The sequence below is a fragment of the Rhinopithecus roxellana genome, chromosome 15 (assembly GCF_007565055.1).
Source record: "Rhinopithecus roxellana isolate Shanxi Qingling chromosome 15, ASM756505v1, whole genome shotgun sequence".
Lineage (NCBI taxonomy): Eukaryota > Metazoa > Chordata > Mammalia > Primates > Cercopithecidae > Rhinopithecus > Rhinopithecus roxellana.
This window is the reverse complement of record NC_044563.1, coordinates 33,614,082-33,758,260: the sequence shown is the minus strand read 5'-3', so window position 1 is coordinate 33,758,260 and position 144,179 is coordinate 33,614,082. Positions and strand designations below refer to the sequence as shown.

General features: G+C 37.2%; 1 long non-coding RNA gene across 1 annotated transcript; it reads left to right on the top strand.

Moving 5' to 3' along the window:
- The first annotated feature begins 31,571 nt into the window (after positions 1–31,571).
- LOC115893690 lies at positions 31,572–122,627 on the top strand. Its single transcript, XR_004053754.1, has 3 exons — positions 31,572–31,644; positions 59,622–59,749; positions 122,298–122,627. It is a non-coding gene; the product is annotated as an uncharacterized LOC115893690 (long non-coding RNA).
- The last annotated feature ends 21,552 nt before the right edge of the window (positions 122,628–144,179 follow it).

Sequence of the window (144,179 nt, the reverse complement as noted above, 5' to 3'; positions counted from 1 at the left end):
GTTTATTTCGCTGTGAGTTGAGATAGCTCACAAAACTGGGCATGTCGATATTTGGTGCTATGAAATCTAGGAGAGCAATAGCTTTTGGCTTTAAATTGTTCACATTAAAATATGTAGGTTGGACAATATGATAGGCTACAAGATCATTTCTAAATCTCAAATTCTGTCATTTGGTTTGAAGCACTTGAGATCAGTGGTGGCACGTTGGCTGGTGCTACATCAACATTTTGGTAAAATTTGTTTTTTTTTTCCCATGAAACTACATTTGGAAGAACAGGATTGGACCACCTAAATTGCAGTGTAACTAAAGAGCTTTTTAAATCAAGTTGTTCAAATCTTTTTAAGATTCTGCTTTTAAGGAAAACATTACCAATAATAAGGAGCAATATAATTTCAATCTACATGCAGAACAAGCATATCAATGGAATTTCAGCTTATACAGACTCCTACTTTACTGGGTTTAATGAGAATCTAAAAATAAGAACTGATGTCCTATGTGGTGATAACACGCTGACAGATTTGTTTGACACAAAGAGTTCCCAACATTGAGCAATGTGTCATTCCAACTCATGTTTTGGCCTCTTTAAGCCCTCAAACAGCAATCTTTTAGCAAACTTAATGATAGATGTGTTCCAGACATGACTCCCTATAGTTATTCCACATTAATATAGAAATTAGCTAAGGTCACAGAATGCAAATCAGTGATTTTGCCATACAAAATTTTTTCTAATTTTCTCTTGGGAAAATCTTAGCAATTGACATGCATTGGTTTTGAGTAGATTTGGGGTCTATTTTTCAACTGCAAATGTATCAAAATTAAACCTTAAGCAGAAACTAATGGTCATATCATCTATGTAACTACATATTTTATAAAAGGGGAAAGGCCACAGCAATTGACTCTGGGAATTCATTGCTATTTTGAGCAAACTTTTTTCAAAATGTAAAACATTAATATGAGGATAAAAAATGTGATTTTTAAGGAAGTTAGTTATATAATTCTGGTGGGGGGAAAAGCTCTCAATAAAATCTTATCTGATATGCTCAGTACAGTTCTGTACCCTTGGTGGTTACTAACTGGTCAGTTGATTGGTGTATTAGTCTGTTTTCACACTGCTATAAAGAACTTCCCTAAGACTGGCTAATTTATAAAGGAAAGAGGTTTAATTGACTCACATCTCCATCTGGCTGGGAGGGCCTTAGCAAACTTACAATCATGGTGGGAGGTGAAGGGGAAGCAAGTCATGTCTTACATGGCAGCAGGCAAGAGGGAAAGAAAGCATGAAATGGGAAGAGCCTCATACTTATCAAACAACCAGATCTCGTGAGAATTTACTCACGATCTCAAGAACAGCATGAGGGAAACCGCCCACATGATCCAATCACCTCCCACCAGAACTCTCCCTCAACACCTGGAGATTACAATTCGAATTACTATTCAAGATGAGATTTGGGTGAGGGTACAGAGCCAGACCATATAGGGTTTTCATAGAGATGAAAGGACTGAATATAAAGAATTTGCATCTCATTCATTTATTCATTTAGAACTGTGGTAAAGCTGTCAACCTTAAGCAGTAATAAAATAGTAGGCTAAGATGCTAATTTCAGTAAAATTTTAAAATGGTTAAAAGTATAAATTTAATAGTTCTTATCAAGAATATTAGAATTTTTGATGATTGACTTGACTGTGTTGCATAGTTTTTTTTTAACTTTTATTTCTGTATACATACTTTAAAAATTCTGGAAATGTCATTCTCTTCAGAAACAAAGAAATATGGTTTTATATATATATATATATATGGCTAGATATAGATGTAGGGGCATGTGTATACACATGCACACATATATACATATATGTCTCCTATACTGCAGATAGCAGGGACTTTATAGCCAAGACACCTGCAGTTTGATCTTGGGTCTATCACTTTTTGTGGCATAATTTTAATTCAGACTTTAGTATCTCTGAAATTATTTCATCACCTATAAAGCAGACAGTGACATAATTTTATAAAAAGGCCTTAAAATATAGTCTATAAAATGTAAAGTAATAATAATAAAAATAGCTAACAAAAGAGCATTAAGAGTTTTGTCCCAGTGGCCGGGCGCGGTGGCTCAAGCCTGTAATCCCAGCACTTTGGGAGGCCGAGACGGGCGGATCACGAGGTCAGGAGATCGAGACCATCCTGGCTAACACAGTGAAACCCTGTCTCTACTAAAAAATACAAAAAACTAGCCGGACGTGGTGGCGGGCGCCTGTAGTCCCAGCTACTCGGGAGGCTGAGGCAGGAGAATGGCATAAACCCGGGAGGCGGAGCTTGCAGTGAGCTGAGATCCGGCCACTGCACTCCAGCCTGGGCGACAGAGCGAGACTCCGTCTCAAAAAAAACAAAACAAAAAAAAAGAGGTTTTGTCCCAGTATCTCTCTCTATATCTACATAGAAAGAAACATATACATAGAGAAAAAATATAAAACATACCATCTATATCCGTATCTAGCTATGTCTATCTACTATGTACAAGTTCTTTACATGGTTCCTCACAGTAAATTGTGAGATCAGTAATAGCCCTACTTTACAGATGAGAAAACTGAGCTCAAAAGTCTAAGAAACATATTTAAGCTCACACAGCTAGTTAATTGTAGATCTATTCTTAGTCTATAAGGCTGGAAACCCATGTTCTTTTCACTCTGCTATGTTCTACCCTTTTCTGCAGACCTACTATGGAGGCAATACAAATCTACAAAGAAAATTAATGAGAAGTGATTATTTCATTTCAAATGAATCCGCTACAGAGTTTTGTTTTTTTTTTTTAAATCAGTGTTTAAATACCATCTGCCTTCATATACATTTCACTGCAACATATCAACTTTTTAGGAATGTAAGCATTACATAACATGAGACATGTCTTTTAAAATGAATGTCAATCAATGTGTTCTGGGCTTCAAAAGATCTTTGTTGCTATCTTCCATATGTATAACTTCCTGACATCTTGACTAGTGTCAGGGTAGAATCCTTTAGTGAAAGTAGAAATGACATGGAAGGGATCACATGTTTGTGAGGCATCAGGACTGTCACAGATAGATTTGATCTGAATTCCTACATTGTGTCAGAAGGCATTCAGGAAAGGGCAGACAAATGCACAAAACAACTTCCTTACTATTGAGTACCATGGCATAGTATGGTAAAGAGGCAATACTCAGAGAACTCCATAGATAGAGAGATAGAAAGATATTAACATTTATCTACTGATATATATGGCATGTTTCCCAAGCCAACAGCATCAGAATGGCAGTCCAAATATGGTATTCCTTTGGCTTTGCCTCGTTCACACCAGACTCCTTTAAAATCTTTACAGATTACTTCTGAGTTATTCTCAGCATATTTCACCAGAACATCCCCTCCCCCAAACACTATCATTTTACTTCTTTGCAGACCCAGCTTTGCTGCCTAGGGTAGGGTCTACTGCCAAATATTCCAGTGCCAAAGAAACAAATGCTGCTGCCCAGGGCTCTTGCCTTGGCTCCCTCCTGCCTCCTGCCCCCTGCTTCCCCCAGTATTGAAGCAATCTTAGCGTGCCAAAACCACTGATGCGGGCAGCTATCTGCAGAAATCTCATGTTGTGTTCTTTCCACTGGTGTGTGGAGAATTCCCCCTCTCTTTTGTATCATACCCCTGGTATCTGTGTAACCCATGTCCTCAGGCCTCACTAGTCTGTTGGTAGAAATGGAGTCGCATTAGCATAATGCCCAGGACTGGCTGGCTCCTTTCCTCTCATTTATAAAGCTGCAGTGATTTACCAATCCCCATCCTTGCCCGAGACTCCACACTTAAGTGGGAATCCTTAGAGAGCATCTTTGTGCATTCAGAAACAGATCTGTTACCTGTTTCTACCCACTGAGTCCTCCTTTGAGCTGTCTCTTCTTTCCTCCAGCATCTTCCCTTTTTCTTAGATTCCTGCAAAGAATGCTTAAAAATAGTCTTTAGTATCCTGAGTCCCAGACATATGATCCTTGTAATACATTTCCATGTTTTACTTAAGCAGGCTTAAGATAGTGTCTGTTAACTTCCAAGGAAAAGAAATCTCAACTGATACAAGTGTAGCCGGAAGGGGTGGGCTATTTGTCTCTGAATATAGTCACTTTTTCATGTTCTGAATCATTTCATTTCTTCAGAGTACCCAAGATTGTCCCCAAACACTTCATTACTAGTTCTATTCTACACAATGAAGCTCTTTCAGATTAATCAATGTTGAGAGCTCAGCTCATTTCTCTGATGTGATTTGTTCTCCACATTGATTAAGTGAACAGACTGGTAATTTTATTCCCTCTGATATTTTAACATTTAATTCTCAATCTCATGATTTGTTTTATATTTTATAAATATGTAAATTTAAAAAGTTATTTAGATAAATCACTCATTTGCAGCTGTGCTATTATGTTGCAGATAGCATGGACTTCACAGCCAGACCTGCAGTTTGGTCCTGGGGTCATCACGTTTTGCTTTATGGGTTCAATTCAGATCCTTAGTGTCTCTGAAACTATAAAACAGATCAATGATGTCGTGTTATGAAAAGGCATTGAAAAATATGAAGTCTATAAAATGTAGTATATTAATACTAAAAATAGTAAACAAAAGAACATTGTGAGTTTTGTCTCAGTTTTTCTATAGGAGATAGGTTTGCAACATTTTTGATTTAAATTCTTAGTAATTTTGAAAGTACTCTAAGAAATAATTTCAAATAGTATTTAAGCTAAACTTGATAGAGAAAAAATGATGATGTAATTGAATGAATAAACAATATGGTAGAATAAAATATATATTTATAAATTTATAAATGTGATAAAATGTGGATTTCCATCAGAGTCTTCTCTGTAGTCTTTTTAGTGTTTGATACAGGTGTTTATTTTTCTGAATATACTACCATTATAGAAAGCTGATTTGTAGACTCATATTATTGATAAATATCCAAATTTATCAGTGTCGAACCTAGATAGTCATTAACTCAGCCAGATTTCAAGATGGAAGAAAGGGGAGATAGAGATAATATTTAATTCTTCCTTTGCCAAGGGCTGGTGAAGTTGTTAAAACATCCATTTCTTCAGTAGGTGCTAGATATCATCACCTGAATTAGACTAAAATTAAAATTAGACAGGCAATGTTAGCTTCCTGACTAAGCAAACACTAAACAGAATTTGGATTTTGGACTTAAATATATTTTTATGACTTGCTGATGATGGTTCAGCCAAGGACAGCCTCTTATTTGGAATTCTAAGCATTGCTTTCTCCTTTCGTTCCTATTCTAATGACATTGTCTTCAGCATTATTTTACACAGTTATTCATTTGTCTGCTTGGGTTCAGTTACAGCAGGCTTGGTAATACTAATACAGTATAGCATCATGTATCCAGAAAGACTGTGTCTAAATTAGCCAATACATAAAAAAACTTAACAAGCATGCTTTTATATATTAAATATAATTTAACAAGGGCTTGTTTCTATCAAGTTAATTAATATAATTAGAATATACCACCAAATATATTGCATTGGAGTTGCTAGCTTTTATTTTTATTCAATAGAACCATAGGGAATTCTCTCTGAATTGTCAAAAATTCTGAATTACTGGTGTACAAATTGAGATAGCATCTTGTAGATTTTAAATTTAAATGTTCTCTCTAGTTTTTTCTCTTTCTCCACAGCATATTCCCTGCTTCCAGAAATAAATTGGATGAAACTTCCTTTCACCCTCCACAAGATAAATTGAGTTTCCTTGTGTGAAAGCAAAGCAACTAGAAACACAATTTTTTCTGTCTTGGGAAGATCTGTTGAGTTATAGCATCATTGTACACAAGGCTTTTACTGATAAGGAAGTGAGGTGTGGAGAGACAAGAGCTCTTAAGAAGAGAGAGGCATATTTATAGGGAGAGGGGAAACCATACTCAACAAACTTACAGTTCGTGATCTCTCTGAGAAAAGAGAACATAGCTTGTTGGAATAGAACATGTTCTGGAATAAATAAACAGATTTGTGTGAGATTCCAGCTAAGCCACTGAAAGTGGACATTACATGTGCTTGGCAGTTTATACAATCACATGTAATCTTCATACCAATTCTGAAGGGTGGGTATTGTTAGCTAAATTTTACTGGTGAAGAAATTGTAGCTCAAAGAATTGGTATGACAAATATGAGACAGAACATGGAATTTGATCTTGAGTCTTCTGATTCTAATGCGTTGATTCAGTCCTACCCAGCACCACCTTCCACAGAATCCCTTTTGTCATCAACAGAACTTGTTTGCTGGCTGGGTTCAAAGGCAGTCTGTGGCTCTAAGGCCTAGTGTAAAGGATTTGGGATCAGTCTCAGGACACCACTTCAGCCTTTACAGCCATTAATCTTTATGAACTCCTCAATGTGGGTTCATTCCTTCTATTTTATGTAGTTGCTGAATGTCACTGCTTCAAATTAGACTATAAGCTCCCTGAAGGCATGGGCCAGGATTGTTTTACTCATTGCTTTATATGAAGTGCAGCTCAGCACAACGCAAAAGCATAACAGCATTTGTTCAATGTAGAAAGAATGACTTTTAAAATACACTTTTATTTTAGAACAGTTTTAGATCTACAGAATTATTGTGAAAATAGTTCCATCTTTCCATATACCCCACACTCAGTTTCCCCTATTATAAGTATCTTACATTCGTATGTCACATTTTTCACAATTAATGAACCAATAGTGATACATTATTACAGGGGAGGTTGAGATGGGGGTTGGAGGCGGCACCGAGTAGGGGATGGAAGCTCCTTTCCCTGGCATTTTTCTATTTCCCATAGGGCCGGGAGCTGGGGAGGCAGGGACACAGGGATGATTGGAGAGGAGGGGGAAGGCACTGACCCCCGAGGAGTTAGAGGGGGAATGAAGCAGGCGTGCCGCTGCCTCCCCTCTGCCCCCTGCCCTACAGTCCCTGTGCCCTGCCTCTGCTTGTCTCCAGCAAGCTTAGATCCTGTGGTTGGGCCAGAACCAGAGACACACGTTCTGGGCCACTAGGGTGGCTGCCTCTGCCTTTCAACCAAGTTTTGTTTTTGTTTTTCTTTTGAGACAGAGTCTCGCTCTGTTGCTCAGGCTGGAGTTCAGTGGCATGATCTCTGCTCACTGCAAGCTCCACCTCCCAGGTTCACGCCATTCTCCTGCCTCAGCCTCCCAAGTAGCTGGGAGTACAGACGCCCACCACCACGCCCGGCTAAATTGTTTTTGCATTTTTTTCAGTAGAGATGGGGTTTCACTGTATTAGCCAAGATGGTCTCGATCTCCTGACCTCGTGATCTCCTCGCCTCGGCCTCCCAAAGTGCTGGGATTACAGGCCTGAGGTACGGTGAGCCACCGTACCCTGTCAGTTTGTTTGTTTGTTTGTTTTACCTTATGTTCTTTTTTTGTTGTTGTTCCAGGATCCAATCTATCATATCACATTATATTTAGTAGTCATGTCTTCTCTTAGCTATGACAGTTTCTCAGATTTTCCTTGTTTTGAGGACCCTCAGAGTTTTGAGGAGCACTAGTTAGATATTGCTGCCATTTAAATGTCCCTTCCAAAACTCATGTTGAAATTTAATTGCCATTGTAGCAGTATTAAAGGTGGGACCTTTAAGAGGTGATTAGGCCATGAGGGCTCCCCCATCATGGGTAGGATTGGTGCCATTATAAAAGGGTGAGCTTGGCCCCCTCTTGCCCTCTCTTGACCTTCACTATTCCACCAGGGGAAGATGCAGCAAGAAGGCCCTGGCCAGATGCCAGCCCCTCGATCTGGGACTTCCTAGCCTCCAGAACTGTGAGCCAATAATTTTCTGTTTATTATAAATTACCCAGTCTCAGGCATTCTGTTGCAGCAACAAAAACGAGTAAGTCAGTTATTGTGCTGAATACCCCACAATTTAGATTTGTCTGAGTTTTTTTCCCTGTGGTTAGACTGGGTAATGTGTTTTGGAAAGGATGACCACAGAGGAAAATGCCATTCTCATTACATCATATCAAGGGTACACGGTATCAATATGATTTATCACTGTTGATGTTAACTTTGATCTGGCTTGGTAGTATTTGTCAGGGTTCTCCTCTGGGAAGTTATTTGTTTTTGTCCTTTATGAAAAAACTTTACAAAGTTATTTGTTTTTGTCCTTACAAAAACTACTTAAGTGTGGGCTGCACCTAGTGACTTTCTTTCAAGAAGCACCTAGTGACTTTCTTTCAAGTATTCTTGAAAGAAAGTCACTAGGTGCAGCCCACACTTAAGTAGTTGTGTATTGTGCTCCCCCTCCTTTAGGGTGGAATATCTACAAATTATTTGGAATTCTTCTGCATAGAACATTTGTTTCTTCTGTTTCATTTATTTATTCAGTCATTTATATGAATGTGTAGTCATAAATATTTATTTTATACTTTAATTTAGAAACTAATGCTACTTTATTTATTTTGTTGCTCATATTATTCCAACTTTGGCCATTGGGAGATATTTTGGTTGCCTCTTGTATTGTTTTGACATAACCCCATCAGTGTGGGGTTTTGTTTTGTTTTGAGCACTTTTTTTTTTACTTTCTGTAATTGCAAGGTGTTCCAGGCTCATCTTGCATATTTTCTGCTCAAGTTCTAGAACCAGCCATTTTGCCAAGGGGCCCTAGTTCCTTTTATTGGAGAATGGTATTAGAAACCAAGATCTGGGAATTAGCTGTGCTTGTTGCAGCTGGGGTGTAATGGCTTCTAGGCCATCTCAGATGACAAAGCAAGAAGAGAGATGTGTGTGTACTTAATGGCATATGTGCACATATCTATAAACATTTCTATATGTAACCATCTGTATCTATATTAATCTAAACATGAGTTTATACTGATATTTCAAACTCTAACCTATCACACATGGATCATTGTAGGCTCCTCCCATTGTTTATCTGTACTATCTTACTCCAACAGTAAGAAACTTGGCACCTACCATACAGCATCCATTTACTTAATTGCTGAATTCCAATATCCATATATATTGGTTTCAGAATTATTGACCCACAATCTTGAGGGAGAAAACTTTGTCAACTAGAGTACACAGAGTCCCTTTTGTCTTTGGACTTACAGACTATACTCATTTCCAAAGTTATTTAAGTCGACACCTAATCCCCAACCCCATTTAGTGAGGTTTTTTCATGCATTTAAAATATTAGAGACCTTTGTTATATCTATATTCAATTTTGAGATCCTCTGACTTCCTAAATGATTTTTAAAACATTTGCATAATTTGCAGAGACACTTTGAGCTGTAATATTCTATAAGCTTTGAGGAATGCATGGTGTCATGTACACATCATTACAGTATAATACAAGATAGTTTCATCCCCCCAAAAATCCCACACACTTCACCTGTTCAGCCCTACTCACCCTATCTTCTGGAACATACAGCATCCACTGAACTATTTATCATCTCCATAGTTTTGCCTTTTCCAGAATGTTATATACTTGGGATTATACATTGCATAGCGTTTTTAGACTTGCTGCTTTTACTTAGCAATATACACTTAGGAGTCGTGCATGTTTTTGTGGCTTGATAATTCATTCCTTTTATCACTGAATAGTATTCCATTGCATGGATATAGCAAGGCTTGTTTATTCATTCATTTATTGAAGGACATCTTGATTACTTCCAGTTTTTGGCAACTGTTAATATTAATTGACTTGCTATAAACATTCACGTGCAGGTTTTTGTGTGGACATATGTTTTCAAATCAGTTGGGCAAATACTTCGGAGCATGATTGCTTTTAAGACTGTATTAGTTGCATAAGAAACTGCTGAACTGTCTTTAAAAGTGGCTATATCATTTTTTCATTCCCACCAGCAATGAACGAGAATTTCTGCTGCTCTGAATACTTGATAGCAGTTAGTATTAACAGAGTTTTTAGATTCTAGACATTCTAATAGGTGGTAGTGGTACATGTCTCTGTTGTTAAATGGATGAATTTTTCACAGACAAGGGTATCATTCACTCATGTTCCCTTGGAAATATACAACTTGAAGATCATCTTTTGGACTCTAAACCCTTGTTTTACAAGTCAGTAAATTGAGGACCAGAGAAGAGCAGTATTTTCACAAAGTTCCAATAGAGTTTGGTAGAACAAGAAATCACACTGAGGCCATCAGTGTGACAATTGTTCCTTTTTCTTACCATTGTTATTTTACAGTAATAGAGCAAACTTTATTGGGTAGAGTTTGAAAAACTTACATTGACAAGAGGTGTTTTTAAAAAAGTTCTGAGGCTTCAGAACCAAAGGCAGGTACTGTGGGGATGAGCAGATCATTGAGGGTCCAGGCACTGTGGGACTCATGAGCTCAAGTGAAACAGGGCCATGTTTATAAGGCTGGGGTGGAAGTCATTCTGTCCAGCTCTGGTAGCTTTGTACTAAAAGCAACCCTACTTCCCGACCATGAGATTACAAGATTACATCTTTAAATGTAATCTTGTACAATGATTAGAGCAAATCTATGGATCACTGGAAGAGAAAATATGCCTTTTTTTTGTTACATTTGCTGTTTGTAAAACACAGAGCTAGGATAAGAACATCTGCTGCTAATCTATCCTTTTTGTCTAGATACCAGAATCTTGACTGCAAAATTGAGTGAAGTTTCATCTCTGTCCAGAAATCTTTTTAAATACCTGGAGGAATTCTTTAACTTTGATTTTAGTAAGAAAATAAAAGAATTAATAAATGGTTAGCAAATTTATATTATGAAATGAAAATTGTATGAGCTTTACAGCTAACTATACAGTTAGCATGAGTAAGATAACAATAATATGTGACAAACCTAAAATCCTATATTCTTGTATCTATTTTGATTCCTCCATCCCGAGGAACTGGTAAAATCCTCTGCCAGATGTGACCAAGGGAAATATATCTATTTTGATTCATTATGCAGGGTCTAATCTGCTGTACCTCACATTATTTATGTCCCAGACTCACTGTGCAGTTAGATTACTTTCTTCATGGGCTTTCATCTAATTGTAGAGAATGTTCTGTATTTCTTCTTGCTAGTTCCTAAAGTTCAGAGGCAACATTTTGAGGGCAAAGATGTTTATTACCTCTAACCATCTTTTTCATATAAATTTTCAGCTACAATCAAAGCTCTGCAAAAAAATGTACTCAGCTTTCTGTATCTCTGTGCCCCATGCATGCACTTATCTATGCTGCAGTGATGGGCAGAGTATGAATTTTTTGCCTTGTAGAGGGAAGGGAGCGGTTGCCCAACTAGGTATGACTTACAAATGTTTCCCAAAGGCACTGAACTGATGGATTCTCTAGACTGATAGAGTAGACATTTGTGATTTCTCGATGTGGCAGTTGAAATGGGTACTCCCATTGTCATTTTTTTTCCCGCCCAGAATTGGCCAAAGGTGGCTCTGGGCCCCAGCCCCTCTTAAGGGCAACACTTTCAATTTTAGTATATGTCCTGCTAAAGAGAGCACTGGGCAAAGTATGCCAGACCTGCTGGATCACGTTGGCATCTGTTATTTCTGTGTACTTGTCTGTGTACATGAGATAGATCTCAGAAGTTTAGCTACAATATTTTCTGATTTTGTTCTATTCCCTTTCAACAAATGGGAAAGTGGGGTGGCAGCAGTCCTAAGAGTATCTTCTCCAAAGGTTTATCTCTGCTTCAGGGTTCTCAGGTATCTTCTCTTCAGCTCCTCTTTCTACTTCATTCCCTTAAAGATTCCTCAGAGTCAGGCAAATATTCCACTGTTACTGTCACTTACCAGTTGTGGCATGAGAGCTGTCAGTAAGGTCGGTAGCGTGTGCCAAGAAGAAAACTCCTGGAGGATGAGGAAGCCCTTACCTATAAGGCAGGGTTAAACAGGTTCTAAACACGCGTTTGACTTCCTAACTCAAGTATTGCCCTTCTGGATTCTGCCAAAGTGCTTGGAATTTCCCACAGTTCCTTATCCCTTGGGTTTAGGCACTAACGTCTTATGTAAAGTATAGATGCTGTTTAAGTATAGGGAACACGAAAAATTTAACTCAGATTAATTCATTGGTTGAGCTGCAGTAATTTAGCAGAGGAATAGGATATTTCTGAGAGAGTAAGACATGAGACGGATGAGATTTGAGTTGGGAAGAGGAGTTGTTCTTATCTTTGGTGGTTATAGGCTCCTTAGAGATTATTTCAAACGCTATAACTTTCTCTCCAGAAAAATGTATTATAGTAGAGATGACCTTTTGCAGCTGGGCATGTTTAAAAGTCAAAACTAGATGAAAATTTTGTAGAGACAAAATTTTGCAGAGACAAAATTGTACTTAAAAGCCCTTAAATCACTAGCAGGGCTTGGTTGTGCATGCCTGTAATCCCAGCTACTTGGGAGGCTGAGGCATGAGAATCACGAGAGCCCAGGAGGTAAAGGTTGTAGTGAGGTAAGATTGCCCACTACACTCCAGCCTGGGTGACAGAATAAGACCCTGTCTCAAAAAAAATAAAAATAAAAAAATAAAAAAAAATAAAAAAAAAAATAAAAAAAGCCCTTAAATCACCTACGAATTAGAGTGTAAATGATTTTGTGATATTTACTATTCAGTAATTATTAAGCATATTGAAACTTGATTACCACTGATCTAGACCAAAGCAAAAAGAATGTGTATATGCTGGTGTCTGGCCCTTTACAGCATTCTGCCTTTGTAGTAACTATTAATTCTCTGGAAGAGAATGAGGAGTAGTGTCCATTCTCAAGCTTGCCTGCTGGTTATAGTCCAGTCTGGTTTTTTTCCATGGCCTTAATACATGCCAATAGATTTGTTTGTGGTTGAGGATAAAGAAAATTGGTGGCAAGACTAGGCTCTAAAATCAGAACATGAGTTACATTTGTGCAAAATGAGGCTCTACTGTAAACACAAAACTAACTCTTGATCTGGAGCATTTGTTGTTTCAGGTGGATGGGAGGATGGGAATTAGAGCAGCTGGGGAGAGGGTAGGAGCTGAGGGTGATGAAAACACTGTGGAGAATAGAGAGGGAGATGGAGAGGGTTGTGTTAAAACCCCTCTGTTGACCTTCAATTCTTTCCTTAGGCCAGCCCTGGTCAGAGACCTTTCCTCTTTTTAAAATTCCCTTTGCTCCCATATCTGTTCACTGCTTCCCGCCATCCTGTCTCTCTCCTATGTGCCCTAGTGCTCCTCCCTGGCCTCTTAGCATTCAGCAAGTGAGGCCGAAAGGAAGTTCTCAGTTGGGTAAAAGGAAGGCATAAAGCAGCCTTATCACCACTTCCCTGATTCCTCTGGGGTTTATTGTTATTAATTTTCTTATGCAATGTTTCTATGAGGCAGCTGTATTTTCAGCTGGAGAAAACTTTGAGACCTTAAGGACAGAAAAAAAAAAAAAAAAAAAAAAAAGGATCTCTTAAGAAAGAGAGTGGAGAATTTTAAAAGTCAGGATTTCTTTATATAGTATCAACTGTAGCCAGTTCCCATTTTTTCTACAAAATCTTCCCTGGGTGAATAGAAGGTAGACGGCCACTCTCTCTGATCTAATGATTTCCCATTTCTTTTTTGGCACAAGGTTATGAACAAGAAAATTCCTCAGTATCTAATGAGACCATTTATTCACTTGTTATATCAGCCTATAAATTTGCTAAGAAGTTAATTAGTGATTTAGGAGATCTGACCATTACAAAAGTCATAAATCTCTCTATAGATACATAAAGGTACATCTCTACCTCTTACCCTATTTCCTCATTTGGTAGAAAATAAAAGGGGAGCATATGATGTACTTTGTTGTTTGTTTATTGCAAAGATTAAGTGAGACAATGTATGTGAAAACGCCAATCATTACTTAGCACACCAAACAGTTCAATGAATGTTATTTTCACTTTTCTTCTTTAGATTAACACTCCCACACTCCAGATGTTTCTGTTCTTATCAGAACCTGGTGCCTATTCCTTTAGAACCCTGAGAGGTAGCAAGAAACAACAGGACATGTGAATTTGTGCTAAAGCTATTGGATAGTTTGTAATGCCAGATGCAGAAAGGTGGGCATGGAGTGGTACGCAGTTAGCTTTCATATCAATTACAGCAGATTTATATATCTTTAAGCTGTACTTTGCAGGTTAAAACTCTTCTGGTTTTATGGGGACAATCCCCACCTGATTAAGACAGAAGAAAACTTGTGAGATCCTGAGCAATGTTTTAAAATTTTAATTAACTTATTTATTTTTTTTTATTTTATTGAGACAGAGTCTCACTCTGTTGCCCAGGCTGGAGTGCAGTGGCGTGATCTCGGCTCACTGCAACCTCTGTCTCTTGGGTTCAAGTGATTCTCCTGCCTCAGCCTCCCAAGTAGCTGGGATTAAAAGCATATGCCACCACTCCTGGCTAATTTTTTTTTTTTTTTGTATTTTTTTAGTAGAGACGGGGTTTCATCATGTTGACCAGGCTGGTCTTGAACTCCTGCCCTCAGGTAATCCGCCCACCTCGGCCTCCCAAAGTGCTAGGATTATAGTCGTGAGCCACTGCGCCTGGCTGTTTTTTAATTTTTAATTTTATTTTTCTTCTACAGACCCAGGAACTTGAGTAGCAGTGTTATGTAATCTGCAAACAAAATGAATTTTGTAGTCAAAGTACCTGGGTTGCTTTTTTCAATTTCTTTTAAAAATATATTGATGCTAACATGCAAAACCCACAAGGATGGGATTTTTTTGTTGTTGTTGTTCTTTTTATTGCAGCATCCTGGTCATTTAGAGCAGTACCTGACACATGATGTAAATCCCCAAATTTTTGTTGAGTAAATGAAGGAATGAACAATCTTGTTCAAGTAGCCTAATACAAGACAATCTATGCTCTGCCTCTCTAGTATATCTGAGAATGTCTTGTAGGTATTCTCAGGAGTGCTGAGAAAAGATGTTTTTGAGAGACTTCTGTGTATCTTGCATTATGTTGGGCTCTCGGGATTTTGTGGTTAACAAGTTAGTCATGCTCCCTGCCATGATATGAGCATATAGTTTAGTGGGGAAAAGAAAGATTTAAAAAGTGAATATAAGAGGGATGGTTTTTATGCAAAAAAAAAAAAAAAAAAAAAAGGTACAGAGAGTGGAGCAATGAGAGCACTGTAGGGACCCAGCATGTGAACAAAGGCAGCATTCTGAAAGCAAGTCTCGGAGAACATGAAAACATCTTACAAACTAAAACATAAAAAAAATTCAAATGAAATGTACCATCAGCAAAGGCCTTGTGATTAATTAGCTGCTCTATCTCTTTCCTGGGGTACAAAGTGAGGAGGACAATTGTCTCAGTGGTTCTGACATGTGTATGACCCTGAGATGCAGTTAAGGAATCAAGCCTGAACAGGTCAGCAAGCCACTTGTTCTAAAATTCTTCTTGGGAGGAAACATCTGTCTCTCTTTCAGGATGCCAGCCATCACATGGGTCTTTCAACATTAGCATATTTTTCAGCCATCTGCAGTGGTTGCCTCCCTCCCACACAAGCTTAGTCACTGCACACAAACACACACCTTTGTCCAAACTTCAGTAGCAGGTTTTACAAGGAAAAACTCTGTGACATCTCCGTGGAACCACATTTCCCAACAGTGCTGCATAGCTATTTTCCTTGCAATACATTTATCACTTTTTAGCTCATTTGAATTCATGGGAAAACACAGAAGACTGTTGTCGTAGGTGGTGGTGTTTTATGGTTGTTATTGTTTTTCCTTAAAGTCATAGGACAGAAGAAAGCTTGAAATATCATTTAGTTTCGCTTCCTACTAGGCAATTAGGTAGACCCACTCTTAAATAAAACCTCTAATTCAATATCCTGTCATTTTCAACTCAGCTACAGTAATGAAGTTCTACAGGTTCCCTATGTTAAGTTATTCTAGTGTTAATAAACCTTATTTTTAAAAATTTCTTTTACTTTTAGCTAAAGTATCTTCTATTGCCTCTGGAGGTAAGTGTTAAGTTTCAGTTGTAGAACTACATCAGCTTATGATATAGTTAAGAGCAAAGGTCTTGGAATCAGGCAAATGTAAGTTCAAATTTGACCTCTGCTTCTGATGAATTGTGTGATTTGAGACAGTTATATGACATTTTGTATACCAGTTTCCTTTTCTTCATCTGTAAACTGAAGAAACTAACACCCATATCAAGAGAATAATGTCGGTGACCATGATTTTGACCCAGTTTCTCCCACGTAATGAGTATTTGATATATAGTGATTATCATTATTGCAATGTTTAAAGTATCTAATAATAATATTGGGAAGAGAAACCATTAATGTTTTGGATTTGTTCCCTTCACAGCCCTTAGTGCCATGGATATGGTAGGTACTCAGAATTTGTGTATACATGATTAACAAAAAAGCAAGATAGTAAGAGTAGGGAGCAACCTGCATCTATTAACTAGCTTCATGCTGGGGTAAATCATTTATACTTCCTGAATCTTAGTTTCCTCATCTGTAAACTGGTAGTTTTATAAATGACCCTTTGCACTTGGACATTTATGATGAGTATTTAATTTGTTCTTTCAGGACTCTGGAGAAGGAAGTTCTTTGGGCAAAATTTCTGGGTTTAAGAATTATTTCTTAATGATAATCTGATTTTTCAAAGCTTTCAGATATTTTCAGCAAACTAACACAGGAACAGAAAACCAAACACTGCATCTTCTCACTCGTAAGTGGGAGCTGAACAATGAGAACACATGGGCACTGAGAGGGGAACATCACACACTGGGACCTGTCAGGGAGTGGGGGGCAAGGGGACGGAGAGCATTAAAACAAATACCTAATGCATACGGGGCTTAAAACCTAGATGATGGGTTGACAGGTGCAGCAAACCACCATGGCACATGTGTACCTATGTAACAAACCTGCACATTATGCACATGTATCCCAGAACTTAAAGTAAAACAAAAAGTTTTTGAGAAGCGATGTCAGAAACATTGTCATGTTTTCTTGATTAGAGTCAAGATTAAAAGAAGTAAATGTCGAGTTTCTGCTCCCTTTGGTATTATCTTATGGACAGCATAGTACCAGAATTGAATCCTGATGACCACACTGGAAGAAGAAGTGGAAAATGAGGTGAAGGAGCCAAATTCTAGAGCAATTCAATTTCATTTGTTATTCTGGTGATTAATGTCTTCAGCTTTATCCCTGGAGTGTTTCCAAAGCTTTTCACTAGATGCTCACCTTGACTCTGCCCAATATTTTCAACCTTAGCTAAATAAAACTAGTTTTTGACAGCTAAAGAAATGGAACTTGTAAAACGTGGACATAATTCTACTTAAAGAGACAATGATAAACCCATACTTAAATTCATTTAACTGTATTGATTTTTTTCTCAGAATTTAAGTGGGTTGAGACAAAGAGGTATGTGACAGGGAGGAAGGGGAAAATCTTCTGGGGATCTTATATATGCTTTAGAGTTTCTTTCTATACCTAACTCTTCTCTGGGGTTCTGAGGGTTCCAAAATGAATATTAATTACATCGCAAAATTCTAAGAAGATGAATTTTTTTTGTCAGTTTCACTAATGGCCACTTTGAATTCCCAAAGAACACAGTAAACTTTAGTTAGGTGATTAAACCATTAAGTGAAAAACGAGTATTTCAGTATTAGAATAATCTTCTCATCTGATCCCCAATCAACAAGCCATATGGAATCAACATACTAATGTTGATTTATTATTTATTAATCAGAATATATAAGTTTAAAGAGGTAAATAAGACTACCTCTCTAGGTGTGTGTGTGGACTTATAGAACCTAGTTATATGGTTGTATTAAACAATGGAATTATGTCACATTTATTCATTTTTGATGGGCAGGTGGCATTCCTTAGGCTTTTGGGTAGACTAAATTGTAATGTGGGAAAATTCTTTGTCTAACTTCATTAACTGATAGCACCAATGAGAATACAATTCAGGTTGGTTGATACAGTTTCACAGTTTTGCTCTGTTAATACTGGAATCATATCTTTATATTCAGCAGTTTTACTCTAAACCAATGACATCAGCAAAAAGTTCATCCTAAAAGAAATTTCCATATTGAATCAAATAATTGTAAGAATGTTGTTTCTTCTTAACTTCCTAAATTTTATGCCAATGATTCCATTGGATATAGAGGAAAGAGTCTTTCCTTTGAGAGCTTTCTTTCCACAAACATTAAAAACATACAGTCCAGGAAATCCTTTTAGTACAAACCAGCAGAAGGTGATATAAATGAAAATAAGGGGAAATAAAATAAAAACAGTGGGTAGAATCTGACATATTTGTTTGCTAAAATAACATAGTTATGAATGGCACAATATTATTCAGATTTTACTAACATTTAATATCATTATCACATAAATAATCTTATTTCATATTTAAACTTGGGAATTAGCTCTCATTGTCTTCCCTTTCCTTGAAGACAAGGAAATGGAGCAGAGAGGTTAAACAACTGTCTGCAACAGAAAGCTAGTATGGGTGAGAACCCAAATTCAATTCCAGTTCCACTGGACTGTAGTCCAGTGGTTTTTCCAATTTTGCTGATGGTTCTAAAATTTTTTCCTCACTCAATGCACCTGATAATTTGTGTCTATCAGTAGCACTGTGCCTCTGGAGGGGTGGGAAGGTGGGAGGTTTCCCTTAAGGTCCCATCAGAATCTATGTGTGGGTGGGTATGTGTAGTTTGGGAAAGACACCAGAGATAATTTCATTTTCCCACCACCCACCTGGGTTGACATTCTTTGCATTATCCCACACTCTATACCATTTTGGTTTGATTTTTTTATTCTGTTGACTTTAGCACAGTATTTCTCCCAGCTTTCCTGTTTAATATCTCTGCGTTATATGTTTTTGCACACCTTTATCAAGCAATTAGTTTCATGAAATATTTCTCAGTCGGCACATTTCCTTTGTTCAGAAGTATATGTCGGAATATATGGGGCAAGAAACTCTTACCACAGAGTTATATTAAGTTTTAATTAGGATAAAACATCAATTTGGGGGTTACTATGTGAAGCTGGAAATCTCTCTGTCACATCTCTGTATTTCTCTTCTTGTGAGAGTCCTTGACCTTGCTTGCCCATAATGGCTTAATATTACAGGAATCATTCTGCTTGAGCTTATTCTGATACCCATGGCTCAATTACTCCCTAATATGCTTCAGGAGGAGCATATTGAATCAAAGACCTACCCACAGGTCTTTTTGTCTTCTGACCACAGTTATCTCTAGTCTCCCTTGAGGGTCTCTACCTAGCCATTTTCAGCATCCACCACAACTCTACCCGTTTGCCTTTGATACTGTGGTGTCCCAACCAAGTGACATCCACACTTAATATTCTGTTGTGTACTGGTAGCCTTAGTTTTCCTTAATGGTCCCTTCTAAGTCATAACTCGTTTTTCTCATTAACGAAATGAGCTGGTGAGTTTTGTGATATTGAATCAGGCATGAGAAATACACAATATTAGACTATTAGGACCATGGAGCTTAGTGAACTTAAGTGCCCTTAGCCCTCTGGAAATAATAAGTATGCAGAATTATATACCTTTATGTCCAGCCTTTATGTACCATATTGCTGCTAAAAGGGACATTTCTGCTTTCTCTGTGTTGGTGGTTTCAGTATCAATATTCTTTCAAAATCATTGGCCAATTTGGATTTTACAGAGAGCACAGGCTTTTCAGGTTTTAGCTGAGGAAAAGGAGCTGTTACTTTTCACAGAAAAGCTGCTGTCTGTTGGAAGCCAAACCATGAGAGGATTTTTCACAGCTGGCCTTGATTGTTCTAAAACTCTCTTGGAGCAGCTGAGAGCCAGTAACTCTGCGTCTAACCTCAGAGGTCATGTGAAAGAAGAGAGCTACGTATTTTACATACTCACCTCAATCGTTCTGTTGCTTACTGTCTGCTTTGTCTGGGCTCTAACATTCGTGGAGGATGGAGTAATTGAGCCCACAAATGATGTAATTTCAGAGACAGGTGTAATTTTCAACCTTTTTCAAGATATCTGAATCTTACCCTGAGAGAGTCATTCTTTGGGGGCTTTCTTTCAATAGTCCCATAAAAAAGGGTAAATACCATTGGGAGGTATTGTATTTTAAGCCTTAGACTTTTTTTGCACTTAAAACACCTTAAGGCAATGTCAGTCCACACCTGAGGGATATTCACTGACAACTGGCTGAAAGCAGAATAATAGGGAAAGCAATGAATCTCAGAAACAGTTTGCTAAGGAATGGTGTTAAAAGAAACCAAGGACAAGCTTTGACAAGTTCACACCTTTTGGTCCTTCATATGTGTGTAATAATCATTCCATTGCAAGAGGTTTTGGCATATCACATTTGTAGGATGTGTATTATGGATTACATTCAAAATTTACAATAGTGAACATTAGTCTCTAGCAGTGGACAGGCTAATGTGCAACATTAAAATGTGGAATACTTTATTTTCCAGCAACAAGTAAAAATATGATTACAAAACTGAATATGTATTTATCTCTCAATTCGATGACTGATATTTTTGCTTTTCTTAGCTAGTTAACTCATTGGAATGAGTGTGGCCCATCTCTCTCTTTTGGTGAGATCAGAAGGGCTTCCCTGGACAGAATGGGAATAACCTTTACCCAGAGTCAAAAGTGTGTGGACCCAGAATATGACTGACTGTTCCACTGGGTCTGGGAGCACAAGTGTCAAACCAGAGGGAGATGTCCCACTGGTTAATCAAAGCAGAAGAGGCCAGAAGTGGAAACTGAGAGAAGAGTTTAGGAAAAAGCCAGAGAAAGTGAGTACAGGGAGAGCAGGTTATCATAAGTGAACTGTTTGGACAAATGCTGGACATTGAAGACTGAGGCCTAAAGACGAATGTTTACATATTCCTAACATCCATTGCTTAGTCAGACTAGGTCTGTTTATGGGGTCTGGGATGGGATGGAGCTATTCTTGTCTATTCTATTTTCTTTCAACATGTGTTTATATATTGAGCCCTTCCTGTGAGCCAGCTGCCTGCTAGGCTTTGTGAATCTAAATGCTACGACCAGTTACTCTTACTACTAGGCACTGCGATAAGTGTTTTACACAAGTTACTCACTTAATCCTCACAAAAATCCATTAGGTGAATGTTATCTTGACTTTGCAGTTGAAGAAAGAAGTTCAATAATACCAGGAGCATGACTAAGGTTACATGGGATAAAAATGGTGGAGTGGGAATTGAATTCTGTTCTCTCTTTCTATACAATTTATGATCTTAAAATTTTATGTATGTTTTTTATCTGGGTATATTCATTAACCTGTTGCTAAACATTAATGAAAACAAGAAATTCCAGAATTTCTGTAATATGGCTGGGTAATTGGAATTAAGCTCAGGGTTATTAATGGTGAGGAACCTCTAGAAACAAATAAGACAATTCCGTGCATCAGCTCTTCCCACCTTCGCCTATACTCACTCCATCAGGCCAGGCATCACATAAGGCATGAGGGGGTATCCAGTGGTAAACAGTTGGATATGATTCCTGCCCTGAAGGAACTCACAGTGTATTAAGGGAGAGAAGCAATAACCAAATCAACAAAGAAACAAACATGATCATTTTGGATTGTGGTCATTTTTATGAAGGAAATAAAGAGGGTGATATGGTAGAAAGGACACATCAAGAAGACTCTCTTGGATGAGGTCTCATTTGAGCTATGAGAGGGAACCAGCCATTCGGAGAGCAAATGTCCACTGTTTAGTGAGGCTAAAAGCAAACAGGATATGTGATTAACCGAAGTCAGAGATCTCTTATAGAGATAAGTTCCTCTCAGGAATTATGCAAAATGCAATGGGAGAAGTCATGGAGAAGAAATGATCAGATCAACAGAAAGGCCTATTAAGTCCAAGGCCTTGTTCTTGTATGATATGAATAAACATCAGCTATCACCACTTGCCCTCCAGGAGCTTAAAAATCTGCTGGGGATGTTACCCCCAAAGCTTGTGACTTCTTAGAGAACCGGGTATGAATGAAATCATAAAACTTACAAGAGAAGTAAATAAATAAATAAATAAACATACAATTAAATAACTAGGTCTTTTAATTAATGAGTTATTGGTATTGACCACAAGTGATATGAAGCATTGTAAAGACTCAAAAGAAAGCATGCCAGGAGTGAGAAAAACATTTTTAACTAGTCCCTGAAAGATATGTGGGTTCTGGCTAAGTCATAAAGCCAAGCCAATGGAAATGGAATGAGTAAAACTGTGAGAAACAACATAGGAGATGGTGAGGAACGCAACTTGGTGCAGGCTTTGTACAGAGGATTGGTGGGAGACAAAGCCCAGAAAGTGGGAGGGGGTAGAGTGTGCTGGGCTTCAAAAGTCATGGCAAAGAATTTGAATTGCTAGGAATTGTGAAGCCATTGCAGTTTTTTAAAAGAAAAGATACTCTTAAGGGACATTTTAGGAAGATAAAGAGGGGGCTGGGTAATAGGTACTGAAAGAAGGCATGGAAGAGGAGGAATGTGCTCTGGTCACATGCTAAGCTCTTCCCTCCCTATGACTTTTCATCCTGCAGTTCTCCAGCTGGATCATGCTTCTTCTTGCTCTTCAAATGGCTGGTTCCTTCTCACAGCTCAAATGAGACCTCACCTAAGAGATTCTCCTTGATGCCTCCTTTCTACCATATCACCTTCTTTATTTCCTTCATACAAATGACCACAATCCAAAATTAACACGTTTATGTGTGTGTGGTTTTGGTTACTGTTTCTCTCCCTTAATACAATGTGAGCTCCTTCAGGGCTGTAATCATATCCAGCTCTTTACCACTGGACAACCCCCCACCCCCCAACCCCACCATGTCCTAAGCAGTGCCTGGCCTGTGTTAGACAGAAAAATAAAATAAAATAACTTATGAACAAAACTATAATCTGGACATTATTTTTGATGGCTATTATAATATTCCAAGCAAGAGGTAATAAAATATGAAATGTAATTTATTAGAAATAGACCCAGAATGGAAAAGATAATCATGTGCGGTTTCAAAAAGTAGACACGAAAAGTAAAAGAAAGATTGATTCATTCTGTCATATGTCTAGTTAACTCATTGCTTTTTTTCTCTCTTTCTGAATAGGACTGTATGTCTTAGTGTCTGCCAGAATTAAGAAGGCCTCACTTTTCTGAGTAAGATCTTTATAGAATTTTTTAAAATAATAAGAACAGAAATTAAAAGATATGGAAGAACATACATTCATAAAAGTGTTTTAATCTTCTTTATTCCAAACAATTCAGTGCCAAGTAGATGCAGCTATTGTATGGTTCCCTGCTCTCTACTTAAGGGTGGAACTTTTCTTCTGTCTAAAGAATCTTGGCTGAAAAGCTGCCATGGCTTTTTCTGCAACAGCGGGAGGTGGCAGGGGGGTTGCCCATAGAGTAGCTGAGTGTCTGAGCCTGAAGAGGCAACTATTCTTAGGGATTGAAAGTACTCCCATCACTCTCACTGACACTCAGCACTGAAATTGTGAAGTCCACGGTGACAGTCATTCTTATTCTTCTGGTACTTTATTTGAGGTATTGCCAAGATGATCTTTAGTAGGGTATTATACTCCTAAACACATAAAATATAACAATAGGTAATACTTATTAAACCCTTGGTGCCCAGCATGGTTATATTCACTACTCATGCATCAGTTCATTTAATTCTTGCAACAACGTTATAAAGTAAATACTATTACTATCCTCACTTTATATATGAGTGCAACACAGAATATTTTAAAAATTTGCCCATGTTCCCAGTTAGTAATGGCAAAGCTGGGTTTTGAAACCTATGTGCAATTGGATTCCAGAACTGACACACTTCACCTTATCCTGCTTGTCATGGTACTTGCTACAGGCTCTCTTCCTTGATGTGCACATGCAGTCTAATTCCAGTGATGGCTGCGCAGCCCTTAGTGCTGTTGTATGCTGGAGCCGGCTTGTGTGGGCTCACAAGAACTAAGCACAATTTTCCCCAATTCCACATTCAGTGATGTGATATTGGTAGCTTATATTTTGCCATGGTGGAAATATTTACACCACAGAAATCAGTAAACACTAGAAGTTAGGGCTCCCATATTCTGGACAGAGAGCTGCCTTATCAGCACCTCACCAGCACTCTACTGTCTTAGTGTACTTTGCATAAAAAATGATGTCATCTGCTTCCCAGGAGGATCAAAAATGTCTATTTTCATATGATTTCAGAATTTTTGTAGGCCTGTTTCCAAAGGATCACTCGTAACACTTATATGGTAGTTATGCTTACACGGTAGTTACACTCTGTCTACATTTAAGTTATGCAAATTCGAGTACATGTGCCTATTAAAAGGAAAACCCAGAGACATAACAATTTCAGTAATGTGGACAGTTCTATGAACTCTTGCAAGTGGAGAATATTTCTCTTGGAGTGAGCCTAGATTGGCAGGGCTACAAGAGCTCTGGGGCAGCGTAATGTAGGGAAAAGAATGAGCTTTGGGATCCACAGGTTCAAATCCTGTTACTTACAAGCTGTTTGACTTTGGACAATACTTCAGTCCCTCTTACCTCCATATTTTATTAGGTATATTATACAAGAAAACCTATGATGGTTCAGTTCCCCAACACCCTCAATAATTTTTTGTTACCTGCCCTTTTCAAGAATCACTTAGAAGGGCCAGACTTCACCCCCTTACAGTGCTTCTCCAGGGGGAGGGAAACTTGCTTAGGTCTGGGTCCTGATAGGTAGTCTTGGAAAGATGTCAGTGAGGCAGTGTGAGCAGTGACATAGATCCAGAAGCAGACGACAGACAGCAGAAGAGCTGCCTTGCAACAAACACAAGCTGATGGCGCAAACAAACAACAAAACGACTAAATGATGACATACAAATATCAGTGCAAAATCACAGCAGAAATGAACACTGACAGTGAGCCTCAGCTCCCCTAACACCCAGCCCACAAAAGTGCTAAACTCTGAAAACTGTAGCAAAGGTAAACAAGTGTGCTCGTAAATTTTCAAAGGAAACTAGGTGCTCATTAGAAACATTGTTTTAAAAAGAGGAGGGAGTAAAAAGGAAATAAAGACAATTCTATTGTTTTCTGCCTGACTCGTTTTCTGTTCTTCTCTCTATTTCTTTTCCTTTTGGGTTCCTTATCTTGGTTCTCCTTTGCTCTGCCTCCCTGGCTTGTTCTTTCTTTCCTTCTGGTTGTCTCTTGTTCTTACTTCTGTGTGTGAAAGGAGGTAAAGAAATTCTGGTGCTAGATTCTTCTGCTCTTAAATCCAGCCATGTCTGATCTTCCTGGAAGGCATCCTAGGACCAGGAGTCTGGGTGCAGAGAAGAAATCCGAAATCCTCCTTCCAAACCTCCGATATGATCCTCTCTGCCCAGCTCCATGGCTGTTGCTTTCTTCCTCTCAATTTATTTCACAGTCCAGGATACACTTGTCCAACTGGTGCTCTGTAACTGAGTCCGCCTGGGTATTGGCATACTTGGAGCTGACAAAGAGGAGAAACAGTAGGGGGCGCTCTCTAACCAGGGCGGGAGCTGCCAGCAATGCCTGACTAGGCAAGGTCAGACTGCGGTTGTATCTTTCTTAAATTCGAAATCAGGAGCTTCCCAGCCCATTAAAGGAACTGCCATACCTCAGTTCCTGTATCACTTGCCACTTTCACTCTTTCATGATGTTTTGAAGAGTGAAGGCTGGGGAATTTATGTCATAAAGACATTATGCAAGCTTATCTTGGCAAATGAAATTGAAAATTTGATTAAGAGCTCTTGATATTCTGCTCAGATGTCAGGTAAGATGCTGGTCTTTCAGACAAAAACACCTGGCATGCCCGATGAAAGTATATTTTCTTTCCTAGCACTTAGTTTTTGCATAATATTGCTAAACTTTATGGTAATAAATAAATAAATACCGTCCTTTCTTAGAAGTGTGAATAAAAATCTATTTCTGTTTGAGAGGAACCTTGGGAATATTTAGAAGACTCAATATAAGTGGGGCATGAGGTTGTTCTCAGTAGCGTGTCGCTATGGTAACACGTGCCCAACAGCCTGGTCCTTGGCCCAGTGCAGGGATAGCACCTGGCTCAGGGGTTGACACAGAGTATAAACTCAGGAAGTGTTGAACTGAACATCCACTCTCTCCTTATTTTATGTTCAAGGGCGTAGGATATTTTATCTTTGTTTACTTTTCCTTTACTTTTTTTTTGCCGTGAAGAATGCAGTAAAAATATTCAGGGCGTAGTGGAAACATTAGGGTCACCTAGGGCAGCCCTGTGACATTTTGTTTTTCAGAAGCAGCTGTTTCCCTGTCCTTTCCAATCTTCCCATTCCTCTGTGAATTCCATGATGTTCTCTTGCAATAATGGCCCTGAACTATTCCATTCCACCTGGATCCATTGCCTTTTCTCCCTCTCCTCTCCATTAGAATAACACTTTTCCATGCTTATGAGAAATTAATATGTCAGTTCTTCTGGTACTGTTATGAGTTCAAAAATTTTAAAAGTTCATAATTACATTTTTACTTGTCCAACCACTTGACCCAATTTTATATTTGTAAAATATGTTCACTATACTCAAGATCCCCTGGTAGTTAATCTGAAGAAATGTCCCCTCAGTGTTTGAGTAGAAGCTAATGATTAAATTCTTAATCACCCCTTGCCCTCTAATTGCACTTTAACAAACGGAGTGAAGCATTTCAGGCACATGGTATCCTGATGAAGGAGGTGATTTGAGGGTGGGGAGGCCATTCAGTTCTGTCAAATCACACCCTCTATGAGGAGAGTTACATACTGCAACAAAATCTCCTAGGACCCCTCTTCTGCAGCCCGGTGCCTTCCGGTATATAGTAGGGCATATTCAGATAGGAATAATCCTGCTAAAGCAACATTCTGGAAGGGCTGTTGCTAATGTTTGCTTACTCTGATCACCAGAACCTTGGTTGTGATTTTCCACTGGGCAGATCCAGTCCAGATAATTATCCATCAATATATTTTCTTAGTGGGGGGTTTATATGAGGTGTTACACAAACGAAGAAGAGTAACTAAACCCACAACCAAGGAATGTACTAGGTTCAACTAAGTACTTAAAAAGCAAATAGAAACACACACACATATACCACCACCACCCCTGCAAATAATATAAAGTCAAGCAATTGCAGTACTTCCTATCTTAAGTTATTACAGAACTGATAAAAGGTTTATCCAGGGATACCTAAAGGAAATGTCTCTGCTTGGCCCATGTATAGATCTTCACTTCACCCCCTTTTCATCTAATTCTAGTATGTGATTTTATTATCTTTTATGTGACACTATTCCACGTTCCCCATCGGTCTCTATTGGAATGGTTACTTCTTGAATCAGAGCACTTAAACTACTTGAGAAGTCTCAGGCTTTCTATCTGCAATTGCTTAGAGTTTACGCCTTAACGTGAGTTTCTATCAGTTGTATCTCTTTAGTTCTCATTACTCTTCTTCCTAAGCACAATTGCCTGGATCTGTGTCATGCTAGAACTTTTAGGGATTTTCTTTTTTTCAGTCAGCTCACAGCACTGATCACCTAGGAATGACTTAACTCTTTCCTGTGTTTCGCTTTATTTTTTTCTGCTCTCTCATTCAGTGGGGGCAGTGTGAGTAGTTAAATAAGTAACTGTAGCTTTTAATCAAGAAGAGAGCAAATTGCAAGTCAATAACTACCTAAAAGTCTTTCCATTGTGAAAATGCCATTAACTTAGGCATCTTCCTCCATCTCTTTGGTGTGCATAGAATAACCATTTTTGTTTTTGCCTAAAACATGCAGTTTTGCAGTAATGCAAACCTGGGACAAGGTCTTTTCTCATATTAGGGTGGGAATGAGGCCAAGAGAGCAAGCAGTGCAGCCTGTGTCATTGTCTATCTGCTCAATGTTGGTACCCTTCTTCTGAAGAGAAGCCAACACAGAGAAAACAGGCAGTATTGCTAAAAAAAAAAAAAAAAAAAAAAACCATCTGTGAATGGTGCGGTAGGTCACAGGAAACAACAGCTTTTGGGGCTCCCCCATCCCCACAGAAAGAATGCAAGACTTGGGACTATTCTATAAACTTTTAAGCCCCTTCATTGGTGGTTGCTGAGAACCCTGGGAATATAATCCAGTAAGTTTTCACACTTATCCCCTCTCCACTAAATAAACAAGTTGCCCTGGTTTTCCTAAATGTCTCTCTGAAGACTTGGTTGAAATTAAAGTGGTCAGTATTATGTTGGGTCAGAGGTTAAATTCTGGACTAAATTGGGAGAACACAGAGACTTAGAAGGATTGAGGATAAGTGATAAAGTTTTTATTAAACTGTAAAATGCATTTAGGATTTAGCATTTAAGCACCATTGTTTAGAAAATGCCATGATTCAAGTTGACATGAAAATGTGTGTGTTTGTGTGTGTGTGTGTGTGTGTGTGTGTGTGTGTGTGTATTCATATGGCTCCTTTCCCAGCTCTTAAAGCCTCGCCATGACTCACTGCTCTCTTTCCCCCAGTAAATAATCATCATCATGAATTGAATTAACTGGAAATGACAGATAGCAATGTTTTATTTTATTATTACTATAAATCAGTAGTAGCTAAAGGATGTTGGCTTGATAGGTCTGGACTCTTTAGTCTTTGAGTTTCCTGAAGGTCAGAGGTTTTTAAAAATCAGAAGGGTATTAAATGTGGGTCCTGAGGTTATCTTTCTGTTTGTGAGAGGGATAGACTAGAGATAATACTTTTAAAATAATTCTTTTTTTTTTTTTTTTTTTTTTTTTGAGACAGAGTCTCACTCTGTCACCCAGGCTGGAGTGCAGTGGCACAATCCCGGCTCACTGCAAACTCCACTTCTCGGGTTCAAGCAATTCTCCTGCCTCAGCCTGAGTAGCTGGGATTACAGGTACGTGCCACCATGCTCAGGTAATTTTGTATTTTTAGTAGAGATGGGGTTTCATCATGTTAGGCAGGCTGGTCTCAAACTCCCGACCTCAGGTGAGCCACCCTCCTTGGCCTCCTAACTTTCTGGGATTACAGGCGTGAGCCACTGCTCCTGGCCTAAAAGACTTATTATAACCTAGGAGAATTTAAAAAATAAAACAAAGTAAAGGACTTCTTATAAAAGATGTTTTTTTTTTTTTTAGTACAGAAGTTGTTTTGCCATGTTGGTCAGGTTGGCCTCGAACCCTTGACATCAGGTGGTCCACCTGCCTCGTGGTGGCGGGTGCCTGTAATCCCAGCTACTGGGGAGGTTGAGATATGAGAATAGCTTGAACCTGGGGGTGGAATTTGCAGCGAGCCGAGATGGCGCCATTGCACTCCAGCCTGGGCAACAGAGCGATACTCCATCTCAAAAAAAAAGTTTCTCCCAGTTACTTTCTGAATGAATGACTTGAGCATTTAGGTTCTTTTTTATAGGGAAATTTTTCTTTATTGCAGTGAAAGAAGTTAAGATGCTTCAAGAACTGAGGCTGCTTTATGTAGCACTTAACACAGTAGTAAGAAAGTACTCCGGATGCATTTGTTGATTAAATGATTGAAAAGTCAGCTGCTCGACTCCTTTCTCTATTAATAAAAACAAATGTAATCCTGGCACACAAACTGTAATCTGAAAATGGGTTTTAGAAATCCACTCTCCTGAATAAATGGACCATTAGAGCCCTTCATTATTGAGGTTAAGAAGGTACATTAGACTAGATGGAGGTGGGAGTGAGGAGGAGGGAGAGGTATGTTTAACTATTTCTAAATGTTGGTAGAGAAGATATTTTAGCTCCCAAGTTTTCATCTGCCTAATATTCCTACTGACAGCCTAAAAAATCATAATGTCTGGAAATTATCAGGAACTGTGAAGGGTTGAGATTTTATCCTACTTGTAGGTTAATACATTAGTCCGCTACAGTTTCATAGATGCTGACAGAACTCCTGGGTTGGAAACAAATAATTTTATTACTTAGAGTGACAGCAATAGGCAGAGTATCAATTTTCTTGTGGCAGCTCCTTAAGCCTCAATTCCACAGGATGATGTGAAGAAGGCCAAATGACACCTGCACATGGGCCACCTGACAAGAGAGGAACTCTGAAACCAGGGAACTGAAATCCATTACAATATGCAGTAAGCATGCCTGCTCTATTGCTGGAGGTAAATTCTGTATCTTTCAAGGCTACTTTCTATGCAGAATCCTTGAAGAGATATTTTAGAACAAAAGAAGTCAGTGCCTCAAAGGAGGTACATTCTGTGTATTTCAGGGCTACACTCTATGTAGAATCCTTGAAAAGATACTCCAGAACAAAAGAAGTCAGTGTCTCTGATTGTAAGGTGTTCAGAAAGAGAGAATCCCATAGAGAAACTGTCCTCCAACAAAGTTCTTGGAAGAATGTGATATCTATGCCCAATGCATGCTGTTTCTTTTCCACTGCTATCGTTAAACCACCATCATAAATGTAGTGGTTTTCTCTGCCTTCAGTTTCTGCTTTCAAGTCTGGTTTGGAATTACCCTGGGTATCTTTATTTTTCTTGAGTCTTCCCCTGAAGGGTTCCCAGGAATCTTTGCAAACAAGGAAGGTGACAGCTCAGCTAGGTCTCAGGAAGGAGGAAGTAACTTTTTCTGGGGTCAATAACGACACTTGATTGACCTATGTATGCCATAGTGACACTTGATTGATCTAGGGGAGAATTAATAGGAGGGGGAAAAATGCAGTGTGGGTTAGAATGGGCAAATAAAGGAGAAGAGAGAGAGGGAGAGAAGGACCAAATACAACCCCTCCTTCTCTCAATAAAAAGGCTCTGCAGTACAGTGTGAGGGATGAGAAATGAAGAGAACAGAGTTATGTGACAGAGCTTGACAACCAGTGTTTATGACAAGCAGGTTGGTGAGCAGAAAACAAAAGAGAAAGAGAAGGAGGGAAAAAAGGAGACGTGAGAAATTGATGGAGATTTGCATAGTTCAAATCTAACTGCATTAGTTAAAATTTTTCCTTGAATATTTTTATCTGCCATTTCCAGTAGAATCAGGGATGGTATTTAGCATCTATTTATGAAAAGTAACACAGTGAGTCATAGAATACTGGTAAGGCTAAAGCCCCAGAGGAAACTGTGTGGGTAGCAGAGAAATCAAGCTTTCATACATTGAAGTAGCTGCAAAAGATAAAGATTCTTTTTTTTTAAGTCCCTCTATTTAGTATAGTGAACAATTTAAAGGAAACTTGAAGAAAACATGTTATGTAAGTAAAAAGTGAATGTTTGATTTCTACAACTTACAGAGAAAGTTAAATGAATTCAGACATTTTTATAGGTGTAAGTGGGACTCCACCAGCACCACCAGACTTTGTGAATGGTGTCTGTGTCCAGAAGGCACCATCTTGCGATCAAGCTTTTTAATCTTCTCAACATCCATAAAGACTTCACTAAATCTCTTTAACAGCAAAGCAAACAACATGTCCATCAATGGGACACAAACATGAACTAGATTGCCTCACTGCAAGCCCAGATTTGGACCCACGGTGTTAAACTATAACGGAAATTAATACAGTGGAAAATCAAGAGAGAGAAAACATGCCATTTCTTCCTCTCTCTTTTTGATCAAAGTTGACCCTCCTCTCTAAGATAGTGGGAGGTGATATGGCAGGTAGTTCTTTTCACACTGACTCACAGAACCGCTCTATGCAAAACAACTCCCTCTTTGTGAAATCCAGGAACATCATGGCTGAGGCAAACAGAAGTGCGTGAGTAAAGGGATGTGCTGTTCAAATGGGCAGAGATGAGCAGCCAACCCTTGTGATCTTTCCTACAGAAGGACTTCTGTTTGTAAAAGGCAGGGAAGGAGAGCTTGCTGAAGAAGCTGCCCTCACCAACAATATTTTTGGATTCTTACATGCTGATCTTTTAAGAAGTAGCTGAATTTCCTCATGAAACACTGTTTTTTCTCATCTTCAAATGACTCAATCTGGTGTGCTGGAAATTTCAGTTTGTGGCCCAGCTTTCCTGCAGAATAGCTACATGGTCTTGCACAAGGTTTGCAATCCATGGAGAAGATAAGATAAGATAATGGGTATAAAATGTTAAGTCCTAGATGAATGAAAATAATAATCATTATGTAAGGAGTATCCCAAATCCATTTTCCTTCCTAAGGAGAAGGCTTAAATTAGCCCTGTCCAGAAGAGAAATTCTTGCTAATTTTATTTTTATCTCCAATCACCAGCATCCCGACCACAGATCTTAACCTAGCATGGTATCCTTCCTCTTTCTTCGTTTCTTCCTGTAGAGTGTGAATACTACTTTTAATCTTATGTAGGTATTATTCGATGATTATATTCTACTCTTTCTGTTCTCTACATATTGATCCTACAAATATTGGCTGTTTCAGAGTGGAAATCTCTCAAGGGCATGGAATCATAAAAGTGAAACACAAGTAGGTATTGACTAATACTTTGTGTTAACTTGAAGACGGGGTTGATGATGATAATGATGATCTTCTTCACAGTTTACTAAAAGTAAGGGAAGTGGCAAATTTATTCCCAAACATCCCTCAGAGAAAGAGCCTAAGATGTATGCAAAAATCATGGAGAGAGAACAAAAATAATGAAAAAAATAGGAAGACCTAGTCTTGCCCTTTTACATGTATAGAGAGCATTTCCACTTCTACATTTCATTATTATGTGAAATTCAACATGTCTAAAACCAAACTCTCTCTTTTCTCCCTCAAAGCAGCTCTCCTGATTAGCATCCCCATTTCAGGTTTATTCTCGTAGCTTCCTAAGCTCAAAACCCCTGAGTCATTTATTACTGCTGCCTCTTCCATGCATTCATACCCAATCAGTAATCAAGTTCGTTGTTTCTGCCTTCAAAATAATTTTCATATTTTTCCCCTTCAGTTGCCATGGATACCATAAAATTTCCCTTTTCGCTTCATGCCTGGACAACTGTGGCAACTTCCCTAGTCTCTCGGCTCCAATCTGCCTTGCAGACAGCTGCTGCTGGAATAATTTCTTTTGCCATGTCATACCCCTGCCCAGAACCCTGTGGTGGCTCCTCACTGTTCTTACTTAAAATCCAAATCCTTTAAAGTAATTTGCATGACCTTCCATAATCTGACCATATTTAAAGAATCCCTGCTAATTGACACGACTTTCTGCAAAACTGAGACGTCACCCCCTCTGGGCATAGGAAGCCTTGTGATTTAAGGCTAAGCTAAAGACTTTTTACATTCTAAAGGATGGTCTTATCCTTAGGGTGTACCCTGTTCTGCTGTAGAGTACACAGGGCCCTTAGAGAGCAGAGCAAAGGCTGTTTTTCAGCCTCCAACCACTCAGAGGTCCTAGCAGTAACCCTCATGGCCATAGGCTGGCCCTGCAGCCTTCCTGTTCAACCTGATTTCTTTTTGCATGGAAGCTCAGTCCTTCTCTCCCACAACTTTGCTTTCCCTGAACAAGCTATACTTAAGTTTACCAGTGTCCCTTGACTCATGTTTTTTGCATTTCTTGAAATACACTTCTGTTTCTTCATAGCTGGATAATTCCTGCTTGCCCTTCAAAATTCACCTTCAGTGTTACTCCTGTGGGAAGCCTTTTCTAACTCCACCGTCTGAAAAAAAACTGACCTTCTTAGTTCCTATAGCAGTGTGCATACTCAGTAGTACAGAGTAGTCAAATTTGATAACCTACAATGCAGATGGGCCAGAGTATGTACTTTTCAATTTTTGGGTGACTGATTTTATGTGGTTCTGGAATTTCTGGCAATGTTGGAAAACCATAAGCGTTTCCATTTTAAGGGAACTCTGTCTCTTTTGGATAAATAATCAGACACTTCAAATGTTCTAACTCCCCTTTCTAGGGAGTAGATGGAGTCTGGAAGCAAGGGAAGGTTTGTGTGAATTAATGGTATCCAGGAAGCAGGGGAGAGGTGGGCAATTTATGTGCTGTCCTTCTATGCTTGCTTCTGGGGCTCTAGTTAAGCTCATCTCACTTGGTCTTTGGGAATCAGCCTCTATTCACACTAAAGCTACGTCTGGCTGTTCTAACTCCACTCAGGTTGTATTCTTCCAGGATGGGCAAGGCATGATGATGGCTCTTGTGATATGATCACACACACACACACACACACACACACACACACACACACACACACACACTGGTTTTCATCTATGGTTCCTAGCTCAAAAGCCTCATCATCTTTGTTATATTCTTTTGTCACAATGTTGGGGTACTTTAGGCCTTAGGAGCAGGCCTCAGAAAATGGAAACTCTCTCTCTGACCTTCTCCTGCCTTCTTTTCACCTGCCCAAGGCAGGACTCTCATCTGATTGTGGGTCATAAGAACCTTATTCCAGAGTGGGTTATACCTCATACTCTGCAGGAAGGAATGCTGCACAGAGAGATCCAGAAAACCCTGAGCAGGCAGGCCTTGCTGGGTTTATTCAAGTCATATCCTTTCTATACAATCACATTTCAACACAGTTGTCCATGCTTCCAGACCTTCTCTATGTATCTCTTCATTTGGCTGTTTATTTGTATTCTTTAAAATATCCTTCATAACATACCAGTAAATATGTTTCTCTGAGTTCTGTGAGCTGCTCTAACAAATAAATCAAACACAGAGATAGGGTCATGGGAACCCCAACTTGAAGCTGATTGGTCAGGAATTCTGGAGGCCCGGACTTGAGGCTGGTGGGAGAAGAGGGCAGTCTTGTGGGACTGAACCCTCCATATGTGATATCTGGTGCTATTTCTGGGTGTGTAATGTCAGAACTGATTGGAGGACACCCAGGGAAAAGCCCCCACACTTTGGTCACAGAAGTCTTCTGTGTTGATGATTGTTGTTGTGGTGTGAGGGCAGAGGAAAACATGGTTTGCGTGTTTCTCTGAAACAGTTCCCAAAGTGTTTGGCCATCACCTCCTGTTGTTCAGGCCCCACTTTGGTTCTTGCGGTGCTTCAGATTCCCAGTGACTCCATTCCATCCCCAGCTTGGCCCATCATCGCCCTGAGTAAGTTCACCAGCCAGCACTCATGGTCCACATTCCTGGAGGCATTCAGGAACTTCTGGACTCCTTCCACATCATATAAGCACCACGGAAGTCAGTTGTCCCATACCAGGCCTGTCTCTGTGGACACTTCCCTTTGTTGTTCTACCACTCCAAGGCCAGCTTGGATAGCCTGGGAAAACAGGGCACTAGCATAGAAAAAATGCTTGTGGGTTCTATCTCAATGTGCCTGGAGTTTTGTGGCAGTGTCTGTTGCTGCAAAACTCTTCAGTCTCTATATATCTGGCCCCTGTGCTGGGGATAAACCCAGGGACTCATGATCATCTTCTCCCTTGCCTAGTCTTCTGTAGCTCTCTCTGATTTCTATCCCTCAAGTCAGAAGTCCTTTCCACTTTATTTTTACTCCTTGGATAGATGGCAACTCCCCTTAAATCATAATCCTTAAATTTCTCTAAAGAAAAATTTTTGTCTTTATTATCTAAGCCTTACTTGAAACTCAGACAATTTGGAGGTTTATCTTTACTATCTAAGGTTTACTTAGATAGTACTATCTAAGGTTTACTTAGATAGTACTATCTAAGGTTTACTTAGATAGTAAAGATAAAAGCTTTACAATATAACATAATATAATAAAATATAATGTAATAGAGTATAATACATGCTTTACTAGCTAAAGGCTATAGTAAAATCATATGTTTCAAATTTCAAGTTTTGCTCCTGATATGGAAAGGAAAGTTATTTACCTTTAGAAGTACCTTGATATCTGAGCAAACCTTGGCTTTCATGACCACGGTTTTGCCATGGGCCTCACGATTCTCTGTTGCAAATCAAACACTGAATGGTGGCCTTTTCTTTGCATTCTAGTTAAAACAAAATCTTCCCAAAGGTAACAGTGTATCTGGTTTAGTAGAGGACAGCATTATGCAAAGAAGAGTGAAGAAAATCATTAATAAATTAAAAAATATTATCCACTGCCATACAAACTCTTAAACTTTTATTGTAACCACAGGTTCACTGTACTATCATTCCTTCTTAACTGAAGGTCTCCCAGGGGGCTATGTCTTACTCAATTTTGTGTCCTAATATAAGAAAAACAAAAGCAGGGTTTTGGGCCACCTTCTATCCTCTTCTGCGCTAATGGAGAAGACAAGAGAGGATCCCAAAGGAAAATAAAGTGTTCACACCAGGGAACAGCACATAACAAGGTAGAGGGGATGGGTGAGCATCATTCTGGAAGCTTCTGAGTTCCTAAACAATGGAGTGCTACAGTGATTGATCAGGCAAGAATTTCCATTCCTGCAAGTGGATCTCCATAAAGGCAAGAACTAGATGTATGCTGTGTTGCTTTAGGCTGCTAAGAAGAGAAAACCATACAGCTCTTATTTTTATGGAGCTGGCTAGGAGTAGTGCTGGTCCTTACGGATAATATCCTTACGTTCAAGGATTGGGATGTCCATATGTAAGTAATAATAATAGTACAACAACTGTCAATTACTGAGCTCAGTTGTGCCTAAATTCAAAATATTGCATTATAATAAAACTATAAATCTATTTTCCATTTTAGGCTTATAGTCCTCAGCAAAACTCAGAAAGAATCTGGTGAACAAAAGAAGCACAACTTGTTTCAAGTCACAGATGCAAAAGGAGGGTCCACAAGGAAATTTCCCAAAAGGAAGATACATTCATACACAGATCATAGAAAATTCACTTTTATAATCTAAATAATTTTCAAACTTTATTTAAAGTGAAACTTTTTTCCCAAATAACATATTCCAAGGCAGTAAAATAGATCAAAGTGATGCTACAAAGATTGAAATGGGGATGAGAGCTCAGTCTTAAATTCTCAACCTGCTGCACCCCCCTGAAGTATTTGACAAATTCACTGCACTCCTTCTAGTACCCTTTTTATGTATCATTCTGCAATAAATTTTAAAATTCCAGGTATGATTAAAAGAAAGAGCTACTTTTCAAAATAGAGTCTGAAACTAGCTTTATGGTATTTTATTTGAACATTCACATGTGTAAGCATTAGAATTGCTGGGCAGATAACTGCTTAATTGACCAGGTGTCACATCAATTGTTGAGAGAAAGAGAAAATACCATTGATTTAATTTTTTTTAAAAAATTTCAACTTTTATTTTAGATACAAGAGGGTACAGGTGTAGGTTTGTTACATGTAAATATTGCATGATGATAAAGTTTGGATATGGATCCCATCATCCAAGGTAGTGAGCATAGTACCCAATAGGTAGTTTTTGAACTCTCCCCTCTAGTAGTTCCCAGTGTCTATTATTCATCTGTTGTTCCCATATTTATGTTCATGTGTGCTCAGTGTTTAGCTCCCACTTGTAAGTGAGAATATGCAGTGTTTTGTTTTCTGTTACTGCATTAGTTGTCTTAGTACTATAGCTTCTAACTGTATCCATGTTGTTGCACAGGACATGATTTTATTCTTTTTTATGGTTGTATAGTATTCCATGGTGCATATGTACCACATTTTCTTTACCCAATCTACCACTGATGGGCACCTGGGTTGATTCCATGCCTTTCTATTGTGAATAGTGAAGCAATAAACATATGAGTGAATGTGTCTTTTTGGTAGAACGATGTATTTTCCTTTGGGTATGCACCCAGCAGTGGGGTTGTTGAGTCAAATAGTAGGTCTGTTTTAATCTTTTAAGTTTTTGAGAAATCTCCAGACTGCTTTCCACAGTGGCTGGACTAATTTGCATTCCATCAACAGTGTTCCCTTTTCTCTGCAGCCTCGCTAGCATCTGTTGTTTTTTGACTTTTTAATAATAGCCATTCTGACTGGTATGAGATAGTATCTCATTGTGGTTTTGATTTGCATTTTTCTGATGGTTACGGATGCTGATCATTTTTTCATGTTTGCTGGCCACTTGTATATCTTCTTTTGAGAGTGTCTGTTTACGTCCTTTGCCAATTTTTTTTTTTTTTTTTTTTTTTTTTAAGTAGAGACGGGGTTTCACCATGTTGGCCAGACTGGTCTCAAACTCCCGATCTCAAGTGATCTGCCCCTCTCGGCCTCCCAAGTGCTGGGATTACAGGAGTGAGCCACTGTGCCTGGCCCCTTTGCCTATTTTTAATAGAGCTATTCGTTTTTTGCTTGTTGAATTGTTTAAGTAGAATAGATATTTCAAGAGAGTAATAACTAAGCTAAAATTCGAAGAATGAGTTGGTAATTATGGGTAAATAAAACATGTCCAAAGGAGTGCAGATAAGAAACAGCTTGACATGTTACTAAGTTGGTAAGAATTTAGTATGTCCCAAGTATGTACATAGACAGAGGGATAGTTTGTGAATTAGGCAAGTTCCATATCTTGTAAGGCATTGGATACTAAGAAAAAGAATTTGAGCTTTATCCTGAACAAATGCAGAGCTATTAAAGGAATTTAATGAAGAAAATTGCATTTTAGAAAGATTGCTCCAGGGTGGAGAATGAACTGCAGTGGGGCAAACTGAAAATAGGGTGACAATTTAGGAAATAAGAAAACAGGAAGCAATTGCCATAATCAAGTGTGAATTAGATCACGGACTAAGAAAGTAACAGTAGATATAGAAGGGTGGGATGGGGACATATTCAAGAGACAGTTTGGAGGTGGAATCTATTAGAATTGGGTAAGTGGATGGATTGTGGCAGAGATTTTGAGGGGCAAAGAGGAGTATAGACAACATCTCTTTTCTTCTAGCTTGAGTGACGAAATTTGGAAGATTGATATTCATCAAGATGGCAAATACAAGAAAAGGTGTAGCTTTGGTAAGGAAAGAATGATTTAGACATATTAATTTGAAGATCTTTGGGGCTTCTAGGTGGAGATTCCCCATATACAGTTGGATATACAGATCTGGAGTTTAGCCAAGAGGTACAAGCCAGAGAAATATGTTTGGAGTCAATAATAACATATAGGTAAGAACTGAAGTTGCAAATGAGGATAAAAATCTCCAGAAAGAGTACATGAAGGAGAGAAGCTAGGGTAAATAAAAGAGCCCTGGAGGACAACAAATTTAAGAGTTAACTAGAGACAGTACTACCTACAAAGGAGATTGGGAAGAAACAGCAAAACAGGTTAGAGAAACCAGAAGAGGTGGGTTACATAATCCAAAGGAGAAAATGTTTCATAAAGGACAAAGTAATCAGTAGCATCAAGCACCACAAAGGTCAAGTAATAGAAAACATTTAGAAAGCCCATTGGAATTGGGAACTAAAGAAAATCACTGATATTTTGGGGGAAAGTATAATCAATGAAAGAGATGAAGTAGATACTGAATGTCAAATAGTATGTCTGTACAGGAGAAATGAGATGGTAGCTCATGGAAGAGAGGAGCTTGAGATTAAAACAAAGGATCTTTTCTTTTAGTGGTGTAAAATGTCCATTTATTTTCTCACAGATCTGTATATTACTCAACTGTGTTCTCTGCTGGGGGTCTCTCAAGGCTGAAATCAGGGTGTTAGGCTGGCTCTTCTATATAGGATCTGCGGAAGACTACATTTCCAAGTTCTTTCAGGTTGTCATAATTCAGTTCCTTATAGTTTCTCATGTTTACAGGACTGAGGTTCCTGTTTGCTGGTTGAGCCCATCCTACAGAGGCCACATTAATTCTTCATTCTGCAGACGCCTCCATCTTCAAAGCCACAGTGTGTTGAATCCCTTTTATGCTTCACATCTCTCTGACTTGCTCTTTTAGCTTTAATAATTTAAAAAACTCCAAATTGTGATTTCACATAAAATTTGCCATTTAACCACTTTTGAGTGTACAGTTCAGAAGTGTTAAGTATATTCACATTCTTGTGCAACCAATCTCCAGAACTTTCTCATGTTGCAAAACTGAACCTCTGTTACCTTTAAATAACAGTTCCTCATTTCTCTCTCCTCTCAGCCCCTGACAACCATCATTCTACTTTCTGTTTCTAGGAGTTTGACTACTCTAGGTACCTCATCTAAGTGGAATTACACAGCATTTGTCTTTTTGTGATTTGTTTATTTCACTTAATATGACATCCTCCCGGTTCATCCATGTTGTAGCATGTGTCACAGTTTCCTGGGGAAGGGAATTTTTAAGATGGAAAATATGAAAAAACAATGGACAGAGCAGGCCACAGGAGAGGAACCAGCCCATGCGTTGAGATTAGAGAGGTCCTACTTGAAATCCTACCATCTGAGAGTCATTTATTTGATCTTCAAGATCTGTTACCTCTTCAATCTCCCAGGTAAAAAGCAAATATACTTCCAGATGAGTAAACTTTTAACATCCAAGGGTTGACTAGGTGGCTGTTGGTTGAAATAAAGACAGATGGGTTCCTCAGAAAGGAAAATAAGGAGTGCAAGTGGTGGATGAAGAAGAGGTGAAGACTGGTGAAAGAGTCGGTAGGTCAGACTGTTGTTGGAAACAATCCTTAGGAACTCTGGATGTCATCTATCTGGTCTTAGAATGCAAGTTGTCATCTCACTTAAGAATGTTTGCAACTTCATTCAGTTTGGAGTAGGTGCCTGTTCTGTTTGCATTTAAGAAGACACTGGTGACAAAGGAAGAGAGCTTATAAAGACCCCATTTAGAGGGAAATCAGATGGAAACTAAGTACTTTAATGGAGAATTAATACTAAGATAGGATCAGTTAAATTACAGATTTCAAACACAGTCTTTCCTGGTTTCCCATTACGCAGTCTTTCCCAGTTTCCCATTCCAGTTTCCCAATGCTAAACTGGGAAAGACTGTGTTTGAAATCTGGGGTTGAGCTTTGCAAGGGTTGTGCCCTCAGGGGTCTTATGAGATACTCTATGTGTCTTCAGCTATGAACCCATTCTTTGACCTCTTATACCCTAGACTTCTTGACATCTCTGTTTAGATGACTAATAGGAATCTCCAAGTCATTTCCAATACTTCACTTGATTTCCCATCCCTCTCCCAAGTCTAGTCTCTCCTAGTCTTCCTGAGTTCAGAAAATGTCACTAGCATAACAATCCAGTCCCATTTTTTTCATGGAATTTATGAGCACATTCTGGCTGTTCTATCATGAAGGACATTTACTTCCTCCCATCTTAGTGGACTACCTAGTCCAGGCATTGTAATTTCTCACCTGAACTACTGCAGTTGCCCCTAACTGGTCTTTCTGCTCCATTTTTGCCAATATGTAATCAACTCTCCAAACAGCAGCCTCAAAATCTTTAATGTCTTTTCACTGTGGTTGGGATAAAATTAAAATTTTCTACCACAAGTACTGGGCCCTAATAGCATGACCTCATCAACTGTTTTCTCTTCCCTTACCTCTTTCCAGCTGCATCTGCTTCCTTTCCATTCCTCACCCCCACCAATTTTGTTCTCATCTTAAGGCTTTTCTGGGACTCTTCCTCCAAATCATGTCATTACTGTCTCATTACCATTCTAATCTCATTTCAAATGTTTCCTGCTTAGAAAGCTGTCCCTGACCACCCAATCTAAAAAAATCTTTCACCTGACTCACTCTATGCTATGCCACCCTTTAAATTTTTCTTCATGAATCTTTTCACTATCTAGAATGGTCATTTTTATTTGTATGTTTATCATTATATTTCTCTCATTAAAGTAAAAACTCCAAGGACAAAATGTTGCATCTATCTCATTTCTGTATTCTCAGAATGTAGAACAGTGTCTGGTACAAAGTAGATGCTCAATAAATGTGTTGACTGCGTAAGTGAATCCTTTGCAAACAGGTTGGATGAAAATTGCTGGTGGATAAAGCAGATGGCAAGCAGGGAGCCTTATTCTGAGAGTGGGTTTCTGCTCTTGTGAAAAGATGAAACAAGAACACATTATTCAACGAATTAACAAAAACAGTTCTGGACTCTTCCGGTTACAGGGCAAGTGTGTTTGAAGGTGAAAACAATGTGGTCTTGATCTCTTTTCCTGGCTTTGCAGAGAACAAGGAAGATGAAATCAGTGATTTCAAAATGAGTCACTGGAAACAAGTGTTTTTCAAAGAACACACCTTGAAGTTTAAACCAGGTGACAATGAGGGAGGAAGAAAAACATGATGGTATTTTAGACCTCGTAAACTTTTCAGCAGTTCAGAGGAGGTTTGTCAATTAAAATATGTACGCTAAACCATGGGCTAATGTACCTTCAAGGAATGAGTGATTCTGGGTATCTGTGGATGGCTGTTTTCCTGATAACTGATGGTTAACTTGTAATTGCTGTAACTGACATTTTTTAAATGGAAAACATTCTAAAAATTTTCCCTTGATTAAGGGAGGCAGTGGAATAAACATGGGCTGTAGGGCAGGATAGACCTAGGCTATGTCCAAGTTCTGCAGCTAAAAAATTCTATGACGTTGGCACTTACCCACACTGACATGCAGGTTCTTTATCTGAAAGATGGGACTAATGATAACTCCTTGAAGGGTTGTGTGGATGACATAAAACAGTGATTGTAAAAATGTCATTATGCTAAGTAGAAATTTCAGACATGGTAAATATTATTGAAGCTACTAGAAAAATATGCACTTTAAAGATATTGATCAACATATATCCTTTTCTAATGCCTCATTGTCAACATTATGAACAGATAAATTCTGTAATGTCTTGTTAAAATAGCTATAGATCCATGTGATGTAAAATATGAGCTCAAATATGTGTCAACACCACTAGCAACATTAAAATTGTGCTTTTCTGGAAACATCTCTGATGTCAGATTGTTTCTACCCATTTGCCTTTCTCTCATGACAGTTAAGTGAGACATGGTGAAATTCATGACTTCCAGGTCAGCTTTACATGGCCATTTTCATGCAAAATCAATTAGTCAATTAAAGACTGCTCTTTCAGAAGTAAATTTGTGATCCTCCAAAAAGCCTCTCTTGTCTGTGTTGATGCACTCTTTGACAGGATGTAAGGTAGTGTTTTCTAAGTTTCTTCCATGGACCCAAGAGATATTCCAGTGGAAAAGGATTCTGTGATAAAATACTTTTGGGAGTTAGATTGACAGTGCACGGTGACAACTTCAAGACTCTGAAATGTCATAAAGCGAGACAAAACATTTAATTTGGAACTAATATTTCTTAAACAATTAGAGTACAATTTTTCTTTAACATAAAACCTGTTAACAGGAAATTCGCTTGCAACAGAACACATTTGAAGTACACTGCTGTAAGAAAATGTTATGTTTCTTAAGAAAATAAAACCAAGAACTTTAAGGCCGTCCTTGGAAGGAGAGGCTCTTGTAGAGAAGGAAGAGACATCATTGTGACCCTGATGTTTTATTGCTTTCCAAGGTAGGAAAATGCCATACCATATAGGGCATTGCATACTATACATTCCCTGGGGAGCATTTTGAAAATGTGTGGGCACTTTTGTCTTCTAGCATGATCATACTTGAGCATTTGCTTATGAAAGACCATTATCACCAACTATTTTCCTTTTAATTTTTTTTTTATTATATAGTTTAATACTTACATTGATTTCTTCATATGTACAGATAGGTTATATTATTTTTGAATTTTATTTTAGTATAGCAAAGGCATGATCACAAAATATTCGTTCTAAGAAGGTGTTGTTCATGTAGCGGGGTGGGAATTACTCATTTAGGGGTTCTTGCTTATTTTTACTGTCACCTTCACACAGGTATGCAAGTGCCAGGAGGCTCTTATCCTCTTTTAATTTTGTCCCTAGCAAAATGAAACAAAATTTTGCTAACTGCTCAAGGAGAAAAGCAGGAAATAAATATGGAGAGTTGGAAGAAATCACAGTAGGAAGAATCTACACAGTCTGGCCCACAAGGTGTGACTTGCTGAAGCATCTTACAGAATCTGTCCCAGCCCCTGTGTGTCCCAGATGTAAAGAAATGACTTATTTGAATCTCCAACTTTCTAGTACTTGGCTTATTTCCATGAGTTGATTATTAATTTTTGAATGTATCATCCAAGAAACACTTTCTTAGAAACTGACATCCTCCAAAGCCTAGGTCAGGAACATGAGACAGTCTTACTTTTCCTCCTTGTATTTATTAGAATTGGGTTCAGTGTCTTGTGGAAGAAAACCCAAATATGGCAGCTTAAATCAGAATGTTTTGTTGTCTCATGCAAAAACTGGAGATTAGCATCCAGGAGGTGTATGAACAAGTTTTCTCCAGTTTTCTTCTCTGCCATCCCTTGGGGGTGTTGTGTATGGTCCAAGATGCTTGTTGAAGCTCCAGTTCTTACCGATATCAGTTAAGAGAAAGAAGAAAAGAAAGTAGAAAATCATGCCTTCTCCCTTTTTAGACACTTTCCAAAGTTGTACAAACTACTTCTTTGGCCAGAACTTGGTTGTGAGGTTGCACCTATCTGCAAAGATGACTTTGCAGAAAGGAAATGTAATCTTCATTCCAGGAACCCACAAGCCCAGCTGAGATTAGTGAGTTCCATAATAGTTGGGATATAATGTCATCCCCAGTTTCCAAAGTAGCCTCATTTATTCTGGACTCCATATTTCCAGATTTGCCTCTTCCTTATACAGCTGACTTGACTTTAGAATTGACTTCAGACACTTCAGGTGTCCCTTTTATAGGTGTAATAGTTATGCAATAACTTATTTTAATACAATAGGAGCATTTATATGATAGAAAATGTTTCTGTACTTTAATGGCGTATGAGATGTATTCTCATGTGAGTACAACTTACTCTTCCTCTGATTTCTCCACCACCGACAGTGAAAACATCTTCAAAATACTCGTCTTCCACTTGCAGGTTTTCCTATGAGATGTGAATTAATAATTCTTTTTCCAACTATATTTAGCCTTTTGATGCCAAACCTTGGTATGAAACATCAGAATTAGCCCTGGTAAAAATGTACACGATTCAGTCAGCTTCAATTATTCATAAAACATTATAATTTTCCATTGAGCATTGAACCAGAAATGGGATAATTATGATGTTATATGGCTGAACACATCAAAAAGTAGTGTCAATTTTTCCATTTATGGAAGATGCATCTTTACTATATGTCTGCATGCTCAGAAAAGTTGTTGTAGCTTCCCCTTCTGAGCATCAGTGTCACAGAGGGTAGATAAGCAATATTGTCTGTATCGACTTGGATTTGTCAGTGTTCCCTGGCTTCTCAGTGTAAACTTTATGTCCTCAAGTTCTCCAACCTTTAAGGCCATACTTGCTCTGAATACTACTATTACTGCTACTACTACTACTAATGTGGGCATCCTTTCCACATGCACAGAAAGTGTAGTATCTTCTCATAACTCATCCCCACATATTCCTGAGAATCCCCAAGGAACGCTCACTTGCCGCACAAATCTACCCTGGTTGTGGCATCTCCTTTCAGCTAGTTATTTTGTCCCAGATGACTTGTCTCTGCCTGGGCACCTCTTGCTGTTTTGTAACCAATTTCTGATGATTTCTGCTGATTTCCTTGCACTGATTTGTCTCATCGCAGAAACAGGCCCCTCTCTTAATTCCCATAAAGCATTGGCTGGGCTGGAATAGTTAACGAAAGTGACCAATGACTTGGGAAATACAAAGAAAAGAGAGAGAGGAAAAGCTTACGCTTCTCCTGGAGCCCCTAGCTTATCGCCCCCCAGAAGGAAATGCCCTCCCCTGACTTTCTCAACAGACCTTTGGGAGGTCCTTCTTTCTCACAACAGTGACTTTTCTCCTACTCCCCTCTGCCCTGCCCCTCCCCCAGGGCAACAAACAAACAAAAATACAGCGTCCCAGTTCTAGATAGAGCAACTGGGTACATATAATCTGTGTTCTCTTCTACGATTTTCAAATACATTTTAGATTTGTACACTTTGGCTTCCAAGTAAAAAACGCAGTTTAAGTCAAGGAGTGGCTTCACTGAGATGCCAAGCTTTTTTGTTTTTTTCCCAATACGGTGCCAGCAAAGTTACTGTCATGGCTCAGTTTTGTCATTTAGTTTTGCCTTGATGCAGTGAACAGGGAACACCCCCACAGACTGCTAAGCTGTGTACCAGGTGTCGTGCCTTTAATGAGGCGCATGGATGTTTCAAGGAGTCTGGGGTATAGGGCAGGTGACGGTTGGCTTCTCCTCTTTTCCCACCACATGTGGGCACACATCTACTGGGTCCTGGGGGCACTCTCCTTGGACTCCCATTGCCTTGGTCACATTTCTTAGCTCTTTTCCCCTGGCAAACCTCTTCCACAGTGTGGGGGTGTCTGCTGCTCACCACGCTGGCATCACATCTAAACTCCATCTTTACCACTGCTTTCCACATTTACTCACATTTGTCATTCTCTCTCTCTCTCTTTTTTTTCCTACTTTCTGTCTTTCTAGCCTCTCACATTTCCTGTTATTTTACTCATGTTTCTTGGATAATAAGATGTATAGGTATTGCCATCCAATGAGAGTTTTTCTTCCATTTCATAGCCATGGCATGAGTTAGATCCTCAGCATTTCTGACTCTTTCATTTGATGTTGGCTGTTTTCAGAAATTTCTTCTCTACTGCTGAGAGATTTTTGTTTTGTTTTGTTCAAATATATCAGCCATTTTTGAACCTGGAGCTGTTCCAGAAGTCTAATGGATTCAGAGGGCTTCACTTAGGCAGAGATTTTCTGTTTATCAATTATTATAATGGTGCTTGGTATTCAACATGTTCTGCGTATCAGAATGTACAGACCTGAATTAGAGGTGATGTTTTCCAGGAAGGTCCAATTCAATCATGGGAAAGAGTATGTCTTTGGGTTGTTAATTCTCCAGAAGAATGCATTTCTGTTCCTCCATTATAAATTGGGCGAGGGTGGGTTCTGAATTGGTTTAAAGTGATTTAGGGTTTAAAGTTAGTGTGAAGAAAATATAAAATTGTTAAGAAACATTCTGGATATAAAAGATGGAAACAATGAGAATTGGGAAAAAGCTGGCATTAGTTGGGAATTTTTTATTGTAAATAACAAAACTCCAAGTAAAATTGACTGGAGGAAATAGGAGATTATTTGGTTCATGCAACTAGAAAGAAGTGGGTGCAGCTGGCCTCATAGTCAGCTGGGTACCAGGATTCTCTCTGCATCTCTCCTGTCTCTGCTCCCCTTTGCCTGATGGTGCCCTTTTCTTCTGTGGCAGATAGATTTTCTCTATGCAACATGGCCAAGGTAGCTTATGTGACTTATTCCATTGTTCCAGACCCTTGGTTTCATAAAAATCTTCCCAGCTCAGTGATTATGGAGAAATAAGCAGTGAACCTTTCTCTTCCTGCTTCAAACCATACAAATCACAGCGAAAGATTCTGTTGGCACAACTAAGGTCCTGAGTCTGTCACATGGCTATATCCAGGTTACACCTGCCCTGGCTCTGATCACTGGCCCAGCCCTATGGCAGGTGGTGTGTGTATATGCATGCATGTGTAGGGGGTGGGCTCGGGTGGGTGGGTCACTATAATTGGCAGTTTCCACAGAATTGCATTCTCTTTTGAGGGGGTAGAAGCAGTTACCTGGAAAAGGAAAAAGGGATTTTAGGCAGACCAAACATCTACATTCACTGCAAGGATGAAGAAAGTAACTAAATTGTTCAACTTTGTAAAGAATGTAAATAGAAAGTAGAATAATGATACAAAAATACAGGAGGAAAAATAACAAATTTGTGGGGAGGATATGAAATAAAAATGATTATCTCAATGATAAAATATTTCAAGATTATCCCAAATATTTGAAGTTATCAGGCATTGTAGAATGTAGTTAATATTAAGATGTACTATTAAAAGTAGGATGAGCCTGGCATGGTGGTGCACACTTGTAGTCCCAGCTACTCAGGAGGCTGAAGCAGGAGGATCCCTTGAGCCCAGGAATTTGAGATTATAGTGAGCAAGCTATGATTGTACCACTGCACTCCAGCCTGAGTGACAAAGTGAGACCCTGTCTTTAAAAATAAAATTAGGATAAACTAAAGTAAAAATGATTTGTGGACTGAAGTAATGTGTATTGATAGAAACATAAATTGTCTCAAGTACCTGGTTTAAATTTTATCTACTTATTGGCTTAGAATGACATTGGGTGGATTTCCTGGAAGACTCAACCTTCAATGTGGGCTTTCAGTGGATTTTTAGTATAAGGGTATTCCATGAGAAAGAAAAAACAGAGGTGGGAGTTTGATCTGATAAGATATGGCTTCAAAGCTTGAAAAGCTGGCAAGCATGATGGTGAACTCAACCAGAATGACTATCTGTGATCCCACATAGCCAACCACAGGCAGCCTGAGCACCAGAGGAAATTTCCAGAGAAGACACAAAACAGCCTCATTTAGACTAAGGCTTATGCTAATGTCAGGAATTATACAAGCTGCACAATACAGGGAAGTGTGGCCTACGTTTGGCACTGTAAGGTCCAAAAGTTCATGGATTATTCTTTCCTGAGGAAATAAACAGTTGGAAATCAAATGAGGTAAAAGGAAAGTTACTTGGTGAGAGCAAAGCTTAATTTCTTTAGGGTTCCTCATTAAGTAAATCCATATATATAACTTCTGGAGATGGTAAGACTGTTACAAATATCCACTCCATCCCACCCTCTCTACTGATATAAGATGCTGACATCAGTTCTTGTCCTGAATCAGGATCTTGACCTACCTTCATAATACAGTAAAACAACACCACCTGTCTATGCGATGAATTAGTGTACTAAAATGGAAACAGATTGGGCTCCAAATCCCATCATTACCACTTGGACATGACACAGTCATTTAAATGCCCAAGGCTCAGTTCCCATTTGGAGAATGGGGAAATCTAGGACAAGAACCTAGATCTTCTACTGTTAATCCAGTGCACTTTCCCCTAAATAACAACATTTTTCTCTCAACATGACAGTTGTGCAAACTGAATGAAGCATACGCAAAAGTGCTGCATAAAGTATAGACAGAAAGTGTACTGGCATTTATTGAGCAGCTACTATAGTGCAGGCATTTGAGGTGCAAGAATGACTAAGACATGGTCTGCCCCTGAAGGTTATGCTAGACAGACTGACACCCTTCCCCCCCGTCAAATGTCCACATCCTAATCTCCCAAATCTGTGAATATGTTAATTTACATGCAAAAGGAACTTTGTAGATGTGGTTAAGTTAGGATTTTGAGATTGGAAAATTATCTTGGATTAAATCTGGGCAGGTTCAGTGTCATCACAAGGGCCCATATGAGAGAAAGAGGGAGTGAGGAGAAGCAGAGGCACAGAGAAGGAGGTGTGACAATGGAAGCAGAGGTCAGAGTGGAGTGAAAAAGAGGCCAAGAGCCAAGCAATGTAGACCAAGAGACAAGCAATGTAGCCAACCTCAAATGCCTGCATTACAGTAGCTGATCTATAGAAGCTAGAAAATGCAAGGAAATGGATTTTCTTCTGGAGTCTCCAGAAAGAATGCAAACTTGCCAATACCTTGATCTTAGCCATTAGACCCATTTTGGACTTCTAACCCCACACCCCCAAATAGTAAGATGAATTTTTGTTGTTTTAAGCCAAGAAGTTTGTGGTAATTTGTAACAGCAGCAATGGGAAGCTCGTAAGAGTGGTTTGCAATATATGGGATGAAGGGATCCATAAACAGGGAATCTCAATTCAGTATTGTAGATGCTAGGACAGGGGTGTGCACAGGGTGCTATGGGAGAATAGGGGCAGTGCTCCTCACCCAGCCTGTGTGTGTGTTAGAGTTCAAGGAAGGCTTTCAGACTTAGATGAGCTTGGTTGTGGAGATATTTTTCTCTTACCTGTGCCTTCAGTATCTCCTTCTCCATTGTTTTTTCCTATCAGCCTATCCATAGGATCCCAAATATATAATCTCCCATTATAAAAACTCTTTCTCTATCTTGGCTCTTCTTTTAGCTGTCTCTGTAAGGAGCTATGAGTAAGGAGGGTGGGGAGGTGGTCAGGCCTTACATGCTATGATAATGTGCTTGGTTTTTTTAGGTAAGCAATGGGGAGCCATGGAGGGGTTTTTGAGTAAGGAGCAGATATTTAGTTTTAGAAATATCACTCTGACAGCATGTGGAGGAGGATTTGAAAGGAATACTGAGTCTGGGAAGCCTGTTGGAAGCATTCCACACCTGTAAAAGGGGCATGATAAATATTGCTGTCTCTGAGGCTTGTGTGAATTAAATAGAAACTGGAAGAAATACCTTCAAAGACTATCTGTACAGGACTGTACAAACAAGGGTTCTTTTGTTTTACCAAGAAATGCTTTGTTACTTCTCAGGAAATATCATATATTTCTATTCATTCTCTTGTGTAGAATCATAGAATATTTGAGCTGGGAAGTATGTGAGCTGGAAAGAATCTGAGAGCTCTTAGATGATGCAATCATTTTATTTACACATTGGAACTTGGAAGCTAAATGAATTTAAAGCAACCTGCCAAGAGCATAGAGAAGAGTCAGTGATAGGGTGGGAGTTGGAACTTAGAACTCCTGACGTCTAGACTAGGACTTTTCTCAGTACACCAAGGCTTCTCAAGCTGCTTTTCTCATCCCATGAGATGATCCTGGAGTGGAAGGAGAATCTATTATCAAAGAATTTTGAGATAATAGGAAAAGAGAATGAGAAAATCTCAGAAAATGCAAATGGTTGCATCTTTTACTTCACCATGTATATTAATATCTTAAAGTTTCTAAGGACACCTGTCCTAAAGAAACTTGTTTAACTTACATTTCTCAAACTTAGTTGACTATAGACGCCAGCTTTTTGTTTTCGTTTTCGCGTAATGCCTATCAGGAGTTGCATGTGTCACTCTTTAGCAAACCCCTTCCTTCCCTCTCTGCATAATTTCTTTCAATTTCTCCCTTTCATTGTCTTTCCTTCTTTTTCATTGTTTGTTCACAAAATTCCCAGCAGGGGTTGAGGCAGCTTATATAATTTGTTATTCAAAAGACATAAGTGAGGGTGATGAGCATGCATTTACAGTGTTTACCACTCTCATTTTATTAATGTGAATTCTGGCTTTCCTTTAATTTAAGAAAAATCAGTGTTTACTATTTTCTCTCCTTCCTCTCTATGCACACGCAGGATTCTCTACATTGATCACTTAGCTGGAGAGACACTGACTCCAGTTAGAAATTAGTATGCTTTAACTCAATCTGATAAATAGGATACATTTTTTGTGGGGGAATATTTCCCAATTATATATATGTTAACAAGTTATAGTAAATATAATAATAAGGCATACCTTATTGCCATTGCTTAATTATACCATATATACAATACTTCCACATTTTTTTCATGCTCCTAGTGCCAATCTCCTAAAATCAGCAGAGTAGCTATTTTATATGCTCATGTTACAAATGGGGGTCTGTGGCTCAGAAGGATTAGTGACTGGTGCTAGTGACCAGAGTGTGGCATGATGGGGAGATGATGTGTCTTGTCCATATTGATCTAATGGTATTAATTTGAATGCCTACAAAATGGTTCATAAAAGAGTTTTAAAATTTAGCTTCCTAAAGAATTGGCTCACATAATTGTGGAGGCTGGGAAATCCAAAATCTTCAGGGTAGGCCAGCCAGCTGGTGACCAAGGGAAGAGCTGATGTTGCAGCTCAAGTCCGAAGGCTGTTTGGGACAGAATTCCCTCTTCCTTTGGGGATCTCTGTATGTTTATTCTTAAGGCCATCAACTGATTGAATGAGGCTCACTCACGTTATGGAAGGTAATCTGCCTTACTCAAAGTTTACTGATTTAAATGTGTAATTGCCTTAAATCTCATCTAAAAGTACCCTAACAAAAATCATTTAGACTTGTGTTTGACCAAATGTCTGAGTACAATGGCCTAGGCAAGTTGACACGTAAAATTATCCATCACGTCAAGTAACTGACGTTCATGAGTGACACACTCCCTCAAACTAGACTGAGTGAGTGTCGTGTCTCCTGACGGCCAAAGTCCTCTTTGCTGTTTCCCAGTAAAGAACCAAGAATGGTGAGGAAATAATGCTGACAGTGAACAAGATAGAGAGAGGCTTATTCTAAAAGCTTGAGTCAGAGTGGTCTAGAATGAGATGTTTTATTTTAAGAAGACCAGATATTTTCTAGTAAGGTTGATGGTTACTACCCAGCTTCAAAAACTATCAGAGCTGGGTGGACTCTATAGTTTTCTAGTTCTGCCCCTTCAATGGAAAGATGAAGTGAAGGGACTGAGGCCTAAGCCAAAGGCCTTCTTTAAAGAAAGACTGAGGGAAGTCAAGTCCTGTGAGTCCTTGTCCAAAGCCCCGATTTTAAAATACTGAATTCCATGGGACTCTTCAATGACATTCTGGGGCTGGCCATTCACTGGTGATATATCGCAGTCAGGCAGATCTTAATGGAAGGGGAGTCATTAGAGGATTAGGCTAGTTGAGTATTTGAATTAACAACATCTTCACTTGGAAAACTAATGAGAAACAAGGGGTGTTGGAAAAGGGTCTGGCTGAGCTTTATTTTGGGTACAGACTAAAATAAGGTTTTCCCTAAATGACTATTTTTTTTTTTTTTTACCACTGTTCACACGGCAATCTGAAAGTCTCTAAATATTAGCTAAACTAAGATGTTAATAGTTGAGAAATTAAGAAAAGTGTGATAAAAGCCTATATATAATTTTTAGGGCTGAGAAAATTATTTAAAAACCACTATAAACAAGTGTTTTTGAGTTTGTGTCTAAGATTACTGAGTTATTCAACTCTATTTCATGCCACATAGTGACACTGGTCTTTTTTTCCCTATATATTTATTGATCATTTATGTTTCTTTCATATGAATTTCTTACTCATGACTTTTTTTAAAAAAAAACTGAGAAGTAAAATTGTATATTTTTATGGCATACAATATGATATGTGTGTGTGGGTGTGTATGTATATTTATATGTGTGTATATACACACCCATGCACGCATTGTGGAAGGATTAAATCAGCTATTTATCACATGCATGATACTTCCCATACTTATCTTTTTTTTGTGTGGTGAGAGCACTTAAACTCTACTGTACTAGCAATTTTCTTTCTTTTTTTTTAATTTATTTTTATTATACTTCAAGTTCTAGGGTACATGTACATAACGTGCAGGTTTGTTACATATGTATACTTGTGCCATGTTGGTGTGCTGCACCCATCCACTCGTCAGCACCCATCAATTCATCATTTATATCATATATAACTCCCCAATGCAATCCCTCCCCCCTCCCCCCTCCCCATGATAGGCCCAGGTGTGTGATGTTCCCCTTCCCGAGTCCAAGTGATCTCATTGTTCAGTTCCCACCTATGAGTGACAACATGCAGTGTTTGGTTTTCTCTTCTTGTGATAGTTTGCTAAGAATGATGGTTTCCAGCTGCATCCATGTCCCTACAAAGGACGCAAACTCATCCTTTTTTATGGCTGCATAGTATTCCATGGTGTATATGTGCCACATTTTCTTAATCCAGTCTGTCACAGATGGACATTTGGGTTGATTCCAAGTCTTTGCTATTGTGAATAGTGCCGCGACAAACATAGGTGTGCATGTGTCTTTGTAGTAGAATAATTTATAATCCTTTGGGTATATACCCAGTAGTGGGATGGCTGGGTCATATGGTACATCTAGTTCTAGATCCTTGAGGAATTGCCATACTGTTTTCCATAATGGTTGAACTAGTTTACAATCCCACCAACAGTGTAAAAGTGTTCCTATTTCTCCACATCCTCTCCAACACCCGTTGTTTCCTGATTTTTTAATGATTGCTGTTCTAACTGGTGTGAGATGGTATCTCATTGTGGTTTTGATTTGCATTTCTCTGATGGCGAGTAATGAGGAGCATTTTTTCATGTGTCTGTTGGCTGTATGAATGTCTTCTTTTGAGAAATGTCTGTTCATATCCTTTGCCCACTTTTTGATGGGGTTGTTTGTTTTCTTCTTGTATATTTGTTTGAGTTCTTTGTAGATTCTGGATATTAGCCCTTTGTCAGATGAGTAGATTGCAAAAATTTTCTCCCATTCTGTAGGTTGCCTGTTCACTCTGATGGTAGTGTCTTTTGCTGTGCAGAAGCTCTTTAGTTTAATTAGATCCCATTTGTCAATTTTGGCTTTTGCTGCCATTGCTTTTGGTGTTTTAGACATGAAGTCCTTGCCCATGCCTATGTCCTGAATGGTACTACCTAGATTTTCTTCTAGGGTTTTTATGGTATTAGGTCTAACATTTAAGTCTCTAATCCATCTTGAATTAATCTTCATATAAGGAGTAAGGAAAGAATCCAGTTTCAGCTTTCTACTTATGGCTAGCCAATTTTCCCAGCACCATTTATTAAACAGGGAATCCTTTCCCCATTTCTTGTTTCTCTCAGGTTTGTCAAAGATCAGATGGCTGTAGATGTGTGGTATTATTTCTGAGGACTCTGCTCTGTTCCATTGGTCTATAGCTCTGTTTTGGTACCAGTACCATGCTGTTTTGGTTACTGTAGCCTTGTAGTATAGTTTGAAGTCAGGTTGTGTGACGCCTCCAGCTTTGTCCTTTTGACTTAGGATTGTCTTGGCAATGCGGGCTCTTTTTTGGTTCCATATGAACTTTAAAGCAGTTTTTTCCAATTCTGTGAAAAAACTCATTGGTTGATTGCTTGATGGGGATGGCATTGAATCTATAAATAACCTTGGGCAGTATGGCCATTTTCACGATATTGATTCTTCCTATCCATGAGCATGGTATGTTCTTCCATTTGTTTGTGTCCTCTTTGATTTCACTGAGCAGTGGTTTGTAGTTCTCCTTGAAGAGGTCCTTTACATCCCTTGTAAGTTGGATTCCTAGGTATTTTATTCTCTTTGAAGCAATTGTGAATGGAAGTTCATTCCTGATTTGGCTCTCTGTTTGTCTGTTACTGGTGTATAAGAATGCTTGTGATTTTTGCACATTAATTTTGTATCCTGAGATTTTGCTGAAGTTGCTTATCAGCTTAAGGAGATTTTGGGCTGAGACAATGGGGTTTTCTAAATATACAATCATGTCATCTGCAAACAGGGACAATTTGACTTCTTCTTTTCCTAACTGAATACCCTTGATTTCTTTCTCTTGCCTGATTGCCCTAGCCAGAACTTTCAACACTATGTTGAATAGGAGTGGTGAGAGAGGGCATCCCTGTCTTGTGCCAGTTTTCAAAGGGAATTTTTCCAGTTTTTGCCCATTCAGTATGATATTAGCTGTGGGTTTGTCATAAATAGCTCTTATTATTTTGAGGTATGTTCCATCAATACCGAATTTATTGAGCGTTTTTAGCGTGAAGGGCTGTTGAATTTTGTCAAAAGCCTTTTCTGCATCTATTGAGATAATCATGTGGTTGTCTTTGGTTCTGTTTATATGCTGGATTACGTTTATTGATTTGCGAATGTTGAACCAGCCTTGCATCCCAGGGATGAAGCCCACTTGATCATGGTGGATAAGCTTTTTGATGTGCTGCTGAATCTGGTTTGCCAGTATTTTATTGAGGATTTTTGCATCGATGTTCATCAGGGATATAGGTCTAAAATTCTCTTTTATTGTTGTGTCTCTGCCAGGCTTTGGTATCAGGATGATGTTGGCCTCATAAAATGAGTTAAGGAGGATTCCCTCTTTTTCTATTGATTGGAATAGTTTCAGAAGGAATGGTACCAGCTCCTCATTGTACCTCTGGTAGAATTCAGCTGTGAATCCATCTGGTCCTGGACTTTTTTTGGTGGGTAGGCTATTGATTGTTGCCTCAATTTCAGAGCCTGCTATTGGTCTATTCAGGGATTCAACTTCTTCCTGGTTTAGTCTTGGGAGAGTGTAAGTGTCCAGGAAATTATCCATTTCTTCTAGATTTTCTAGTTGATTTGCATAGAGGTGTTTATAGTATTCTCTGATGGTAGTTTGTATTTCTGTGGGGTCGGTGGTGATATCCTCTTTATCATTTTTTATTGCGTCTATTTGATTCCTCTCTCTTTTCTTCTTTATTAGTCTTGCTAGCGGTCTGTCAATTTTGTTGATCTTTTCAAAAAACCAACTCCTGGATTCATTGATTTTTTGGAGGGTTTTTTGTGTCTCTATCTCCTTCAGTTCTGCTCTGATCTTAGTCATTGTACTAGCAATTTTCAAGTATACTGTATATTGCTGTTAACTACAGTCATCATGATGTAAAATATGTCTCTTGAACTTATTCCCCCAACTGAAATTTTGTGTTCTTTGACCAGCATCTCCCCAATCCCCCACCTTATGGCCGCTGGTAACCACAATTTTCTCTCTGTTTCCATGAGAGTGACTTTTCAAGATTCCACATAAAAGTGAGATCATGCAGTATTTTTGTCTTTTTATGCCTGGTTTATTTCACTTTTTAATGTCCACCAGGTTCATCCATGTTGTCACAAATGACAGAATTTCTTTCTTTTTTAAGGCTGGCTATTATCCGTTTGTGTACATATACCACATTTTCTTTATCCGTTCATCTGTTGATGGACACTTAGACTGATTCCGTATCTTGGCTATTGTGAATAGTGCTGTGATAAACATGGGAGTGCTGATAGTACTTCAAGACAATGATTTCATATCCTTTGAATATATACCCAGAAGTGGGATTGCTGGATCATATGGTAGTTCTATTTTTAATTTTTTGAGGAATCTCCATATCATTTTCCATAATAGTTGTACTAATTTACATTCTCACCAACAGTGTAAAAGCGGTTCCTTTTCTCTACTTCCTCGCCAACACTTATTATCTTTTGTCTTTTTGACAACAGCCATTATAACAGGTGTGAAATAACATACCTTTGTGGTTTTAATCTGCATTTCCCTGATGATTAGTGATGTTGAATATATTTTCACATACCTGTTGGCCCTTTGCATCTCTTCTTTTGAGAAATGTCTATTCAGGTCCTTTGCCCATTTTTAATTGGGTTGTTTTTTTACCATTGAGTTGTAAGATATATTCTTATGTATTTTGAATATTAACCCCTTATCAGATGTATGGTTTGCCAATATGCTTTTCTATTTTGTTGGTTGTATCTTCACTGTGTTGAGCAGAAGCTTTTTTAGTTTGATGCAGTCCACTTTGTCTAATTTTGCTTTTGTTGCCTGGGCTTTTGGGGTGAAATCCGAAAAAATCATCACCCAGACCAAGATCATGGAGCTTCTTCTCCGTTCCCTTCTAGCAGTTTTACACCTTCAGGTCTCACATTTAAGTCTTTCATTCATTTTCAGTTGATTTTTGTACATAGTGTGAGTTAAGAGTCTAATTTGATTCCTCTGCATGTGGATATCCACGTTTCTCCGCACCATTTATTGAAGAGACTGTCCTTTCCCTAGGGTGTGTTTTTATCATCTTTGTTGAAAATATTCAATTTCTTGAGCACTAAACTCTCTTCTCTCTCGAGGCCTCTGTAAACTCTTCCTTCCTTACCTGGAATCCACTCTGCTCCTTCTCATTCTCTAGGACTTGGGTTAAATGCCATCTCTATCCTATCTAAATTAGACCCCAAGTTGTTATTTTCTTTCATACCACCTATTTTGTTTCCTTCATGGATCTTATCACAGTTTGTAATTATATGTCTGTTGGTTGTCTGTCCCCTTGCACCCAACAGTAAGTTCCCTGAGAACAAGAACTTCATTAGGCAGGGAAAAAAGATGACACACGATCAAAGGACACTTTGAGCAAAGCTTAATCTTTGGGGAAGTTACACTGGCCAGGGCAAGATATAGAAACACCCACAGGGGATGATTCAGTACCTTAGAACTAGTAAGAGTGGGGCGATTGCCACCCTAGGTCTCTAGGGGTAACATAAGGCAGCAGTCACTGGATCTGGAGGGAGAAATTCATGTGCAGAGGAGCATCCTGAGCAGAGCAGCCCCTTTTGAGAGATGTGTCATGGTTGGCTAGCAGAGTTGGCTATAGAGTCAGCCAACCAAGCTGACTCCACAGAGAGAGGGCCGGGTTCACAGATACCCTTACTTCATTTTCCTTTCTCCTTTCTAATTTCTACTGGGAACCTGAGGGCAAGGAAACCCACTGATGTCATCTGGCAGAGAGGAGGTTAAGAAAGGTGGAGAGTGGACATGAGAGATGTCTAGTACAAGAATCATACCTGCTTAATTCACCTTTACCCGCAGTGTTGAGCACAGGGCACTGTTTATCATTCTTTATCTGCATTTATTCATAAATGCTAATAGATGAATAATAAATAAAACAAATTTGTTTACTAGTGTCTGTTTTATTACACGTTCCTTCTCCAATTCTCATTATTTTTAAGAAGATGTTGCTCCTATTGGCCTGATTCAAGTTAATTTGAGCATTTTTAAGTAGATGGGCCTTCAAGATTTGTCTTTGTTTGAGGAAGGAGAATTTAATGGAATAGAAGGCAGCAACCACACATTAGGGAGCCCAGCCAGAGGCTGCCAAAGCTAGAAATATTCTTTGAGGCTGCCAAGGCTAGAAATATTCTCGCCCTTTAGAGAACAACAACCAGCTTTTAAATATTCTGGTATTATACTAGGAAACGAGCACAAGACTGGATATGGAGTCAGGATGTACACGCTTTGCATGGGAAGGAGGAAAGAGAATGACTGTTATTACTTTTTGCTCACATTCCCTTTCCTCCATCCCAATGTCAAGGAGATGATGCAAACTGAAGCATCTACTTGGGACCCAGATATGCACCCTTGTGTTCAGGATGGCAGACTGCTTACCTTTGGACTGTCCCATGACAGAAATAAACTTTTGTCTTATTTAGGCCATTATTTTGTCTCTTTGTAACAGCAGCTCTGTCTACATCCTAACTAAAGTAGAGGGATTCCAGAGGATTAAGATAGTCAGACTCCCAGCAGGGTCTGTTTTGAGTGAGTTTGAAAGTCTTTCAAAGAGGAATTCAAAATAGGAGAGAGAGTGAAATAGAAGTGGTATCACTGAGAGTTTTAGTGTGAAGTTCAAAGGATGTCAATTACCATTGCTTTGTGATCTAAAATGGACAAGAAGGAAGCGATTCATAGTGAAGGTGGCATGTGGATACTCCATTAGATGGCATTGGCACCCAGATATCATTAGAGCAGTTGGGGGTATAATGTTGGTGTCAGAAGTCAGGTGGCAGGTAGGAAAAGGAGTAGATGTTGGCATATCTGGAGATAGTTTATTTTGAGTAGGAGGACATGGTTTGAATGTTCATTGAGCAGATTCTGAGTCAAAAAATTACTGTATCGTTACCTAGTTTCTTACTCCATTGTACCCCAGAGTGGTGACCCCAGAAAATTCCTGTCACTTTGCCTACTTATGATAGAAGAGGTTTAGGCTGAATGAAAATCATCGTGCTTTGGTTAGAGATGGCTGAACTCAGATATTGATGAGAGAGGAGGAAGCCTGGTTGCCCAGAGAGGCCTGGCTGGTTGGTGGGGAGGAGCAGAGTGCGTGTCACTAGGAACTTAATTTGCTCATTGCCTCAGACTTGACTGGTTCTCTCTGGGGTTTAATCAAGATAACAGAACTCACAGGAGATGAATAAGTAAATCAGAATTTGAATTATTCATTTGTAAAGTAGCTATTCCTTTCCAGTGTCTGAATTTTGTACAATTATCATCCATGCCTCCTGTTTCTGTTATTAAAGTACATAGGAAACTGAGTTGCTGTATTTCTATGATTTTAAAATTTTACTGATAATTAGATTACACTATGGGTTAATTGCTACTTTTTGGAAAACAAAATTAATACCACATTAAATGTGCTCTTTGGAAGATGCTTACAAATGTTATAAATGTAAAAATGTGAAAATACATACATCACTTTTTAGAAGTGATGAAATGCTATAATAATACAGTTGTTCTATCATGAACAGAGGTTCAGAAGAAATCAGGCACACTATCCAGTCTGTGGCCACCAGACCAAAGGACCTTGGGAGGCATTTGGAAAAAGGAGTGCAAGGCTTGACTTCCTGGGAAAGCAAGTGAGCTCCACTGGAGAGAGGTAAGATGTGTGATATGGACAAAGCATATTCAACTTAAAATAATTTGAATTTCATTTTAGTAACATAGGACATATAATTTCATTTTAGTTTCAAATTAACATAAAGAAGAATGAAATTTTAATGTTTAAATAAGTAGAATATTCTTTAATTCAATAAATATTTTCTTGCATACCTGTCTCATGCCAGGCACCATGCTAGATGCTGGGGACACCATGATGAACTAGACAATCTCTTCCTGTATGGTGAGAGCTCAGTGATAAAAGTTGAGATACCCTATGGCAGGCCCTGAGGCAGCTCAATGAACAGTAATGCCACCTCATCAGCGAATATTCTAGTGGCAACATTAAGTTCCTCTACTTGGGACAATGCTAAACCAACATTGACAAATTTTTGCTCTCTGGCCTCTTCTTAGGCTCCATGTGCATCGACTTCTTTTGTCTACACATTCATTCTGTTTTTAAAATAAATTAATTATGATAATTGATTAGGTTTCAGTTTTTTTTTTTTTTTCATAAATGCAGTCATTTGTTTTCCTGTCTCTGATCTTCTGTTTCTAGAACATAATGCTTCATAAAGTGTTTTTTTGGAGATAACAGATCATATCCATTGAGAACTGATTTACTAGTTTGACCTTCAAAGAGAAGTCTTATTCCCAAGCTATGATGGGCATCTCAATGTCATCTCAGCTTCAATGGTAGAGTACGTCACTCGCCATCAACAACATTTATTAAACACTTACAGTGTGGCCAGCACTGTGCTAGACATGCAGGGTACAAAGATCAAAAGAACATGTTTTGATCTCAAATAGCTTAAGACTGAGTGTGCATGCATAAAATGATAACTAGTCCAATGAGCCAGCTTATGCCAAATCAGGGCCATTGACAGGAAGTACTAAAGAGTTCTGTGGATGAGAATCATGTTGGCGGCCAAGATTTTGGCAAAGATAGGCTCTTGTTTTTCCTTATTTAACTTCTTAATATTACTCCCATTACCTGCAAGTTAATAGTCTATCTGGTCTTATCCTACTACTATATGAATAATTCTTTTAGTGTGGATTAAATTTAGTTTTTATCCAAATTGGCTCTCAGTGAAGTAAAAAAGTATCTTTTGAAGACACTGTGCTAAGCATAATTTGAGAATGCTGAAATGTAAGACATCTCTTACATCCTCTGAGCAGCTTTCAGTCTGATTAAGGAGATAAAAGTCCTAAAGTTAAGATATAAAGTAACATAAAAATCTACAGTTAAATACTAAATTGTACAACGCAATTAGGGAAACTACCAACCTTGTTATTGGAAAATTTTAATTTAGCTGTCAAAAGCAAAATATTTCTATTCCAGTGGAGTAAAAGACAGTTTACAAGTCCAATATGGCTCTGTACAAAGTGAACCTGGACAAGGAAGGGGTTGGTGTGGCCATTTTTGGTGATAAATTATGGCAGTTGAGGAATAGAAAGCAGCCATGTCAGGACTCAGGTTATGCTGGGAAGGGCGTTGCTCTTCTGATGTTCAAACAACCTAGACCTCTAAAGTGAGAGAGTGCCCTGCAAAGGCCGTATCATGTGAGTCCCCCATGTCTTGTCCTTAGAGCTCAGCTCTGCTCTCTACTTAGGTCAGTCAAGGTGGAGGGAGAACTGAAATCAAAGAAAGTGGAATAAAGAGTACCATTTATTGAGCATATACTACATTCCAAATATAGTATGTAATAGTTATTTTATTTGTATGTTATCTTATTTTCATAAAAGTTTTATATGATACATGTTGTCATTCCCCTTTTACAGGGGAGAAAAGTGAAGCTCATGGAGTCTTAGTGACTTGTCTCAGGTCAAATGCCTAGGCACTAGCATAGCTGGGATTCAAACTCATATCTTTGTCTCCTAAGCCTGTACTTTTCCTACACCTTACCCAGGAGGATGCTGAGGGGACAAGCGTCTCTCTAGCAGCAACATCTCACAGGCCATGACTGCTCTGTAGGGCAGTAGCCCTGACTTCTGCAGTGCAGAAAGGAGAAGGAAGAAAAACATGTTTCAGATTGCTTCCCTACTTCCCTACAGTCCAGCTCATTTTTTTTTTTAACTATAGGTTTCTGCCAACAGAAAATACCTCCCATATCACCCATATGTGCCCTATTTAAAATTGGAAAGTATTATTTAACTCCAGTGCAGCCAGTGAAGCAGCAGAATACATCCCCTTGTACGTTGCAGGCATACAATAAACACTGAGCAGAAAAAAAAAAAAAAAATTTCAACATACCCAGAAGATGAAACAGCTGGTGTTCATCATGGCATTCCAGTGGAAAATTCATGAAACTGCAAAAAAATTCTGTTTAATTCTCACTGTCACTTCTTGCCCTTTGGCAGTAACTCTTGAAGAATAATGACATGAAAGATATATTCAGTTTATAGAGTTTTCCTCACTCTTTACCAACACTCCCCAAATTAAGAGTTTTCCTGCCCTCCTTCTTCCTTCTGACACAGGGCAGAAGCAGAACAGTGTGGTAAAATAAAGCACTGATGATAGAGTTAGGAAGGCCAGGATTCTACCTGTAGCTTGCTGGTAATAATTATATAATTTTGGGCAAGTAACTTTTGATTCTCTGGTCTCCATTATATCACCAATGAGAGTATTGTTCTGTTGGGACCAGTATTCACTTATACACTGCTGGTGGGAATGTAAATTAGTTTAGCCACTGTAGAAAGCAGTCTGGAGAGTTCTCAAAGAACTTAAAATAGAACTACCATCTGACCCAGCAATCCCAATACTGGGTATATACCCAAAGGAATATAAATCATTCTACTATAAAGACACATGCAGGCGTATGTTTGTCCCAGAACTATTTGCAATAGCAAAGACATGAAATCAACCTAGAGGCCCATCAATGGTGGACTAGATAAAGAAAATGTGGTACATGGAATATGTTCAGCCATAAAAAAGAACATGATCATATCCTTTGCAGTAATATGGATGGAGCTGGAGGCCATTATCCAAAGCAAATTAATGCAGGGACAGAAAACCAAATACCACATGTTCTCACTTATTAGTGGGATTTAAACACTGAGTACACATGGACACAAAGAAGGGAACAGTAGACACCGGGCCCTGCTTAAGGGTGGAGGGTGGGAGGAAGGTGAGGATTGAAAAGCTACCTATCAGGTATTATGCTGACTACCTAGGTGACAAAATTATATGTACACCCAACAGAGACACTTAATTTACCCACATTAAAAACCTTCAAATGTACTTCTTGAACCTAAACTAAAAGCTGGAAAGAAAAAAAAATTAAAAAATAGTAATAATATTGAATCTTTTAGTTAATGAACACAAAATGTCTTTTCCTTTATTTAAGTCAACTTTGATTTCTTACAGCAGCGTTGTAGTATTTTACCTCTTTGGTTACATCTATGGCCAATTAATTTATGATAAGGATGCCAGGAGCATCTGATGGAGGAAGAATGATCTTTTTAACAAATAATACTGAGATAACTTTATATCTACAGGCAAAAAGTAATATTGAACCTCTACCTCATGGCATAAACACAAATCAGCTTAAAATGAATTGACGATGTAAATGTGAAAAGCAAAAGTATAAAATTCATTAGCAAGAACACAAATCTTTATGACTTTGGGTTTGGCAATGGGTTCTATGATATGACACTAAAAACACTGAAAGAAAAAAATAGCTGAATTGGAACTCATCAAAATTAAAAACGTGTGACTCAAAGAATATTAGCCAAAAGATAAGAAGACGAGCTAGGGAATGGAAAAATATTTGCGAATAATCTATCTGATAAGTACTTAACATCCAAGATATATAAAGAACTTTTACAACTCAACAACAAAAAGATAACACAATTTTAAAATGGACAAAGGATATGAATAGACATTTATAAAAAAGTTATACAAATGACTAACAAAAACATGAAAAGATGCTCAACGTTATGGAAAATGCAAATCAAAACTGCAATGACTTACCACTTTATAACCACTTGGATAGCTATTTAAAAAATGAAAAATAGGCCAGGCTCAGTGGCTCATGCTTGTAAGCCCAGCACTTTTGGAGGCTGAGGCAGGCGGATCACCAGGTCAAGAGTTCAAGACCAGCCTGGCCAATATGGTGAAACCCTGTCTCTACTAAAAATACAAAAATTAGCTGCACATGGTGGCAGGTGCCTGTAGCCCCAGCCACCCAGGAGGCTGAGGCAGAAGAATTGCTTGAACACGGGAGGTAGAGGTTGCAGTGAGCTGAGATTATGCCACTGTACTCCAGCCTGGGCAAAAGAGCTAGACTCCATCTAAAAAAATAAGAAGAAGAAGAAAAGGAAAAGAAAAATGAAAAGTAACAAATGTTGGGGAGGATGTGAGGAACTTGGAATCCACATCCATTGCTAATGGGAATGTAATATGATTCAGCAACTGTGAAAAACAGTTCCATATATAATTATTATATGACCCAACAATTTACTCCTAGGCATATACTTACTAGAATTGAATCATATACTCAAAAAATTACCTGTACATAGCAGCACTATTCACAACAGCAAAAGGTAAAAACAACTCTAATGCGCATCGATGGATGAATAGATAAAAAATGGGTAAATACATATTGTGAGGTATCAGTATGATGAAGAGTTATTCAGCCACAAAAAGAATAATGTACCACAATAAGAATGCACCTCAAAAATATGCTAAGTGAAACAAGCCTGACATAAAAGATTACATATTGTGTGATGCCACTCACATGAATTATCCAGAATAAATACATACATAGAAATAGATAGATTGGCAGGTGCCAAGGGTTGCAGGATAGGGGATGGGGGAGGAACAGCTTATTTTATATAGGGCTTCATTTTGGGGTGACAAAAATGTTTTGAAAGACAACAGAGGTAGTGTTTGTACAACATTGGGGGTGTACTAAATGCCACTGAATTTTCTTTTTAAAGTTATAAATTTTATATTACATAAATTTTACTTTAAAACAGGTAAGAAATAAACAGGTCTTCACTTATGTAGTTTTTTAATTACAGGAAATATATTTTGATATAATTATATCTTCTTTAAAATCCTTGTAATATAGAATTTAATGGTTACAACTCTCAAAGTGAAAGTTAACACTCTCCTGTAGATCTGAAGGAATTCTGGGGTATATCAGAAACATGTTGATTCTTTGACATGTATATACCTGCTCCTCCTGTACATCTACTATTTATAATACCTATTTCAGTCTTGAAGCCTGCAACTTTTCAGTTGTATCACCCCCAGCTTTCTGACCTCAGGTCTTTTTTGTTTCTCCATTTTTCTTTTTCCTTTAGGATTGTGTTTATTTTTCTTTTTCTGTGGAAAGCTGTAGTCTGTATAACCTCTGGGGGAAAAAAAACCTCTGATGGTGAGCTACCAAAATGATCAGGGTGGCAAAGACTGAGTGTAAAAAAGGAATTGGAGCTGGAAAGACCATGGAAGAGTGTCTAATACTTGACATTGTAGAATACCACAGCTCATGTGGTCCTGAGTGCATATAAGGCTCTGCTAAGCACCATCTACTCTGATTTATTTAGTCTCAGTTTATTTTTATTTAATCGTATAGTAAACTTCCAACATGACTGAAAAATTCAATAGATAGATTCTACTATGCCATCAAAAATTGGACTATTCTCAGCTTGGGAACAGTCTGTCCAAAGAGCAGCTAGCTTGGTCACACACTCTCTTTATTCCCTCTCTTTGGCCTGTTGGTGTGATTAAACTGTAAAGTCATTTTTCTCTGTGAAGATTTCAATGACCACACCAATTGACCTCCAGCAGCGTGCAATGTTTAGAAATGTTTTCCTCAAGTCGTTTCCATTTTCTCGTTAAGTGCAATAAACTTGCCCAGAAAATGCTTCCATCAAACCCTAACTTTTATTCTCTGGGGCTTCAGGGTAGCACATGGTGTTGCCTATGACATCATAGTCTCCATGGCAACTCCTCAGTGAGACTTCTCATGGTCAAAAGAAAAATAAATGCAAAAGAAGTTCTGTTCAATCTTAATAGCCTTGGTTATTTATTATTGAGAAAGGAAGGAGTGGGAAGAACTGAATTGTATTGCTTGAGGATAACCACAGTAGTTTCAAGCCAAACTTTTGAGAGTCTCAATCAGTAATCTCCATTCCTTCAATTTCTTCTTAATAAAAACTGAACCTTTTGAGGCTTACTCGGACAGGTATTGAGAAGTGAGAGGAAACTTGACTGAGCATGTGAAAGAGGGCCCAGCTAATAAGATTAATACCCCTGCCATAATAAACAGGTTTCGGACTAACTGTGTGATCTTCAGCCAGTCAGTCAAATTCTCTGTGCCAATTACCTCAGGTGCTCAAAGGAAGAAAATACTTGTTCTGGCACTTTTAGATGGCATATTGTGAAGATGAAATACCGGATTTTTGTATATTTGAGACTATGGATATTTTTGGAGCCAACTGGCAAGAATTATAGTTATCTTTGATAATCAATTGTATAACATATTTCAATTATGGTGGCTACCACACCCATAATCTTTTCTAAGAAAATATGCCTCCTGCTAAAAGATGGATCTAGACAGCCGTATTTACTGCTGTGTGACTCTGCCCCCTGCTATAGCCATTGACTAGAGGTGAACACATAAAAAATCCATAATATGTGCTAGTATGAAGAGAAGAGGTGAAGAAACCAGATTCTCTTTATTTGGAATTTGCACTAGAAAATTGTTACAAGCAGAATACAAAACTGAGAGTTTAGATAGAAAGTAGTCATGAAGAAGGATCAGGGCCATAGGGGATGCTGTGCCGTTGTAAGGAAAATGAAGAGAAGTTATCAGGATAGATAATGGCTGAGTAGATATTTTAAAACAGCGGATACTACGAATTCAGTAAAACTAGAGAGAGAGGATAAAAACAATAAGTCAGTCAGTAGCGAGGGAAAGACAGTGATTGCTCCAGGGAGGAGTAGAACCAAGAGAAATTACTTATTCAGCAAACATTTATTGAGCGCCTATTGTACAATGCAGGACGTTAGAGATTCAATAGCAAGGCAGACATGGAGCCAAAAACTGAACAGATTATTAATTTTTAAAATGTTTTAAGTACTCTGATAGAAAATACATGGTGTACTGCAGGAGTACACAACAGGTACTACTAATTTCGTCTGAACATTTCAAGAAAGACTTCCCATTGGAACTGGTCATTCAAGCTCAGGCCTAATTAACAAGTAGGAGTAATTCTGGTAAAAAGAGTGTTTCAAGCTGTTGTAAAGAAAACATGGAAAGACTTGGTAATGAGATGTCAGCAGCTTGCCAGCACCAGGATACATGTAATTCTGCAATTAATTCCGTTCTTGTAAGATATTCTAAGCAAATCTATCTTTCTTCTGACCTATATGGTCTAACTAAAGTAAATGCCTCAAGATTTAAGACAGTTCACATGAAGCTTAGGTTTATAGAGGCATATGAGACACATAGTCCTGCTCTCTAGAAGCTCAGAACGTCGATGAGCTGGTGCGCTGTCAGCAACAAAGAAATAAGAAAACTAATAATTAAACATGCTGTTTTAAAAGTGCCAAGTTATAAGTATAGACAGCAATGGTGTATGAATTCAAAGTTGGCAAATCATAATTTTCGAATGATTAAACATGAACTTCTTTTCAAAACAGATCTTTTTCTTTGTGGTTAATAGAAGTTTTACATATAATAGCTTATAATTGTAACAATTTATTTTATGCTGATACCAGCTTAACTTCAATTGGATACAACAACTCTGTATTTTTATTTTTCTCCCACCACACTTTTTTATTGATGTTAGAGTTTACATGTTTTATTATTATATTGTGTATCCATTAACATTTTTATAGTTATGATTATTTTAAATATTTTTGTATTTTATCTTTTATACTAGAATTAATAGTGATATATGATCTATATTTACAGAATTAAAGTATTCTGTATTTGTCTATAGATTTGCTTTTATATTTTCATATGTTTTCATCTTGCTGTTTAACATTCTTTCATTTCAACTTGAATAATTCCGTTTAGCATTCCTTGTGAAGTAGGTCTAGTGGTGATAGAATCCCTTAATTTTGTTTGTCTGGGAAACTCTTTATCTGTCTTTTATTTCTACAGGATATTTTGGCTGGGCGTAGTACGCTTGCTTGGCAAGTTTTCTTTTTTTTCTTTCAGCACATTGAATATATCGTCTCACTCTTTTCTGGCCTGCAAAGTTTCTGCTGAGAAATCTTCTGATAGTCTTATGAAAGCTCCTCTGCATGTAAAAATTTGCTTTTCTCTTGCCATATTCAAAATTTGCTCTTTATATTTGATGTTTGACAATTCAATTATAATGTGTCTCAGTGTGGATTTCTTTGGGATTATTTTATTTGGGATCATTTGGTATTCCTATACATGGATGTCAATTTCCTTTCTCAGATTGGAAAATTTTGGCCACTATTTATTCCAATAAAATTTTTGGCCCTTTCTTTTATTTTTTCTGTGACCTCCATAATGCATCAATATCCACTTGATGGTGTCCAATAAGTCCCTTAATATTTTTTCATTACTTTTCATTATTTTTATTTTTGCTCCTCCAATTGAGTAATTTGAAATGGGTTTACTAATTCTTTCTTCTGCTTGACCTACTCTGCTGTTGAAACCTTTTCATGAATTTGATAGTTCAATTTTTATATACTTTGGCTCCAGGATTTCAATTTGTTTCTTTTAAAATATTTTATATCTCTGTGTTAAAATTCTTACTTTGTTCATGATGAGTTCATGAATCATCTCTGTAATTGTTATATTGGATTTACTGTCAGGGGATTCATAGATCTCCATATCGTGAGGGCTGGTTTCTGAAGCTTCATTTTATTTCTTGTTTGGGTTATGTTTTTCTACTCCTTCATTTTCCTTGACTCTTTGTGTTGGTATCTTAGCATTAGGAAAAAACTCCACCTCTCCCAGTGTAGAACACACAAAATAAAAAGAAGAAGAAATTAAAGCATATCACTACAAAAAAAGTCAATGAAAAAACAAAGACAGCAAAAGAGGAAAAGTAGGACAAAAGAGCTACAAGGCAGAAAACAATTTTTAAAATTGGAAGTAACAAATCCTTTCCTATAAATAATTACTTTAAGTGTAAATGGATTAAACACTCCAATCAAACACATAGAGTGGATGAATGGATAAGAGTAAAATCCAACTATATGCTGTCGATGAGAGATCCACTTTACTTTTAAAGACACACATAGGCAGAAGTTAACAAGATATAAAAAGATATTTCACGCAAATGGTAACCAAAAGAGAGAAAGGTGACTATACTTATATCAGAAAAAATAGACTTTAAGTAGAAAATTGCAAAATGAGACGAAGTATTTACATAATAATAAAGTGCTCAATTCATCAAGATAATATAATTATTGCATATATATATGCACCCAATGTCAGAGCACCTAAATATATAAGCAATCATTGACAGAACTAAAGGGAGAAATAAACAGTAATACAATAATACAAGGAGACTTCAATACTCAAATTTCAACAATGGATGGAACACCCAGAAAGTCAATAAGACAGCAGTGGAATTCAACACAATAAATCAAATGAACCTAACAGACATAAACAGAACATTCTACTCAACAGCAGCAGAATACATTCTTCTTGAGAGCACACAGAACAGTCTCCAAGATACATCATGTGTTTGGACACAAGAAAAGTCTTAATAAACTTCAAAAAATCGAAATTATCTCAAGTATCTTTTCTGACCACACTAGAATTAAACTAGAAGTCAATGGCAGAAGAAAAAATTGGAAAATTCACAGTTATGTGGAAATTAACACACTCTTGAACAACCAACAGGTCAAAGAAGAAATATAAAGGGAAACTAGGGAATATATCAAAACAAACAAACAAAAACACCATATTTAAACTTATTTAATGTAGCAAAAACAGTACGAACAGGGAAATTTATAGCTTAAATACCTACATTAAAAAAAGAAAGGTCTCAAGTAAATAACTTAACTTTACACCTCAAGGAACTAGAAAAGAAAACACAAACTAAGCCAAAGTTAAAGAAGGGAAAAATACTAAATGTTAGAGCAGAGATAAATAAAACAGAGAATATAAAAGAAAGACAATAGACAAAAAATCAATGAAACTAAGAGTTGGTGTTTTAAAAAGATTTTTAAAATTTCACTAGAACAAAAAAAGAGAAGATACAAAATCAGAAATGAAAGAGAAGACATTACAACTGATGCTACAGAAATAAAAATGATCATAAGAGACTAGTATAAACAATTAGATACCAACAAACTGAGTGACTTAGAAGAAATGGATAAATTTCTAACACATACAACTTAACAGGACTAAATTTTAAAGAATTAGAAAACCTGAACAGACCTATCATTGGTAAGGATATTGACTCAGTAACAAACACCTATACACAGAGAAAAATCCAGGACCTGATGGCTTTACAGCTGGATTTTACCAAACATTTAAAGTAATATTAACACCATTGTATCTCAAACTCTTCCAAAAAGTTGAAGAAGTGGGATCAATTTTACACTTATCCTATGAGGTTTCTGTTACACTGATGTTAACTTAGACGAAGACACTTGAAGAAAAGAATATCCCTGATGAACAAAGATGCAAAAATTATCAATAAAATACTGGCAACTGAATTCAACAGTACATTGAAATGGTCATATAGTATGATCAAGTGGGATTTGTCCTTGGAGTGTGAGCAAAAATTTAACATATGAAAATAAATTAATGTGATACATCATATTAAGAGAATGAAGATTGAAACTTAAATAGTTATCTCAATAGACACAGGAAAACATTTGAAAATTCAACATTCTTTCATGATAAAAAGTAACAAACTAGGAATAGAAGGAAGTTACCTCAACATAATATAAGCCATATATGATAAGCCCACAGTTAACAACAAACTCAATAGTAAAAATCTGAAAGCTCTTCTTCTAAGATCAGGAATAGGGCAGGGGGGCCTACTCTCACCACTTTGATTCAGTATGGTACTGGAAGCCAGAGCAATTAGGCAAGAAAAAGCAACAAAGGTGTCCAAATAGAAAAGGAAGAAGTATAATGTTCTCTGTTTGCAGGTGACATTATCTTAAATGTAGAAAACCCTTCAGACTCTACAAAGAGCTTTATTAGAATAAATTATGTAAAGTTATAGGATACAAAATCAACATAAAAAACCAGTTGCATTTCTATGTAGCAATGACAAACTATGTTAAAATAAATCCAGAAAACAATTCCACTTACATTTGCATGAAAAAGAATAAAATATTTAGGAATAAACTTAATCAAGGAGGTGAAAGACTTGTACATTGAAAACTATAAAACACTGATTAAAGGAATTAAAGAAAACACAAGTAAATGAATAGGCATCCCTTGTTCATAAGTTTGGAAGACAATAATGTTAAAACGTCCATACCACCCACAGAAGTCTACAGATTTAATGCAATTTCTATCAAAACCCCAATGGTATTATTTACAGAAACAGAAAAAATAAAACCAATACATATGGAGCCACAAAGGACTCCAAATAGCCCAAACAATCGAGATAAAAGAACAAAGCTGAAGGCATCACACTTCTTGATTTCTAAATATATTACCAAGTTAAAATATTCAACACAGTATGGTATTGGTATAAATATGGACATATAAACCAATGGAAGAGAATAGAGAGCCCAGAAATAAACCCAAGTATGTATGGTCAACTGTTGTTTGACAAAGATGACAAGAATGCACAATGTGGAAAGGATAGTCTGACAGTTTAACAACTGATATTGGAAAACTTGGACATCCATATGCAAAATAACAGAACTGGACTAATATCTTACATCGTACTCCAAAATTAATTCAAGGTGGATTAAAGGGTTAAAGACAAGAAACTGTAAAATACTCCTAGAAGAAAATATAGGAAAAAAGCTTCATAACATTAGTCTTGGCAGTGATTTCTTAAATATGATTTAAAAAAAAGAGCACATGCGCAACAAATGCCAAGATAGGTAAGTGGAATTCCATCCAACTCAAAAGCTTCTGCACAAGAAACAAAGTAAAAAAGCAATAGAAGAAAATATTTGCAAATCATATACTTGATAAAGCATTAATATCCAAAATATATAAGGAACTCCTACAATTCAATAGCAGAAAACCAAAGAACACAATTAAAAAATATGCAAAATATCTGAATACCAAAATTGATATTTCTTTAAATGAGACACAAATGGCCAAGTATATGAATAGATGTTAACATTACTAATCATCAGGGGAATGCAAATCAAAACCACAAAGATATATCACCTCACCTGTTAGAATGGCCATTATTTTTTTTAAAGATAATTGTTGGCAAGAAATTGGAGAAATTGGAACCCTGTACACTGTTGGTGAAAATGTAAATTGGTATAACATTTGTTAAAAACAATATGGAGGTTCCTCAAAAATTTAAAACTACAACTACCATATGATCCAGCAATCCCACTTTTGGGTATTATTCAAAAGACTAGAAACCAGGATCTTGAAGAGGTATTTGCTCTTTCATGTGCATTGCAGTATTATTCACAATAGCCAAAATACAGAAACAACATAAATATCCATCTATTGAGTGGATACAAAAAGTGTGGTTTCTGTGTGTGTGTGTGTGTGTGTGTGTGTGTGTGTATAATGTAATATACATATAATGAAATATTTTTAAGCCTTATAAAAGAAGGAAATCTTGTCATATGAAAGAATATGGATAAACCTTGAGGATATTATGCTAAGTAAAATAGATAAGTCACAAAGGGACAAATGCTGTATAATTCCACTTATTTGAGATATCTAAAATAGTCAAACTCATAGAAGTAGAAAGCAGAATGGTGGTTTTCAGTAGCCAGTAGTAGGAGGAAGTGGAAAGTTGCGTTTGACAGGTATAAAATTTCAGCTATGCAAGATGAATACATTCTAGAGATCTACTAAACAACATTTTGCCTATAGTTAGTAACACTATTGTATACTTAAAAATGTGTTAACACGGCAGCACTCATGTTGTGTTCTTACCACAATTTTAAAAAGGAGATATTTGGCATGTGTCAAAATTTTATTTTAGTGATCAAAGGGCCTTCAGAATGGCAAAGTTATTCAGTGAGAATATGAGAAAGCAGGAGTTACATAGTCAGTGGAAATAAGAATGCTGAAATAAGATTACGAAGTTAGGTAAAAGAACATCTAAGCCCTAAAAAATTGTTAGTGGAAATAACATTTCTCAAGAGACTCAGATGGCTCTCAGATGCACCAGAAAAATGATACTAGTAGGACATTAAAGGATTATGTTGTCTTTTTTTGTCTATTTTCAAATTCTAGATAAACTATCCTGAACATTGCCTGTATCATCACAAAAGCTGAATATTATCCTTGATAATGTATGTATGCACGTGTACTTACACACACATAAAAAGATAATTGCATATGTTTTGTGCTAAGAGCATTAATCTAACTTGTTTAGTTAATTGCTTTCTACAGTTTTTATAGTTAAATGAAGTTAGACATAGGCTTAATATGTTGCCTACATAGAGAGCCATGACTCTAATACTACTGCTACAATGATTTATATATTATTATACCAAATTCTGTGGTAGTTACTGTATGTAGTACATTGTATAGGTTCTGTTCTATTTGGACTGATTTATTTACATGTAGATAGCAAGAACTGTTGTATCATAAACACTTTTATTGTATTTTCAGTGAAACTAGAGACGAACTCACCTAATTAATTTCTGTCTGGAGGTTCTGTAAAGAATCTAAGCATCTGGGGTTGCATATTCAACAGTCTTTATTATTTTAGATGTTTGTTTCTACTATTATTAGCTCATTTTTCTTGAGTCTAAGAGACTAAGAAGTTTTTCTCCACTAGGTTTTATCTGCAGTACCTACAACTGTAATGAACTTTGTCTCTGCAACATGCCCCAGTTCAGCGAACTTCCTGGCCTGGCAGGAAGTGACCTTCTTTACTGTCGACTGAAAACCGTAGACCTCCTAAGAGGGCTTTGTATGTAGGTATTGATTCCACATATAAAGCACAACCCTTGCTCCTTAATGGTGGGCCCTTCATAGTTGATGAAATGGAATTTATTATCCAACATGGCATTACAAGCATGGCTCTGTTTTCCAATTGATCTGTCCATTTATATACTGGCAAAAGGACTGATTCCTAAAAATCCTGTATAAATAATTACATTGCCATAAAAGGTAAAGAGGCTCAATTCAGGTTGTTGTAATATCTATTCACTGTTTTAAATACTTTGTAGACAAGGCAATTAGTATCTTACATATTTTCTGTAGGATCATTATAGATTATGCCAGAGATAACATCTGTCAGTATAGTTTGATTCTTTATAGATGAATTAAAACTTGGAAATTGTAAAATCTGATTTTAGTAGGATCTTAGCTCTTTCTTTTGTGACAAAGGTCGGTTATGAGTTTTCTAAGCTTAACATGACCTGAAAGCACTCTTCTGAATTCTAGGAACCAGAGTCATTATCGTCTTTAGGTTTCTCCGATGATTCGTTAGTTTAAAATATATCTTAAAAATTCCAGCAGGATATTTTTACTTAATTTTAGGGGCCAGTGGGAATAAGCAAACATTGCAAGAGTGTTTCCTTTCAGTTTGCACAAATATAGCCTGCTAAACTGAGCACGAGAAATAGATCAAAAAGAAAGAAAAAATAAATCTTGTATGCTTATCAGAAAAACTAACATTAAAAACACTACTAACAATATTTTAAAACAAATAACCACACATAGATTTTCTTCATTGATTTTATTCAGTCCTATTTAATTGATTTACATTTTGTTGATCCTGTGTGAACTACTGTCTACTTTCATGAAGTTTCTCCTTCTGGGTTAAAGTAGACCTGTAAATCCTGACTCAGGCCTGTAGTAAGATTTGATAGGTGCTGCTCATGGTGTCGATGTCAGCTCATCCTGAAAAGTCTATACTCATGAGTCTTCGCCTTGCAGCTTTGATAGTTAGGAGTGCTTGTTATAGTTCTCCTCTCTAAAACACTAAGATGATCCTTCTTTGCTATTTCTTCTTGAAGGTCCAATTTCTGACCTATTGCTAGAAAAAAGAAAAAAAAGTAGGTCTTCATGCAAGATGAGAGAAGAAAGCACCTATTGATGACAACAGTGAAAAATTGGATAATTGTTTTTGAAGAAAGAAAGCAGGAAAATTATGAGAAAACAAATGAGTAAGCTACATCAATCGAGAAGCGTAATAGAGTCCTAAAAAAATAAAAGGACAAAGACTTTAAGGAATAACAAAAATATTGAAGCCTCAAATATGAAATCAGTCAGGAGATTTACTGGATAAGAAATGAAAGGTGAAAGTAAGGAAGGAAAGTAATGACATCGAGGCCACTTAGAAGAAATAAGGTTATGGTTTGTGAAAATAGTTTCAGATTTGTCGAAAAATGAATTATAAATATATCAGCCAAGAAAAACTTTATATAATTAGAGATAACCTGTGAGCATTGAGGAAGATTAAAAAATATTTTGAAAGGAGGCTATTCTAAAGCAGATGTGAAGCAGACGGTATTTCTGTTGATTGTAGCTCTAACAATCCCAAAGAGTGGTTTATTCATTGTGTTGGTGTTGACTTGGAAATTACCGTGAAAAATGAGAAAAAGGGGAAAAAGCCATGTCAAAAATTACTGTTAAATAAAGCCATGTGACCTGCTCACTCGTTTTAAGGAAACTCATTAGACCCCAAGGCAGGTTTTCTGGTTTTTTAAAAATATTTTCCCTAATCCACTATCCATTTGGTTGCTAAACTATGACTAGAAATCTGGGTAAGTACTCAGTTACGTTTTAGTGAAAAGTTTTCTAAGCTAAAACAAATTTAGGAAAAAAATCTAAAGACAAAAGACACCGTCATCCTTCCAAGATAATGCATAGGAGGCCCATTGGCTCTGTAATAAGAGAGCCAAGAATAAACCCCAGTACTTGCTGTTTCTGTTTGTAGAAAACTCCACTGTATGGGTAACCTAGCACCTGTCCATGCCCACCTCTGGAGTCTGCTTGTTCCCATGTCATTACCTTTGTTCTTCTTCTAGAAGTCCTCACCTCACTCTCTGTGCTCATCCTAAATGTCATCTAACTGACAAGATTCAACTCCAATCCCACTGCTTCTGTGAAGTCGGTACTCCTCCCTCTGGCTTTTACTCATCTCTGCTTTATGGTCTAAACACAGTTTTCAAAGGTTATACCATAGTACCCAGCACTTTTGAGTCAAATGATGCACTTATGATGTTAAAAAAAAAAAGTCATAAACTCTCACATGATAGTGGCTCTAGCCTTGTGTGATGGAAATAAAACCTCATAGAACGAGTATTCCTTGCCTTTTATATCCTTCTGACTACTCAAATGGCTTATAATTTTGTCTTTTTGGTAACTTTTTCTTTTCAACACTTCAAGTTTCCAGGTGATTTCTTTTGGACTTTTTCATGGAAAATCAAGAGAAATAGGGTAAAGGGAAGCAATAAAGGCACTTGATCTAAGTTTTGCAGGAGTGTTATCTGGAGGGGATAAGAATAGTGGATGCGAGGACAAAAACATGTTACAGAAGTATAGCTTCAGACTATTCATTTGATTCATGTTATTCAAGAAATTCTAATCACAGTTTTAAATAATTTTGAAATTACCCTTCTTGCTTGCGTAGGTTCTTCTGACTGTGACAAAAAGGGGTGATGATTTCCTTACTTCTCCATTTGGCATCAATTTATTGAGAAAATATGTGCCAACCAAAATCAAGAACACTCTCTTGGAGTGAGGAGAGACAATATAGCGTAGACTTCTGAGGCAGTCTGATAAAGGTTTGAATTCCAGTTCTGCAGTTTACTTCTTGTGCGACTTTTGGCCAATTATCTAAATAATCTGAGCCTCGAATACCACCTCTGTAAAAGGAGAATTATATTACTAATAATAACAATGATAATGATACATAGCTCATAGGTGAGGTTAGTTGTGAGGGTTAAATAATGTCTAAAGTATCTAACAAGATGTCAGACACTAAGTAAACGCTCATTAATATGAACAACTATTATTGCAACCATATGTAATTAGTCCCTTTGGAAAGAAAAGTGATGAGAAAGGGATTAATTAATTTAGCTAAGGTAGTTCAAGCGAGGTTCTTCACGGTGATATGTCTCATAGTATTATGTTTTCATTCATTTATACTTTCAAAAATCACATAAAATATGCATATTCATTGCAAAAAATCATAAAATGTAAAAAAAGAAAAAGTCATTTGAAACACCATCTCTAAAAATAGTTACTTTTTTGTATATTATTTTAGAATGGTTGAGTTTTGTTTTAGAACAGAAATAGGATACCATTATATGAAGTGTTTTGCAGACTACACTTATGTTGTGAATATTCTTTCATATCAATATCTATATCTACACTTCCACTTCAAATTTCTGTATGGTATTCCTTTGTTTCATAATTTATTTAACTAATTCTGAAGATACAGTTTTGAGTTGATTTCCAAATGGTGAGAAAGAGGCAGTCACATGAAACTAATGGCAGGGAGAGCAGCAAGTTTCAAGGCTCTGATACGGGAGTAGGTTTTGTCAAGGACTGGAAGAGGGTCAGCGTGATACCCAGGTAAGAAGAAAATATTGGAGGACTTTGAGCAAAAGAATGACATAATCTGTTTATTATTCTTTCAATCAATCCAATAGCTTTGTGAGGACTAAAATAAAGTTGGGGCCTGGGAAGAGTGGTAGCAGAGAAATTAGTTAGATGGGCTGTTGCAGTATTCCAAAAGGAAATGATAGTAACTTAAACCACAATAGAAAGTCTGCTGTTGCCATCTTGAAACGTTTAATAATGTATCTTTGAATTTCAGTTTTATAAGGTTAGGTTTGATGGCACAATGAACTATGTGCATGAACAAAGGAGATACATGCCATATGCATGTCCATCATTCTTGCCATCCCACTTGCATACAGAATTTTCAGTGCCCCATTAACACAAAATTCTGGAGTACCCACAGTACAATACATGGGAGTTCAGCAAGATTCACAGCAATATTTCTTTTGGTGGCTTTTAATATTTTTTTTATTACTAGTTTTGAGCAATTTGATTGTGATATGCTTGGGTGTGTTTTTCTTCATGTTTCTTATGCTAGGGGTTTGTTGAGTTTCTCAGATTTATAGTTTTCATCAAATTTGGAAAATTCCTGATCATTATTTCTGAAACTACTTTTTTTTTTTTTTGCCTTTACTCCCCTTCTCTTTTAGTTATCTACACATTGGGCCATTTGAAGTTACAAGTTACTTGTTAAGAATTTGATCTTTTTAGGTCTTGCTTTTTATGATTTGTTAGGTGGATCTGAACTAGGACTCAGTCTAAAGCTAATTATTTCCTACTACTGAGGAAAGACCCTCCTGAGTACTTTCCCACATGGTCCATAAATTATGAGTTTTTCCAGCCTGACTGGTGAGAACACAGTTCCTGTGCACTGTTCCATTTAGTCCTTTTGAATGGTTCTTTCTCCAACATTATGGAGATTCCCTCATATGCATGTACTGATAAGTACCCTGCTGAATACTAGAGGGATGCTCTGAGGCTTTCCTGAGTTCTTGCTCTATGTAAAATTTTCTCCTCAACTTTGCTCTGTTTGGAGAGCTGTAACTGTCTTGTCTTCCTCAGACCCTTAGCTTTATCTCTTTAACTCGAGGAGAACACTGGTCTCTACCTGGTTTCCCCCTCTCTGCTCTACAACCTGGAATTATTCTGTAGGAATTAAGCTTGGGAAATTGTAGGTTTTACCTCATTTTTTTCCTGTGTCTTAGAGATCACTGTGTTTTGTTGCCTGATGTTAAATGCTTGAATGCCTTCTTTTTTTTTTTGAGGTGGAATTCTGGCCTTGAATGCCTTCTTAACAACAACAACAACAACAAATGCATACATACATATATATATACACACACACACATATATACACACAGACACATATACATATATACATATATATGTACACACACACATATACACACACACACACACACACATACCTAGGCCAGGTGCGGTGGCTGATGCCTGTAATCCCAGCATTTTGAGAGGCTGAAGCAGGCAGATCGCAAGGTCAAGAGATCAAGACCATGCTGGCCAACATGCTGAAACCCTGTCTCTACTAAAAATACAAAAATTAGCTGGGCGTGGCGGCACACGCCCGTAATCCCAGCTATTTGGGGGGCTGAGGCAGGACAATCACTTGAACCTGGAAGGTGGAGGTTGCAGTAAGCCGAGATCAGGCCACTGTACTCTAGCCTGGCAATAAAGCGAGACTCCATCTCAAATATATATATATATACACACACACACAGACACGTTATATATCATCATATATCTATACCTAGCTCTATCTACCTATCTATTGAGAGACAGTCAAGATTAGTCTCCGTTATTCCATGTTTACTGGAAACTGAATTTTTTCTTTCATCTTAACACGCAGATTTTTCCCAAAATTTCCAAGATTTTGACTTCCCCCATGCCCATTCATTTCACTCAAACCTTCCATACTCATTTCTTTGTTTTCTTATACCCTTTGGTGGATGATCACTCTCAGAGAGCATTTACCTTTTACTGAACAGTTTTTAAGTATATTAATCTGATTTTAAAAAATTAAATATGTGAATGTTTTCCAGATTCCGCCTAGATCACTGGTGGCTTCGTTATAGAACCATGGACTCTTGGCTTTGGGAAGCTCCTCATAATTCATCTCTTCATGGAAATGTCTCATCTACATTACCCCTAAGAAGTAACCATTGGTTTCGAAATCTCTAGAGTTAGGAGATATGTTTGTTTATCTCACACGATTGTGTATTTAACTTATGAGTATTTTGTTGTTGTTGATGATGATGATGATTCATAGGGAACCCATAGGTTTTATTGGTTGGTTTAAGTGATGGAATACTGGATAAACGTTACTTTGAAGAAGAATTACCTTTGTTCTATGGCTAGTTTAAAAACCGTTCAGTACGCATGTGTGAGCTGACACACATGCATATATGCACACAAATTCAAGTTCTCCAGTGAACAAATTCCTTTCTTTATCTACGCTAATCTTCATAGCAGTTTAATGTGTGAGTTACTTTAACATTCTGCGCTCTTACCTCCAAGCCTTTACACATGCTATACCCCGTGCATGAAATGACACCTTCATATCTATTTGGTAAACTCTTCACTTCATCCTTCAGTTATTAGTTTAACTGTTATTTATTTCCTCAACAAACCTTCTCTTGATTCCTAGAACCGGTTTTGAACTCCTTCCTCTGTGTTGTCAGAACTCTTTTCTTCATATGTAAGTTTTAATTTCTTACCTAGAGTTTGTTTATTCCAGTAGACCATGTACTCTATGAGGGGAGGGACACTGACTGTGTTTTTTTGTTATTTATTTATTTTTTTTACAATGATGTATGTTCTGTGCCCAGAACAGCATCTGGCTCATAGTAGGTGACCAACGAAAATACATCACACCAATTTAAATACCCTTTAGATTACTCAAGTTAATAAACTACTGAGGCAACATTTTTCAGCACTTATTTCAAAATACCCTAATGATAGGTGAAGATTCTCAAGGGTGAGATGGAAAGTACACCTTGATGGGCTTTGACATCAGACAATGGGTTTAAATTGTCACCAATTACTAGTTGAGTGACATGAGGCAAGGTTTTTTTTTGCATTTTCAGAGTCTCAAATTTAAAAATATATATATTGAGACAATAAGAGCCTCTTTTTGAAATTGTTATGAAAATTAAATGAGGCTACGTATGTGCAAGTTCCTAGCACAATGCTTAAAATATGGCAAGAATTCATAAATGCTAGCTTTCCTTTCTCATCCATTTATAACCCCACTCTCCTCCTCATTCCCCTTTCTTTTTCTTTATTTCAGTGCTCTTTCCTACTGGGAGACTCCTAAGTGAATTGTTAATACTAACTATAGTATAGGGATGACACAGTAGAAAGCATTTTCTTCTCTAGGTCTTTAGCAGGAATGTAGATAATATAGACATAGTACAAAATCAAAAAGTCAGAACTGGAGGAGATTTGTGAACTCAAAATCCTCCTTTAAAAGCATTGAAAGACAAAGAGCAAAAGTAACTTGGCCAGGGTCCTAGCAAAAACCAATGCAGTGCTACTGGAAATAACATGCCTCGGTATTTCAGGGTGAATGAATTCTTATGTTTGTTGGTTCCGGATTAATTACTGCCAATTGATAGTCTTAAATAGTCATATATTGAGTACTGCTGGGTGGTATTCATGGAGCTAAAACTGCAAACGAAATGCAAATAGATGTTGGGTCAAATTCTATCCTTTTCCTTATTTCTAAAAATACTAAGACTTCTTGTATACAAAAGGTAAGGCAGGCGTTGCTTTCAAATGGAATTCTTGCTATGTGTTTACTGTTTAGAGTAGTCCATCTGTTTAATAATTACCATTAACTGTACCTTATTCCATGGTGTAAAACTCATATTGCAGGCAAGCGGGTAGGCATATCTACAAAGGTTGTGTCCATATGCTGTATTTTTGGGGTGTGCGGGTGGTGGCCAGGAAGGGAATGTTGAACTTTAGTGTCAGATAGCCCTGATAGAAATCAGGCCGTTGATATCTTATGACTGTGTGTTGTTCCTTTGAGTTGATCTCTGGGAACAGTGCCAGAAAAATAAATGAGAACCAGAGACCAAATTAAATGTTGCCTGATCATTTTGTCAAAGACAAAAGCAGGAAGATGAAAATCTCAAAGCCAAATAGATCCAGGACAAAGGGGAAATAATGACAGCTGTAGTCATAGTTTGGAACTAAGATGTGGAACAAATGAAGCTGAACTTGCTGACCATCTGTTCAGAAGCAGAGGGAGCCTCAGAAAATACACTGGGCTGGGGATCTGGTGATGAGCTTCCACTTTCTTGCTCAGTTTCTTATTGGTGGGGTGACTTGGAGAAAGTTCTTTCAGAATTTCAGTCTCCTCATCTGTTAAACGGAGATTATACTCCCATGTATACAAAATCAGCATGTTAGTTTTCTAAAAGCTTTACCCATTTTACCAGCTATCTCCCATCATGAGCACCCAACTTACAGCTTCAGTGACTTTCTAGCACCTCCTGTCATTGCTAGATTCCTGCCCAAGGTAGGAATTGCTGTGGTACTTTAGCAGAAAAATACAAAGCAATAACAAGAATACAGAATTCCTATTAAATCATTCCAGAGTTCTAATCCTTCCTCTGCTCAAGGATGATCTTGACAAATTGCTTATTTTCCTTGGGCCTCAGTTTGCCCAAACTCATGGGTTGTTGTGAGGATTAAATGGGATGCTGCTTAAAAGTACTTAATACAATGTCTGTTATATATAGTAAGATATTGCTAAATATGTGTTATTAGTGTTGATAGTATTGTTAAAGTATTTATTTTAAACATTTAAAAACATATTTAAATATATATTGAGCATGTGCCAAAGATTTAACCATCAAAGAGAAAAGCAACAGGATTGGTAAAGGAGACTCTGAGAGAAAGAAGTATATATAGTTGGTGAAAGAATGAATGCTCAAATAAGGTTGGTAAGTTACATACAAAACTGTACACGTCCTAGGGGGCCAATAAAATGGTAGCCTCTGAGGTTATCTTTTTCACTGGGCAATTACTATTTTTATTCCCACTGGACAAAAATATCTCACAACTGATCAATCTACTAGAAATTAACACTTAACTATACACAGAGTATGAGCCCTAATTAATAACAAATATTAAGTCAAACTAAATGACAACCCTAGAGAATCAGATAACTCGCAGCAGGGTTGTTAGAAAATTCTCTAATAGACGACAAGAGATCTTGCAGTGCTCTTCTTGTCTTATTTTAAAGTTTTGGATAATTATTTTTGCTTTGAGTGTGGTCAATGGGTCACTGGCCAGTCTGAGATGTTGGCCTTCTGGGACTTAGGCTTTGGATGTCAAGCTAAAATTTCCTACCCTATGAGTCTTTGTAACCAAATTAAATCACCATTAGTATTGTTGGATTTGAAACTAGTGCTGGCACTGGGAAATGAGGAAGGGAAAAGCTATAGGGGCTTGGAAATTAAACAAGTTTAACTTTCATTTTTTTGCATGAGGCGTGACCTTTTTTCTCAGGCTTTTAGAAATGGAGCATGTTTCTCATCTGCATGTAAGCATAAAATAATAATAATGTTTCTATCTGACCAACATATTACTTAAACCTCAGCTGTTATCCTTCCCTCTCTGTCTTCTTTAGATGAATTTCCTGTTTGCTTTTTAAATCCTTTCATTTCCCTTTATTCTTTATCTCCCTAGTTCATCTTTCCCTCCTCCTGTCCTGTCCTTTCCAGGTCATTATATTTACTTCAAGTGGCCTCTCCGCTTGGTTTATGACCCTTACCTCTTGGAGTGGTTGAAAGCAGAAAAAATCTGTTTTCCTTTTACTCTCTTCTCTGATTCCCTCCTTCAGTTTGCTTTTATGGTATCTAACCCCCAGCTGTTTCTTTGGTTGTCACTACCCGGGTCCTTTGTTCCTCAATTCCCTCCTTTTGGCCATTTCACACATTCTTAGGCCATAGAGGGTGAACAAAAGGGGAAATGAAATCAACATACATTTTAGAGGAGAATCTTTGATTATTCTTTAATCCAGGATGCCACATTTAACACATTAAATAAATAAAATTATTTTATTACTTTTAAAATCTGTAAAGACAGTGATTCCAGCATAGATTTTTAAATAGATGCTTTCCCATAAGATTGCCTCGTTAATATAAGTATTTTCATTTCTGTATTGTTTGTTTTTGTCTCCTGATATACATGCTTTTTGCATGATTGTATTTGTCACATACCTACATATAAAACATCTATTTAAGCTTGTGGCATATCTTGTAGATGTAGTAAGGAGTAGCCTGTGGGCCTGGTGACCTTTTGGTATGAGAGGCAAAGACCAACCATAGCAGAAAGCTGAGTCTATCCTCGTGGAGGGTGTCATGGTGTTTGAATTACCTTGCTCTGCATACATGATGAGGATACAGGTCTGCCTTCCACAAATGTGGCAGTCGGCAGTGGACTTGTTTTCTAATTCATTTAGAGCAGAAGAGCAAGCTAGTTATTAAAGGGTATTCTAATACGCGAAAAAAGAAGCTTTGCTTGAATAAAAAGTGGCACATGTTGTATAGCAGTGAGAGTCTGAGTTCTGGAATGAGATCCAAGTTTAAGTCCTGCCGTTTGCTAGTTGGGTAACTTTGAGTAAGATACTTACTCAAAGCTCTCCAGGCTTTGATTTCTTTTTCTGTAAAACAGAGATATTACTGGAAATATTATTTACTATTTTGAGGATAAATTAAAGATACTATTTGTTATATATACTTTGTGACAAGATACAGGTTATCATAAATGTTAAGGAAATGTTGTAAATCTTAGGTAACCACTTGCTTTTCTGTTCATCAATGTTTGCAAAGAAGAAAACATTTTTCAAGATATTTACTAGTCTGTATTATCATTTTCTTTTTTTCACAATCCTTTCCAAATTTCAAGTGGATATCTGCTGCGCAAATAGGAGTAAGAGAACCAATAATTAATTTTAAAATGTTACTGATACAGAAATAGATTGATAGCTCAGTGAGGCAGCATAAAGTTCAGAAATAAACCTACATTTGTACAGAAGTTTAGTATGTGATAAAGATGACCATTTCAAATCAGAGGGCATTTGGTTGAAAGTACACCCTTGTATGATGTGTGAAATCCCCACATGTTCTGCCAACATTATTTAAAGAAGAGCCCTGAATTTTTTCTTTAAAAAATTAATAAATTATTACAGGATGGTGAACTGAATCTTCTTCTTAAATCCTCAATATAATCAGAGAAAAGATACTTTGAAGTCAATACATCCATAACAATGCTGAAAATTGAGAAAGAGTGATATAATTAATAGAAACTTAGAAGAATTTCTGGAGAATTGAAAGAAAATGGAGATCAGATTAATGAAAATATTACGAATATCCAGATATTTGAGGAAAAGCAGCAATAAAATATAAAGAATGTAGAGGTAGAAGGAAAAATCAGAACCAGTAACCCAGGAAACAGAGGAGAACTTTAAGAACATTTAATGTTATAGTTAGAGACATTTAAGAGAACATTGCCACCTCAAAATAAAAACAGGCTGCAATGAAGGAGGAAGAATAAAGAACAGCTCTTATAAATAAAAATCATGATTGCTAATTTTTTAAACAGAAGACCTGAAGACCAAATTATAGATCTCAAAGATGAAGATGATAAAATTTCCAAAAATATAGAGAGCAAAGGTGAAAAAAATTTTGAAAGAAAAATTAGAAAACAAGGAGATCATATCTAGAAGTTCCTGTCTGTTCATAGTATTTAAAATGGTTAAATGCTCCTGGGAATAGACTGATAGATTAGTGTGGCAGCATGGAGTTCAACAACTGATCTGCATTTATATGGAGATTTACATATGATAAAGGTGGCATTTTTAATCAGTGGCCATTTGGGGAAATAGGGCTCATTGGTCTTTTGGAACATCGTTAGTGACCTACTCCACTCCTAAGTTATTTGATTAAATGCAAAACTGATGCAGATATGCCAGAAACTCTTGTAACCAATGCTTCCAGTTTGTAACATTTTAATGTTTATTTTCTTCCATCCTAAAAGTAGACTTCACATTCCAAGGGAAGGGAAAATGGAGTAGAATGCAAAGGGAGGTTTAAGTTCTGCTTTAGCAGGCATGAGTAGGGAAAAATAAACAGTTGGGGAATTTTTCCAGTCCTGTCTGCTGTTCTGCTCCATTAAGGATAGGCTGTTGCTCTTTTACAAAACTGAAGAATAGGCACTAGGACGCAAATCTCATTCTCTTCCAGTTTTTAGCTTTCCTTGAGAAGATAGATCCATGAATGTTCCCCAGACAACTTACATAACCTTGCCCAAATAGAAGCTCAGAGTTGCAGAGTGCAAAATCAAAGAAAAAGGCATAAGGTTGCCTCAACCATTTTGTGAGCTGAGAGTAGAAAGGAAACATTGATTTTATGTCTTACATATTTCATGTGCATTAGAAGGAGGAAGTGAAAGCCTGACATGATGCTCAGTCAAGGGACTAAATTTGCTAGTTACTTAAACTAGCATGTGTAGGTTCTCCACAGTAATTAAAATTAAATTTGTGTTTAACTTTTAGCACATTACTGTAAATACATTCTAAGTCATCAAATGCCTACCTTAGTACTGCCATATAATTTCTGTGTTGGAGTTGGCTTTTGTGTTTACAACTTTATTGGCCTCAAGTGGAAAGGAAAAGAACAGAGACAAAAAAAAAAATAATATATTAGGGAAGGCCAATGGCATCATGATGCAAGCTATGAGTAAAGGTTTCACAGTAACTTAAATAAAGAACTGTGATGAGAACATTAAGTTCTCTCACAGCACACAGTAGCATAGGCTGCAAACCAGAAAGATTCCTGCTCTGGCATTCAGGACCATAGTCACAGAGAAAGGAGTGATTTTATTTCAGCAAGTAACATCCTCTGTCACATTAAATTAATAGAGGTAATGTGAATTATATTGGTTCTGTAAGTTCATAGTTGTGTGTGCCTAAGAAATTTATACCCAGGTTTATGTTGACACATCTATTTAAATAGCATTATGATAAAAATAATTTAATTAAAAGTAAATGCTAGTGTTATGAGTACCAGTATTTTTATTAGCCAGGACACACATCAAATTTGATCATCACTGACCTTAGTAGTTCTACCAGGCTACAAAGGTGGTTGCACAGGGCTGAGCTGGAATAGAAACTAGGGTTCAGGTAATTTGGCCTCCTTGTTTCTTCATGAGACAAGCCCTCCCTAGGCTGTTCTCTTTAATTTCTAGCCCATTCTTTTTCATGTTTTAATTTTCTATTCATGAGTAAGTCTCTTTTTCCTTGGTGTTTACTTAGTAATGTGTGCTTCTTAGCAGATGGGAGAATGGGGTTTTTTGAAAGAGCAGGGCTTGGGGTTTCTGGTGAGAAAAAATGGGAGCTAACTCAAAACAAAGTAGCCCTGGTGGCACATAAACACTATCTCAGACAGTTCCAGAAGCCTCTAAAATAATCCCAGCCATTCTGTGGGCAAGACAAGTGCTCTGGTGAGAATTATGACCACTCCCAGACAACAAACAGTTGGCAAAAATCCTTCCCTTTAAGACAAAGAACCTGTGGCTCCTGGAGATTTTATGGGATGAGTGTTAATCAGATGGAAAGATGGTGCATAGTTCAAATTAAACTAGAGAAACCATCAATGAATTTGTGTTGAGAATATAAGTATATTAAGCAGATAAAAAGCTCCTGGTTGCTGATTAGTGCCTTCCTTTCCTATAGTCAATTGTGATAAAAATGTTAGATGATGGACATGTAATCAGAATCAGGGGAGTTAGATAAGTTGCCCATCTAGTTAGATCAGAACATGATGGACTGATGCAGCCATCTCTTTTCAGGGGTGCACACCTGGTGCAGAGACCTTATACTCTTCACAAACCAAGGAGCCCTCTCTTCTAGACAGGGGTTGAGTGAGCACAGCCAAATTTGCTTCTATGTCATCTTTTTTTTTTTTTTAATACTTTCTTTTCTGAACAGTCCCTTTCTGATTGGTGTATGTTTCTCTGAATATGCTTATACTCTAAATCTGCTTTTAACTAGGGCTTACCATCCTGTGTCTTAGTTTTTAAAGCAAATGTATATAAACCAGCTTTGATACAGTGTGTTCATTTTATTTTTCTCTCAGAAAGTAATTGCCTTAGTTCATGTTTGCTGCTGTAACAGAATACCTGGGACTGGCTGATTTATAATGAGCAGAATTGTATTGCTTACAATTCCAGAGGCTGGAATGTCCAGGATCAAGTGGACAGCATCTTGTGAGGACCTTCTTGCTGTATCATCCCATGGTAAAAGGCAGAGGGGCTGAGAGAGAAAGAGAGAAACAGAGAGAGAAAGCAAAAGGGACTCAAACTCTCCCTTTTATAAAGAACCCACTCCTGCAATAACAGTATTAATCCATTCACTGTGCCCTCATGGCCTAATCAACTCTCATTAGGCTCCACCTCCCAGCACTGTTGAATTGGGGATTAAGTTTCCGACACATGTGCTCAAATTCAAACATGGAACACACTCAAACTATAAGAGTAATTTTGTTAATTTTGTTTTCAAGTTCTTGGCATCCCACTGTTGCTTCAATGTACCGCTTGTTTCTTTCTTTTACTTTATTCAAAAGAAATAAAACTATCCTTGAAATTCTGGAAAACTTTGGCACCTCCAGAATTTCGATTTATGAAGGGCTTGGGGGCTATGATCTAGTGGGAATCAGGGGTGGGTAGAGTTCTACTCCGAAGCTGATTTTGGGGAAAGGCACACTGCTTTATGTAGAAAGTGTATTTATTTTGCAGTAGTTTGAAGCTGTGTTTACATAGTAATCATGTTTTTACTTGAGTTAGATGTTTATTTAGAGTTGATTTGGGTTATGGGGCTGATGAAGACTGTAGGTATTTCCGCCTTCCTAAGCCACCCCTTTGTTGCCAGTGTGTGATTTTGCTTTTTAACCTGAATCATAGATTGGCTTTGCAATATTCCTGGAGATGGAATTAATTAATTGGCTCTCTCACAGCCATCTCAAATTACTTGTTTAACTTTTTTAGTGTACAGATATTTATTTGCACCTGTGTGTATTTTGTGTCCTAGTTTTGCAAATCTGCCAATTACCGAATTTGTCAGCAAATGGACAACTTTCTTCTGAAGCTATCCCCTTTGCCAGAGAGTAAACACGCTTTTCTCTCTCCATTTGCACAATTTGACTTTAATCCCAGGAAATGTAGATAAAACCTGTGTGGGCTTTCTGGTATCTCTCAATTAACTCTTGGTAACTGCAACCAATCCCTTGTGGCCCAGATTTATTCTTGAATTCTGATCACAAGATCAAATGAGAAGAGGAATGCCGTTTGTAAGTGACTAAAAATTATAAGGGTGTGTGTGCATGTGTAATATCGGACATATATATGTTCCCTTTAATTATACTCAAAAGTCAATATAAATTATATTACCAGTTATTTGAGTGACTCATGGCCTTTTCTTAATGCATCAATATAGTGCATAAGTTACTATTGCTGTTGCAACAAATTACTACAAATCTAGTGGCTTAAAATAACATATTTATTATCTAACAGTTTTGAAGGTCTGAAATCCAATATAAGTCTCATTAGGCTAAAAGCAAGATATTAGCAAGACTGTGCTCCTTTCGGAGGCTCCAAGGGCGAATCCATCTTCTTGCCTTTTCTATCTTCTAGAGGCCTACCATAGCCCTTGGCTCATGACCCTCTTTCTCCATCTTCAAAGCCAGCAATGTTGGACTGAATCCTTCTAATGTTGCTGTCTCTCTGGTTTGCTTCTACTTTCCTCTTCTCCTTTTAAGGACTCTTGTGATTACATTGAGTTTGCCTAGATAATCCAGGATAATGCCACTATTTTAAAGTCAGGGGATTAGCAACCTTAATTCTTTCTGCAACTTTAATTACCCCTTTCCTTCTAACCCTACATACTGACATGTTTCAGATATTATAACGCAGACATCAGCCATCTTTTAGAGGTGGAGGGTACTATTGACATGTGACATGTCAAAACAATCTCTAAACATTTCAGTGTGAGTACGCCTGCTTCCACATTCTTTTTTTTTTTTTTATTATACTTTAAGTTCTAGGGTACATGTGCATAACGTGCAGGTTTGTTACATATGTATACTTATGCCATGTTGGTGTGCTGCACCCATCAACTCGTCAGCACCCATCAATTCATCATTTATATCATGTATAACTCCCCAATGCAATCCCTCCCTCCTCCCCCCTCCCCATGATAGACCCCAGTGTGTGATGTTCCCCTTCCCGAGTCCAAGTGATCTCATTGTTCAGTTCCCACCTATGAGTGAGAACATGCGGTGTTTGGTTTTCTCTTCTTGTGATAGTTTGCTAAGAATGATGGTTTCCAGCTGCATCCATGTCCCTACAAAGGACGCAAACTCATCCTTTTTTATGGCTGCATAGTATTCCATGGTGTATATGTGCCACATTTTCTTAATCCAGTCTGTCACAGATGGACATTTGGGTTGATTCCAAGTCTTTGCTATTGTGAATAGTGCCGCAATAAACATACGTGTGCATGTGTCTTTGTAGTAGACTAATTTATAATCCTTTGGGTATATACCCAGTAGTGGGATGGCTGGGTCATATGGTACATCTAGTTCTAGATCCTTGAGGAATTGCCATACTGTTTTCCATAATGGTTGAACTAGTTTACAATCCCACCAACAGTGTAAAAGTGTTCCTATTTCTCCACATCCTCTCCAACACCTGTTGTTTCCTGACTTCTTAATGATTGCCATTCTAACTGGTGTGAGATGGTATCTCATTGTGGTTTTGATTTGCATTTCTCTGATGGCCAGTGATGATGAGCATTTTTTCATGTGTCTGTTGGCTGTATGAATATCTTCTTTTGAGAAATGTCTGTTCATATCCTTTCCCCACTTTTTGATGGGGTTGTTTGTTTTTTTCTCGTATATTTGTTTGAGTTCTTTGTAGATTTTGGATATTAGCCCTTTGTCAGATGAGTAGGTTGCAAAAATTTTCTCCCATTCTGTAGGTTGCCTGTTCACTCTGATGGTAGTTTCTTTTGCTGTGCAAAAGCTCTTTAGTTTAATTAGATCCCATTTGTCAATTTTGGCTTTTGCTGCCGTTGCTTTTGGTGTTTTAGACATGAAGTCCTTGCCCATGCCTATGTCCTGAATGGTACTACCTAGATTTTCTTCTAGGGTTTTGATGGTATTAGGTCTAACATTTAAGTCTCTAATCCATCTTGAATTAATCTTCGTATAAGGGGTAAGGAAAGGATCCAGTTTCAGCTTTCTACTTATGGCTAGCCAATTTTCCCAGCACCATTTATTAAATAGGGAATCCTTTCCCCATTTCTTGTTTCTCTCAGGTTTGTCAAAGATCAGATGGCTGTAGATGTGTGGTATTATTTCTGAGGACTCTGTTCTGTTCCATTGGTCTATAGCTCTGTTTTGGTACCAGTACCATGCTGTTTTGGTTACTGTAGCCTTGTAGTATAGTTTGAAGTCAGGTAGCGTGACGCCTCCAGCTTTGTCCTTTTGACTTAGGATTGTCTTGGCAATGCGGGCTCTTTTTTGGTTCCATATGAACTTTAAAGCAGTTTTTTCCAATTCTGTGAAGAAAGTCATTGGTAGCTTGATGGGGATGGCATTGAATCTATAAATAACCTTGGGGAGTATGGCCATTTTCACGATATTGATTCTTCCTATCCATGAGCATGGTATGTTCTTCCATTTGTTTGTGTCCTCTTTGATTTCACTGAGCAGTGGTTTGTAGTTCTCCTTGAAGAGGTCCTTTACATCCCTTGTAAGCTGGATTCCTAGGTATTTTATTCTCTTTGAGGCAATTGTGAATGGAAGTTCATTCCTGATTTGGCTCTCTGCTTGTCTGTTGCTGGTGTATAAGAATGCTTGTGATTTTTGCACATTAATTTTGTATCCTGAGACTTTGCTGAAGTTGCTTATCAGCTTAAGGAGATTTTGGGCTGAGACGATGGGGTTTTCTAAATATACAATCATGTCATCTGCAAACAGGGACAATTTGACTTCTTCTTTTCCTAACTGGATACCCTTGATTTCTTTCTCTTGCCTGATTGCCCTAGCCAGAACTTCCAACACTATGTTGAATAGGAGTGGTGAGAGAGGGCATCCCTGTCTTGTGCCAGTTTTCAAAGGGAATTTTTCCAGTTTTTGCCCATTCAGTATGATATTAGCTGTGGGTTTGTCATAAATAGCTCTTATTATTTTGAGGTACGTTCCATCAATACCGAATTTATTGAGCGTTTTTAGCATGAAGGGCTGTTGAATTTTGTCAAAAGCCTTTTCTGCATCTATTGAGACAATCATGTGGTTCTTGTCTTTGGTTCTGTTTATATGCTGGATTACGTTTATTGATTTGCGAATGTTGAACCAGCCTTGCATCCCAGGGATGAAGCCCACTTGATCATGGTGGATAAGCTTTTTGATGTGCTGCTGAATCCGGTTTGCCAGTATTTTATTGAGGATTTTTGCATCAATGTTCATCAGGGATATTGGTCTAAAATTCTCTTTTTTTGTTGTGTCTCTGCCAGGCTTTGGTATGAGGATGATGTTGGCCTCATAAAATGAGTTAGGGAGGATTCCCTCTTTTTCTATTGATTGGAATAGTTTCAGAAGGAATGGTACCAGCTCCTCCTTGTACCTCTGGTAGAATTCAGCTGTGAATCCATCTGGTCCTGGACTTTTTTTGGTGGGTAGGCTATTAATTGTTGCCTCAATTTCAGAGCCTGCTATTGGTCTATTCAGGGATTCAACTTCTTCCTGGTTTAGCCTTGGGAGAGTGTAAGTGTCCAGGAAATTATCCATTTCTTCTAGATTTTCTAGTTGATTTGCGTAGAGGCGTTTATAGTATTCTCTGATGGTAGTTTGTATTTCTGTGGGGTCAGTGGTGATATCCCCTTTATCATTTTTTATTGCATCTATTTGATTCCTCTCTCTTTTTTTCTTTATTAGCCTTGCTAGCGGTCTGTCAATTTTGTTGATCTTTTCAAAAAACCAACTCCTGGATTCATTGATTTTTTGGAGGGTTTTTTGTGTCTCTATCTCCTTCAGTTCTGCTCTGATCTTAGTTATTTCTTGCCTTCTGCTAGCTTTTGAATGTGATTGCTCTTGCCTCTCTAGTTCTTTTAATTGTGATGTTAGAGTGTCAATTTTAGATCTTTCCTGCTTTCTCTTGTGGGCATTTAGTGCTATAAATTTCCCTCTACACACTGCTTTAAATGTGTCCCAGAGATTCTGGTATGTTGTATCTTTGTTCTCATTGGTTTCAAAGAACATCTTTATTTCCGCTTTCATTTCGTTATGTACCCAGTAGTCATTCAGGAGCAGGTTGTTCAGTTTCCATGTAGTTGAGCGGTTTTGATTGAGTTTCTTAGTCCTGAGTTCTAGTTTGATTGCACTGTGGTCTGAGAGACAGTTTGTTATAATTTCTGTTCTTTTACATTTGCTGAGGAGTACTTTACTTCCAATTATGTGGTCAATTTTGGAATAAGTGCGATGTGGTGCTGAGAAGAATGTATATTCTGTTGATTTGGGGTGGAGAGTTCTATAGATGTCTATTAGGTCCGCTTGGTGCAGAGATGAGTTCAATTCCTGGATATCCTTGTTAACTTTCTGTCTCGTTGATCTGTCTAATGTTGACAGCGGAGTGTTGAAGTCTCCCATTATTATTGTATGGGAGTCTAAGTCTCTTTGTAAGTCTCTAAGGACTTGCTTTATGAATCTGGGTGCTCCTGTATTGGGTGCATATATATTTAGGAGAGTTAGCTCTTCCTGTTGAATTGATCCCTTTACCATTATGTAATGGCCTTCTTTGTCTCTTTTGATCTTTGATGGTTTAAAGTCTGTTTTATCAGAGACTAGGATTGCAACCCCTGCTTTTTTTTGTTCTCCATTTGCTTGGTAGATCTTCCTCCATCCCTTTATTTTGAGCCTATGTATGTCTCTGCATGTGAGATGGGTCTCCTGAATACAGCAGACTGATGGGTCTTGACTCTTTATCCAGTTTGCCAGTCTGTGTCTTTTAATTGGAGCATTTAGTCCATTAACATTTAAGGTTAATATTGTTATGTGTGAACTTGATCCTGCCATTATGATATTAACTGGTTATTTTGCTCGTTAGTTGATGCAGTTTCTTCCTAGCCTCGATGGTCTTTACATTTTGCCAAGTTTTTGCGATGGCTGGTACCGGTTGTTCCTTTCCATGTTTAGGGCTTCCTTCAGGGTCTCTTGTAAGGCAGGCCTGGTGGTGACAAAATCTCTAAGCATTTGCTTATCTGTAAAGGATTTTATTTCTCCTTCACTTATGAAACTTAGTTTGGCTGGATATGAAATTCTGGGTTTAAAATTCTTTTCTTTAAGAACGTTGAATATTGGCCCCCACTCTCTTCTGGCTTGTAGAGTTTCTGCCGAGAGATCTGCTGTTAGTCTGATGGGCTTCCCTTTGTGGGTGACCCGACCTTTCTCTCTGGCTGCCCTTAAGATTTTTTCCTTCATTTCAACTTTGGTGAATCTGGCAATTATGTGTCTTGGAGTTGCTCTTCTGGAGGAGTATCTTTGTGGCGTTCTCTGTATTTCCTGAATTTGAATGTTGGCCTGCCCTACTAGGTTGGGGAAGTTCTCCTGGATGATATCCTGAAGAGTGTTTTCCAACTTGGTTCCATTTTCCCCCTCACTTTCAGGCACCCCAATCAGACGTAGATTTGGTCTTTTTACGTAATCCCATACTTCTTGCAGGCTTTGCTCATTTCTTTTTCTTCTTTTTTCTTTTGGTTTCTCTTCTCGCTTCATTTCATTCATTTGATCTTCAATCGCTGATACTCTTTCTTCCAGTTGATCGAGTCGGTTACTGAAGCTTGTGCATTTGTCACGTATTTCTCGTGTCATGGTTTTCATCTCTGTCATTTCGTTTATGATCTTCTCTGCATTAATGAGTCTAGCTGTCAATTCTTCCACTCTTTTTTCAAGATTTTTAGTTTCTTTGCGCTGGGTACGTAATTCCTCCTTTAGCTCTGATAAGTTTGATGGACTGAAGCCTTCTTCTCTCCTCTCGTCCAAGTCATTCTCTGACCAGCTTTGATCCGTTGCTGGTGATGGGCTGCGCTCCTTTGCAGGGGGAGATGCGCTCTTATTTTTTGAATTTCCAGCTTTTCTGCCCTGCTTCTTCCCCATCTTTGTGGTTTTATCTGTCTCTGGTCTTTGATGGTGGTGACGAACTGATGGGGTTTTGGTATAGGTGTCCTTCCTGTTTGATAGTTTTCCTTCTGACAGTCAGAAGGACTCTCTGTTGGTCTGTTGGAGATTGCTTAAGGTCCACTCCAGACCCTGTTTGCCTGGGTATCAGCAGCAGAGGTTGCCGAAGATAGAATATTGCTGAACAGCGAGTGTACCTGTCTGATTCTTCCTTTGGAAGTGTCCTCTCAGGGGTGTACTCCACCCTGTGAGGTGTGGGGTGTCAGACTGCCCCTAGTGGGGGATTTCTCCCAGCTAGGCTACTCAGGGGTCAGGGACACACCTGAGCAGGCAGTCTGTCCGTTCTCAGATCTCAACCTCGCGTTGGGAGATCCGCGGCTCTCCCCAAAGCTGTCAGACAGAGTCGTTCGCGTCTGCACCGGCTCCCGCTACTTCCCCTGTTGGTCTTCAGCTGTGCGCTGTCCCCAGAGGTGGAGACTACAGAGACAGGCAGGCTTCCTTGAGCTGCTGTGAGCTCCACCCAGTTCGAGCTTCCCAGCGGCTTTGTTTACCTACTTAAGCCTCAGCAATGGCGGGCGCCCCTCCCCCAGCCTCGCTGCTGCCTTGCGGATAGATCGCGGCAGACTGCTGTGTTAGCAGTGAGGGAGGCTTCGTGGGCGTGGGACCCTCCCGGCCAGGTGTGGGATATATTCTCCTGGAATGCCTGTATGCTTACAGCGCAGTATTGGGGTGGGAGTTACCCGATTTTCCAGGTGTTGTGTGTCTCAGTTCCCCTGGCTAGGAAAACGGATCCCCTTCCCCCTTGCGCTTCCAGGTGAGGCGATGCCTCGCCCTGCTTCAGCTCTCGCTGGTCAGGCTGCAGCAGCTGACCAGCACCGATTGTCCGGCACTCCCTAGTGAGATGACCCCAGTACCTCAGTTGAAAATGCAGAAATCACCGGTCTTCTGTGTCGCTCGCGCTGGGAGTTGGAGACTGGAGTTGTTCCTATTCGGCCATCTTGCTCCGCCCCCCCGCTTCCACATTCTTTAACCTAAATGTAGATCAATGTCTTTGTATGTGTGAAGATCCTATAAATGTGTGATATGTTTTCATAAATACTCTCATTGAAATTCTTTCCTGCTGTAGAAAGCGCTATAGTATATGACTTCTCATCAAAGGCAACCCTTTTCAGTGTTTGATTTGAGTGTCACTGAAAACTCTCCTTGCCCTTTTTTATATTTCTCCCTTGTAGGCCTGCAACAAGTACATGGAGTTTTTAGCATTACTTCTTTGGGTTAGAAAACTGTGTCTTCAATTGATTCTTTCAAAATTCAATTATGAACCTTGGTAGCATATAAATCTACTGTCACAATTAAAACCTTGATATTTATTAATGTATGAGAAAATTTAGATGGCTACCTGATAGGATGCAGGACAGGTAAATTTGGAGCTTGGGAAGTTGGAGAGACATAGATGTGCAAGGCTATTGCATTCCAGAATGATGTGCATGGTTGGTATGGCCTTGGGGAGAACTGTTGATTCATAAATTCAACAAATAGTGCTTACTCTATGTAGTAACTGTGCAACATATTGGGGTTTTAAAAGTCAACAAAACATCTAGTAGCTTCCTTCTCAGACTTTAATTTATGGGCACTCATTGGGATACAATAAAAATATATTTATTTTTCCTGGGCTTAAGCCCTTGTTCCTTCATTAGGTATGAGGCTTTTCCACAGTTGCATAGAACTTTGCATGTAGTAGTTACAGGCTTACCACATATTGTCATGGACTGCTGACTTGTGAAGCACGAGTGAACACAGTATAAGTGCACCTCGGCTTTTGTCAGGAACATCTTACATTAGTGTTGTGTAAGCTGTACACATTGTTATTATTCTATTGCTGCTATTTTATTTTGCACACTTACTTTTATTGATATATAGATAATCCTTTGTCATAGGAGATTGTGTGGTTGAGCTATGTATTACAGGACAGTCTCTGTCTACTGGATGCTAGTACCTCCTCTAGTTGTGAGATCCAAAAATGTCTCCAGAAATAGCCAAATGTCCTCTGGGAGGCAAAATCAATCCTAGTTGAGAAACAGTAATGTGTAGCATACAAATAGAAATATGCATAAATCACAAGTGTACGGCTTGACTAATTTTTATGAGTACATGTCACATTCAATTCAAGAGAAAGGACATTACTAGCACCTAAGGTCTTCTTGTTTTAACTCCCATTATTTTCCAACCAAGGATAATCACTGTTCAGACTTCTAATATCATAGTTTTGCCGTTTTTAGACTTGAAGTGAATGTAAACATGTGGTACAGGCTCTTTTGGGTCTGTGAGGGTCATTCCTTGTGCTGTATGTTGTAATGGTTTGTTCATTTTCATTCCTGTATGCTATTCTATCACAGTCATACCTCTATATATTTATCCCTTCTTCTCTTGAGAAACATTTGAATTGTTTTCAAATTTTAGCTATTATGGATAATGCTGCTATGAAGATTTACGTACATGTTTTTTGGTTCAAACTTGTTGCATATATATACACATCAAAATGAAGTTGCTGAGATTTGAGTCCATGTATTTCCAGCTTTAGTAGATACTGTCAAGGTTTTCCAAAGTTGTCCTAACAATTTTATTTCCAGGAGCAGTATTTGGGTTCACTGATCCATCATTGCCACTTACTTGGTGTTTTCTATTTTTGTTGTCTTCAAAAATTTGGCCATTCGGGTACATATGTAGTCTTACGGCATTGTGGGTTTTGTTTGCATTTCTCAGATGATAATTGAGATTCAGCATGTTTTCATACAATTATTAGCCATTTTCATGTTTTCCTTGTGAAAGGGTATTTTTTTGTCTATTTTTGTGATTGGGTAGAAAAATGATACCATCAGCTCATGTGATTATCAATCTCTTTGGCATTTTTATCTCTAAGCTTAAACTAATTTAAAAAATAAGCTGATTTTGTTCATCTCTCTCGTGAGCTTCAGCAGTACAAGTCCATTCACCAGTCAGAGCTCTCCCGGATGAACTGACCAAATGGAAGTCACAAACTAGCCAAACTAAGGACAGGCCTGTAGGCCTGACAGTCCTGCCAAGGAAGGTCTTGACTGAGACAAAGTTGGAATCCTTTCTCCTCTTTATCTTCCTTTTAGCTACAAAATCAAAGATAAATAAACATTTCTAGAATTTTCTATCCTGGTACCATAGCTTAATACATGTTGGCTGTTGGCATAAATGTTTTCCAAGATGTTTATTTATCAGATTACTTTATGAACTAATTTGCTGCTTGAAATGACTACCTAGTGAAGTAATAATTTAATTTTAGGGAGTCTCACAGATAATAGATAAAGGCATAGTCTTCTGTTCTTTTCCTTCATGCCACTGGTAAGAACTGTAAGACCAGTATTTTCCTGCCCCATTGGTTTTTGGCCACCTTTGCTGGTGCAACATCACATGCAATATAAAACCTAAATCACCTTCCTTACTCTCACCTTCCTTGCTCTCAGGCTTCCTCACAAAACCAGAGCCTACTTGTGGGATGCTTCATTTTTACATTCATGCACCACCTCCTCCTCTTGCCCTTATTACATAACTGTTGAGAGCCCTATGTACTCCTTCCACCTCGGGCTATATCATCACCTCAAGCCTTGGATGCTCTCCATGTTTGGATGGGCAGGCTGTAAGGTGCATTTCATCTGCCCATGCTGTGCTTAGTGCTGCCAAAAGTAGGGCCCCTGCCAGTGATGCATACTTAAGCTAATGGCCTGTGGGCTTCTGGGAAACAAAAGGGCAGGTAATGGAGGGCTGCCATCAGAAATTGGCAGGAAATAAGGCTCTTTTTGAGCAAAACCATTAAGAAGAACATGAATAAAATAGAAAATCTCAGAGGCTCTGGAAATATGATTGTGTTCTCATTTGTGTCTCTCAAGTAGAAAGAAATTGAAAGAGATGGCTGGGATCCCAAATTTCTAACCTTAACCTCTGCTGTTGCAGGAACAGGAGGAAGAGATAACAGCAGGGACACACAGGGCAAATGCGCTCTGTTGCCCTTTATAAAACTTTAGTTTCAAACTTTATGTTCTGAAACAATAACGAATAAGCCAATTTTTCCTTCTACACAGCAGTGCTTTTTGAATTTAAAGTTGGTGATTATGACTTCCTTGACTGTGTAATGAACACTTGAATGTTGAATTGGGAATAAGTTTGGAGGTTCTTTGACCAGTCAATTAATCAGGCATATATTAATAGTAAATTCTTCACATTATGTGCTTAGGGGCAGAAAGAATAATAACAGCCAACACTTGTATAGTGCTTATTTTGTGCCAGGCACTGTTCTAAAGACTTAATCCTCACAACCATTTGTTGTATGTACTCTTACTATCCCATTATACAGATGAGAAAGATAAGGCTTAGAGGGGGTAAGTAGCAAAACCCAAGGTTACACGCTAAGGGAGTCACAGAGCTAGGATTCATATCCAGGCACGCTGGCTCCCTAGTCTATGTTCTTAGCCAATAAACTAATGCCGCCTACCTAAAAAGAAGTAATAGGTTTCTTCTTTGAGAATATTGCAAATGAGATAATATTAACTATACATAATTCATGTGGCTATGTCATAAGAGAGGTAATGGTCTGGGCTAAAATGGATAAAGAGGATGAAATGTGAAGGAGCCAAGCCTCAGAAATTATGCAGAATTTCAATAGGTACAGAGGAAGGTAAAGGTTTAGGATGCCTGTGGACCTTTAGCATCCCTGCCTTCAGTAATTGCCAGTAGGAATCATCAAGTTTCTTGACCACCAAAAGCTTCTCTACATGTTTACAAAAGCCCCTCACTGAGGACAGCTGAGCTACAGGTACAGTGGTTGGAACAGTGGTACTCATGTGCATCAGGATCACCTGGAGCTCTTATTAAAATTTGGACTGCTGGGCCTCACTTTCAGATTTTCTGATTTAGTGGGTCTAGGATGACGTCCAAGAATTTATATTTCTGACAAATTTCTAGATGATGCTGTTGGAGAGGCCTCCAAATCTGGCGGTAAACTGGCCCCAAGACTGGCCATAAACAAAATCTCTGCCACATTGTGAGATGCTCATGATGGCCTTGATGCCCAGGCTAGAAGGTTGTGGGTTTACCAGAATGAAGGCAAGGAACACCTGGCCCACCCAGGGTGGAAAACCGCTTAAGGCATTCTTAAACCACATACAATAGCATGAGCGATCTGTGCCTTAAGGACACGTTCATGCTGCAGATGACTAGCCAGAGCCCATCCCTTTGTTTCGGCCCATCCCTTTATTTCCCATAGGAATACTTTTAGTAAATCTTATGACTGGCTTGCTGTCAATAAATATGTGGGTAAATCTCTGTTCAAGGCTCTCAGCTTCTGAAGGCTGTGAGACCCCTGATTTCCCACTCCACACTCTATATTTCTGTGTGTCTGTCTTTAATTCCTCTAGCACCGCTGGGTTACGGTCTCTATGACCAAGCTAGTCTCAGCATGATGGCTGATGCTGTGGGACCTCAGCAAGGTCTGAGAGAAAGAAAGATATGGGCTGATGGCAGTAGAAGAAGAAAAAAAAATGATTGTTAGAATCATTGTCTAATATTAGCATGATTATCTAAAAGCAATAGCCAACTTCAGTGATAATTTATTCTGAGCCAGTGCTGTGCAAATCACTTGATATATACATTATATTGTTTAATCTTTAAAACAGATTTTAAATGCCATTATTTTTCCATTTTGCAGATGAGAAAATTTAGGATTAAAAATACATTATGAACTTTTCTAGGTCATACATGTGTAAAATTAAACCTACATCCAGCCAACTCTGGGGTGCAGCCACTAATCAGTACTGCTGTTCCATAGCTCTGGGAGGTTTTGATGTGATGTGTTCAGAAGTCCATAATCTCTGAAAGTATCTAATCAGCCATGCAACAAGACAAAAGTAATAATTAGGGTAAATTATTCTGGTAGCACTGCATGGAGCTTAAAGCCTGAGAGGCTAGCTATGGATCTATTATAATAATACAGGCATGATCAAAATTTCAGCAACATAGTTTTTCTTCCTATCTAATTTTCAAAGTGAATAACATGTAAAAGGCTGCTATCAGGAATTTCGTTAAGAATGCATTCCATTTTTTTGCATACCTGATATTTAAAAACATTGATTTTGGAATCTTCAATCTGTTGCTTATAGTTCATTCATTTATTAAAAAAAATTACCAAAATCTACTAAAATAACAATTTGGGGGAAAAACTTTGATTTACTCTCAGTTTATTTTGAAGTGACAAACCAAGTCCAAGTTAAACTTTTCTTACGGGCTTCTTTTTAAACCTCACCTTTGTCTTCAGTGCCCCAAAATTTCATGATTATATGTCTAGATATAGATTTATTATTGTTTATACTGTTTGGTTTTGAGTGGGCATCTTTCTGAAAATTCTTCATTATAATCTCTTCAAATATTGTTTCTTCTTCATTCTCATTGTTATTTCCTTCTGGAATTCTGATTAGAGTATGTTGGACCTTCTCATTCTGCCCTCTAATTTTATTAAACTTCCTTTCATATTTTCAAAATGTATCTTTCAGAAACATTCTGGATAATTTCTTTGATCTGATCGTCCTTTCATCGAGTCTCTCTTCACCTCTTTCTAATCTGCTATTTAATTCATTTAATGTTTAATTTCACTTACTTTGTTGTCACTTTAATTTTCAAGTTATTTCTCTTCAGATCCTTTTTACAGTCTTGTTTCATGCTTATATTTTAAACCTCTATCCTTCAAGCATATCAGACATTCTTAGTTTATGTTTAGCATCTGATAATTCAAATACTTAGAGTTTTTTTTTTTTTTTAATCTGATTCTGCAGTGTTATTTCTGCTGGTTCTTATTCATGGTTCTTTGGTTACCTGTGTATTTGCAATTATTGGCTATTAGTACTTATCCCTTGGATTGTTATCCGATGGAATTCTTTCAGGTCATGTTGAAATTGAATTCTTTTCTGGGAAGATTTTAATTCACTTCATATTACCTGGGGATAGTCACTAAAATCCAGGACTATGTTATATGAAAATTTCCACTGGAATTTTTTTTTTTTTTTTTTGACCACACAGAAAGTTTGAACTTGGGGCAAAAACCTGTGTGAGGTCAAGATTATAGTTCCAAATTCCTTAAAGAGATTTTTCATTCTCCTCCACCCACTGCAAAAGAGAAGTCTCCTTACTGTCCACTTATGAGAGGAAATTATATTCCCAGAGGGCCTCAGCTTTACATGGGGGACTACCATTAGACTTTCTACTTTGCATGTGCTGTAGGTTTTGTCTACTTTCTTAGGTGCCATATATAGTCTTCTACATGTTCAAGTTTGCCAAGGTTCAGTGGACTCCCTCAGGGTTAAAGCTGGCTTCTGCCCTTCTTGCCTCTCATCTTCCAATATCACTTTGTTTTGGCTTTGACATATCACATGCTTTTTTGCCAGATTAGTGATGTACTTAAAATGTTCTAAATATGCAAATATAGATCAGGCTCACATCGCAACCCCAGCACTTTGGGAGGCCAAAGCAGGCAGATGGCTTGATCCTAAGAGTTCAAGACTAGCCTGGGCAACATGGCAAAACCCTGTCTCTAGCAAAAAAATACAAAATTAGCTGGTCTAGGTGGTACCCACCTGTAGTCCCAGCTACTGGGAGGCTGAGATGGGAGGACCCCTTGAATCCAGGAGGTGGAAGCTGCGGTGAGCTGAGATCACACCACTGCACTTCGGCCTGGGTGATAGAGTGAGACACTGTCTAAAACACACACACACACACACACACACACACACACACACACACACACACACACTCATACATAATGTTTTAGCTATTTTCATCAGAAAGTTTTTTCAGAGTATCAAATTAGTGTAATGTATTGCAAAGAATGCAAGTCCCAATAAACTGAAAATGTGTTACAAATTGTATTAAAATGACAAAGAGAAAAGCAGAGATTTGTATTTAAAGGTACCATTAAATGGCAAGTAAAATACCTGAGGATAGGAACAACACGTTTTTTACTTGTTTCTTTAAAGCTTCATACTATGCATAAGATATAAGAGCCCCATAAATAATAAGTGAATAAAATAATGCAAGCACTGAGATAGCTTTGGAAGCTTCAAATGGACTGATCATTAGGACTCATTATTAAATGTGTTTGGATATATGCTTGACTGATTCCTAAAAATATTTGAATATTTATACATATTTTAACATCCCTAATCCAAAAATCTGAAATCTGAAATGCTCCAAACTCTGAGACTTTTTGAGGGCTCACATGACACTGCAAGTGGAAAATTCCATACCTGACTTCTTATGGTAGATCACAGTCAAAACAGGTGTACAATACACGGTGTACACAGTTTCCTCAGCATCCCCAAAGGAAAAAAGACCCTCTCAGCCCCCATCGGCTGTGATATATTTTTCTATGCCCTCCCTGATTCTCCTACACAAGTGCACTACAAAGAATAATAAAATGGCACATGTACAGGCTGGATGCACCAATGGTAGGTTCTCTAAGATGCCCCACATGGGTCCAAGACCTATGTTCGTTACTCACTGTGTTTTTTGCTTATTCTCTGTTCTGTAGTAGAAGGGTATGGTTTAAAATGTTGAAATAAGCCTGCAGATACATCTATGGTTAACAGTGATAAGAAGACAAGGAAGGATTTATGTTTACCTGTAGCACAGAAAGTCAAGCTGTTGGAGAAAGTGGACAGCAATACAAATGTGAAACACAGAAGAGTGTAGTGTCGGAATGACCACCATATGTTACCTGAAGAAACAGAATGATAAACTGTTGAGGTTTTATGCTGAAAGTGATTAGCAGAAGTTAATGAAAAATAGAAAAACACTGCATAAAGCTAAAAAATGAAGATTTTGATTGTGTATTAAAAGAGTGACTCCATCAGTGTCACGAGGAACACATGCCACTTAAGGATATACTGATCATAAAACAAGCAAAGATCTATTTGAACAAACTGAACATTGACAGGAACTATATTCAACAAGCTGGTTGCAGAAATTTTTCAAAAGACATAGAATTAATTTTTTAAAGGTTTGTGGTGATAAAACATCTGCTGATTGTGAAACAGTGGAGAAATTCATTGATGAGTTTGCCAAGGTCATCCCTAATGAAATTCTGAAGACAGAGTAAGTCTATAATGCTAATGAAGCTCTCTATTTTGGTGTTATTGCCCCAGAAAGATACTGACTATAGTTGAAGAGACTATAGCCCCTATAGGACTTAAGGATGCCAAAGACAGAATAATTGAGCTGGGATGTGTTAATGCAGCAGGCACACATACGTGTAAATTTACTGTGATAGGTAATTGCATCTGTGCTATTTTCAAGGTATGATTTTTTTTTACCAGTCCATTATTATGCTAACTAAAAGGCATGGATCACCAGGGACATCTTTTCTAATTGGTTTCATGAACAATTTGTACCAGCGGGTAGTGCTCACTGCAGGGAAGCTGGACTGGGTAACAACTGCAAGATTTTGTCATACTTTGACAATTGTCCTGCTCATCCTCCAGCTGAAATTATCATAAAAAGTAATGTTTATGCCATGTACTTTTCCCCAAATGTGACTTCATTAATTTAGCCATGTGACTAGAGTATCCTTAGATCAATGAAGAGTAAACATAAAAACACTTTCTTGAATAGCATGCCAGCAACTGTGAACAGAGGCGTTGGTGTGGAAACTTTTCAAAAGGAGTTTAACATGAAAGATGCTGTGTATTCTGTTGCCAATGCTTGGAACACAGGGATTAAAGACACAGTATGCATGCCTGGGACAACCCTGGCCTGTGACTATGCTCAGTGATGATGATGAACAAGATTGTGACTTCGAAGGATTACATCTGTCAAGTGAGAAAAAAGTCTGCCCTCCTTACATATGCAAAAAATATACTTTCAGAGTCCATCAGTAAGCTGGAATAAGTGGATATCAAAGAAATTATTAACATTGATAATGATGTTCAATTGTTTACTCATTGATGGTGAAATAATTGAAATGATTCTGAATCAAGGTGATTCTGATAGTAGTGACGATGAAGATATTGTTAATGCTGCAGAAAAAATGCCTATAGATGACATGGTGAAAATGTATGTTGGGCTTATTGAAAAACTAGAACAGCATACATTTATAACAGAACGAGAAATCATGTCAGTTTATAAAGTCAAAAGGAATCCCTAAGACAAAAACCATTAATAAGACATGACTCCAGAGGAAACATTTTAAAAGGTATCCGGGGAATTACTTCTCATTCCTAAAAGACTCATTTCCTGGCTGCTCAACTGCTTCTGAAGTTTCTTTTCACCTACAAAAATAAAATCCAGTTTATGGTAACCTTTTAGTCCACATACAGTATTGCAGGTTGTGATTGAAAGCCTGGCGATGTTTGTTGTTGGACAGCTAATACAGGTATTCTGGCGATGCTGCCATGCTGCTTAGTTATCCTGAACATATTATTTTTCCACTATATTAAAAATGTGCCATATTTTTATTGTTAAGTACTTAAGTGTGTATAGTGTAAAAAAATGTTTTCTGTTGGTAGCATGTAAATTCAGTCAGAATGATGGTGATGCCAAACAATCACAGGTTGTTCACATGAATGAGTGGATGAGAGAGTGACGTCTTTGCTTTCTGATGCTTCAATGCACACAAACTTCGTTTCAAGCACAAGATTATTTAAAATGTTATACAAAGTTACCTTCAGTTTATGTGTATAAGGTATATATAAAACATAAATAATTTCATATTTAGGCTTGGGTCCTATCCCCAATATATCTCATTATATATATGCAAATACTCCAAAATGTAAAAAAATCCAAAATCCACTGGTCCCAAGCATTTTGGAAAAGAAATACTCAACATATACATATATGTGTATATACATATACTTATATGTTGAGTGTATATAAATACTCAACATATAAATATATACACATATATATACACATATATGTATATGTTGAGTATATATGTATGTATTATATATGTGTGTATGTGTACAAATATAAATACTCAACATATACATATATATGCATATACACATATATGTACATACATATATTTATATGTTGAGTGTATATAAATACTCAACATATAAATATATAGACATGTATATACATATATGTATATGTTGAGTATATATGTATGTATTATATATGTGTGTATGTGTACAAATACAAATAAAACAGCCATTTACTAAGTAGTTCTAACATTATAACTTAGTCACAGTTATTACTAAGCCCAGCACATTTTGGATAATCTATCAGGCAGCCCCTATTAACAGACACGAGCTTAATTTAGCAACCTTATTTAGAGCTAACCCATTTCTGATCCTGAATTTCAACCTTGTCTAAGATGGTGAATCACTTACTTGCATAAATTTTATCCATGGAACTTCCCCTTGAGTCTACTTCTGTGAACTGAGGGGAGGGTATGGGTTGAGCATAAAATCACCGAATACAGGAGAATTGAGGAAACGACGGTCGCTACCAGTGGCATTCCCCTTACAAATGAGGAGCTCTTCAAAATTGGTAGAGAAGGGTGATATAGAAACCAAAAGAATATCAAAATTTTCCCAAGTTCTGAGGTATATTGCTATTTCTGACTGCCTGGCAATCTAGTGGGTAGCTAACTATACTAAAAAGAAAAAAACAAAAAAACATTGCTTTGAGATTAGGAAATGCTTTGTCTCTTTTAAAAGGCATTTAGAATAACGTTTAGAGTAGACACTGGAATTAAACAAAACTAGTTTCCAATCCTGGCTTTGTCACTTATTATATTTTTGTCTCCATTTGAGCCTCTATTTTACCATCTGGGAAATGTGAATAACACCTACTCAAAATATTATATTAAAATTAATAAAATATAATACACATAAAATCATCAGCACAGTGACTCATATGTGGAAATGCATAATAAATTGAGCAATAGTAATTGCTATTATGTTTGTCCTTCTCTGTGACGTCTAGTGCAGTGTGCTTGTTGCACATTAGGACACTTAATAAATGTCTGCAAATTAACTAATAAAGGCAGGAATCTTTACTTGTTTCAGTGACTGCCCACATTTCCTCCCTGCCTTGGCCCTCACCACTGGAAGAAACAAGAATCAGGAGGATTCTTTGTTCACTGAAAAGAAAGCCATGTAGAGACCTATTCACTTCAACTGCTAATGGACTTGTTAAGTAGTTATTCAAAGAAGGAGGCCAGAGCTGCTTTCTTGCCCCATCAAGGGACAGAAAAAATTCCCAGCACCTGATTCCAGCTCCGCCCTGGAACCAGCAGCCTCCATTCTGTCTGCTTTGCCTTGGCAAAGCTTGTGTACTTTCATTGAATCAACATGCTGACATGCAGCTCTGCCGCCACTGCAGTCACCACCCACATACGCTCTCTCAAGAAGCACTATTTATTCTTGCCAATCTTCAAAAAGAGGTTAGAGATAAAGACCAGTCTTCTGGAGGCCCTCCTTTGTGACCTCAGTGAGGATCTTTCCAACTATTTCATTTGTTTGCTTGAGAAACTCCCACCTTGCCTCTAACAATTCAGCTCGTTATCAGAAAATTTCAGTAGACTGCCTGATTCAAGAAGGATGTACAAAGCAGGCACACACTATCAAATAGAATGCAGGCGAATATTTCTATGGCTACATTAAAGAGGGAAAGGGGGCTTGTAGTCAGAACACAAAACCATAAATGAAATTACAATATTTCTCTCAAAACCCACCATCTCCTCCTCCCTCTTATTTTTTACTTGATTTGTGACATTAAACTAAATAATTAGACATTCTAGATTTCAAGGCTGTCCTCTGCAGTTTGAAAGTGAGAGTGAAATATTTTTACAGAGGTATTTTTGTTTTCCTGCAATACCATGTACCTTGCTTATTGTATGAAATTTTGCTTCACACAATTTTAGAGGCTTCTACAAAACCTTAATATCCAAGTAGTGGGTATAAAGTGAGATGCTTAATCAGAGGGGATCTTTAATAGAATTACACAGAGTGTAACGTGGAATCCATGATTCTGACGAACAAGTAAAACTGTTTTTATCTTTAACCCCAATAATGAACTGATGCAAAAATTCTCAATATCCATGTTGTGGCAAATGGTAGAATTTCTTTCTTTTGTTTTTTATTTTGTTTAAGGCTGAATAGTATTCTGGTGTGTGTGTGTGTGTGTGTGTGTGTGTGTGTTATGTATACACCCATACACACCGTATTTTCTTTATCCGTGCACCAATTTAAAGGTCTTACATTTAAGTCTTTAATCCATTTGGAGGTGATTTTTGTATATGGTGTGAGATTAGGGACTAAATTATTTTCCTCATGGATACCCAGTTTTCTTAATACCATTTATTGAAGACACTGTCCTTTCCCCATTGTGTGTTCTTGGCAGGTTTGTTAAAGAGCAATTGATTGTATATGAATGGATTTATTCTGGGCTCTCTATTCTGTTCCATTGGTCTATATGTCTGTTTTTATTCCAGTATCATGATGCTTTGATTACTACAACTCTGTAGTATATTTTGAAATTAGGAAGTACAATGCCTCTAGTTTTGTTCTTTTTGATCAAGATTGCTCAAGAAGACTATTTGGAGTCATTTGTGGTTCCAGAGGAATTTTAGGATTTTTTTTTTTTTTTTTTTTTTTTTTTTTTTTTTTTGAGACAGGGTCTCGCTCTGTATCCTAGGCTGGAGTGCAGTGGCACAATCTTGGCTCACTGCAACCTCCGCCACCTGCGTCCTGGTTCAAGCAATTCTCCTGTCTCAGCCTCCCGAGTAGCTGGGATTACAGGCACATGCCACCATGCCCAGCTAATTTTTGTATTTTCAGTAGAGACAGGGTTTCACCATGTTGGACAGGCTGGTCTTGAACTCCTGACCTTGTGATCTGCCCCCCCTCAGCCTCCCAAAGTGCTGGGATTACATGCGTGAGTCACCGCACCAGGCCAGGATTTTTTTCTATGAAAAAAGTTTCAGGATTTCATTTTCTATTAAAAAAAGTCATTGGAATTTGAATATGTTTAATAGAAATGACAAGGGAAGGGATCCTTTTGTTATTCCTGATCTTAGAGGAAAAGCTTTTAATTTTTCACTATTTGAGTATGATTTTAGCTTGGGCTTGTTATACATGGCCTAAATATTGTGTTGAGGTACATTCCCTATATACTTAATCTGTTAAGAGTTTTTATTATTAAATGATGTGGAATTTTGTCCAATCTTTTTTCTACGTCTATTGAGACGATCATATGGATTTGTCCCTTATTCTGTTAATGTGCTATATCACATTTATTAATTTGTGTGTGTTGAACTATCCTTGCATCCAAGGGAAAAATCCTACTTGATCGTGGTAATTTTTTTTTTTTTTTTTAATATGCTGTTGAATCTTGTTTACGAGTACTTTGGTGGGGATTTTTGCATCTAAGTTCATCAAGGACATGGGCCTGTAATTTTCTTTTCTTGTAGTGTCCTTGTCTGGCATTAGTATAAGGATAAAGTTGGCCTTGAAAAATGAGTTTGGAAGTGTTTCCTTGTCAATTTTTTGGAAAAGTTTGAGAAAGATTGGAATTACTTTTTCTTTAAATGTTTGATAGAATTTACTAGGTTGTAGGCTTTTCTTTCGTGGAACACTTTTGATTACTAATTCAATCTTCTTACTCGTTACTGTTCTGTTCAGATTTTCTGTTTCTTCATGATTCAGTTTTGGCAGATAATATGTATCTAGGAATTTATCTATTTCCTCTATGTTTTCCAATTTGTTGGCATATAATTGTTCACAGTAGTCTTTTATGATCTTTTGCATTTCTGTGGTATTAGTATATTGTTTTCTCTTTCATTTATAATTTCATGTATTTGAATTGCCTGTCTTGTAATATTATTTATATTTAAAAAATCCAACTTTAGTTTCTTTGAATTTTCCTATTGTTTTTCTGTTTGATTTATTTCTGCTCTGATCTTTATTATTAATACTTATCTTCTACTGATTTTGGGCTTAGTTTGTATTTCTTTTTCTACTTCTTTGAAGTGTAAAGTTAGGTTGTTTATTGGAGATATTTTTCTCATGTAAGCATTTATCACTATAAACTTCCCTATAAGCTGCTTTTCCTGCATCGTATCAGTTTTGATACGTTGTATTTTCATTCTCATGCATGTGTCATCTTTCTCATCAAGATGATGATATCAATTTCATTAAGATTTTTTAAAATTCCTTATTTGACATTTTTATTGACCCCTTAGTTGTTCAGGAGTGTGTTGCTTCATTTTCACATATTTGTGAATTTTCTGTGTGTGTTTGAGAAGAAAGTGTATTCCGCTGCAGTTAGATGAAATGTTTTGTGTATGTCTATTAGACCTGTAGGGTTGTTCAACACTATATCCTTACAAGTTTTCTATCTGGATGATCTATTCAGTGTTGAAGGTGAGGCATTGAAGTCTCCTGCTATCATTGAATGCTGTTTCTCTATTCATTTCTGTAATGTTTGCTTTATATATTTAAGAGCTTTGATATTGGGGAGGTATTTATTTATAGTTATATCCTCTTGACAAATTGATCCTTAATCATTATATAATAACCTTTTTAGTCTTGTTTTACAGTTTTTTGACTTAAAGTCTATTTCATTTAATGCAATTACTGCCGTTCTTGTCCTCTTTTGGTTACCATTTGCATGGAATATCTTTTCCCTTCTGTTCACTTTCAGCTTAAGTGTGTCCTTACAGTTAAAGTGATCTCTTTTAGGCAACATATAGTTGGATCTTGTTTTTTAATCCATTCATATACTTATATCTTGATAGGAGAATTCAATTCATTTATACTTAAAGCGAGTATTGATAGGTAAAAATTTACTACTGCCATTTTATTAATTTTCTGACTGTTTTGTAGTTTCTTCATTTTATTCTTTCTCCCTAGGTGTATTCCTTTGTGATTTGATGATTTTTATGCTTTGATTAATGGTATGCTTTATTCTCTTCTCTTTATCTTTTATGTGTTTACTGCTGGTTTTCTCTTTGTGGTTACCAAGGGGCTTATATAAAACATCTTACAACAGTTTGTTTTAAGCTAATAACAAATTTAACTGTACACAAAAATGCTACACTTTAACATCTCCTCCCACATTTTATGTTGGATGTCACAATTTCCATTTTTATATATTATGTATCAATTAAAAATTATAATAGTTACAGTTATTTTTAATACATTTGTCTTTTAACTTTTATACTAGAGTTAAAAGTGATTTATGCACCACCATTACAGTGTTAAAGTATTCAAGATTTGACTATAGTTTTACCTTTATAATGAGCTTTATATTTCATGTATTTTCATGTTATTAGAGTGCTTTTATTTCAACTTGAAGAATTCCCTTTAGCATTTCTTGTAAAGCAAGTCTAGTGGTGATGAACTTTTGTAGCTTTTTGTTGTTGTTCTGGGAAAGTCCTAATCTCTCCTTCAATTCTGAAGGACAGCATTTTCAGTTATAGTATTCTTGGTTAAAATTTTTTTTTCTTTTTGCATGTTGAATATATCTTTTCTATTGTTTCCTGGCCTGCAAGGTTTCTTCTTAGAAATATACTGAAAATCTTATATTCTCTCATATGTGATAAATTGCTTGTCTCTTGGGGCTTTCATAATTATCTGTCTTTGGCTTTTGAAAATTTGATCATAATGTGTGTTGTTAAAGATCTCTTTATATTTAATCTATTTATATTTCTACCTTTATAATGGGTTATATACTTCATATATTTTCATGTTGTTAGAGTCCTTTTATTTCAACTTGAAGAACTCCCATTATGATTTCTTGTGAAGGGGTTCTTTGGACTTCATGGATCTGGGTGTTCATTTCTCTCTCCAGATTTTAGAAGTTTTAGTCATTATTTCTTTACAAAATACTTCTGCCCTCTTTTCTTTCTCTGTTCCATCTGGAACTTCCATAATGCATATATTGGTTTGCTTGATGTTGTCCCATAAGTCCCATAGGCTTTTATTTACTTATTTCTTTATTTTTTACTGTTTTTCATTCTGTTTTCTTTTGGTTCCTCCAACAGATTAATTTCAAATGTCCTTTTTGCTCAAAGATTTTTTCTGCTTAATTTAGTCTGTTATTGAGACTCCTTATGAAATTTTAAAATTCAGTTATTGTGCTCTTTAGCTTCAGAATTTCTTTTCTGATTTCTTTTATGTGGTTTTTATCTCTTTATTGAATTTTTAATTTGTTCATATATTGTTTTTAAAGATCTGTTTAGTTGACTATCTGTGTTATTTTGTAGCTCACTAAGCTTCTTTAAGAGGATTATTTTTATTGTTATCTTTTATTTTTATCAGGAAGTGCAGAGATCTTCATTTCTTCAGGGTCATTGTCAGGTGCATGTATGTTTAGCATTGTTATATCCTCTTGCTGAATTGATCCCTTTGTCATTATATTATGACCTTCTTTGTTTCTTTGTACGGTTTTTGGCTTAAAGTCTGCTGTATCTGATATAAGTATAGCTACTACTGCTTGATTTTGGTTTCTATTTGCATGGAACATCTTTTTCCATCCTTTTACTTTCAGTCTATATGTGGCCTTACAGATGAGATGAGTGTCCCAGTGGGTCATTTTTTTTTTTTAATCCATTCTGCAAGCCTATGTCTTTTGAGTGGAAAATTTAATCCATTTATATTTAAGGTTATTATTGATATGTGAGGGCTTATTCCTGTCATTTGGTTGACTGATATCTGATTGTTTTGTATATGCTTTGTTCCTTTCTCTCCTCTTTTTTATCATTGTGGTTTGGTGGTTTTCTGTAGTGTTATCATTTGAGATTTTTCCTTGTTTACATAGTTGATCTACTAATGGGTTTTATATTGTTGTGTGTTTTTATGATGGTAGATATTTTTCTTTCACTTCCAGACGTAGGATTATCTTAGGCATTTCTTGTAGGACTGGTCTAGTGGTGATGAATTCCCTTAACGTTTGCTTGTCTGAGAAAGTCTTTTTTTCTGTTTTACTTATGAAGGATAATTTTGCTGAGTTTAGTATCCTTGACTGACAATTTTTTTCCTTTTAATACTTTGACTATATTATCCCATTCTCTCCTATCATGTAAGGATTCTGCTAGAAATTTACTATTAGTCTGATGGGGATTCATTTACAGGTGGCTAGATACTTTTCTCTTGCTGTGTTTCAGAATTCTCTTCATTTTTGACTTTTGATACTTTGACTACAATGTGCTGTTGAGAAGACCTTTTTGAACAATATATTTTTCGAGGATCTCTGGGCTTCCTCAATCTGAATGTCTACATCTTTTGCTAGGCTTGGTAAGTTTTAATCTATTATCTTGTTAAATAAGTTTCCTAACCCTTTAGTTTTCTCTTTGCCTTCTGGGACACCCAAAATTTGAATACTTGGTCACTTTATGGTGTCTCATATGTCATGCAAGCTTTGCTCAACCTTTTTTATTCTTTGTTTAAAACTGTTTTCTGGCTGGGTCATTTTAAGAGACCTGTTTTCAACTTCTGAGATTCTTTCTTTTATTTGGTTTTTCAGTATTTTCTAGGACCTCCCAGAGCTTCTTCAAGATTAATATTTTGAATTATTTTTCTAGGAATTTGTAAATTTTTCCTGGATTGAAATCTCTTGCCTGAGAATTATTGTGATCTTTTGGTGGCATCATATTTTCTTGCTTTTTCATGTTTCTTTTGCCCTTATATTGATATTTGTGCATCTGATGTAACAATTGCTCTCTTCAATTTTTGGATTAACTTTCATGGAGGAAGACTTTTTCCTGAAGATATATTAATGTTGATGGTTGGCAAAGGTACTTTAGCTTTGATTCTGAGTGCATGCAGTAGTGTAGTCTCTGTATGATTTCTTCAGCTGTGAATAGTATCAGAGGAACCTGGGATTTTCTCAGTGACTTGGCTGAGGTTGTTAAGAGAAGCTGTGGTGAGGCTTTGCTGGGGATAGGTATGCCAAGTGGGCCAGTTCTGAAGCCCCAGTGTATCAGTTGCAGGCAGAGTGTGCTTGACCTAGAGCCATTCAGTGGCATATACAGGTACTAGTGTTACTGGATCCAGGTGGGCCTATTCTTGGGTGTCCAAAATGCTTGTTTGTGTACTGGCAGTTGTAGCAGTGTGCCAGATGTGTGGGTGGGTCCTGAGGTCCCTGGACATCATACCCAGTATGGGTGATGGGAGTAGCAGTGGTAGGATAACCCTTAGGCTCCCAGGTGGCACTTACTAATGTTAGCAGTGGCAGTGATGGGCTGGGCAAGCCAGTCTCCAGGTTCTTAGGTGGTACATGTGAATGGGTGTAGGTGGCAGGGTTGGCAGCAGAGTGAGTGGGCCCATCTCCAGGCCCTGGGAATGAGTAATTTTTATAGTTCCTTTTCAACTGCACTTATGATTTCTTAGTTAAATCTCCATTTCGTTTATTTATGTGTTTACCTATTTTATTTTAGTGCTTGCTCTAGGGTTTACAAATTGTAGTTTTGCATTACTATGGTCTACCTTTAAATAACAACCATTATGTCATAATGGTCTGAGAACCTTACAACAGTATACTTTTGTTTTTTCTCTCTCATTTTTAATGCTGTTTTTGTCATACATTTTACTCTACATATGTTATAAACTCAACAATATATTATTATCCTTCATATTTACACAATTTTCTTTTATAGAAACTTAAAAATTGAAAAAAATCTTATATGTTTACTCACATATATATAATTTCCAGTGTTTTTTGTTCTTTTATGCAGATAAAAATTAGCATCTGGTATCATTTCTTCTTGCTTGAAGAACGTCTTTTAATGTTTTTTGCAGTACATGTCTTTTGGAGGTGAATTATCTCAGATTTTGGTTATCTAATAAATTCTTTATTTTATCTTCATTTTTGAAAGATTTTTTTCTTGGAATAGATTTCTAAGTTGATAGTTTATTTCTTTCTATACCTTAAAAGTATTGTTCATTTGTCTACTGACTTGCATAAGTTGCTAATGAAAAGTTTGCATTCATTCTTCTCTTTGTTCCTGTCTATGTAACTCTTTTTTGAAGGGAAGTTCTGAAGTTCTGAGTGCTTTCAAGATTTTTTAAAAATCACTAGTTTTCAGTATATTGATTATGATGTTCTTTGGTATGGTTTTGTTTATTTTTACCCTGGGGTTCTTGGATCTACGCATTTATAGTTTTTATCAAATTTGGAATAGCTTTGAGTACAATTAATTCAAACCTGTTTTCTAATCATACGTATGTTAACTGCTTGATACTGTTTCACAGGTTGCTAATATTCATTTTGGATAGCTTTTTGCTATGTGTCAAGTTTGCTGATCATTTCTTTTTCAGTGTCTAGTTTTGTGTTAATGCCTCCCAATATATTTTTCATTGTAGCCAACTCTAAAAGTTTTACTTGGATCATTTTTTAATGTCTTCCATTTATATCTTCATTACGTTCAAGTTTTTCTCTATCTTCTTGAACATGTAGAGTTTATTTATAATATCTTTTTTTATGTCCTTGTCTGCTGATTTTATCACCTCTGTCTTTTTTTGTGTCTGTTTTTATTGGGTGATCTTTCTCCTGGTTATGTGTCAGACATTTCTACTTTTTTACATTTCCATTATATTTTTTTCATGCTAGACATTATAAACTTTACATTGTTTGGTGTGATTTTTTTTTTCTCATTCTTTTAAATAAGCCTGAGACTTTATTGTGACAACCAGTTAAGGTATTGAAATAATTTTATTCTTTTGAGACTTGCTTTAAGCTTTTAAAATTGCCACTTTAGAGCAGCCTGTAATCTGGGGATAATTTTGCTCTTATACTAAGGTGATGTCCTGAGGATTCTATTCAATGATTAACGTGTTATAATATCTTTCCATTCTGGCTAGTAATAACGCAAACTATTCTCAGCTTTTTATGAGGAGTTTTCAACCTCTTGCTTTCTAATGATTCCCCAGTCTTTGTGGCTTCTTTCTCAGGTCTGAAGATAAGTACTGAGCTAAAGATTCAAGGATACCTTTATGCAGAGCTCCAGAGCTCTTTGATTCCTCTTTTCAACTGAGTCTGCTAGGCTCTGGATTCTTCCCTCTGAACCACAGTCTGCAAAGTGAAAATCTGCCTATTGTCCAATGTCTAAAAGTCATTGTTTCAAATATTTTGTCCATGTGGTTCACTGCCTATGGCCTATGAATATCTGTTTTGCATTTCCTACATTTGGCCCTGTTCAAAGTTATTTTATCCTGAGTGTCCCAAATGGGTCTCTATTATTCACTCATTCATGGTTTAGACATCATTGACATGCCATGTGCTGGAAAGTTTGTGAGACACTAGGGAAACAGAGCGACTGAGACATAGTCACTATCTTGGAGAGCTACCTGAGTGTGTGGGAAACAAACTTTTAAAATTATAATTGGGCTATATGGCTACAATGTCTGCTATTATGAGAGAATTAATGATGTGTCATGGGAAACCAGAGGAGGAAATAATTAATTCTAACTGGGTTGGTCTAGGATCAGGGAAGAGTGGTTAAAGATGATTTCACATAGGAGGTGACTTAACTGTGGTACAACTCAATAGTCTATGTCTCACAAAAAACTAATAAGCAATGAAACAACTTTTTGGCGTTAAGTTTATAACTGTTGGAATGCCTAGTAAAGTTAACAAACTCGAACACTTAAAACCTATAATAATATAAGTATTCATATTACAAAACTAATAATAATATATTTATAACATATAATATATTATAATATTATTTTATATTAAATTATTGTAATATAATATATGGTATATTATATTATAACACTATATATTATATTTATGTATAATATATATTTTTAATAATAATATGTTATAATAATATAATAATTATAATAATATTCTATTATTACAATATTATATATAATAATATAATATATTCTATTATTACAATATTATATATAATAATATAATATATTCTATATAATTAAATATATATTCTATTCTGATTAATATATAATAGAATATATTATATTATTCTATTCTATATAATAGAATGTATAATATTCTAATAGAATATATTATCTTATTATAATATAATAATTATATTATATTAACATAATTATTATAATATAATATTATGTTATATTAATATAATTATTATAATATAATATTATGTTATATTAACATAATTATTATAATATATTATAATATAATTATATTATTTTAAGTTTTATATTATATTATAAATTAATTAATAATTTATATATGGATACTTACTTAAATACGGGAGAGCAAAGTAGATGAGAAGTGAAGTATTATGGCAAATTTTAAAACCACAGTTCAGTACTACTAAATAATTTTTGCTTGCTTATTCCTCTGAATGATCATTCCATTTAATATTCATGACGACTGTAGGAGATAGTGTCTTTATTATCAGCTCTCTTTTGCAGATAAACTGAAGTATAGACAGGTTAAGTAAATTGCCATAAGCCTAGCAAATGCTATGTGGCAGAGTTTGGATTCAGGCTGAGGAGGCTGTAGGGCACCAGAACTGTAGTCTTTTTTTTTTGAGAGGGAGTCTCACTCTGTCGCCCAGGCTGGAGTGCAGTGGGCGGATCTCAGCTCACTGCAAGCTCCGCCTCCCGGGTTACGCCATTCTCTTGCCTCAGCCTCCCCAGTAGCTGGGACTACAGGTGCCCGCCACCTCGCCCGGCTAGTTTTTTGCATTTTTTAGTAGAGACGGGGTTTCACTGTGTTAGCCAGGATGGTCTCGATCTCCTGACCTCGTGATCCACCCATCTCGGCCTCCCAAAGTGCTGGGATTACAGGCTTGAGCCACCACGCCCGACCCAGAACTGTAGTCTTAACTGTTGTTAAAGCAAACTAAATATGGGTCCTGAGGACTCTCTACTTCCATATTTGAGTCCTTGTGGAGAACTGTAACCTAGTTTAATAGTCAGACAAAATTGAAAACCTAACTTAATACTATGCACCTGTAACAATGACTGAATGTTGGCCAATCCCAGCAGCCAAACTTCAACCACTCGTAGACTGCTGGATGTTCAAACTGCATTCAAATAAAGCAAATGCTGAACTGTAACCAATCTCACGGTTTCTGTATCTCACTTCCAATTCCTGTATGTCACTTTACCTTTTTTGTCTATAAATTTGTTCTGACCACAAGGCACCCCTAGAGTCTCTGTGGATCTGTTGTGATTCTGGAGGCTGCCCGATTCACGAATCATTTATTGTGCAATTAAACTCCTTTAAATTTAATTTGGTTGAGGTTTTTCTTTTGTCAGTTGGTGTCAGAGGCAGAATCTGAAGTGGAGCTTCTAGCAGCCCCCAGGAGCACTGCAGGACCTACTTGTGTCCATTGATCTCTCAGAGCAGTTGGGGATCCTGGGAAGCCTCCCTCTTGGATTTCTGAGCTCCCCAGATTTGTGTTTTGAGCTCTTCAAGTTTCTTTGAGCAAATTCATAATCCAAATTGGGTTTGGAGTAGCTACAGATACTGGATTGGGTCCAGGAACAGATTTGATCCGGGAATTAACTGGCTTGGATCCAGTTAGAGGCCTCTTACATCTGACTGGATCAGAAAGGAACTGGTAGTAAGCAGTAATATTGCAGGGGTTATAAAATTTGGCTTTTGAAAATTCACAGGGATTTTTGTGTTATACCCCTTTGTTTCATTTTTGTTGCATGCTTAGGTAGGAAAAAATCATTGGCTAAGTTAATCAAGAGAACCCGAGTGTAAAGCCAATATTTTAGGTAAAACTGGGATCCTTAATTTCTGGAAAACTGAATTCCTTCAGGCTTATATTTTAGGCCTGGGAGGCAGTGAAGTCTTACAGAAATGGCAAAATCTTACTAAAGATAAATTACAGTGGAAGTGAACAACAATGAATTGAAGTACATTTTAAAAATGAAGACTCTCAGTAAAGTCCGTTTTGTAAGAATGGATTTGGCACTACAGCATGTCAATTCAACTGCTATTCTCTTTGGGATAATCTGCCTTACATTCCTTGCCAATGGTTGTGGGTGTCAGGATTAGACATGTATAGATTTGTGGAATATGGGAAACTTTTTCTTCCCTAAAAGGGGAAACTTGAGAGATGACAGGACTGCTGGAAAAGATCCCTTTGCTACCAAGAAGCAGCCACCTAAACTTTTCAGTGTCACTGCAATGGGTAGATCTTTCTCTGGCCTCCCTGATCATTTTGCCTTCCCCACTCTGCCACAGGCAATGCTTTTCTCTCTCTCCTTTCCCTTTCTTATCTTTTCTATTATTCAGGGCGACCATATTGCCCAGAGATCACAGGTTAAAACTCCTAGTCAGAGTTTGGATTAACAATGATGGGGCCCAAGCAGGGGCAAGTTTGAGCCTTACCAGTTTGACATTGGGTGCTAATCAGAGTAGCTAGTGTCTTTGTTTTGTCACACATATTTTACTCTGGCCAGAACAGAAAAATTTTCCTGTATGATGCGGTTGGCCCCAGCAAGATGGTGTGGCAAGCTGAGTCACTAGGGCCACTCAGGGAAAGGGCACCCAGAAACCTGGCGTGCCAGCAAAAGGGTGAGAATTTCTTACTCGTCAGGTTTCTGGCTTCTCTCTCTCTGTGCAAATGGTTGAATGAATGGTAAAAATCCCTGTTTATCTCTATCTTATTTTATGTCCTTGGGAGCTTGACATTGTAACCATGTGGCAGTACTTTCTTTTGGTCTCCACCTTCCAGGGCACAGGAATGTTAGGTTTTATGTCATAGTTAGCTCTAAAAATCATCTTGAGTAGTTAAAGGCCCTTGCAAGCTCAAAATTAACTACTATAGATTTCTTCTGAGAAATATAGTAGATACTACTCTGTCCTGTAGTTAAGGTTTTCGCCCTTTCACGCTGGTGGTCGGGGTTTGATTCCCTGCTTAGGAAGTAAGTCCTTTTTGGTTTAATATCTGCATGACTTTGTCTAGTCTCTTCTCCTCCATGTGCTGTCTTAAATTTTCCTTTCTCTGAGCACCTGGGAGGTTACCTTTGGTAAAGTTCAATAGCCAGAAATATTGGCCGTTTGGCCTGGCTAAAATCGGGTAATGAAAACTTTTTAAAGGATGTTATTAAAGAGTGCTATGGTTAAAAGTGAGCTTAATTAAAAGCCAGTATTCAAGCTCTAACAGCCTGGTGTCCTTGGGAAAAACAGGAGGCACCAAAAACCCCTTTCCTGGCCTTGTTCTTCCAAGGGCTTCAAACTAAAGCCAGTAACCAATTAAGAAAGTTAAAAACTGACAAATGAAAAATCTTACAACTACTGTAGTAATATTCTTCTGTCTGTGTAATTATATATATGTTGTGTGTAATGTTTATATAAAAGAGCTCTAATTAATTGACTTAAACAAAAATAAGTGTTTAAATCAAATATTTCAAAAGCAAAATAAAAACAGCTTTAAAGATTATGGATAAAATGAAGACATTTTGTCTAAATTATGCAGGTTTGCTAAGTGCTTTAAGGTCATAAACTGCTTTGACCTTTGAAAATTATTCAATTTCTTTTGGAGACATTAAATTCTAAATAAGGCCTGGGAAGATATAGAATTAGCCATGCCCCATTTCTATGCAAATAAGGTTATAAAGAAAAGAGATTTTATGTGAGAAAGTATATTGTATGGTAAATTTCTGTCCTAAAGTAAAATGACTGGTTGTTTAAAAAGAGGGATGTTCAGGGCAAGTCAGAAAGTCTAAACATGTCATACATGGTCTGTGTAAGTTATGAAAGAATTTATAAAAATAAATGTATGCGGCTGGGCACGGTGGCTCAAGCCTGTAATCCCAGCACTTTGGGAGGCCGAGACGGGCGGATCACGAGGTCAGGAGATCGAGACCATCCTGGCTAACATGGTGAAACCCCGTCTCTACTAAAAAATGCAAAAAACTAGCCGGGCGAGGTGGCGGGCGCCTGTAGTCCCAGCTACTCAGGAGGCTGAGGCAGGAGAATGGCGTAAACCCTGAGCTGAGATCTGGCCACTGCACTCCAGCCTGGGCGACAGAGCAAGACTTCATCTCAAAAATAAATAAATAAATAAAAATAAATAAATGTATGCCAGAAATGTTGTACAATTTAAAGGTAATTAGGCCTCCTAAATGCTTCACAAAATGCCACTATGACTCTTAACTGTACAGCTTTCCTGTTTTTACAGCTAGGTAAGGCCTGGGACATGTGAAATTAGATGCGGGAAAGAATCAGACCTTATCTCTATTTCTGTCCGGGTCCTAGGCTCCACATCTAATACGTAATTAGAATCCCTTACTTACTGAGGTTTTCACCAAAAGTAAAAGTCACTAAGAGTTGACATTGTAATATGTAATTTAGACTACTGAAAAAAATAAGTTTATATACAAGGCATGTAAGGAGAATAAAATGTTTTTTTGTAAGAGATTATAAGAAGGTATGGGAATGTAAATTTTTGCCTAGGTTAGAGGGTTAAAGAATTGTTTTAAATTAAATAAAGCTAAAGGTTTGAACAAGTTATGGGAGGTTTATAAAAAAATTAATTGTAAAAAATTCTCCATGTGAACCTATTGGCTAAAGTTAAAATGGCATTATTCAGTTTTTTTCCATAAATTGGACATTGGAAGAAAAGCACAACAGAGTTTGCTTACAACATTGTCCTGCTCTGAAAAAAAAAAAATTGTAAAGGGTTATAAAAGATTTATAAAAATGTTACCATATTGTCAAACTAATTAAACTGAATAGATTTATAAAATGTTATTAAAAAACAAACTAGCTTTAACACTACAAATACACTAATGGAAATATAAAATTTTGTTTTCTCTTTTAAAAAGGATTTTTATGTAATATTAAAACATAATGAAAGGTTTTTGTTTACCTTTTAAGTAAACTACAAAAGAAAAAGGGGGAAAGGAAAGGAAAGGAGACAGAGTCAGTTGGCCTCGTGCTATCTCAATTGAGTCTTTTTTGGAAAGCTGAGTCTCCTCTTTATCAGAATAATGTTTTTTCCTTTAAAAAATTTTGAGTTATCATTTTGGCTAAATGAATGACTGATAGTAACCTAGGGGGATTCTATTTTGTAATATTCAATGTTTAAAACTTTGTTATTTAACAAGCCTTTCAAAATCAAGCTCTAGATTCTCATACTAAATCGCCCAATACTAAAATTGTTTAAATATACAGTTTGAATGAACTCCATGGTCTAAGTCAAATTACCTCTGATAGCCCACCTAAATTGAAGAAACAATTGGTATTCAAGAGGACATAAGTCTAGTGTTAAGCATGCACTCATGAAGAACCAGGACATCCACCTTGTCCTTCCTGATTCTTTAAAGCTTTTGTTTTTAAAGGTTCTGCACTCCATGACTTGTCATGGAAAAGATAAAATGATCCAAATTGAGTATACTGACGTGGTGACATAAATTGTGGAGTAGTTTAAAACCAATGTTTGGTTTCATATTCCTGGGAAGACAATCAAAGCTTCAGGTACATTTGGCTACCTGATGGACCATTTAAACATTTATAAAGGGATTTCATTAGATTGTCATTTTCAATGCATGTTTTCTGGTTGTATAAAAGTTTTCCCATGCAAGAGGGCTGATGTCATAACAGTAGAGTATTGTGCAACAGTGTATTTTCACCAAGTAAAATAATCTTTTCATGGTTCATTAAGGACAATCCCTTCATGATCTAGAGCCCGAAGATAGGATCTTCTGAGAACATCAGAGAAAGACTATCTCTACCATCCACACTACAGCAAAACTTTGGAGCCTTGAACCTTGGGTTCATAATCTCACAACTGAGAAGGGTCCCTCCACACTCCTACAACTGTACACCCATTGAAACCCTTAAGGTAAAACTAACCAGAAAGTTTCTCCCCACAAGAAGATGGCATCCTCGATGTGAACTGCTTTTCCCAAGATCACTAATCAAGACTTCCACTATTGAGAGACTTACCTTTGAATATATTTTCCTTGTTTGTGTCTCTGAACAATAGAAATGAAAAGGGGGTCTATTATGTGCATTTGTAGGGTATACTTTTATTTATGAAGGATTTTGCAGCCAGCCTTACACATGAATAACCATATACTTTAATAGATAAAAGATGAAGGCCCAATGTAGGTGAAAAACTTTGGTGGTGCACATGTTGCCTCATAATCAGTCAAAACACCTCTCAACCCACATCATGGATTAAAGAGAACATTGCCAGGAGGCCTTCACTCTTCTAGAAGGACGTCACTTGTTAGGTCCTTTTTTCATGATTTAGAATAAAATAGGCAATAATTAGAAATGTCACCTTCACATGAGCTCTAGTTGAATTTACACATCAATACACAGACAATAGACTTTAAATTCTCTTGTGAAAGATATGCTAAATAATAGAATTGGCTAAACATAAAAGTACCTGTACAGCTACTGATACTTGTGGTCTATGGAGAAGTACATCAAATGTAAATTATAAAATTTCAGTTGTGGAGGATTAATGAAAAGACCACTTAGTCAAGCGAGTAGACTCTTCATCTAGCTCATTCTTTAATCTATTTACTTTTATGTGGTTTGGTTTATGGGGACCCTTGGTAAGGAGCATACTCCAAACTCTTGCATTATTCTCCCAGGAGTTATAATAATAGTCTCTCTGGTGCACTGCACTCTCTCAAAGGTTTTAAATGTTTGCATGCAGTCGTCTCTAGAATGTCAAATGGTTTCTCTTCAACTGGAATGACAAAAGCCAAAAGAAATGTGTGACCATGAGGACACCATAATCTATGAATGACATGCTTAGACCAGAAGCCCAAAATGGTGGTAACTGAGTGTGGCGCTAAGGCCCTAAGTTTTGGTTACACTGTCACCTACGTGAGAACCTGACCAAGGCCAAAAGGGGGATTTTTTTTTTTTAGACAGAGTTTCACTCTTGTTGTCCAGGCTGGAGTGCAATGGCACAATCTCCGCTCAGCACAACCTCTGCCTCCAGGTTTAAATAATTCTCTTACCTCAGCCTCCCAAGTAGCTGGGATTACAGGCCTGTGCCACCATGCCCAGCTAAATTTGTATTTTTGATAAAGACAGGATTTCCCCATATTGGTCAGGCTGGTCTCAAACTCCCGACCTCAGGTGGTCCGCCCTCCTCGGCCTCCCAAAGTGTTGGGATTATATGCGTGAGCCACTGTGCCCAGGCCAGGGATTTTTTTTTCTTTTAACAGAATTATAGGATACCATTATTTTGAACTGAGCTCATACACTAGACTCCAACAAACCAAGCTAAACTAAAATGGAGTCACTCATGCTAAATATGACGTAAGTCAAACTAAGGCTTTAAGAAAACACATAGATTCTAGAACAGACCAGGTTTTGTTTTTCTCCTGTAAGCAGGATGTTCCAGCATAAGGAGGTATCCTCTACTCAGTCCTTATTCCCTCCTTGCAAAATCCACTGTTCTACTGTTTTCCAGTGGGTTTGAAAACCATATAAGCACATTTATGATAGTGATAGTAACATCAATGGCCAAGATTTTGGTCAATCTCTCAAAACTGAGAAAATGACAAAAGGGGGGAATTGTTAAAGCAAACTAAATATGGTCTGAGAAGGACCCCATACTTCCTTCCATATTTGAGTCCTTGTGGATGAACTGTAACCCAACTTAATAGTCAGACAAAACTGAAAATCCAACTTAATGTTATGTAACTGTAACAATGGCTAAATGTTGGCCAATCCTAGTGGCCATACTTCAACCACTCATAGACTGCTGAATGTTCAAACTGTGTTCAAATAGGGCCAACGCCGTGTTGTAACCAATCTCACTGTTTCTGTACCTCACTTCCAATCCCTGTATGCCCTTTTACCTTTTTGTCTATAAATTTGTTCTGACCACAAGGCACCCCTGGAATCTTTGTGAATCTGCTGTGAGTCTGAGGGTTGCCCAATTCACAAATTGTTCATTGCTCAATTAAACTATTTTAAATTTAATTTGGCCGAAGTTTTTCTTTTATCACTGGTGTATTAGCTATTTTTGCTCTCTAAGTTCAATAATGGTTCATATCTTCTTTCACAAACATCTGGTAAAAATATTTTAAAATAATTCAAAACAAACATATTTTAAATAACTAGCTACATAAATAAAAAGTTAAACAAATACATATAAAAAATTAGCCATATGAATACAAAACTCAGTGGAAGGACTCAGTAACACATAGAACCATACTCTATTATTCATTTATGCTTCATGGAGTGGATTTCCTTTTAGAATTATCCATGGGAAAACTGTGACATGTAAGGTGCATGAGTAATCAAAGATATTCAAATAGTATAAATATGATACACTATTTTCTATTTTTCAATCTATCAAACTGATAAAGATCTGGACAATATTAACAACTAATGTCAAAAGTGTGTGAGAAGAGATACTCTTATATATGCATCATCACATTGAAAATTGATAACATTTGGAGGCTAATTTGGAAATATATAATAAAAGTCTTAAAATGTTATTTCTTTTAACACTATAATTTATCTCCAAGGAATATATTCTAAAGAAATGATTATAAATGCACACAAAGAATTATAAATTAGAAAGTTCATAATAGTGTTATTTAAAAGTGAGCAGTCATAAATTAAACAATATTAAAACTATAGAATTGGTTAATTATTATATAATACTTCTACTTGATTAACATTATGTAGTAAAAAACATTTATATGCCAATACAACAAATAGGGCATAATTTCAATTTCATACAGACGTACACACACAAGTGACTCTCAAGGCTTGTACTTATCACATGTACTTATTTGTTCTCTTTTGTTCTAAAATTACAACCATGAATGTGAATTCTTTTTACAATCAGAATCACACACACACACACAAATAAATAAATCCAGCATCTAAGAACAGATTTGAAAATATTTGAACTTAGATAAGTATATTCAAGAAAAAGCAAGGAGGGTATTCCACAATATTCTGCTACATTTATGAGTCTCAGGATGTCATGCTTAATTCAGATATATCAGAATTATCAGAAATTTTCTTTGGTAACTTGCCCACCTTCTTTATATTTCTGTGAATGTATCTACGTAGATGGTTAAGCATCTTGATTTAAAAGATAAACAGTTTCATCAGTCACATAGAAGTTTCAGTCACATAATTTCAAACATTCAGGTATTTGGAAATCTGTTGATATTAAATGATGAGATTTTCTTCTGATGATTCCTTTTGTCTTCCCTACCCATCCTGATTGGGAAATCCCTATTTCAGGCATTTGTGGAAAGAGGGCTGTGACAGAACTCCAGAGAACAAGGGAGTCAATTCTTAGCTTTTGAATTCAAAATAGAGTTTTGTTGAAGAGGTTGAAAGAAAGGGCTTATGTGTATGCCACAAACAATAGTTTGGGGAAGAATGCTGTGCAATCTGAGAGCCAGTCTTCCTGCCTTTGACTTGCAGTAAGATTCCCTAGGCTGAGACAGAAGGTGTAGGAAAGGAAGCGATACGGTTAGGTATGAGGAAAGATGGGAGTGACAATAGTAAACCTCAGGTTAGAATGAATATTGGAAAGCAGAGGAGACCTGGGCTTCCCAAGGGATATGTAACAGCCCCTCGGAGACTGTAGCGAGACTAGACAGAGTGGGAGGGGTAAAAGGGCCAGGAGGAACTGGGACATGCACCCACGTAGCCCACAGCACCAGAATGGCAGGAGACATCATCTGAAGGGGGCAGGGATGGATCCAGGTGAAGCTGATAGAATTTGGGGTATGCATTTTAGGAAAAAAGAGAAAAATATAAATAATAGATTTAGAAATGGGTGTGAATATTTATTGATGTTGAAAATAGATCACAACAAATTATTAACTTTAAAAAGCTGACAAATACCATTAACATCACAAAATCTTGAAAAGAAACATAATGTTTTTGTTAATAAACTGTTTGACATGCCCTTTATAATAAATTATTTTTACAGTTCTTGACTTCATGTACATTGATTGCCTTTTCCTATGACAACATATTTTAATGTTATTTGTATAGTTTTCTATACAAAGATATATATCTCCATACAAAGATAATTTAGTCTCTCCTCTACACACTTATTAAAATTTAAAAAATAATTTTTTTAAACCCTGGGGTTTGTTCATCAATTGAAGAACTTAGAATTTTATTTTTGGTTTACATTAGCAATTTTTTAAAATATAGAATCAAATTCTAATTAAAATTAGAATGCTACTTTGGCTAAGAAAATCCCAAAGAAACCTGAAAAACCAGTTCTGGCCATGACTGGAAGGGAGGCTGGACACATCTCATTATGCCCCCTTTCTTTGGAGTTTGGGCACAGCAAACAGCATTAACAGAAAAGTAGAGATCATAAGACTGACAAAACAGACTCTTTGTAGCAATAAGATACCAAATTCCAACCTGACTCTGGTATGGCATCACATGACAGATAGCAGACCCAGCAAAAACTCAAGATATTTTACACCAAAATATATTTCTTTGATATATTTTGAAATGGCCTTGCAAAGTCGTATCTTATAGTGGAAATTTGCATTCTGTAGATAATCTCCTTCCATTTCTAGGTATTTTCCTGATCTAAGCAAGATTTAACTAAGAGTCTGACACCTGTTAAGGTCCAAAAAGAGTCATTTATCATTTATCATCTATTATCTCTGAAGCCTCCTGCTTAAAAGCTGTATCTGCCTAATGAGAACTTTGGCTTCTACAATCCCCCTTATTTTAACTCAAGCATTTCCCTTTGCTGACTTCAACTCTTTAGGCAAAGCTTAACTCTTAAACAATTGCCAATCAGAAAACCACTGAATAAACCTATGATCTGTAAAACCCCCTGCTTTGAGATGTTTCCTTTCCAGGCTGAACCAATGTATGTATACTTTACATGTATTGATTTATTTTTGCCTGTAACTTCTATGATATGGCCTGGCTCTGTGTTCCCACCCAAATCTCATCTTGTGGCTCCCGTAATTCCCATGTGTTATGGGAGGGACTCCGTGGGAGATGACTGAATCATGGGGGCAAGTCTTTCCCCTGCTGTTCTCCTGATAGTGAATGACTCTCATGAGATCTGATGGTTTTAAAATCAGGAGTTTCTCTGCACAAGCTCTCTCTTTGCCTGCTGCCATCACATAAGATGTGAATTGCTCCTCCTTGGCTTCCACCATGATTGTGAGGCCTCCCCAGCCATGTGGAACTGTAAGTCCAATAAACCTCCTTCTTTTGTAAATTGCCCAGTCTCGGGTATGTCTTTATGAGCAGTGTGAAAATGGACAAATACATTCTGTCTTCCTAAAGTATATAAAACCAAGCTGTAACCTGACCACCTTGGGCACATGTTCTCAGGACCTCTTGAGACAGTATTCCAGGTTGTCATCACCCATATTTGGCTCAGAATAAATATTTTGCAGAGTTTGGCTTTTTTCATCAGCACTAATATGATGATACACACATATATACTTGCTGTTACAATACTGCTATAGATTTGTGTTCTGTAAGGAATTCTGATAATAAGAATTCTGATCAGTTTTATTTTCTCAAGTTCCATCAAAATGAAAAAAAGTAAGGTGTATTTATGTTTTTATATGCTGCAGTATTGTCTATATTCCTGACAGGAGAGAGTTTCCATTTTGACCAGGTATTGATGAGAATCAGACCTTCTGCTTATGATTTTTCATATCTGATTACTGGAAGCATTTTCCACAGACTAGATTCTGTTCCACATATTTCCAACCATTTCTCCTCCACTCTACACATATTTTTAATGCCAGGCACTGCAGGATATATTTTATATTGCACCTTTGTGTCATGATAGATGAGTTGGCACAGCAGGTTCTAAGAGGATTGTTAGAAGACAACTTGGGACCGCCAGAAATAACTGTACATGGAAGTGACTGTGAATTACATAAATGCTGAAGTAAATATATGACTAACTCAACTTCCTCTATTCTGGGTATTAAAAATGCTGTTGACTACTCTAATGCATCTTAATAATATGGAAAGTGTAGGAGAGCACACAGGGGATTGATAAGAGGCAGTAGTTTTAGTCAATTTTGACTAGACTATTTTAGCTTTGCAAATTTTACAAGACAAATGCTATCTGAACATTTTGCTAGACATCCCCTCAGCATCTTGAATGGGACCTACACAAGTGTGTGGAACATGAAGGCTGAGATTTGCTAGCTTCATAGTAAACCTGTCTCTGACTGGTAGATGGATGACCCAAGATTCTGGTACATCATGAAAAGACTATACAGGGACCACACATTTCCTCTGAGTTACTATGCAAACCTCTATAAACATAGATACCACAGCAGAGAAAAAAAGTGTTCTCTAATAACACAGGTGGGAATGTGTAATTCCCTGGGGTTAACTGGCAAACTTACTTTATGAGAAAGACCTTAAAATATGATAATTTTGCAAAGTAGAGAAGAGAAAAACTAGCTTAGTGAACCAGTCATTGTCTAAGTGGATTTCACCATTGTATCTAGATATTTTGAAAGCTTAGAAATAAAGTTTTCTACTCCTTTGCAAATATTGGTTTTAGTGAATGTAGGATACCATTTATACTGTATTTTATTCTGAAAGAAACATCCTCTTTGCCACATCCATATCTAGAAATATTGCTTGGATATATATGAGATTGTCATTGGACAACCTCTAAGGCTGCCAATGGCTCTGCAAAAGCATGCCTGGAGAAACATGCAATGTTTTCTCCACATCAAATTGATCCTTTTGGAGTTAATTGAGAATTTAAGGACCATCCATTTCCTTTAAGCCTAAAGAGATTTATGTATCCTTCAGAATTTCAAGACAGAAATGCCCACCTATGCCCACCAAAGGAACACTGTAAAGGAAATTTTCACAACAGTCTTGCCTTTGGGAGCAAAGCTTCTATATTTTAAGATTATTTTAAAACCCAAAATGTGTCCGTTATCAGTGAGCTATTTTTTCTGCATGACATATAAAAGTGGAAGCAAGTGGGGTGCTCAGAGAAATAGCAACTCAAAGTAAGGAGAAATGGACTCCAAAGTAGAAGCGCGCAAGAAAAAAATGACAAATAAAATCAAAACATGAGAGTTAGAATATCTGAGAGATAATACGGAAAAAAAATGTGGCGGTGTGAGAAACATGGGCAACATGTTAGACTTCTCATTAATTGTCATAAGTTAGCAATAATTGTGACTTGCTTTACTATGTGCAACAAGTTGAGTGTTTTCAGAGAATATTATCAATCTTCAAAAAAATTAGCTATTATTTTTCAGTGCCTCCTCTGGGTGAAGAAACTAATACACATTAGTTCTAAATCTCTTGCTAATCTTGAAAGTGAGAATCATTTTCTTTATTTACTAATCTAGGAAAGAGACTAAAAAAAGTAAGCAATAAGTAAGTCATGAGGGCTCATCTTAAGCATACATCACTTGTGCTGTATGGATTTTATGAAATTACTGACAATTTCGTATTTCACTTCTCAACAAACACCACGTTCTCTATCTGATTTCATTGGTCCTTCAATTATCCAATCCATAGTTTTCCAAGGACAGCCAAAAGTTGAGACCAAAAATATACATCTTTTAACTTCCAATCTCAAAGTTCTATATATTTTTAAAATATATAGAATCCCTAAAGGGTTGTTGTTTAAAAATTAGGGCTTGACAACATGCATTTATGTTTGCTACCCTCTAAAATCTTCTCAAAATGGTAATAAAGAAACAAAACAAGGATTAATGTACAAGGACAAAGATAATGGTAGATGAAATAACTACAGACAAGAAATTTCATGATCTTCTTTAAAACAAAAAGGATAAGCAGGTCTGGCCTGTGGTAATGACAATGTAGCTGGTCTGATTGTCCCTTCCATAACTAACAATTGTAAAATTGAAGCTATACACACACACTCTGTCACACACAAACACACAAACACACACACACATATCCCTGTGCGTACACACTCACTATTAGAAAGCTTTATAGAGCAGCAAACTTAGGCAGAAATTGGGGAGCAATCCACTCTTGAAAAATGGAAACTATACTAGGTGACATTTGTGAGTTAGTCAATTTTTTCCTGAAGTCAGTCCCCAATTCACACAACTTGGATTGGCAGAAAGCAGCAGTCTTACTGGTTTGAGATGCCAGGAAGGTTTAGGGCTAGCAGAATGGCAACATTCCGGAAGAGAGGGACCACAAAAGGGTTAACAATGGGGAAAATTAAGAAAGCCAAAAATAAGTTTTTTAAAAAACATATATGTATATAATTAATAATCCTTTGCAGGACTAACAAAAAAATTTTAAAATATATTAAGAGCAAAAATGAATGAAAGTATATTACTACAGATAATTCACACATTCAGAGGAAAATTAAGCTCTATTCTAAAGTGCTTAAAGCTAATAAATTTGACAACCTAGATGAAATGGGCATATAAATTATATAACAAAACCAATAAATTGACATAGTAGGACAGAAAAAGTGAATATTCCTATTTTCATTAAACAAATTGAATTCATTTTCAAAAACATCTCCAAAGAAAACCGCAGGCCTAGATAGTTTTACCACTGAATTTTATCAAACATTTAAGGAAGAATTAATAGCAACTCTAATCAAATTCCTTTAGAAAACAGAGGAGAAAAAAAATCCTTAATGAGCTCCTTCTTACTCATGTTAAAAGGCAAGCACAACACTAAAACAAAATACGACAGACTATTATAACAAAAGAAAAGTGTAAATATTCTCAGGTATATAGGTACAAACTCCTTAAATATTAGTAGCAAATTGAATCCAGAAATAAAGAGCATAATATATCATGACTAATTTCTATTTTTTCTAGAAATATAAGATGATTTCAATATTTGAAAATCAGGGTAATTCACCATATCTGAAATAAGGGAGAAGAACTGTATGATCCTTTCAATAGATGCACACAAACCATTTAAGAAAATTAAAAACCCAATACATGATAACAATTCTTACAAAATTAGATTTAGAAGGCAATTTCTTCAACCTAAGAAAGGGCATCAATGAAAATATACAAATAATTTCCTACTTAATGGTGGAAAACTGAATAGCTTCCCATAAGATTGGGAATAAAAAAAGAGACAAGGGAAGTGTTTTCACCACTTTCATTCAACATCGTATTGGAAGCACTAGGTGGTGCAATAAAGAATTTTTTTAAAAAGGAAAAGAAAGAAAAAAGAGAAGAAAGGAAAGGCGGAAGGAAGAAAAAATAAAATTGTCCCTATTTGCAGCAAATATGATTGTTTACATAGAAATTCCTATGTTAAAAAAGGAAATAAAACACTAAAAATTCAAATAAATGTGTTTAAAAGCTTACATATAAAGCTCAAAAAAATAAAATAGATAAACATTTCCCAGAAATAAATATAAAAGTCAAAGATGTGGAAATTAACAGAGAAGAGAAAAATTTAAATTTTTTTTCAGTTTTTAAATTCAGGAGGTCTTTCAACCTTCAGTAGTTTCAGGAGAAAGAACAAAGAAAATGGAAAGAAGAATATTATTTAAAAAAATAAGAAAATTTCCAAGAACTGATGTCTCCAGAAAGAAAGGGCCTACTAAGTACCTCATACAGTGAATGGAAAAAAAGACCCAGACAAGGCACATTCTCTAGAACCCCAGATATAAAAATATCTTAAAAGTCTTCAGAAAAAACTATCATATGTATTGATATAGTAATCAAAATAGCACCAGTCTTCTCAACAGCAGTATTATTCTAATAATGGAGGAAGCATCAAAAGTCTAAGTCAAAATAATTTCCCACTTAGAATTGTATACCCTAGCAGCCAGGCTCGGTGTGCATGTCTGTCAACCCAGGACTTTGTGAGGCCGAGGCAGGCAGATCACTTAGGCTCAGGAAGCTCGAGACCAGCCTGGGCAACATGGAGAAACCCATCTCTACAAAAAACATAAAAGATTATCTAGACCTGGTGGCCTGGCCTAGTAGTCCCAGCCACTCAGGAGGCTGAGGTGGGAGGATTGCTTGAGCCCAGGAGCTTGAGGCTGCAGTCTGCAGTGATCTATGATCCATGCCACTGCACTTTAGCTTGGGCGATGGAGTGAGACCACGTGTCAGAAAAAAAAAATGTCAAAATTGATAAGTTAATACATAGCAGAATCAAAGTGTAGAAGTTTTAGAAGAAAGGGATGACAAGTTTATATTAAAAACATTTTTAGATGAAAACATAAAAAGTTAAAAAAGAATAAAACATTGTAATTTTTATCACAAAGTGATACTCTCCATATGTGTAAATTTCTCTTTCCCTTAAGGAAAGCTAAAAATCCTCAAAAAGAATCAGATCTATGAATAAATAGTTCATAGAAAAGTAACTATAAATGACTTCGAAGCATATGAAAGTATGCTAAACTCTTCAGATAACAGGAAAAATACAAATTAAACCCACGATAACATTTTGGCAATTGACCATTATCAAAAAATGTGTTAACAATCTGTAGACAAGATTATAGAGAAAAGATTGTTCTAATATTTCTAATGGAATTGTAATTGATAGAACCTCAATGGATGACAATTTGACAGTAACTACTAAATATAAAATGCACATAATTTTGACACAAATTCTATTTTCAAAAATATATCCTACTGATATATTTGAATATATGCACAGTGATATATACATAAGAATACTGATTGCAATGTGTTTTTGTGAGAGCAAAAGATGGAAACGAACTAGTCATATAGTTTGTTTAACTAGTCGAACTAGGCTAAATGTCTAGCTCATTTCCAATCTTTTGTCTAGATTTTGTACATCTGCATTTATTTTCTATTAGAAATATATAGTTTTTTTAAAAAAAGAATAATTTTGTGGAAGTAGAAATGTCTCCATTTAAGCATATTGCTTAGAAATGTGAGGGTTAATAGCAGGTTTTTAAAAAGCTGTTAAAGAAAAAGCTGGAAAAGGTGAAAGTGATTGCTTCTTATGAATGAAGAGGTCTAGAGCTCTTTTTTATTATGTTTATTGTGTTTATTATGTATTATTTTATTATTCTGTCCTTTATTATATTGTTGAGTATTTTTAACATTTTGCTTTTATGTGTAGATATTAGTTTGATAAAAATACCAATTTAATTTGGAAGAATTCCCAAAGCCAAAATGTTTTACCATCCCTACTTTATTCCTTCCTTCCTAGCCCCACATAACACTTCTCTCTAGTGTATATTCTTATTCCCCACCCCCCCCCCCCGCCCCCACCGTTCCATAAAAGACAACTGGGTTTTGTGATTTGATTTTATCAGTCCCTCTTTATTCCGTATAAAGTGTAATTTATTTGTTCAGAATATGAATGCTTTTATCTGTATTTATAAAATCAATGTGGAACACCCTCAAGCTTAAACTCACCTTTTAGAAGTTGCATTGTCGTCAGGATAGCGTTATTCTTAGCAAAGACCCATCTTTCCCTAAAAGAGAACTCAGAGACTATCTGATTATCTGAACATACCTTGTATGTTATTACCAAAGCGTCTTCCCCAGATATAAAAATGTTGTTCTTATAAGAATATTATTTCCAAAATAAAGTTTATCTTGTAAAGAAGACCTCCTTTGCTCCACTGATTATTCATTGAGAAGTAGAGGACCTCATCCTCAAATCTCCTTAAAGAAGGGAAATATTTGTCGTTATTGTTGACTAAAGACTGTAGGAGAATTCACATTGTTCAGAAGCTGTTTTGATCCTTAAAAATGTAGTGGATATCCGTAATGATGATACAATGAAAATAATACTTTATTATTTGTTTTTACTCTACAAACATTTGATAAGTTGTTCGCTGACTGTTGATATGGTCTGAATGTTTGTGTCCCACCAAAATGTATACGTTGAAATCCTAACTCCCAAGGTAGTAGTGTTAGGAGGTGGGACCTTTGGGAAGTTGTTAGGTCATCGAGGCAAAGCCCTCATGAATGGCATGAGCGTCTTTATGAAAGAGCCAGAATGAGACCATTCACTACCTCCACCATGTGAGGACACAGCAAGAAATAGGCAGCCAAATCTGGAAGACGACCCTCATCAGAACTCAACCTTGTTGTCACCCTGATTTCAGACTTCTAGCATCCAGAACTGTGAGAAATAAATTTCTGTTGTTTATAAGCCACTCAGTTTATGGTATTTTGTTAAACAGCCCAAATGGACCAACACAGGTGCCCTCTCTGTGCCAGGTAAACTGGGATATAATTTGAATAAAGGATATAATCCCTTAATCAATCAATTAATATTTAGAGAATAAGTCTGCTAAGAGGAATAAAAAGCAAGGAAGGAAGAAAAAAAGAAAGGAAAGAAGGAGAAGGAAAACATATGAAATGATTGCCTACTATGTATAGGGAGCTCACGTGTTTTTCTACATTATCTCCTGAATGCTCTCACAATAAGCCTGGAAAGTCTATTACAAAGTTTAATATATAAACAGATATGCTAGAGGAACACACACACCACACACACACATACACACACAAGCACACACCACACACACATATACATACACTCTTCCAAGTTAATTGAAAAAAGTATACAAAAGCAAATCTATCTATATATCTTGATATATATCTACACACACACCACACACATTCACATATACACACATACGTATATTTTATAAGTTAATGGAAAGAGCATATGTGTCTATATGTAAACATATTAATATATGTTAACTTGAAAGAGTGTGTGTGTATTAAAATGTAGTATTTAGTGTACAATGAATAGAGCAGACAGAAATTCAGGAGAAAGCTCATTAATTAGAGAATAGAAAGAGGTAACATACTAATGTTTTTGAGTAGCAGGAACTTCATGTATTTTATCTTATCCTACCTTCTCAGGTAGAATAACTCTGCGAGGTGAGTATTATTATTCTCATTTAGAAAAGTTGAAACACAGGTAGTTAATGATCACCTAGGAATTTAAATTCAGACCTGTGTGATTCTAAAACAGTTTTTCATCCTATTTCAGCAAATATCAGGACTTAAGGGTGCCCTTAAGGATGGTTGAATTTAAGCACTATTTAATATTTTCAAATATTATTTAACATCACATAGGAAGTTTAATATATAAGAGGAAAATTGGAATTTCCTTTCATCATCCGTTAATTCAACAAATATTTATTGAATTCCTACTTTAGGCAAGGCACAGAGTAGATAGGATTCACCTCTGCATCAGACATAGTCCTTGTATTAGGCACTTACAGTGTTGGGAATTGGGGAGAGAGAACATAGACCGTGGAAGTACAATGCAGTAAGTACTGTGATTGGAGAGTACTATGTGCAGAAGTGTACATGGATGGATCTGTATCCAGGCGTCAGAATTCCTGAAGGCTTCCAGGACAGCTTGCTGGGACAGGAGAAATGAGCACATGTTGACCAGATGAGTGGAGGACAGGAGCAGAGGCTGTGGTGGTGAAGGTAGTGGGGATGGTGGGGTGGGTGGGAGATGAAAATGCACTAGGCAGGGGGATCTAGTTGTATGAAGATGACTGACGTCATAGGAGCCTCAAATCGCCTGACATGTTGTCTAATACTTGTTGGAACATGGATGGATAGGCAGAGAGGCAGTTATTGGATGGGAGAATAATTGGGGAACATAATCCAGTAATTACTGTAGGAGCATGAGATGAGAGTTATTGACCCAGAAATTCCCTGTAAAAGGGCTTTCTCTGTCCTTTCAGTTCCCAGGACAGATTGTGCTGATGTCAGAGGGAAAATGTGTGCTTTTATCCTCATATCTAAGTAGGTCAGTATTTGCTAACACTCAAGGAGTCTGCATTATTTCCCATTCAGCTAGGACATTGTGCTAATGAGGAGCAGGTCATAGATTTAATCCCCTTATGGGCCTCTTAGCTTCACTGCGTTCTGTAGTCACAGACAGCCCCCTAACCCTGGGCTGCACTTTCTCAATTGCCAGTTTCGGATGAGAGAAACCTGGGGAGACTTTTTGGACAGATTAAAGAAAGCTCACCACCACTCAGTCCCTCGCAGGGGTGTGACTTCCAGTGAATGTTCCACTGACAGTGTGTAATCAATGTAATTGTGGTTTTCTAAGAAAGCCTGAAACATTTAGTGTTACTGCCACTGAACCTCTAACCTCAGCTCCTGTGGAAAATTTGCAGCCAAGTGGCTACAATCGACTAATATTCTCTTCTTATTCCTCTTCAGAGGAAACTAAAAAATATCTATTAAGCATCGAGTGAATTGGTGGGGGTGCTCTTAGGGGTCCTACTAGTTGCTGTAGCAAGAGAGCCAGAGACATAATCTCCTGTGCATTGACGTTTAAGTTTAAATACCATATATTTCTTCAGCAATAATTTTACAGCACAATCTATAAACCCAGTCCTGTGCTAGGCATCTGGAAGAAAATCTGCACTAATTAACATTTATTGAGTATGGCCTGAGTGCCAAGCACACAGCTAAGCACTTTACAAGGATTATTTCATGTAATGCTCAAAATAGCATGTCAAGACTCAAGCTGGCCAAGCCCCCTCAGCCCCCATCCAGTCCATCGCCTTCCTCTTTCCTAGGATAGGAGGTTAGAAAGTACAATGTGTGTCATCATAGGAAAGGCACTATTGTGAGAAGTTCTCCCAGGTGAAATCTCCAGGCAAGGAGGGCCACATAATTACAATAACTATAACCAACTTACTATGGGATAGGCATTTTCTGAGCACTTCATATAATTCAAACTCTAAGTTTAGTCCTTCACCGAATCCTAAGAAGTAGGTTCTATTAATGTTGATAATTTATTTGTGAGGAAATTGAGGCATAGGAGGGCAAATGGGCAAATCTGTCCAAGATCACATGGGAAGCAAGTGACAGAGTCAGGACTGAAGCCCAGGTCTGACCTTAGCTATACTGAGCATGTCTTACTGTGTAGATTTGCTGTTAATGTATTTTCTTTGGGTGTCTATGCAAATCTTTTGCCTTTTTTCAGATACTTTTTTCAGGTAGTTTGTGTACTAATTACTGAATTGTAGAGGGTTTTTATTTACTTTTCTTTTATTACTGCAATGGCTAGGATCACCAAGACAATATTGAATAGAAATTGTGAAAGTATAGATCTTTGCCTTATTCACAAGTACAGGTGGAAAGTATTCAGTTTGTCATTATATATGATGTTAACTATAAGTAATTTGTAGATATCTTTGTCAGTTTGAGGAAATTTCTTGCTATTCTGTTTACTACTTTTTTTATTACTATGATTTGATATTAAATTTTTGTCAATGTTTTTTAGCAACTATTGAAAAGATTGTATGAGTTGTGTCTTACATTCTGTTACTATAGTGAATTATATTGAATAAATTCTCTTTGAGTATTAAGCTAGCCTTGCTTTATTAAAATAAACTTGGTCATTATATATTGACTTTCTTATACATTGTTGGATTTGATTTTCTATTATTTTGTTAATAGTTTTTTGTTTATATTCATGAGGAATTTTGATTTTAGATTTCCTTTTTTGGGGTAATTTATTTGTCAGTTTTTAATATTAGGATTATACTGGCCTCATAAAATAATTTGAATGCTGTTTTCTTATCCTTTATTTCCTGAAAAAGTTTGAGTAGTATTGGTGTTATTTATTTCTTATATTTTAATATAATTAATTTACTAATGAAACTATCTAGAACCAGAAATTTTATTTTGGAATATTTTTGATGAATTCAATTTCTTTAATAGATATATCACTATTCAGATTTTTTCTTTTAGTTGTCAGTTTAGATAAATTGTGTCTTCAAAGAAATTTATCTGTTTCATCTAAATTGTCACCTTTTTGGCCTAATATTGTTTATAGCATTATCTTACTATTCTTCTAATATCTGTCAGATCTGTAATGATGATTCCATTTTCCTTCCTTCCTTCCTTCCTTCCTTCCTTCCTTCCTTCCTTCCTTCCTTCCTTCCTTCCTTCCTTCCTTCCTTCTTTCCTTTCTCTCTGTCTCTTTCTTTCTTTCTCTTCTTGTCTACCTAGGTGTTTGACAGTTTTACTGATTTTTTTAAAGAATAGCTTTTGGCTTTGTTAATTTTCTATAGTGTTTGTTTTCCATTCTTATCTTTAATATTTATTTTCTTCTATTTATTTGCTCTCCATTTTCTAACTTCCTAAGGCAAAAATTTAGTTTCTTGATTTTAGATATCATATTCTAGTCAAGCACTTAAAGCTGTAAATTTGCTTTTGTGCTTACTTGAACTACATACTGCACTAGCACTGTGTCTGAGGAAGCCTGTTAAAATAGAAGATTTAAAAAAAGATTCAGAGTCTCGTGACATAGCTCCCAAAAGGTCTAGATTTTAACTGAAAAAATCACTTACTATACCAATAACCAGGAAAACTACACCTTGAATAAAAAAGGACAATCAACAGATACAGATGCAAACACCAAGAAGACACAGATGTGGGATTATTTAACAAGGATTTTAAAACAACTATCATAAAATTATTGAAAGACCAATTACAAACATGCATAAAATAATGAAAACGAAGTAGAAGCAATTATATAAAAGACATAAAGAAGAATCAAGTAAAAATTATAGAACTAAAAATTTTAAAACTTAAAAAATACCTTCAGTGAATGGGTTTAATAGTAGAATGAAGAGGACAGAAAGATGAATCAGTGAATTTTTGGATAGAACAATGGCATTAATTTCTCAAACTGAACCACAGGGAAAATAAATTACACAAAAACAAATAGAGTCCCAGGGACATAAAGCCTATAACTGAATATCTAACACTGATATCCTTGAAGTCTCAGAAGAAGAGAGAAAGAATGTAAGGCTGAAAAAAAAGGTCAAAGACATAATGACTGAAATTTCCTCAAATTTAGCTAAAATATATTCCTAATCCTACAGATTCAAGAAGCTGAGTGAAATCCAAACAAGATAAACCCAAAGGTATCCATGCCAAGACACATTATAGTCAAACTTCTGAAAACTAAATACAAAGAAAACATCTTGAAAGCAACCAGAGAAAAATGAGACATTGCCTTCAGGGGAAAAGCAATTAAAATGCCAGAGAATTTCTCTTCAGAAATCATGAAGTTGAAAAGAAAGTGATAAAACTTTTTTTAAGTGCCAAAAGAAAAATTTTAAAACAGAATTCTATATCTAGGGAAAACATCCTTCAGAAATGAAGAAGAAATCAAGGCATTCTCAGATGAAGGAAAACAAATAGAATTTATCACAAGCAGACATACCCTAAAAGAATGGCTACAGAAAGTTATATACACGGAATAGAAATGATAAAAGAAGGAATCCTGGAACATCAAAAAGAAGAAAGAATGACATGATATGATGGTCTCTGTATCTCTTCACAGAGCCTTCTCTATGGCTGGAGAGCTCACTTTGTTTTCCCTGGGTATCCAGTGTACATTAGTGAGTTCTATGGTAGAGATCATTTTCTTTTATTATTCTTATTTATTTTTTGTTCTTTGAGATACAAGCCAGCAGAGCTACTACCCTAGGCAGCCATCTTGAAAATTCATTCAGGGTTCAATTTTTTGTTGTTGTTTAATACCAACTCTATACAAGTGTATTGCTACAGACTCTGTAGTAGGGATACAGAGTTACATAACATAAATAACTGCCTGTAAAGAATTCACAGTCTGGTGGGAAAGACAAAATATAACTTAAACAAAACATAGTAATAGGCAAAAGCCACAATGTAGGGGAGAGTCAAGGAGGAGTGCCTTACCCAACTGGGAAAGCAATAAAAGACAACAGTCTGAAGTGGTCCCAGAGCGTGTAAGTTCTAAAAGACTGAATACAAGCTCAACTGGATTCTGAAAGATAAACAGAAGCTCACCATGGGTGGAAGTAATGGCAGGGAGGGAGGTTCCGTGCAGAGGGAGGGGAAGCATTTGTGAAGCCCTGGAGTATGGGGTGTATGGTGCCTTCTGTATCTGTAATCAGTTTTGACTGGAGCTCAGGAGAGATAAGGCAGGACTGGCAGGCATGGTTCAGACAATGAAGAGGCTATTAGGCCTCTTGGTCATAAGGAAGTCTGAATTTGAGAATGTGGGTGAAGAGGTATTAATTTATATCCACACTAGAAAAACAACTCAAAGTACAACACTGGCTGCTGACAAATCAGTTGCCTAAGATGTGTGTCTGATCCCACATGGGGGATGATGCAGAAATACCAATGACTGACTGGGCCTGAGCTCTCAGACAGAGAGGAAATCTGCTGAGTGGAAGCCTTTAGAGTCTGACTATGGGATAAACAGAGCTCTGCCCTCTGGGCAAACAGTGGATTATTTCCGCGGGGAGGTAACTCAGCCGGAGGTGGATGGGGTTGGCTCCCAAGGCAGAAATAGCACTGCCTGGACTTGTGCAGGCTCTTGAGTTCTCAGGCAGACCTGAGGAAGCTGACAAATCCAAAGAGGCATGAATATGGTGGAAAGAACATTGGCAAGGGCCAAGAAAATGTTTAAAGCCAAGCAAGGGAGTAAGGAGAGGCATATTCTATGTTAATACCAACCTTAGTGCAGGGGCCTATGACTTGATATTCCCTTCTCAGCTCTACAATTATAGCTAGCAGGCTTCAAGCTAAGCACTTTTTGTGCATATTTAATAACAATAACAGACACAGCCCTGTCTCACATATGTTCCAGATAACATTCCATATTGTTACCCATTTAATTCTTATGTCTTCCCTACAAGGGAGTTAAAAATACTATTTTCGTGTTACAGATGAAAAAGCAGTCTCAAAGAAAAGCTCTACCTAATATTACACTTGTAGGAACTAACCACTGGATCTGGGATTTGAACCCAGGTAGGGAAACTTCACAAGCCCGTGGTCCTTTTCATTATAACTCCATAAACATCATTTTTCCCGATTTATAGATGGAAAAAGTGAGGCTCAGAGTTGTTAAGTAAGTGGTGAAAATGCAACGAACCTCTCTCTCTAACTACAGCGCTAATTGTCTCACCTACTATATTCCACAGCTCACAATGGTGATGTGTTCAGAACTAGTTTCTGCCTCTATGGGACTCTTCCCTGATTAGAACAATGCATAGACCTGAATTGTGTGAGGAAACTGGGCTGTGGGGAGACCTACCAGACCCTTTAAGGAGTAGATACATGTACCCTCCAGGGGCCAAGTGTAAATGTTTGCGCCACACAGAGGATGCCAGCCGCATGGTCAGTATGAGTGAAATAATTCATCCATCAGGCAGGGACCACCACCAGGGGCTCCATTTTCCTTGCTCTCACAAGCAGCCTCAAACACCATAGACCTTAGACTGTGAAAAGAGAACTAGGAAGGTGTCCTGGAACCAGATATTAACCACCCTTTCCCCCAATCTCTAAGGAAACAGAGTAGGAAAAAACAGGAATAAGCAGGCTTGCTTTCCACTCCAGTTCCTCAAGCCCAACTCATGGAGGAGATATGAGGAAGAGACAGTGAGTGAATTGGTTATGGTTTTCAACTGGACTAGATAAGTTTTATTTATTTATTTTTTTAAAGCAACCTAGGAAGCTTTGAAATAACTCGAGGAATTATTAAGGTAAGAGAAAGAGAGAATCCACAGAGTTAACTTTGTCAAGCAGGCTTCCTGAGACCTTTCTTGTTCATCATGAATGGACAGTGCAGGAACCGAGCCAAGAGCCCCAGGGCTGTTCAACAGGGAAAATGGTCTGCATTTCCTTCCACCAATGGGAATCAAGATCTTATAGGGTGAGGGCAGAGGTGGGTAGCCAAGGCTTTATCCTTCTTCCTGAAAGGCATAGCCCTAGAGCAGAGATAGAGTCAGCCAAGCATCTCTCTGCCTCAGTGGATAAAATGGAAACTATGATAGACACTTGGGAAGACCATGACACTATGAAAGGGAAGCTCCAGGCTTTTCGACTGAGATGTTGATTGGAAACTTAATTCTTCTGAAAGTTTGACTCCCACCAGACCTCAGATGTGGCCCCTAAGAACAGAAAACTGGGCATGTTAAGCCAGGTCAATGCTTGGAGGTGTGTTGAGACTCTTAAAAAGACACCAAAAGACAGTGTGTGGGATGGCAGGGCATCCTCTATGTTACTCCCCATACTACGGACACACTTCTATGTTGCTCTTCATAGTCTAGAATTGATCTGGCATCTAAGAATGGATACTGCTATGATTACCTTTATATTATTTTTTATTTTTATTTTGTATTCTATCTCAGGGAGAGCAACCTTTATATGATTTTAGGTAGTCATTATCTTAAAATATCCAAGATGATCAAGTCACGCATTCATGCATTCATCGTCCGACAGTCATTTATGGTGTGCCTCTTACATGCCAGGTACCCAAACTTAAATTCTCAGGTTCTTATATTTCCAGGCCCCTCAGGAGATGTCTCAGAAAACAAAAGTATTTATTCAAGCTACAGAAAGGTGGTTGTGAGAAGCATGAGAAACAAAGCCACACATTTTAGGACAACCAAAGGCTTTCTGCGGAAAGGAATATGAAAAAAAAATTTAACTTTCACTTTATGTTCCCATTTTTCTGGATACTTACATCACAGAGGCATGTCAACTTTCAGTATGGAGACTGCAGTATGAAGCAGGTAGTATAATCTACTCCTTTCTATCCTGGTTGGGAATTAGTACACCTGAGTGGGGCTTTTTACATATTCAGGGAGATCCAAGTGTTTACTGCAGATTACTTGAATGTTGCAGCAGTGGTGGTTTTTAGTTTCTATCTGGATAAGAAATGTGTCATTTTTATGTTGTTTCAGAACAAAATAGAAGTGGATTTTATAATTTACATATTTACCTTCATGTCCATTGGACAGTTTTGTCATGTTTCCACCACTTAAAATATTTTGTCATCTGAAGTGTTTCGGGAATGGCATGGAAATTCCTTATCCTATGCCTTTGGATGAGGAGAAAGGGTGTCGGGTGGAGAAGCAATTATAGCTTTAAAGAAAGACTGGCTCAGCCTCACACTCTCATAGCCTATTTAGTGAAGTGATTTGGATTGCATTTTGCTTTTAGCTGCAGTCTTGTGTAGGTAAAAAAATTACTGCATGAGCTCACCCTTGGCCCCCAGCCCTGGGCTATCATGCCAGTAAAGTCAGCACACCAAATGTCTATATCTTTAGTCTAATCTCAAAATGAACTGGACTCAGAAAAAAATTTTCCATATTATTTTTATTTTTAACCTTTCAAGCCTGTTGGTCTCTTCTGAGGCATTTCTTTCGTCAGGTAGGAGAAGACAAAGGAGTAGAGAAAAAGATGAATAAGGGAGGAAATAATCTTCCCTAGCATGCTCAGACCAAACTGCCTTTCTTACATGGGGTAAGAGGCAGGAAGAACCCATGCGCCCTTGTCAATGGCATTGTATGGATGTGCGTGGACCTTTCCAAGCATGTTTTAAAAATTATAGCCGTAAGGGAACACAGCAAATATTTGCCATGGCTTGAGCTAAACACATACCAGAGCTCTTTTAATGATGCTCCCTGGGCTTCAGGACCCTCTGCAAAGCCTCTGGCCTGTTTTACTTACTTGAAAACAAGCAAGTGATTCGGTGATTTATCCTGCAAAACAGTCGTACAACCCTTACCCTTGTTCTCCCTTAAGTGAATGTGCCAGACAGCATG